Source organism: Fundulus heteroclitus, chromosome 11, assembly GCF_011125445.2.
Source record: "Fundulus heteroclitus isolate FHET01 chromosome 11, MU-UCD_Fhet_4.1, whole genome shotgun sequence".
NCBI classification, from domain to species: Eukaryota; Metazoa; Chordata; class Actinopteri; order Cyprinodontiformes; family Fundulidae; genus Fundulus; species Fundulus heteroclitus.
This window is the reverse complement of record NC_046371.1, coordinates 17483982-17628160: the sequence shown is the minus strand read 5'-3', so window position 1 is coordinate 17628160 and position 144179 is coordinate 17483982. Positions and strand designations below refer to the sequence as shown.

Here is a 144179-nt window from a genome sequence, read left to right as displayed (position 1 = left end):
TCTTTTCCAAATAACTCCCAGTTATAATCCCAATCTTTTTTACCCTGCCTGCACCTCTCTTTTGGAATGTAATAGTTGACTCAGGTGCTTTAAAGGAATACATCATTTTTACAGCAGTTATTTTTTAATTGTAATTTGGGCTTGTAACACATGATAGTTTTTTTTTTGTTTGTTTTGTTTTTGTTCTAAACTGAGAATTAAATTTGTGAGAACAAAACAAAGTGAAAACAAGGAGACTGAGAATGTAGCCCAAGACTGAAGAAGAGAACTAGAACATTAGACGATCGCTTTTACTGTCTTTTTTTCATCTGGTAAAATGCGCTTATATGTTTCTTTTCATATATTATTATATTATAGATTTTCAGTATTTTTAAGATTTTGTGTTCTACCTGTAAATTGTACCTTTAGCACTAAGTTTGTATATACTTTGTGTCTGCACTGAAAAGGGGAAAGTGTACAATGACAATAAGGGGCATTCTATTTTACAGAACACCAAACTTGGTCAATATATTTTCCACCCATGGAGAAAGTAGTAAGATTAAAGTGTGTCAAGCTTATATGGGATCTCATCAGGTGATAATTTATATGTTGATTTATCCAGTAAAAAAGGGAAGTCAGCATTGCTGAAGTGAAGATAATTACACCTGACTATAAAAAGTGCTCCACAAGTAACATTTTACTGATAACACAGCAGCAGTAAATAGCAGTAGGTGAAAGTCTCCCTTTTATACAGTAATCAGTGATCCTAGTGGTCTGGCTCCTGTTTTAATGTCATCTGTCATAGTCATGGCATGAACTGTGTTCCGCCCTCATCCTTGGGTTTCATACTTAAGGTATGAGTGTTCGGTCCATCATTTTCTGTAAAGTCAACAAGGGGCCACAAATGTGCTCTACAAATTCCCATCAGACACATCTTTATTCTTGGAGAAAATTCTTTTTCTGTTCACATCCACAGGCGGTCTCCATCTGTGGCTCCGAAGTCAGAAAAGTGTTTTAAAATGACTTATCTGCTTTGAAAACAAAGGAGAGGCTGTCTGTTTATGTCTAATACTTTCATGTTATCCGGCACTACAATATGACTCTTGGTGATATGATATTTACCATATAAACTGTTCTACTTTGATTATTACTTCTTGTCCTTTCAGCTTCACTCATCCATCTGTCTCACTTTCGTTCACAAACACGTATTTTCCCTTTTTTATAAGCCAGCTTTGTTTTTTGTCATTTCTGTGGCCCTAGTGGCCTTTTTAATGGAAGTAGGCTGACAGGAAGTGGGGATGAGGGAGAGGAGGAACACATGCGGCAAAGGTCCATGGGCCAGAGCGACGACCGGCACGCCCAAACTTTCCTTTAAAGCGAACCTCCACCTCTAACCTCTCTTCCACCTCCTTCCTGCTCTCAATGTAAATCCAAAGATAGTCAGCAAACATAATCGTCTATTCTGACTCCTGTCTTGAACTAATCAGTCAACTTAATCCATCACCGTTCCGCTGTTTGTAGCTTTCTTCCATGAACGAATACAACTGGAATTATAACAAATATTATTGCAATGTGTGATTACTATGGTTGCAAGCAGTTTTGATCTTAGTAATTTTTTTGTTTTGTTTTTTTTTTTGGTAAAAAAAAAATTGTAGATGTTTTTTTTTTGTTTTATTTCTATGAAGCAGGTATGGTTTTGCTCAAGGTTAGAAAGCACAGGATACCTAGTAACCTTAAAGGCTGGTTCACACGGCAGGATTTTCAAAGCCTGAGAGAGACCACATGTGACGATGAGAAATATCGTTGATAAACAATGCGTGTTGTCCGGTCAGACGGCAAGCACAACACACCATACATGAACAGATTTCACTTAAGATCATTTGAGTGTCAGACGGGAAATCTTGGGAATCCTCTCAAGATTAAACGTGAGTTCAGGGTAAATAAACATGGACACGAGTGGAGACAGCGCGACCGGGGGGCTGTGCCTTTGCTGCACTCAGATATGGAGTTTGAGATGGGGTGTATTTTCTCTTGGGGTTTCCCTCACCTTGCTTTCTGATTGGCTACATGCTACATTCAACAGGCCGCCTGCTCGGTTGTTTTCGGGGGACAACCACACACACCAGGATATCGGGTCAAGACAATCCAATCAGGGATATATGTTGAATATCCCAGATTTGAGGTCGGAGTGGGCACCATGTTCCACCGAGCGGACCAGATCCCTCTTAAGACACCACACACAGCAGGATTATCTCTTAAGATCATCTTAAGAGACACACCGATAGTGCGTTGCTCTCTGAAGGTGAAGATCGGGGCAAAATCAGGTCTAAAATCCTGCCGTGTGAACCAGCCATAAGATGCGTTCACACAGAACGCAAACAAGGCAGATTTTGACATTATATATTGACATTTTGCCTCTCTCTCTCTCTTGTAACCAATTTGCACGGACAATGCGGCAAAATTTTGCCCAGCTCACTTCACCGTGTAAACAAATAGGAGGAGCGTCTATCCGCTTGCCTGTTCCTCTTGTCTGATCAACTCACTCGGACCTCAATTTTACAGAGCAAGTCACAGTGCTGTAAGTAATGTGAAAAGCTGAACAATGGCAATGGCGTCCCTAGGTCCACCAGATCCTCCAGAGAAGCACTCGGGTAGGTGAGTAACACCACCTGTAGCTGCGCCTGGGTGAAATCTCAATGTTCCCCAAAGACCTGTGGGAGGCTCCACGCAGAACGGTCTTTGGTGTGATGACACAAAGCCGTAACGTTTTGCTCATCGGTCTGCACACTATGTGTCCCACGCACATAAAACCCTGCAAATGAGCAGAAACACACCATCATCTCCACAAGTCATGGTGGTGGCAGCATTGTGCACGGTGGATGCCTCTCAGCAGAAGGCCCCCTGGAGGGGTTGTAAAAGTATAGGGGGAACATGAACGCAGAAAAATATAGTCAAATCCTGGAGGATAACCTGGTTTGTTTTGTCAAAGAAACATGGTGCTGGAGGAGATTTATTTTCCAGCAACACAACAAGTGCAAGCATACAGTAAAACTTAAAGGAGATTATTCTGCTCCCTGGTTTATTTGAATCATCTGCTGCATGTTTGTCCATCAGGCAGTCGCAATTTGGTTTGCCCAGTATAAATAGCCATTGACAGCCAGCATTGTTGTAACACTGAGCTCTCCACCGACACAGACTGCCCGACCCTTAATCTCATTCTGCAGGTATGAGCATCACTTGCTTCTCATTCAGTAGTTAGCATTTACTTATAATGGTTAAATCTTTAGAGGTCATCCTGTTGTGGGCCTCCTCCTGCTTCTGCACCTGGATTGGAACTGGTATGTGATTTCGCTACTCGTGTTTGCTCTTCCCTCCATGTTTTTGAGTTAGTATTTTGCTACAGACATTAGCAGGCTAAGCTTAACGCTTCCTGAGTTTGATGTGTGAGAAGAATCATCTGATTGGTACCTGATGTCTCCTACGTGCATTCACTCAACGCCACAAAAACTACTTCGGTTAACTTCTATGTATCAATAGTTGCTGGTGAAGATTCTCAGTCATTTAGGTCATGATCATTCCAAAAAAAGTAAAACAAAAAAACAAAAAAAAAAAACAACTGGACTTTTTTTCCGAAGTTTGAAGACATTTCACTTCCCATCCAGAAGGCTTGCAAGCATGCAAATTAAACTGAAACTGGTCCACCCCTTAGTAATGCATTTAGCATGTTATCTAAGCCATAACAAGGCCTTTTTTGGGCAGTACTATAAAGCTTGGAAATCCACACTAACGTTTTTAAACTTCGGAAAAAAGTCCAGTTGTTTTTATTTTTTTATTTTTTTGGTATATATCACAAGAACTTTGGACCTGGTTGGCTTTTAAAAGGCCACACCAGGAAGGACTTATACCAGGCGCTACAGATCCAGCTAGCTGCAGGAATGCTGTTGCTCTACCTTCCTTTTTTGCCTTCATATTGTTTTTCGCTGCTTTGCTTTTGCACGGCTGGACTGTTTGGATTCATTAACGCGTCTCGACTACTTGAACCTCGTCTTATCAGTTGACAGCAAGATTGAGGGGATGATCAGCTCTCGCCACAACTAGATTGTTTGGAGTAAACGTGTGTGTGTGTGTGGGTGAATTTTAATTCAGAATGGTCTGTGTGTGCGGTCGTCTTTGTTTTTAGCTTTTGTTTAATGGTTTGTATTTTTTCTTCCTTTTCAGCTGGGAGCTTTTCTACTACTCTTCTTTGAACTGTCAGGTGTGGCTCAAACCTTCTAAAATTGTTTTATCAATGATTGTAATGAGACTTTTGTATGAATGGCGCTATGACTCTGGTCTTCTGAAGTGACACATACTGTTGGGGGCAAATCAAAGCCAAGATATCAATCCTAATGAGAACCAATAGGTGCATTTACTAACCTAAAGGGGTGAACAATTAGGAAATAATTTACTTTACCTCTTATATTTTTAATTGTCATTGATTAGTCAAATCTGTTTTCATTTTGATAGTAAAGAGGTTATGATTGCTAATTGTTTATTTAAAAAAAAACAATTCAACGGATTTTTTTTAATATATAAAAGGATGAATAATCCAAGGGGAGTGAATACTTTACACATTTTAAATATAAGGGAACCTGCTGTACAGGCCACCAGAAAAAAACATACAGAGGCTCTCTGTCTTAGAATACTTTCATATGTCACAGTAGAAAAACAAAAACTTATGAATATCTAACAGTTCACACAGCTGTTGTTACAGAGAATTATAAAAACTTTAGGCTCCATCATCAGATTTTATGTTTGTTTTGATCTTTTAGGAGGAAAAAAAGAAGATTTGGATGATAATTGACATTACCAGAGATGCTGCACAAGTTGACAAATTCCCACAGGTGGGTTGAGATAAATGATGCAGGAGACCGTCTGCATTTTTATATCCATCCAAGCTGTTTTGCCCACCTGTTTTACTGACATGTGGCAGCTTTTGACAGAGCAGAGTGAATTAATTGCTCTGTGGCTGATGGGCTCACTTGATACTTCTGGAAAAGGACAGTTTATCTGCAAACATAGGATAAAGATAGTTGTGTTCTAAATCTGTGCTACCGCCCTGGTGCCTGTTGAGGATTGCTTCGTTTTCAGCGGCATTGTTGCGTAATAGCAGGAAGGAAAATGTAGTTTCACTGCACAGCATGCCACGCCGCAAATTATAGTTTATAGCAAGGCCAGATTTAAAACAGAAGTGTCCCTTAATTCATAACCTTTAAAGCTGGTCCCTCAGTGAATTCGGTTTTTATGGAGTATGACCTTTGCATCACTAACAGAGATGTGCAGTCATGGGAGGCAGCCATCATGACAAGTAAAATACTAACAATGAAAAGTGGAAATGTGTCCACTGTACTGTGCTATAAATTAGTTTTTAGTATAGGGTCTCAAAATTTTTATGGTCAAAATTGCTGAATTTACACGTCGTCGGTTCAAACACATGGGAGAAGGGGATGCGGAGAGGAAGTCTGATTGTGCTGTGTCTCACACACTGGCTGAAGCAGGCGGTTGTCATCGCTGTCTCTCTTTATATCACCAATATACATGTTTGATTACCCATGTAATGAATATATGTGACATATTTAGTCTTTCTAATAGGCCGTAAACGCGCTGTAAAAATACTCACGGTAAGGCCGAAAGTACCGTGCTAATGGTACACTCATTTCAGTTTGTTCTGACATAATGAAAGATCACGTCTCTCAACTAAAATGTTTTTTTTTCTAAACTTTACTTTGAATAGAAATAGGAGATATTAGAGGGAGGATGGCCAAATACGGAGCAGAAAACAAGTGGGAGAAAGGCAGTCTGCTGTTTTCAACAGGATTGGTACACCTAAAAAGTCTGACTGTGCTACAGGCAATGCCACTTAATGCTTTCCATGCCTTTTAGTTTTATCTTCATTTATTTTCTCCGCACCGAAAACCTACAGTCGGAATAGGACTGATGCAGGAGATAATCCTCCTGGCGATTATCTCCGTTGAAGCAGCCAGACTTAAATAATTAAGGCAAACACGCTGACGGTTTTTACAACCTAGTGACAGAGATATTCAGAAAGAAGATAGGAGCTTAGACCTTGTGCGTGAATAAAACACACATCATTTTATATTCCATTAAAAGAGAGAGACAAGCCTTGATGAAAAATGTTTATTTTTAAATATTAACTTTCACATTATATTAAATACTATTTGTTTTTCTTGCTATTGTATTGTGGAACTGTATTGAATTGATTAAAAGATCATTTAAAGCTTTTAAAAGAAGTAAACACTGTGGTTAAGATTAAGATTCAAACATAAGCATCTATTTTGGGGTTCATATATTTTTTTACTTCTGAGTCCAGAGGCGTAGGTGGCTAAACAGTCATGAAACTCATCGCACATCACTGCTCCTCAATTACAATTAGGATAAAAAGCCTGATCACTTCCATGATTTTAGCCACTCGAGTAAAAGCTTGAGAGAGGATTTGGAAATATTAACAAGAATACCTCTGAGAGATTTACCCTGCAGGAAGACAAAAAAAAAAAAAAAAAAACTCCAAAAATGAACATTTCATTGAATTACCAGAACCAATGACGTTACCAGCTGCATGACAAATGCTTGTTTGCCAGGTCATTCCTGTTCAGCACAGTCCCACACGAGTATGAGCCATCTCCAGCAGCTATATTACAAAATGAACTTAAAAGTTAAAAGCCTCAAGGGTTGTTGGGGGAAGTGATAAACCCCTTTTCGTTCCGTACTTTAAAGCCAAGCTTGCAACAGCGCTTTCTAAGTTGCCTCCGTTCTCACCACTCCACGTGATTTTTCACGCCCAAGTGTACCAGCTGTTGGAACCTTTTCAACACGCACATCCTTGTATTCATACTATTTTCGTGTCTTTTCCTCAAAACAAGCGTCCTTGTTGTCTGACTTCCTCGGCTCTTGGTTTGGCACATGATCCTTATTTTTCAGAGACTGTGAAAGAAAAGGAAAAAGTGCATGGTGGGTAAATTACCCAAATGCTTAAAACGTTATACAACTTGTACATGTGTGAAAAAGAAGAAATATAACTTGATTTTGAGCCCTTGTTAAAGTAGCAGTTTCTTCTTTGGATTTTGGTGTTTTGGTTAAGGGAAGACAGATTGAATACTGATATATGTACTAATCAATTTCATCAGTGAGAAATTCATTTAGACCAAAGTGGAATCTATGTAATTTGATTTTATTCTTTAAATGACCTTTTGTTGTGAATTTGTGCTTTGTAAAGAAACCAAATAAACACCCACGTGGTTGATTTTAATTTTGTCAAGTGAAATGACAAGAGAATGTGGTATATCCGCTTATCCTGTCATCAACATCTAGTGAGTACATATTTGTCATCTGTGTTTAGATAATGATCTATTTAAAAAAATAACATCAAGAAAGAACAAAACAACAAAACCCAACTATAATTGGATTTTTCATTTCCTTGGCGATCTTCCTAACAGCTGTTCCTCCGTCTCAGATGGGATTTGAGTTGTGGGATGCTTTCTGGCTCACTACTCCCAGATACCAGATAATTCAATAACATTTGATAAAGCGAGGAGAACTCCTGGCTATGATATAAATACTGTAATTTTCCTCTTAAAGTAAGCCACCTGGAGCTATTGCGATATGTAAGTAGGGGTTAATTATTGCCACCCAACACGCAACTGGCTTCGAAACACCAAACTTGGAGAGCCGCTGAGATTGAGACGGCACACAGAGATACCAAAGGGAGACATAATCTGGACAGCAGATTGGCCTCCTATCAGGGACTCCCGGTTCTTCTCCGCACATATCGCTGATCATTTACGGGCCTCAAAGGGGCTGAAATTTATGCTTCTGTTTAAAATGTCATAAACAGAGTGCTCCAAAGAGCCTGTGTCATAAATCTGTAAGTGAGGATTCACATAAAGGTTTTGAAATCCAAACGTATTCCCTCAATCAACATTAACACCTCAGTTTAGGAGAAACAAAAAAAACAAAAAGAACTTGGACTTTTCACCGTGCTGAAATTCAAACTATGAGAGTCTTGTTATGCCCCTGCATTGAAGACCTTGTGATGCATATCAATCTTCGTAGATGCTATCTGCTAGAAATAGAACTTCTTTGGAGGTTCAAAAGCTTCTTGGCTCTCTGCAATTGTTCCGCAGTGCATATATATATATTTTATAAATGCAGTCTGATCAGCAGCAAACAGGCTTAGATCGGGATCAACTGGACTTTCGCTCAGTTCTTTATGAAAACGTTTCGTCGCCTATCCAGGATGTCTCCTTATTTTGTTGCTAAACTTAGAGGATGTACATTTTTTTGCTGAATTTTGTTGCAGAACCTGCACTATTTAACATGTGACACAATTTTGACCATGGTGTTGTTGAAACATACTCTACCCTTGACTGCAACAGCTGCCGTCAGGGATAAACAGACAATGATTTTGTGAAATCAATGTGGAGTAATTTTCTACTACTCTTTGCAGAATAATTTCAATTAAGCCACAGGGGACAGTTTTATTTGACCACGATCAGTATATTAAAAAGGTCATACCAGAGCTACTCAAGCAGATTTTAATCTGGACTTTGACTGGGCCACTCCAAAGCATTCCCTATTCAGCTACTCAAAGATTCACTTGAGATCACAAACTCAGTTCAAGTCATCTTCTTTCGCGATTTTCTGACAAAGAGCTGAATTCATGGGTCCAGGAATCACGGCAAGTTTTCCTGGTTCTGAAGAAGCATGAAGCCACAGCTCATCAAACTACCACCAGCACGCTTGATTATAATTTATATGGTTCTTCTTCTAAACTGCTGTTAGATTCATGGCAGATGTAACGGGACAAAGTCCTTCCTAAAACGTCCACTTTTGACACAGTACACAGAACATTTTTTGTCCAGGGTGTCATGGCTTGTCAGTCGTGGGATCCAGGTTCACCTCATGTTTATTCTTTCAATGTATCTCTATTTGTGGATAAGTGGTTCACTAAAACCTTGAAAATGACCTTAGAACCCTTTGCAAAAAAATGCGTTGCAGTAATCAGTCCTGAGTGTGGCTAGTGAAATTGAATCTGTAAACAGAGCACTACACTCTTTGATTGCTCTGCAGAACTCGGATTGCAGGACGTATCAAAGTCATTGCAGTCTTCTGTCTGTGTTGTATTTTCTAAATGTATCACAGAAGATATTTTTCCATATGTACATTTTTCTTTATGGGCAACAGTTATTTAAAAAAATGACTGTCTGTTCCTGTTTAAAATGAATGAATTATGGTTAAATCAATGATTTTTTTATGGTTCATCATACTCTCAGGTGTATGCTGAGAAAGATGTTTTGCTTCCATTAGTTATCCTACCTCAATTATATATCGCTTCCTTTATTGTAGACGGACCCACAGGGTTGGACGTGGTCCCGGCTGTCAGGCCAAGTAGCTCCTGACAGGTTTCATAACCACTGCATGTCCAACCAGAAAGACAAACAGACTCACCCTGGGTGAAAGTACGTAGAGAAAGCCAGAGCATCCTCAGTAAACCGGAGAACATGCAAACCCCACTAGAGAGGAGTTTCAGCCAAACACCAGGGTTGAATTTCTTGCCGTGAGAGAACCATTCCAACACGCTCCCTGCCAGCCCCACATATTCACAGTTACACTGCAAAAACGGATCTAAAAATAAGTAAAATATTCTTAAAGTTAGTGTATTTATCCTTGATTTGAGCAGGTAAATAAGATTATGGACTTCGCTTGATGTTTCATGGGAAGGTCAAGGCCTAATTTAATTGTTTTATGTTAAAGCCAATGAATCTGTCTGGAGATGTTTTTTTTGTCATCTCCATACAAGTTGAGCTGATTATTAAAAGCGATTGAAATAGAAGAAAGCTGGATTGACCATAATTCCAGGTTGCGTGAACAAAGACATGAAAAAAAATGTGAATTGATGGATGAAGGCCTGACTGATGAGCCGATGAGATGCAGGTGCTCTGCGGGGGACCGTCCTGTCATTGTTTTGATTCACCTTGTAGCCATCAGACTTTTAATGCAACCCAGAGCTGTGACTCATGCAGCAGTTTGCAGACAACTCTGCAGCGGCTGGGCGTTGGACAGGTTCAAAGAAGTGGGAATTGCTGGGTCCCTTTGTGGAGAGGTTTGAATGCTAACCAAAACCTAGTGGGATACTCTGTCCTACAGAACTGCAGGTTTATCCTGGAGGACACTGTGCAATTGCTTCACTTGTCAGCTGGAGTTTAAGAGGAGCTGTCTGGCAATCAAACCAAGTGGCGCCTCTAGACTCAAGAGATTTTCCAGTGACATCGAAAAAGAGATTTGGCATTGAAAAATTAGACATTGAAAGGTCAAACATTGTAAGTAAGTAAAAACTTGTGATGATATTCTCATTATATGCTGTAGAGATGTTTTCATTGTCACTGCAGAAAACATTCAGCTACATCTTCAGCTACAATGTCACTGCAAGCTCGCACCCCTTCGTGGGCCCTCCGTTTTTCCGGTACCCCGGTAAACAGAGGGGGATGATTGCACTTCCAGCTCCGCAGTGTTTACAGCTCGGTCCTCCAACACATTCCAAAGAGATTACATCAGCAGCCTCGTCATGATTCAGGTGACGGCACAGGACAAAGACAGGTGAGTCATTGATTTGCCTCCAATTTAAGCCTGTTTGCTACTGTGATGACCTGGATAACTGTAAATTTGAACAGGCAGACTAACTTCATCATGTATCTGCTTCGGTCCTATTGCCATTTGGGTCCCCATCAATCAACAAACTTTTACAACCTTTTAGTAAAATAATTTTTATAACTTTCCTTCTGTTTTCCCCTAACAATTATGCACTGCTTTGTGTTGGTCTATAGCACAGGTGTCAAACTCAAGGCCCGCGGGCCAAATCCGGCCTGTCAAGGTAAATTATCCGGCCCTCGAGAGCCAAAAAAAAGGCATATATCCTTTTAAAGTGTATAAAGTGGCTAAAACTGTGCTTCCTGTAAATGTAACTCACCCCAATATCAACTTTTTTTTGCACAAAAACTGTATAAACTGGGCCTAAGGGTGCTACTTTTATGTTACTGTGCATTTTTTATACTACTTATGAAATGAAAAGTATCGTCTCTACACATGCAAGCGGCCCTTTTAATGACTTCATGATGCCAAAGTGGCCCCATATAGAAATTAGTTTGACACCCCTGGTCTATAGCAACTGAACATAGAAGTATGCGGGTTGAAACAATATGTGCAGAGGTTCAAAAAGTATAAATACTTTTACTTAGACTTAGACAAACTTTATTGTCATTTTGTATGTACGATGAAATTTCGTTGCATACAGCTTACGACAATGTAATCGGATTGCATTTGAAATAAAATAACATTACAATATAAAGTGCGGCAGTGATAAGAATGTAAAAGTGCAGGAGAAAAGCTGTTTTGTTTTTTTAAATGTGTGCAGAAGAATGTTACACCATGTTAATAGTGCAAAAATAATGTAGCAAAAAGGCATTAGTTTGAAAAGTTCAATGTTGGCAGTGCAAAACAATAATGGTGCAAAAATGCAGTAAACGTTCAGATGTATACTTTTAAATTTAAATGGATTATAAAAGTTAAGCAACGTTGGCAGTGCAAAATAATGATGAACAATGGCCATAAAGTTCAGTTCTGTGCATGTGTGATGCAGAGTCCAGTTTAGAGTTCAACAGTTCAGCAGAGTCTGATGGCAACGAGGGAGAAAGCTGTTGCAGAACCTGGTGGAAAGCATTGTCTTTATCAATCTAATTTACCAACGTAAAGGTGATCCAGTGGTTGCAGTGACATTAATCCAAAACTCAAACTGGAAGGACGTATGTCTGGAATAAAACAAAAATGTGACGTAAGGGAGGAATTACCCCTATAATAACTTATATAACTTTAAATTATGACATGATCCTGTTCTTGGTCAGTTTTAACTTGCGATTTCTGAAACTTAACCCGGTTGATACATTACATGTGAACAACAAAACAAGGAGCACGTGGGAATCAAGAACAGGGATTATAACCAACAAAGAAGGGAATATGAAACAGGCCGCGCATAAACAAAGGCCTATTGGAACCAGCAATCCCCTGCTGGTTTTAATGCTGAAATCATGTCCATCTTCAAATTACTCATTTAATCCATCCAGAGGTGGCAGCTGTTGTTTGCACATCTTAAAGCACAGCGCTACCTTTCACTGAGCTGCAAACAAATGTGGCGCCTAACAACAGAACTTAGCACAGTTTTGGCCGGCAATGTTTTTCCAGGGCTTGTCATCGTTTACTGAAGTTTAAGTGAGCCGTTCTGTCCATGTGGACGGAATATAATTTCTGGCTCTCTACGTTTTTCAGCTTTTATTTATTCCACCTGGTGTCTGTCAACCAAAGTGTCCCAAAGGCAATTTCTTTCACTTTCTCTTCCCCTGAAAAAAGTTTCTCCATCACCGAACACTGCAGGCCTTGTAGGAGCCACCAGTGAGGTGAAAGTCATTATGTTTTATAGCACAGATGATGTAATTTCTTCCCTGAGACTGTTTTATAGCAGCAGATGTTCCATAATCTTGTCATCCTGGGCCATTTTTGGTTGTTTATGTACATAACCAAGCCATCAAATGACAGAACGGAGACAAGGTTGTTTTGTTTTTATTTAATGAAATATACTCTGCAGTCATTTATTTATCCGCCCTTACTGTACGGTTCTTCTGCTCAATATGGACGCCGAAAACAGACACCTGCAGCCTGTCTGGGTTTGAGACAGATGCATGCAGATGGTCAAGTCCACCTAGGATGCTTCACATTTCCTGGGACCTGCTGCCACATTATAGTGTTGATCCTACTGTTGGCGATTAGTCCTGCTGGATCGGCTATAACCACAAAAAGTTAGAATATTGTGAAAAAGTTGAATATTTTTTGTCACTGATTTCAGAAACTGAAACTTTTATACTTTATAGATGCATTAACCACAGAGTGAGATATTTCAAGCCTTTTTTTTTCTTCTTGGAGTTTTAGAAGACAGTCATTGACACCCTCTGCAAGGAAGATAAACCACTGAAGGTCATTGTTAAAGAAGCCAGACTGTTCATAGCGTGTTGTGTCCCAGAATATTCATGGAAAGTTTGCTGGAAGGAAAAAGTGTGATAGAAAAAGGTGTACCAGCAACAAGGATATCTGCAGTGTTGAGACAATTGTCAAGCAAGATCCTTTTGGTTTTGTTTGCCAGGGAGTGCACTGCAAAAACGGATCTAAAAATAAGTAAAATGTTCTTAAAGTTAGTGTATTTGTCCTTGATTTGAGAAGGTAAATAAGACTATCTGCCAATGGAATGAGTATTTTGACCCCTAAAATAAGATAATTAGACATCCTGCACTTGAAATAAGATGATTGAGATGAATTGTTCTTATTTTAAGTGCAAAAATCTTATTCCACTGGCAGATCATCTTATTTAAGTGCTCAAATCAAGGACAAATACACTAACTTTAAGAACATTTTACTTCTTTTTAGATCCGTTTTTGCAGTGAGGAGTGCAAGTACAGGACAACAGACGGCGCTGGACGAATGTACCTACAGGTCTCTACAGAAAGCTGTAGTGCTTCCAACCAGGATCTCAGAAAAACTTTTTGAATTGATTAAAAGCGAGGAAAAGAAAAGAAACTGCTCAAAGAAGACTGCCTGATGCCTGTCATAAGTCACAATAAATATTGAATATATCACGATATTCAAATTTTTTTAGATGTACCTGTACATGCAGATTTATGCTAACATCCTGCCACAAAAGGCTTGTCCTTCTAATCTAAAAGAGGCTGATTTCCATGATTTGCATGAATCAAAATCTTGACCTTCTGCTTTCAGGCAGTGTCTTCGGTGGCTGAGATAACACGGCGAGCTGCCATGTGAGACTTGTTTCACTGTGATGTAGGAATTCGATGGCTCTTTTTCATCTGTAGCGCAGTTGCTGCAGGAAACAAAGATAACAGTTAGAAGGGGACTCACAAATAAGGAATGTGGGACTTTCTGCTTTGATGCTGTGATAATGAGGCTCTATGCTCTGCTCCATGGAATAAAATGGCATGCAGCCCCTCAGCGGCACGTGATGGCGCACTATTTTAGGGAACAACAGGTACTGTGGTCCAGACAAGTGCCAAAAGCTCAAGTAGACCCTATCTTAAAATGTGGTAAAATGTATCCTATACGAGTATGGGGAACATATTTATTTCCTTTAGCATCTTTTGATGTTTTACTTTTTTTGAAAAAGAAGTATATGATAAAACAACTATTGTAACATTTATGTAAACTTTTGCCAAGCCTGTACTTTGCGTAGATTTTTCAAATGATCTTACTTGGTTCGGTTTGGAAAAGACGGTCATTTCTATAAACCCAAACTTCACTTCTCTAGTTCCAAAGTTGAAGGTTTGCCGTGAAGATAATATTGATAACCACACTAAAAAAAACCAATAACATTTAAATAAGGTCCTAAATTTCTGAGACGTTCTATGAACACAAGCTGTTTTAAAAACCGATAAAGGCCGAAAACGAAAGCTGAGAGCTCTATTTTGACTTTTCAAAAATATAAATGCACAATCCCCCAGAATAAAAATGCACAAGAAGATTATCTGTCAAAACGTAAATCCAGAATCACAATGATCTGTGGACACAATTATTGAAACATGATGAAGCTGAAAATCTTCATCATGTAAAAATTTGAGGAATGCTTATGAAGTCTGAGAACATTAAGCAATTATACAACTGTAACTCAAATTTCATCTGAACACAATTGAATAAAAGTCAGTCCATTTATGTTTTATACTAATTAGAGAAAGGCTAAATTAATTTTGGCTACTTCCAGAAATATGAAGCCTTTATCAGTAGGAGTCACACAAAATCTTTTGGTCTTTTCCATCAAACTGGAGTCTGTCTCAAAAAGCTTTAACTCCGTGTCAGGACATGTTTTCGTCTGGTTTGGTAATTGTAAGATAATAATATTACCCACGGATGTTGGTACTTCAAACGCGACAGTGTTGTATCTATGTATGAACCTTCTTTAAACTAAGAAAGGGTGTTCTTGAGTTGCAGTGTTAGAGTCGATTCGGAGTGAGTACTGGGAACATGCTTGACAAGTGGGCAAATGTGTTTTTTCAGCCACACATTTTATTACACAATTCAAAAAAAATTATTTGGTCCTTTGACATGAAATGATACATTTTTAGCTGTGGGAAACATTTATTTGTTAAAAGGATCTCAGATAAGATCTGACAACTCTCTTCAGCTGTTGCTAACAGGGATGAATTTCTCATCGGAGAACAAAACCTAAGTTTAGTTTGTAGTGTTTGCTGCTCAAGACAATGGCTCCCTTCTAAGTTTTCTAGCAGTGCAGAAAGAACCGAGCCTTGTACCGAAATGGCCCCGGAGTCACAGATCTGCTTTCTGTAAAAGTCTAAACTTCTTGAATCCACTTCTCGTCTCTGTTTGGGGAAAACACATAAGACACATAAATGGCTTTAGGGAGCCAGCGTCATTTATAAAATTCATGAGCTGTTTCTCCCAAGGATGAAGAATATGTGACGTTAAAATGCTGCTGCTCCTGTTTTTTTTTTTTTTTCTTGCAGGATTATTTCCATATATTTTTGATATTGTCACTGATTCGCGTTGTTGCTTGATGTGTGGTGCTGTTCCAGAATTGAGTTGATAAATAAAACCGTCCAACAACAGTTACTTGTCATCCTTTTAGTGCAGCACTGACAGCGTGAAGCCAAGCACAGGATGAAAAATTAGAGGAGCAAAAGTTGTTAAATTCAAGACCTTCCCAACTACATTTTCAGAGAGAAGATGTAATGCAGTTATACGCAGGCTGTTGATATATTAATGTAAAACTTACATTTGGGCACTCTGAAACTTGTTGGATTTAAAATAAACAAAATTGGATTATCTTATAAAACAGTGGATATATTCAGTCCTGCATTTGTTTAGCCACAGGTGTTGGATTTTTAGATTCAACGCGCCATACAGTGTTAGGTTTTCAACCATAAAAATGGATTAAAGGAGTCATAATCCTGGGGTGTAGGGTTTTGATTTGTGTTCATGTTCTCATCTCTCCATGGTTTATTTTGAGCTACACGGTTTTGCGGTGTCCTGTTCCCTCCTCTGTGTTTATTAAATCTCTAGGTATTGCCATATTAGTTATTCCCTCGTGCTTAGTGTCTGATCCAGAATACTGCTGCTCCCGTTCTCACTGAAACCAGGAAGATAGAGCACATCGCCCAAGTTAAAGCCCTTACACTGGCTCCCTGTATCTCAGAGAATAGACTTTAAAATACTTCTGCTAGTTTATAAATCACTGAACGGCTTAGCATCAAAATACATTAAAGACCTGTAGCTGCTGCATCAACCCTCAAAACCACTCAGATCTTCTGGTTGTGGTTCTATACTACCCAGAACCAGGACCAAACATGGAGTAGCAGCATTCAGCTTCTGTGATCCACAAATCTGGAACAAACTTCCAGAAAACTGAAAAACAGCTGAAGACAGTTCCTTAAAATCAAGATGAAAACTCCACCTGTATACCAATGTTCCTGTGAACCATAATAACAGAAACACTAACCAACATATTTGATGTGTATTAATGTTTTCACTTGATACAATTTCATGTTTTATGATGTTTTTATGGTTTCATGATGACTTTGAACCGCCTTGCTGCTGAAATGTGCTTTACAGATAAACTTGACAAGTGTCGTAGTTGTATCTGTTCCCTGTGTATTCGAGTTTGTTCCCTTGGGTTAGCATTTGTTCTTCTCCCTTGATTTGGAGTTTCTTTGTGTCTTAGTTCAGCTCCTCTGTGCTAGTCTGTCCCTGCTTAACTTCTGCCTCAGCTGCCTTATATTGTCTCCTGATTAACACACCAGAATTAACACACGTGTCATTCTCCTCCTCTCCCTCAGCATACATGCACACTTTTAAGCACTGTTCCTCGCTTGACCCGTCCATTACCACAGCTGTGACTCATCCTGTTTCACTGCCTGTTTTTAATTTTACTGAGGAGTCTAATACGGCCTGTATTTTAGCACACTTCGCTGCTCTCCAATAATAAACTTAATAGGCAGAGCAGTCACGTCACGCAACACATGATATTCCTCAGAAGAAGACTATGTTTTGTGCACTTTTGAAAATGCTGAGAATTTTGAACAACCCCTAAGGCTAATGAGCAAACAATCAACATTTCTTTCTGAATGTAAATCCCCAGAACTCCAGAATTAAATGAATTATTAAATCAATAAAGCCAAAGCAAATATTGTTATTTGCTAAGACGAAAAGCATCAATCTGAACATCACAAATAAAGTGTTTTGCCCATAAAGGCTTTGATACGATAACTGTTACATTTTTTCATTAATGTTGCTTTAATGAGAGTTTCATGATTTTACAATTTTTACTTGGATTTTAATTTAATATATAATTTGAAAGCATTGTCCCAATTTGCCCGACAATTTAAAGGCGATAAATGCAATTCTAGCTCTGGGTTGTTGACAAAGCCCAGGATACTGTGACGGCTTTTCAACAGTAAAAAAAAATAAATAAGTTGCAGTGTCTAAACTCTAATGTCTTGGTTAACAAACTGGATTCTAACCCATGACCTGGATTAGTAAACAAGTAACATTTGGGTTACAATGAATAATTTCTGTAGTTTAATTTTGCATTAAAAATTATCAGACTAAAAAAGAAAAACAACAAACTAATAAAGTCCAGTAATCAGAAAGAACTGCAGAGTTACATTTACGAAAATATTTAGCTTAGACAAACAATGTTGAAATATAACTGCAAGGAACCAGAATGATGACATAAATACAGCTTCGCATCATGTCCTAATTGACTTTCTTACTAGTTATTTGGTGGAACTTTGAAAGTAAAAAATAGCTACCTATAGCTTGTACTAGTTACTTGGCAAATAAAAAGCTATCGTTATATTAAAGGAGCGTTGCGCAAGTTTAAAGGTTTAAATATAATTTGGTTTCTTTCCCATACATGCCCTTACAACTACCAGACAAATAAAATTATCTTTCCTCTATTTACCAAAGTTCCCTCTGTAGGTTCCATTAATCAATTTATGAGAGAGTGATTCGGGCCAAATGGCACAGTGGCAGATGTTTTTCTTCATCTCCCATGCATGTGCACAACACTGGTGTCATTTCAACTTCTCGCCAGAGGGGGCAGACATGTGGGAAAACTCTGGGGCTTGTGTTATATACCTTTAAGAGAACAAGACCACCCTCTTGAATAAATCAAGGTTGGTGACTTGGACCACAGACATATATACGTAGACGCGTCATAGGGCGCAGGTTCGCACGTCAACGTCACCGCCATATTGTATGTGGCAGAAAAAAGTTGAGTTCTGTTATTGTGAACGTGAATCAGAAAAGATGCCTCATTCCTGTGGTCTTCATTATTTCATAAAACCGTGTCACATGTGAACCTTTAGGAACATACTTTTTGGGGGAGTATTAAAGAGGTAAAATTAATAATAAGAGAAAAAAAGTCCTAGGTCAATAAAGTAAAAACAAATAAAACACAAAAGTGATAATGTTATGAGATAAACGTCATATTATGAGAATTAAGAGGGAACATTTTCAGAATAGTCACAGTTTGCAGAATTATTTCACTCCTGGAGTAATAGGGCCAGGTTAGATTATTTTAAATATTTTTATTCTTTAGGAGAATAAATTCAGGAGAATGAAGCTAAAGGGATACGAAAATAAACTTGTAATATTACAAAAACAAAATTACTACGAATACAAAGTATATTCAGAGATTAAAGTCCCTCTGATACTGTTTAAGTGACTGAGAAACTGCAGATTTGCCACATTTAAGATGTCGGACGCTCTGACACATCGCAGCATAGGCAGAACCCGCCCAATGACGCGTCTACTCTTGTATTATGTCTATGACTTGGCCCACTCACTTCAAAAGGATTATACAGCAATTTTACCATCTGACCTTTCAAACCAATGGAGGAAGGTGGCCGTGAAGAATGCATAAGCTCCTTTTAATCTGTTCTCTATCCAACCAAAGTGAGTCACAGTTTGTTACCAAATGATTGGTTTAAAAGGGCCCACAATATAAACTGAATATCTGGGTTGAAGAAGCAGAAGAAACAGTTTAGTAGTTTTTTATTGTTGTTGTCTTTGTCTCTTTTTTCTGATTAATGAACAGTGTTCTTTATCAATATCTTCTGTTTTAGCTTTTTGTTACAATTAAATATTTTAGATCAAACATATGTGAATAGTATATATAAAACTTGAGCAAATACTAAAAGCAGTTTTGAAATAAAGATTAAATTTATTAAGTGAAAAAGATATCCAAACCCACTTCGTCCCATGTAAAAAAGATTAATCAGCATCCTTTTACAACCATAGGTTACCTGTGATTAACTACACTAACTTGAAGGTTCAAGAACTGTGACCCACAAGGCTGGGAGAAGACTAAATTCAACTTGCCAAAAGGCACAGTAAAAAGGCTTGTAAAAAAGGTGGCAATCTGCAAAGCTCAGTGTTATAGAACTGCAGTGAAAGATGCTGTAAAGACTGTCAAACAATGGCAGATTTTTATTACAACGTGTCCAGCTATAAAGTCTGTTTACAGAAATCTGAGTTGTCGACATGCATTACTGGACAGGAACGCAAGATAGTATTTTTCTGTTTTTTCATTTCCTTTGTAGGAGCATTTACTTCTCCTTCATTTATTTTCACATTTAGATCTGCAAAAAATAGAATAAAAAAATTGCCATGTCATCTTGTTTTCCAAAGAAAATTTAAATCATATTGCATTCAAAATGCTGTAAAAAGGCTATCCAAAGTAAACGCTTCATAAAAAAAGAAATTTGATATCAATTTGACTTGCCACACACAGCCCTGATTGTTGTCAGACCAGTACAAAAAAGTGACCTGTATTAAATATTACACATCTGACAACATCTCGAAAGGTGACACACAATGCCGTGATCTAAAGAAATTCAATAACAGATGAAAAATTGAAAACTATCAATCTGGAATGGGTTGGAAAAAAAACAATTTCCATGCAGACCTCCATTGTCTCAGTTAGGGTGAAATTCAACACTGAGACAGAAGGCCATTCACGCTAAAGAAAACCCTCCAATGTGTCTGAATTTCAGCTGTTTTGCAAATAAGACTGGGCAAAAATTCCTGCACCTTTTATATCTTATCAACTTTATTTGTGTTAAACAATTATTAGAAGATCTTCATAGGAATGATTTTGTTTGCTGTTGTGGCATTTTTACAGTTTTCCGAAAAGAACGATAATATGAGCTGCCAACTTTTTTGTGTGCCAAGACTGTATGGAGTTTTGGAAGAAAATATGTCTGTGACATGTCAGTGTAAGGTTTGCATGCGGTGAAAGATTTACGAGTGGTAGAAAAAAAAAATCATCCATAATAAGTAGGATTTAGTAAATGAAAATGAGATTTTGCTTTGGAAACCTGGAAGTTGAGTCCTCTGTGTTTATTCAGATGTAACCATCTGGCCTTAGCTGCAGTGATTTTTAGCAGGCTGTGTAAATCGATATCTACCGTTGTACAAGCAGGAAAAAGATAAGGCATTTCAGATTTTATACAACCATGAATGGAAATCGATACACCCCCAGGTGACAATCTTTTTTTGATTATCTCAGAACAAAATACTTTTAACACTAACTATAAAGGTTCTATATCATTGCTTTTTTAAGCCTCCCAATGTCAACTATAGGCATATATAAAATGAAATATTGCCATTGGCACTACAGAGTATTCTTTTCTTTTGAAACATTGTTTGTCTTCTGGTGTTATTTTTCATTTCCCTGTTTCAGTTGCTGTAGCTGTGCAGCTTAGGTGCTGAAAGAACCACTCTGTCTCAACCTTGAGCAGAAATGATCACGCACTGCTTCACATCACCACTCGTTGGCCATCTTGTCAACCGGACAAGGGCGCCACAGGTAAGGTACGCACTTCCTGGAAGGGGCGGGTAATTACTGCTGTACGGGTAATTTTCTATTCTTCTCTGGGCCTTGACTCACATGTGAAATCTCTGTCTCGCTTATGTTTCTTTCATTTAAAGAATACTTCAAAACTGCAACATGTGCTCTCCTCAGCTCAATTAGAAAAATTAATTCACTAATTTCTGTAATCACACTTAGTATTGTGATGCTCTCTTTACTGGGCTGGATACATCTTCACTCTCATGTCAAGTGCTGCAGCCAGACTCCTTGACTCCTTCCAGAAAGTGAGATCACATCAACCCCATTTCATATTCCTTACACTGACTACCCATGGAGCTCAGGATCCGCTTTAAAATTCTCACACTAACACCAGGCCCCACATTACTTGTGTAATCTTCTTATAAAATATACCGCTGCTTGTTCCCTTCGCGCAGAAGCTCAGATTCTGTTAGTTGTTCCACGTACCAGATTAGAAACAAAGGGGGATCGAGCCTTTCAGTCTGTGGCACCAAGGCTGAGGAACAGTCTACCTCTGCAGATACGTTTAGTTGACTCTGTGGACTCTTTTAAGGGGAAGCTAAAAACTTTCATTTTTATGATGAATGTTTATTTTTATTATGATTTTATCTTATTTTTATTATTTGTTTTAATTGTTGTTTTGTTGGTTTTCTGTACAGCTCTTTGTGATTAATTTGTCTGTGTAAGGCACATAATAAATATACTTCACTCACTCACTCAGAATAAGAAATACTTTAATAATCCCAGAGGGAAATTATTTTCATTACACGCTCCAGATATACAAACAACATATATATATATATGTTGTTTATATATATATATATATATATATATATATATATATATATATATATATATATATATATATATATATATATATGTTGTTTATATATATATATATATATATATATATATATATATATATATATATATATATATACACACACAACATTCCACACAAAACATATAAATAGGACACTCACTCACTCACTCACTCACTCACTCACTCACTCACATACATACATAAGTAAACCTGTGATAGAATCAAGTAAATCAAGCAAAATACCACTTTGGGCATGATTTTGATTAAGTAATAGCATCATAACGTGGTTAGAAGCTTGAAAACGTTGATTTAGCAGGAAACGTTGATTTTGCATGATACAGCATTGGTGTTCACTGCGCTCTCCAAACAGTTTGAGCCTGAAAAATCTGAAAACTAAATGCTCTTGTGCACAAGCCTATGTCCGAATGGTCTTTCTTGTGCACTAACCTGACTGGCCTTTTTTAAACTCTGAGTTATCTGGAGTCATCCATTGGCCATCATCGCGGTGTCTGACCTCACTGATCTGAAAGGCTTTGCAATTTTTCCTGAAGGTTCTTCATTTAAAAACAACAGATTAGTGGCTGGAGTAAAAGAACAAGATGTTTTCATGCAGCTTCCATGACTGAATAATTAAGAGCTTGATGGACTCGGTGTACTCAGTGAATCATTGTCAAACGTTAAGGGTAATTACTACATGCATTCTGAGGAGGGCGTGTCAGCAGAGCAAATCGTAGACAGTTTAATGCAACATAACCTGTTAAGGTGAAGAAAACTTATAAAGGTACTCTATGCTTGTGCACCATAGATACAAAGGTTCCTGCTTAGACGGCAATTCTTCATCAAAGTGGAGAAGCTCTGATGTTTTTTGGATAACATCAGCTCAACAAAGCCTGGCATTCATTGTCTGTATTTCATAGCAATTTTCTGCTGGTAATAAGATCAGCTATCTTCTCGCCCAGTCTTATGTGACCCTTTTTTTCTGGATGCGGGTGTTACATTTTACCGATTAACCAATCTGAATGGATTATGCCTCTTGTGCCATTGCTCAGAATCAAATGAAGAAATAAAGATTCTACAGATAAATTTAACGAGTGTTACTTTAGTCATCAAGCAGATTGTCACATTATAAAAGAGAATTTGATTTACCGTTTCGTTGAAGTTTACAGTGCTTTGAAAATAACTTTTAAGGAGCAAACTTTTGGGCAACACCCCCAACAAGGTATGTCTTATTGAGGTTCGGGCAACTGAGGATACGATACGGCAAAAGATTCTTTGGTTTGAGAATTTAGCCTCATAGAGAAGAAAAGTCTTCTAGTTTTGTGTGCAAGCAGACACAGACCTACCGTTGTGGTAAAAAGTTAACGTCTGGTCATCAAGTGCATGAAAGTCACAATAAACTGGGTTTTTTTAATGATTTATTGCAACTGTTTTTGTTCCAGCGAGGACTGAATGTGTTATGTATCGCATAAATATGTTTTCTTTATTCGGTGCACAAGTTTGTATTTATTGTACAACTTTTTTTTAATCATCAGGTTCAAAATCAAGCATTCGGATTTAAATATGTACATAATAAAAATAACAGTAATACTTATTATTGTTAGCCAAATATTTTGATAATAGATTTTAATATTTTAAAGAATGTAGATGAAAGTAACTCCAAAATATTAACAGTACAAGGTCCTCAACACTATCAGAAAAGCCAGCGGATGTATAAAAATGTAAGCTGTTTGAGTAGACACTTAATTTTGTAAAACACGTCGAGAAATGTTTGCAGTTCATTCAGGCTGTGTGACGAAGCAGGAAGGTTGAAGAGAGCGCAGTAAAGCTACTGCTTTGTCCTTTTTTAGTGTCAACCTCAGTCTGTCAGTAAGCTGCAACATGCAACTATTTGACTTTTATGATTAAATTAGAATTTTGGACTCAAGCAATTACAAAATCAAGAAATTCTCTTTCTCTCTCTCATTCATATATATATATATATATATATATATATATATATATATATATATATATATATATATATATATATATATATATATATATATATATATATATATATATATATATATATATATGATCATTGATCTGATAAATTCTGGATGGCAAGTATGCTTTTATTTTGAAATGTCTTCCAACCACTGTGTGCTTCTTACCTGACTCTGCCAGATAGATTTGCTCCGCATATCCATCTGGAAACCTTCCGTTGAAGTAATTTTGGGAAGGGGCGAAAATACTGGTTAGCTGATTGGCCTATGTTGGTGATAGACGGGCCAAATAAACCAATCAGATTCGTCGTCGCTCTGTTACAGAGCGACGACGAAAACACAACCACAAGCCAAGCTACTCTTGCTGCTGCAGGTAAAGGCTCGTTAGCTCAGCAAAGAAATACTCTGTAATTCCGATAAAACTTGCTCGATAGCCACGCTAACGCTAGTTTCATCGGCTGAAGCCGCCATGCTGTTAAGACTGAACTGACGCGCCTCCCGTTGCGTCACACCTCAACCCGCCTCAAAGCCAACGCTGATTGGACGTTCGTTTGGTGAACGGCTCCAAATTTTCTTTAACGGAGAGTAGCCAGACTGATCTGCGAGTGAAACCTTGAAAGCTCGCGAGATCAGGATGGTCTCACGAGGCTAGTGTGCTTCAGCTTCTTCTGAAATATCTGATCAAGTAAGAATGTCACAATCAGGAGAGCAGTTTAAGTTTAAAAAAAGATATGTTTATTTTTTAATAGTGTCCTGTCTGGCAATGTAGCAATAAGACTTGTTGTCTTAATGCCAAGAAGAGCCTAACAGATTTTACTTTCACAAGCGGAGCCTTACTGCTTTCGCCATAGTGCTCTGCTTGATTTATGAATGCAAGTATCTTTATTATAATTTATGCAGGGAATATTTCACGTTATTTAGACACTAAAACAAGAAGGTGGAAGAGAAAAAAGGAGAAAAGGTGAAAGAAAGAGGAGAGAAAAGGGAGAGAATGATACAACATCCTCAGTCTTAACACTTTCTTGCGATCTCAAAGAAACCCTGAATCTTCTTCAAACGCAATTAGGATGTTCAGGTGCAACTTAGGAACCAGCTAATCGGGAAACTACTGAACACCATTATCGTTGTCCACAGTAGAGCTTGTTTTACATTCCCATGGTGTTAAGGATACTGCTGGAGATCCTGATATTCAGTCAGACACAGAGCTTAGTTTTTAAAAGGTTAATTGCAGAATGTGAATAAGGGCAGATGAGGCAGGCAGGGATGAGCAGTGGAACAGAAAGATGGAGTTAGTGCAGCGAGTAGAACCAGGGCAGGAGTTGGAGACAAAAAAAAAAATTTAAATAAATCAGACCGATCAGGAGTTGAAGGCAGAGACAGACTTAAACTTAATGATGAAGGCAGGAGGTGACCAGAACAGAAGGTGCAGACCGATGACCCACCAAAACGGACAGAGCAAGCAGCTGGACCTCACAGAAGACAGGGCAGAACTGAGAACTTCATTTTTAAGACTGTCTTGTACGAAGGAGCTAGAATTATGACCAATTCTTTAACATCACCTCAGTTAAAAGTCAGCCAGATCCAACCTATACTAAAACTGTTTCCACATCAAACTTTCTCAAGGATTTACTGCCGAAAACTAAAAGGCCGTAAAAATAGTTTTTTAAAGTCCTCCAGCTTAGCATTTTGTAAATTACTGGGATAGCTAATAAATAATACCATGCCTGCACTAAAGAGCAAAAAGGCAACTAAGCTCAGAGTGTTTGCACAGTAATTACCTCTGCTAATAGTTACAGAGGGAGGTGACATTAACCTGTGAGCAGAAATTAGCAGTGTGCAGACAGCATGAAGAAGCACAGGCCCATCAAATAAAAGTGCCACACAGGACTGCCAGCAGCGTCAGCAGAAGCACTGCCAAGGCCAAACAGACCAATGTAAGGCATGAGCAGGAAATCCTGGGCTCTGGGAAAAAACAAAAAAAAAAACATTTCAGAATAAGCTAATGTGTGTTTGACAGGAGACAAAATGGCCAACTGTAAGTGATCAGCAGAATCCATTTGATATATTCCCTAAAACAGGCCTCTGAAAGCAATTCAAATGGTGCATTGTTGTGGAAAATCAGCCATTAATTAAATGCAGAGGCACAGAGAAATAATACATAATAATACAGAGAAATTATAAATAACTTATTAGTACTGTTTACATTTGTGCTCATCCACGTTGAGGGCTTCCTATGTTTCTCAGTTTATTTCTGAAATTGCAAACATAGGACCGAGCCACTCTTTTGTTTCCCAAAATAGCAAAGGAGCTCTCGTTTGGTTGTCTTTATGGTATAAAGCTACAGACTGTCTCTGGAAAACAGAAGTGAGAATATCATTTTCATCCTGCGCAGAGAGGAGCAGAGATAGAACGCAAGTGAAAAAAAATACTTTAGCTCTAAAACATATCGCTAATTGATTCGTGTTCATGCGGACAAAATATTTTCTTTGTTATATCAGTGGCTGTGACAAATCCTCAGGAAGAGGTCTTCAACAGCTTTTTTGAAAGTTAAGTGATTTATGTTAAATACAATTTGGACACATCATGAGTACTACCCATTGGGACCACATTTTCCCCCCCCCAAACAGGTCATCTGCTTCGTCACGTAAAAAGACGCCTGCAATCTTGAAGACGGTGTAGGTGCTGCATGTTATCAGCACGGTTCAGGAATTTCCTCAAGTTACCTTTTTTTCTCTGTTTCCGTCAGCAATTCTTGACCTCTTCCCAGGTGGTGAGGATAGGGAAACTCACATCTGCCCCACTTCATCCTCAAAACTGGCATGACGCAGGGTCGTGTCCTCAGCCATGCTCTCTTCACACACGACTGTTCTGCTGACCAACCCCAAACACATGGTTGTGAAGACTGCGGACGACACCGCTGTGGTGGGTCTTGTACACTGCAAAAACAGAACTAGAAATAAATAACATTTTCTTTAAAATTAGTGTATTTGTCCTTGATTTGAGCAGGTAAATAGGATGATTTGCCAATGGAATGAGATTTCCGCACTTAAAATAGGAACAATTCATCTCCATCATCTTATTTTAAGTGCAGGATGTCTAATTATCTTATTTTAAGGCTCAAAATACTCATTCCGTTGGCAGATAATCTTATTTACCTGCTCAAATCAAGAATAAATACACTAACTTTAAGAATATTTTACTTATTTTTAGATCCGTTTTTGCAGTGTATCCAACAATGATGAGAGCCACCACAGAAAAGAGGTCCACAATCTCACACGGCGGTGCTCCAGGACTAACCTCATCCTGAACACCAGCAAGATCAAGGAGGTCATAGCGGACAACAGGAGGTCCAGGAAGACTGGAGAGGCTCCTCTCTGCATACAGGGGGAGGTGGTGGAGCGTGTGGACAGCATAAAGTTCCTGGGCGTTCACATTTCCTCTGACCTCTCATGGGACACGTACGACATGGTGAAGAAGGCCCAAAAAGGGCTCTTCTTCTTCAGGAAACTGACTGGACTTTCTACTATGCTGCTGATAAACCTTTATAGCGCTACAATTGAAAGCGTCTTGTGTTTCAGGGTGATAGTGTGGTATGGCGGATGTGCAGCACAGGAGAGAAAGGATTTAGCTCAGGTGGTGAGGTCAGCACAGGGGATTTTGGGATGTTGTCTACGAGACTCGGTTTAGGCTACAAGAGTCTAGAAACAGGGCCAGATGTATTGCCACAGATCCCACCCACTGTTTGTCCTACTTCCATCAGGTAAATGCTTCAGGAACATTAAATCAGAAACTAATAAGACTAATAAGATAGCTTCTTTCCCAAAGCTGTGAGGGTAATCGCCCCCTGCTGAGAATCAAATAAACCACCAGCCCATTTCTACATGTTTACAAATATGCTGCTGGTTCTGCAGGTTCTTGATTTGATTGAGACATATTTACACTGTCTCTCTCTCATTCTAATGTCTATTGCACATGTTTAGCTTCTCAGAGTGGTTGGTTGGACATCCATGAAACTGCACAGTTTTTTAACTTGAAAATGCACACTTTTTCACTTCTCTGAGAAAGTTTGTCTTGTAGTTTCAGGCAATTGCACAATGTTTGACATCATCCTGTCTGTCTGTTTTGACATGAGTGCTGTCTGTCTGTTTTGACTTGGTGCATTCGACATGAACATTATGTCTCGTTTGTGTCCGTGTGTTATGGGTGAATTCTGAGCTCTCGTCTCACCGAAATTTCATTCTGGTTACATAATTACAAAAACGACGCATGATTCTTGATAAAGCCTTTTCACAGCCTTTTTTTTGCCTGGTATTTCAGACGTGGGTGTCCATCGGGCTTTGCACGCCTCAATGAGCGAAAAAAATATTACATCTGAGAGAACGCAACAAGCCCCGCAGGACAGGATGAAAACAAGACTCAGAGCAGGCAAATTTGTCACAGTTCCACCATTAAACTGTCTTCACATTAAAAAAGAAGATACTAAAGTTATACGGCTGAATTTAAAGATAATATCTTTCAGATTTTCTTTTTTTTTTCAGGGTGACGCTGCGGGACAGTTCTGCACTTTTAACGTTTTTTTGTTTGAGCACCATGGCCTCTTTCCAAAGCAAACTGTGTCCTGTTTGCCTAAAAGCAAAGTAAATGGGGAGGAAAATACCCAAATGGAAGAAAAAAAGGCAGGTGGTTGCAGCTTCGGCATGGTACCAATGAGGTTTCTGCCAAATTGTCAATGTGACTACCAAACACTTAGAGATTAATTTGGCATTCATCATAGCAGGGGGAAAAAACAACAATTATATTAAGTAGTTTACCAAAAAGCCTAGCAATTTATAGTTAACTTTAATCAGTTTCCCTCCTACTTTTTATATTTTTACACCCTAGACAAAGCTACAACTAACCCTACCACCAGGAACAATCCATTAGCAAGTAATAGGTTAAACAAAGCATTCATTCAGCAGCTGTGCCTCGCAGTCATAAAACTTGGATGGAAATTAAATGGTTCAATGGGATCCGCCTGACAAAAAAATTAATATCTCCGAGTATATCTGTGCACACTTTGAGAGCCATGAATTATTCGTTGGTTATACTTCAAAGGCTTCAGTAGTGGGAAAAAAAAAGGAAGAATTGGTTTTATATCTGTTCCCGTTGTTCAAAAGTGTTACAAGTATCTTTTAAACTGTCCTTGTTGCAGCTTCAGCACTTAATGAATTTTTAATCCAACTTTCCTCACGGAAAACTCCCAAACAGAGCCAGGCGAGATGGTCTTCAGGGGTGTTACAAATAGACCATTTCCTTTTAAAGGAAGCAGACAAATCGTCTTTACATCATATTTAACATGTTGTACAAACACATTTATTCACTAAATTTGCTTGTGGTGCTGTGACTATGCGCCCTTTCTGTGTACTTGTACTTCTGCACTGGCAGTTTCTGAAATATCGGTTTTTAATTTAATTCAGTTGCATTTATTCAATGTGCTCAATTACATCCTAAATCGCATTTGTTACTGAGTAATGTTAGCACATTAAAAACCTCCAGAGATAAGACTAAACGTTCTGGGCAAAAAAGTGCACGACCAGAAATTTAGCTTTTCTTTTTGTTTCTTTTGTTGTTTTGGATGAATGCTTGGACTCAATTTGAGGCAGAAAAATTAAACACCTCTTCAGCTTTTTACTGAACGTCTGAAGGTTTTTGTTCAACGCTGTCTGGCATTTGCAATCAAATACTCAAGCTATCCCACATTATGATGCTGCCACCACTATATTTTGCTGTGGATGTAATGGTTTTTGGTGATTTTTTTGTGTTGTTTTTCCATGTCTGCCTCTGAACACATAAAATCTGAGGCTATAAGCCAACATTGTCTAAATCAAATAGGGTGTGAAAAATAGCAGCTTAGACATTAAACATATCAAATTCAACCACTTTTACGTTCCGGTAACCACATTTTTTAAAACTGTAAATTGAAAAAAATTAATAAACTACAAAAATGAAGCTAAAGACTAAAAATAAAAAGGAAATTAATTTATGTGCTCACACCCTAACCTCAAATGAAATGGAAATTAACTTTCACATTATATTTTTTTCAGGTTTATATGGGGACAAGTATAATTAACAGGGCACTTTTATGGCATTTGTAGCAAGATTAATAATTTGCAACACTTGTATCTGGAGGAGGTTCAAAAATAAAAAAAAATGAAGACAAGAAATTAAAGTTAAATACCTAATTTAACAACATAAAATTTATTTACAGGTTTGTTGTGGAATTGACCAAAAAATGTAGCATCTAAAGTTTAAGTATGAATACATTTTCGCAGAAAACAAGACAAATAAGAGTTTTAGAAATATCATGCAATAAACGATCATTCAAAGTTTTTCAATCTTAAGGGTTGAAAGAAAAACATTAACTTACTTTTGATGCCATCACCAAATTTATGTTTCCAATAATCCATTCTAATTCTGTTGTAAATGGTTGTTGTAGAAAGAATAACATGTTTCAAATAGCTTAAAAATAATTCATAGACACTGAAACTATGATGTGAAAAGCAAATTGTTTGTGAAATTAGGACAATATAAAGTTTTTTACCATGCAAAAAACTAAATAAGTTGCATGTATTAATTAACTGGAGCTGGAATAAAAGTCCTTGCAACTCACACATGTCCTTGAACCTTACACACATTTTTACAAAAAAAGAATCCAACCATGTTTTTGTGCATGTTTTAGAGAGTATTTTTGTTTCATTTTAAATATCTGCTGTGAATAAGATCTGTTTGGCAACTAACACTTTCACCCCAGACACACAGTTACTTGTTTAAATACTTAATGTCTGTGTAATAGCTGTTTTTATGAACAATCCAAACTGACCTTTATAATAATCATCCATATTAAGCTTTTGTTTTTCCATAATAGGAAAAAAAGGGTCTTCCTGAGTTGTGTGTGTTTATGTGAGGGGGAAGTTCTTTTGCCTTTGGGTAAATTTTGCAGATCGTTATTTCTACCAAAAGTTAGCGTATTTGCACACAGAAATAAATAGAACCGCATGATATGTTGTATGAAGACTTCTTTGAAAGGTCCGATTGGTGCCCCTCAGAAATACTGATATGCTGCCGCTGACCCTGACTGAAGAGCTTTACCAATACAAAACATCCAAAATCACACACATCTGTTTTTTATCTTAACTGAATGTTAAAATGTTAAAGTTGTCGTAAAGAGTGTATCTGTTGTAAGTTAAGCAATCTTCCACCAAGATGTTTCCAATTATCATTTACATTTCTCTTTACTTGATTTTACTGAGGAATAAAAGCTCTAGTGTGTGGCAGTGGATACGTTAATCTATTGGAATAAAAGATTTTGTCATTTTACAAAATTAGATTGTGAAGAAAAAGAGGATGTAGATTATAAAATGAGGTGGAGCAAATCTTTCATCTCTCTCTTATGATGGCACAGTTTATTCCCAGGTCGCTAATAAAAACACCAACAAAACTCATAGATTCAAAGTTATTTACGCGCCATCGAGAAAAACTGGAAGACAAAGGGACACGCTGGAGGAAGAGAAGTCACAGCACAAGCATCAGCTCTCTAACGGCTTTCTTTGACAACTGCAGAGCTGTCGCTGTGGCTGAAAATGACAGAAAGCCCTGAAATGCCTTTGAAACCTTGCTGCAGTAATGATGGCGGTGTTTGTGCATGTGTGTGTGAAAGAGGGGAGCGGGAACACATTGAACCATCTCTTTATGAGGGTTGTAATGCAACAGGCAGACATAAAAGGAAAGTTTAATGATAGGTGTGGAATTGAACGCTTTCCCCGCAGCCGAATCCTGACTCAAAACCCAAAATTTACTTTTCCATCTCAAGGACGGGGAAGATCACAACAGTTAAATCTGTATCTTTTGAAGCATTTTGTCTCATACGGTGCTGATTTATGTGAAATAAAGGCAATCAAACTGACATTACGACTTATGCTATGCATCTATCTAATCTGATAGCATAATAGGGGGAACTACTGGAAGAGAAAAAGAGTTCAATCATGGTTGAAGTCTTTAACAACCACCATTAAGCAATGCTGAAGAGACTAATGATCAGTGAGATTCTGGGCTGTCTCAGAAAAAAGACTAGAAATGTAGAAAGTTTGTGGAGAACTCTTTGGTGGTGGCTCTGAATCTACAATCTTACGTCGCACTGTGAGATACGTTCAAGGGCATGTTGTTAGCACCTTCCACATAAAAAACCACCTGGAATACATATCTGACAGTATCAGATACTTACTGTATAATTATTTTAGTGCGACAGCTGCAACAACCCACATGTACTAATCAGCCAATAGAAATACAGCAGGAAGTGACATAATGGTCAGTTTGTGGCTGCATCAACAGTGCTAAGCCCAAAACGTATCATGGAGGGAAGAAAACAAAAAGTGATTCAGTGGGAATCATAGACATAGTCATAGAAGAGACATGTAAATTTGGTATCTCAAGTTAGCGTTACCTCAGCCTCGACTGTGTCCACGTTCTCCTCCTCCTTTTTCTTAAGATTTGTTTCCATGCACAGAAATGTCCCAAAAATGTTTAAAAAGGAAAACAACAGGGCTGAAGCGAGGAAAAACAACAACAACTTTAAACAGAGGAAGAGGGCTCAGGTTTCAACTTTCAAAACCTTACAACACAGCGATAGGTTTGATTCCTGCCAAGTTTCACCCCAGTTCACACCTCCATGCATGTGACCACATTTCTCCTGTGAGCCAGGTAGACGATGAGCATAAAGACTCTCCACTGTTAAAGCGGACAGTTCCAGGTGAATCTGCATGCAAATCCAAGCTCTAACGTGGCCTAGCCAGCAGGTCTATAAAGCTTGGAACTCCACAATACTCCAGACATTTTGAATTGAAAAAGCTTCCTGGATGGGAAGCGAAACGTCTTCAACTTCAGAATAGAAGTCTATTTATTTCTGTGGCATTTATTCACAGAAATGCCACAACCACAAGAGCTGCATTCTTTATATTTCTTTGTTTTTTGTCTCCAGTGGCACAGAGGGATGGCAAACGCTGATGCGGCGTACGCTGATGACGTCGCTTTTTGCTGTATGTCATAACCGACTCAGCAGTCAACTCAAATTTGATGTTGTATCAAACCTCAATTAGAGCACCTGTTATCAAACTTTTGGTTGGTCAAACAAATGTAAGATATGAATAAAGCAACATTCCTCACTATTTATTTTAGGGTCAACATGTAAATGTAATGAAGTAAAAAAGTGGATAGCAATGGTAGGGTTTCAAACAAAAGGACAGGCATGTGACTTGCTGATGCCTATCTTCAGCGATCATGTAGCAAGAAGCGGGTACACCCCGCACAGGTTGGCAGTCTACATGACAACACAGAGACACACACAATAACCACGCATGCACAAACTTATTTCCAACAGCAGCTTAGAGAAGCAAATTAACCTCACGTTAATGTCTTTAGACAGAGGGAAGGAGACAACGTACTTAGAGAGATCCCCTTATCAAGGACATTTTTTGCTGCAAGGGAAGAGTGCTGACAACTATGCCGCTACGCCATCATGCTTTGAAAAAAAAAAAAAAAGTGCTGGAAATTGAGTCCCTTTTTACTGTCCTTCACACAGAGTCTGTCAGTCAAAGGAAGTGGTGCACCGAGGACATAAAACAAACTCGGCTGTGAAGAACGGGGGTCGGGGGAAGGATTTCCTGGAGGATGAAGAAAAAGAAAAGGAGGATTATCAAAGGAAAACCCATTGAGCTCAATTAGCTCCTGAGCATGTCACTGAGTTCTGCAGGAACATACAAATGACCCATTTGTCATAGAAATAGAACATCCTTCCCCGTTCCAGGCCATCGTCCAGGCTCAACTGTATTTAAGGAAGTAGGGTTAGAGCATAGATCGCTAACCGGGCCATTCAAGAGAAGCAGATTCCAGGGAAGACAATTAGATTAAGAGGACTCAATTTCAAGCCACGCTGAAGAGGAGTAATTTTAAACCAATAAATATTGTCTGCTGATGCACTGCCACCTGATAGTACCTAATATTTAGCATATCAACACCCCCATCAAAGCCCAGACCTTGGAATTTAGACACTTTGATAACCTCATTTGTCAACAAAAGTGGTGTCATTTGTAAGAGATAGAGCAGCATAGGTAAAACACACATTTTCATAAGAGCCGAACCATGACAGGGGCAGGGGAGCCACGCGTTCCAAATCTAGTTTTATGAAATCAAGGAGAGATGGATAGTTAGCCTCATGCATCATATTAAAATATGGAGTTATAAATATGCCTAAATACAATAACCCAGAGAGAGACCAGTGAAAAGGAAAAGGCACCGACAAATCTGAGACAGAGACCAGGGACCTCAAAGGCATGGCCTCAGATTTAAAAAATAAAAATAAATTTTAAAACCAGAAAAGTTGCTGAACAAAGGTACATGTCAATTTTAGAACAGATCTATGCAGCTTGGAGACAAAAATAAGAAAATCATCTGCATAAAGGGAAAGTTTGAGCTCTTTCTTATTAATTAAGATGCCTGATATATGTGGATTCTGTCTGATCGCTTGTGCTAATGGCTCAAAGGCAACATCAGACAACAATGGACTAATATAGTTCCCCCTACACCCGCCACCACAGAGCTAAATTGTGAGCTTTGCAGCCATTTGCGACAAAAGACTGAATTTCAAACATGTTTGATTTTCATCCGACCGTTCAATTCCTGATCATGAGGTGGATGTGAGAGGCTAATCGCCCCTGGTTACCCCCTGTATACTAAACGACGCAGGACGCACGATGGCGCTGAAACTCGGCCCTATCCAAAAAATTCTCCCACGACTGAAGAATCGGCCCAAAAAGGACAAAAACTCGTACAGTGTATGCCAGGCATTATAGGAGCATTAAGGACGTGTCTAAGCCTGGGTCTCTCAAAACTGTGGAAGAGTTAAATCTGAAAAAATGAATTCATCAGATCCTGGGCATTATATCCGGCTGCTCTGACTTATACAACCTGGGTTGCTTTTAACCCAGCAGCTTTTAGACCATAATTTAAATGATCAGGAAATGTGGCAAAAGAGGAAAATAAGGTCTGGTGTGATGCTCTAAAGAAATCAAAAAAGACTGATGGAGTGTTATTTGTAACTTTGAACCAATAACAGCTAGATGATACTTCCAATTTAGTTTCCAACAAACAAACTTCAGAACTTGGTCGTTTTATTCCACCAGTATGGTACCACACCATACCAAAGCCCAGAATACCCATGACAGGTTTCCCCACAGCATTCCTGGCAGCTTCACAGCCTTCCCACCTGCTCAGCTTGTTCTATCGGAGTCTATCAAACCATATTTTCCTGTTTTTTTCACCAGCTCACCACTAGCCAGCATAAAAAAAAAATCAGATACGATGTTTATGTGCCAGGCTCTTTGACATAGAGAGAAATTATGTTAATGAATCTACATCAGGATTAATATATACAATTACAATGACAAAAACAGGAGATGAGGTGTTGGTTAGACGTTAAAGGAGCATTAAACACAAACAGAGCAAGACTGAGTAGGAGCAACAGACTGGTAAGAAAACTCATTAGCAGCACAAATCTGTTGGTAGGGATTCACACAAAACAGGCTGCAAATGTGGCAACCCTTTGTTAAGTCTCATTATCAGATCCTCCGCAATGTTTTGGTGTTCAGTAAAAAAAAAAAAAAAAAACTTTATTAGACCAGTTAATGTGTTTTTATTGAGAATATTTACCCAATCCCCAGGGCAGGAAAACCTTCCAGTTTGCTTTTCAAAAGCTACTATTAATTAAGAGCACCAAAACTTAACAGTGCGAACTCTAAAATATATATAATTCTACAGCTTTATGTTGTAAAAAATATATGCCCCCTTGGATATTTCTTCTGCCTTGACTTAGACTTAAACCCCCTTAGATCAAGCAAATTTTCATTCTGGAAGAGGATGGTGTGAGTAAATGCAAAACAGCCTTTATATGGGAAAAGGGCTCCTGGATCTATTTAAAAATAGAATTGCCACCCTGGTTAGATAAATCCTTAAATGTAATTAACCACATTTATGGTTCAGCTTTAGCAGCCACATCAAGGCCAGATTACTGCCAGACCTATATAATAATAACAACAACAACAATAATACACCAACAACAACAATAATACTGCGATAGACTGGCGACCTGTCCAGGGTGTACCCCGCCTCTCGCCCATTTAAAGCTGGAGATAGGCACCAGCACCCCTTGCGACCCCAATAGGGATAAACGAGTTAGAAAATGGATGGATAATAATAATAATAATAATAATAATAATAATAATAATAATAATAATAATAATAATAATACAATAATAATAATAATAATAATAATAATAATAATAACAAAATATTTAAAAATGACATGTCTGATAACATGAAACAGTCTGAAAGATCTCTCACCAAATATATATATATATATATATATATATATATATATATATATATATATATATATATATATATATATATATATATATATATATATATAAGAATTCAAGAACAGATGAGAACTAAAGTCACTGATATCTCAAGAATCAAGAATAATATCTCCTTGGCTCAGGATGTACACAGACATCATCACACACAGACACACCAGACGTAATATTTCAACACTTTCTTTTTCTATCAGTCTGTAAAGTGTTTTTAAAGCCATTTCTAAATCTTTGGGACTAAAAACAAAGCAAACCAAGACCTTTTTTAAATAAATCAGACAACAAGCAGGAGTGACCGACCTGCAAGGCTACTTCAAGAGAACATTAGCAGCTCTTCCAGGAGGTCACATAGGAACATCTAAAGCACTACAGGCTTAACTAGCCTCAGTTAAAGTCAATTCTCAAGATTCAATAATAAGAAACACTGGGCAAAAATGGACTCCATTTGAGAAGGCCAAAACCACTGTTGACCAAAAAGGATCATATTCACCTAATAAGATCTCGATGCACCAGCCATTTTGGAAATTATCCTGTAAGACAAAACCAGAGGGTTTTTGGAAGATATGGGCTCCAATGCATCTGGGCTAAAACTAACAGCATTTCATAACGGTGTTGCTATGGGACTGTTTTGCATCTTCAGGACCTTGACAACTTGCTATGATTCATCAAATCGGCCTCCTAGCAGAAGCACTTGGATTGCGCAGCAGGACATTGATCTTAAGCAGACCAGCAAACCCCACCTCTGACTGGCCGAAAAATAAAAATGTTGTGAAGTAATTTCCTCTTTGCGGTCTAAACTTAAATCTGCTGAGATGCTAAAAAGCCCTAAACTGGCTGTTATTGCCCAAAAACTCCCAAATGTGACCAAATTAAAACTACTCAGTGCCATGTGCCAGAAGACCCAGAATTTCAGCCAACCACAGGAAGTGGTCTAAAAGATTTATTTTTTAAAGGAGCAACTGGTGTGAGACCAGAATCACCGAAGGAACAGGACAGGCTATCGCGGCTGCCGAGGAGAAAACTAAGAAATAAAGCCACCAGCCTTATCAAGAACCAGGCAGAGAACGTAGTTCCATCAAGTGATTCCTTAGGTGCGCTGGGGAGCCATCAAGCAGCGGCTGCAGGACTAGTGACGTCACAGCGGGTTGGTAGAGGGGAGGGCTGGCTTTCACCGCTCTGGCAGAGTCAGGCACATTGACAAAAGATGAATCCAGAGGACAGGCGTGGGTCACTGATGCAATGTTTATTGAAAACTTACTCAAATAATTGCTCATCCGGAACCTGAAACCAACAAAGCTTTTAGGGTATTGCAACAACAAACAACATAAATCGTAAATAAATGAAATAAGAAGAATCAGAATTGAATTTAAATCGACATTTTCCTTAATTAATTTTGAAGAAAGAAAATCAAATGTACTGTAATAGCAAGAGAAAAGAAAGCAACACTGTGACTGCACTGTAGCTCAGTTTGCTGCTCTGTGAAAACTCAGTCTCAGGGTGATATACAGTAACAAACGCTCAAAAGCCTGGTCAATTATTTCAAAACCTGTTAAGTTCAAAAGTATGTGCACCAATCACGCAGAGTCCTCCAGCAAACTTTATAGTTGGGAAAATGGCCGAAATAACCTGCTTCTTCATAGTTTGGGAGAAAATGGTTCAAGTTTTTCTGGCAGCATCTGAGTCTCCCAGACGAGCAGCTTGGTTTTAAAAGCTCTCACTATAGCATGATATATATATATATATATATATATATATATATATATATATATATATATATATATATATATATATATACATATATATATACACGCTGTGTCAGTGATGACCCGGCCCCATCCCTGAACATCTGTTGAGTGCAGTAAGATGACTGGTGATATTGCACAGAAACGCCACTTCACGCAAAAACCTTTTATCACGGAGCTATGTTGTGTCTCTGCCTTTGTTTTCCACAAACTCACACATATCACGCAACCCAAACATATTTTCAGTGCCTTTTCCTGGCTTAAACACCGCACCCCTATGTGACAGGGCAAGTCACCATGTTCTGAACTTAACGCCTCCAGAAAAGACTATAATTAGCAGTGATTTAAACCTTTGGCTCTGATTAATCCGTCCTGCATCTTCTCTGGGATCCTTCCCACCAATCCACTTGCTCAATCGCTCACTGCAGGCCCTCCATCTGTTTTCAGTCCCACCAATTTCTCCCAAAGTAGCCCCATTTGGCTTGCACATCTGGACACTTCTTAAAAGATATTTCCCCATAGTTGTGCCATGTATCGATCGTAACCCCAAAAGCTCCTCTGTTGTACACAGGCTTCAGTCCATATCATGAATGAAAACTAACAGCTGGGTACTATCTAAAGTGTCGATCCTCTCATCCACGGCAAAGGAGTGTGCAATGAAATCTTTTTCTTTTGCCACGAGCTATCAGAGATTAGCTGTGGACTGACAAACACGGTCAGCAACGGTGATTCAGGCTCAGGCTCACATCTAAAAATGCCTGCCTTTTTTTTTTCAGAGCACAAGCTTTCATCATGCAGTGTTTGACAAACTCCCCATCGTTTAAGGGGCCAGGTTGATTTTTCCACCTCTGCGGCCACATTAAGCCTGGCCTTAACAGCTGCCTCTCTTTGTGATTTAGCTTTTGTAAACACAGACTGCACCACAGCAGTGGCACCAGACATTTTAAAACGTATCCTGGCTTCTGGAGCCTTTGTTTCATGTCTAGATGCCCGTATCTGTCGTGGTGCCTCGTTTCGTAGTTTCGTCCAACACTGTTTGTACACGGCTTAATTTTGTCCTTTACATCCGCAAACATAAACTCTGCCTTGAAAATCCCTGTTTTAAAAAGTCCACTTTTCGATTAGCAATTTTTTGGTGAGAGGGGCTGTTGGAAGTTGACAATAGAGCTGAGTAGCTCCATAAGGAACGTCCTCACGCTCTCCCAACTCACAGCCAGTGCATTGCAGGACTTGTAGTATTACGGTAGTGCGTGCAATATACCAGTGAGGTAGATCTAATAGTAATTAGACATTATCACGTGGACCAAAGATAACATATGCGCGGGCCACATGTGGCCTGCATGCCTTGAGTTTGACAGATATGGTTTAAGGGATTTTTGCCTTTTGCCCCCTAAGGTTATTAGTTTGGTTGGAACTGAGGTGACGGTAACAGTTTAAAGGTCCCAGGAATACGTCATGGCGCTAAAACACCACGAGGAGAAAGGGACCTTAAATAAACAATTTGGATGAAATGACTGGGACAGGCAAGAAGGTTTTCTACAAGAACAAATGCATTTCCCTAAAAAATATAGGTTTTGACAATTTTATGCAGCCTTTTCACTTGTGGGTGTAATTTCTATTATCTCCTATCTATCCATGCAGCCAGAAGCACAGAAAACACTATAGCAACAGACAATAGTGTCCCTCTGAAAAAGAAGGTGATTATTTGGAACAGACTTTCTCCTTGGTTTAATCCATACCTCTAGGGAAACGGGGGGGGGGGGAAAGGCTTTACAAATTTGGAGCATTCATATTTAATCTGGAAAACAGTTCATTGCTATATAATAAAATGCTTTCCGGCGTTTAACAGATCTCTATTGTAAATGAGAACTAATTTCTCAATGAGACTACCTTTATCAATAAAGGTTTAGTGGGACAGGAGGGCAATAAAGGTTTAGTAGAGCAAGGCTCATCCTGGATTTGTTTTAGTGACTTAGCCAGGCTATGGCAGTGTCAACCCCTTATGAACCACTCATTCCTTTAGATCTCAGTCAGAGTTGGTACCAATTAAATAAACTGAAATTAACTCAGTCAATGCATTCCAGATCTAGAGGATTTCCTGGTTTTCAATTTTCAAAGTTCCTAGGTAACATACTTTCAGTCTTTCAAGTCATTCTGATGAAAAAATTAGGGTGACAACAATTCTCTTAAAGGTGCATAGTCCAAGTTTGTAAGTTAAATATTTTATTTCCCATAAATGCCCTTAAAATAGCTCAATGTGTAAAATGAATTATCCTCTATTTAACTAATGGATGCCTCTATAAGCTCCATTAGTTCACGAGAGAGCGATTTGTCGTTCACCTGGCTACGTTTTTGAGTGTCTGCCATAATCGATGCATTAGCCAGAGAACATGGGCTAACTTAAATATATAGAATTTTCTTACCTCAGAAGACAACACGTCTCTAAACAATAGACCTGTGGAATTGCAGTGGGAGATGCTTTTCCTCTGATCCCATGCACGTGCACAACACAGATGTAATTTTAGGTTGTCACCAGAGGTGGCATACGTCTGTAAAAATTCTGGAACCAACGATATGCTCCTTTAAGCTTTTGTATAAAATTAATAGATAAAAATATCAACTTTTGAATTAAGTTATTGTTTTCTTTTTGCCAAATGCCACTTGGATTAAAACTTTCTTCTCTGGGCCAGATGATCTATTTTGTGAATTTCTTTGGGCTCTGCTGTCTGACAACCTGAAAGACCCGTTTACTTTAAATACATTCAGATCTCTTATGTCTACCTGGTTGCTTCCTCATAGGTTTTACTGGTCTGCCCATGTTTTTAAAATTAAATGAAAAAAAACTGAATCATCAGAAAATCATAAAGCAATATAACATCCTCTGAGTCCGCTTCTACGCCTGCAAAGAGAGATATAAAAAGAACAGCAAAACCAGCACATAAAGTATTAAAGGTACAAACAAACAACACCTTGATACCATCACTGAAGAATATACAGTATTATTTAATACAATATGTATACAGTGACAGTTACAGATAATAATCGGGGTTTTCTGTATAGAAGTGAATCTTGCACCTTGTGTATCTAAGGTCTTTCCATAAGAAAAATGCTCAATAGTGGTTGTGAGGAGCCAAAGACCTGGCCCCAGAGGAACCAAAACCCCAGATGACCAAAGAGACCACACAAGCAAAGGTGCCCCAGAGGGGCCAACACAGGGAAAACTGCCTCCCCCATCTGTTATCAGGTTCCTCTCCTGTGGAACCAACTCCCAGTTTTGGTCCGTGATGCAGACACCCTGTCTACTTTTAAGACTAATTTTAAAACTTTTCTGTTTGACAAAGCTTATAGTTAGAGTGGCATATGTTACCCTGAGCTACATCTATAGTTTTGCTGCTATATGCTTAGGCTACTGGAGGACATCAGGGTATATTTCTCTCACTCTACTGAGTTCTACTGTTCTCCAGTTTTGCATTGCTTGTCATCATTTCAGCTTTTAAATTTTTCTTCATAGTGGGTACACCTGGTCTGGCGTTCTGTTAGCTGAGACATCATCCAGAGAATACGGCTCACCCGCTACCACCATCTAACATAGAACAGATTACTGGATCAATGTGTGCTTCTGTGCTTTTTTGTCTCTCTTGTTGTGTCTCTGCTCTGTCTTCTGTAACCCCAGTCGGTCGAGGCAGATGACCGTTCATACTGAGCCCGGTTCTGCTGGAGGTTTTCCTTCCCGTTAATGGAGAGTTTTTCTTTCCACTGTCGCTTCATTCTTGCTCAGTATGAGGGATTGCTACAAAGCCATGGACAATGCTGACGACTCTCCCTGTAGCTCTATGCTTCCCCAGGAGTGAATGCTGCTTGGCGGGACTTTGATGCAATCAACTGGTTTCCTTATATAGGACATTTTTGACCAATCTGTATAATCTGACCCAATCTGTATAATATGATTGAATTTGACTTTGTAAAGTGCCTTGAGATGACATGTTTCATGAATTGGTGCTATATAAATAAAATTGAATTGAATTGAATTGAACTGAGGGAAGAGCAGAGATGGGTCCCAGACTGTGATTTGATTTGCCTGTTGGAGGTCTTGGTTTAGAGATGTATGAATCCCTGACATTTGCTTAAAACTAATATTCAGTTTTCGCTAGTAGAGCAGGTGAAAACTGTTATATTGGAAGTATAGCAGAGAGTAAGGTGCGAGGAAAATCACCAGATGCAAATACATTGTGGTGTTGTGTCTGTAGCTTAGCAACAACTGACCTAATGATGTTACCTGCAATTTCTGCAACATCTCATGTGGAACATAAGAAGTTGCCAAGATAACACTGCTGAACTCTCTGGGTAAATAATGTGGACAAATACCACCAACAGTTCAATATCCGGGCTGTGGAAACGACACTTCTGAGTAACGCGTCAGAAGTTTAATCAGGTGAGCCCAGTTGTAAAAAAAAAAAAAAAAAAATCAGAATGTCTACTTTTCCCAAATTTGTTAATTTTCTTTTTCATTTTCGATTGAATAGTGTGATAATTCTGCACAATAATTGTTACCATGTAGTTGCACACAAACACATATTCTCTTAAGAAAATAAAACACTCCGGTATTAGATTTATTAACATATCACATTGTCTGACAGCACTGTAGCTGTTCAATAAAAAATGAATCCTCACAAATGCAACTAATAACTGTATGTCTTTGGTAATCAGACTCAGAAAATATATCATGTTATCTGCTCAAATAGCTTTAGACAAACAGTTAACACAGGGAGTTTTATTACAATAACAAAACATTAAGAAAGACTTTTGAGTAACTTATGTAAAACCAACCCTTTGATATCACAATACTGATAATGTACAGAACCTTTAAAGGATATTTGGCCAGTTAGGTTGCCACATACACAGCCAGCCTCATTTTGGGTATTTTTTATAATTACAGACAATGTGTTGAATGTGCAAAAGGTTAGCATTGTGTGATTTGACCCAACCATAAAGCTAATGTGTAAGCCTAGCTAATTAGCAACAAGAAACTAAATGCCATGAACAATGGGTTTTTCTTTCAAAATGTTCTTGCATTAAACATTTAAATTAAAATTCTGGTAGACATAGGCAATAATGCTTTAACCTTTACAACATTAATATTCTATTTTTACAGTGCCTTGCACAGGTATTGAATTTTTCACATTTTGTCAGTTTGTAAACTCAACGTTTAACGTGTTTTGTTCGGAAGTATATAAGGTGGCAGACCAACAAAAAGTAATGCATAATTGTGAAGTGTAAGGTAAACTTTATGCGGTTTTCCAAAACAGTTTGATCGATAAAAATCTAATCAAGTGTGACAAGCAGTTATATTCAGCCCACCCTTAGTATGTACTCTGAAGAATTGCATTTCACTGCAGTTACAGCTGCAAATCCTTTCTTTTAGCATCGTCCTGTTCCCTACATCCGTCTTCTGATCAGGTCTAATCAGCTATCCTATAACCAGACCTTTTGAAGAAAAGTATGCCACCAGCATGCTGCTGTCAGTGCTGGGAATGGTACAAAGTTATCAGGGGATTCTTGCTTGCTTCCTTGCCTAATCTTCATCCGTAAAATCTTCAGTTTTCCTTCTATTGTGTCATACTCCTTCCCTTTTGGATTGGTTGGATGGACTGAAGAGTGCTACGTGAGATATTCAATGTTTGGAATATTGATTTATAAACTAACCCTGCTTTAAACTTCTCCGCAAGTTTAATCATGTCTGCAGTGTCCCTTGGTCTTCATAGAGCTGTTTGGCCGTCCAGGTGCTCTATAAATCCTCTGGGGTCCTTCATAGAACATCTGAATTTATACTGAGATTAAAATATGCACAGAGCTCTAAAGCCCCACTCAGTTAGCGCACACACACACACACACACACACACGTTTTCCTGACTTCACAAGCACACGCAAGAGATTCCTCATGCTGACACATAAAGTCCATACTGAATGGGCTGAGTAATGCGTTCGCTGCACTGTCCGTTCAGAGCTCAGTCTAAGCCCCGTTTGCTGTTTCATCCTTTTTCACAGTTTAGCGTGCAAAGTGCATGCTGGGATTATGGGATCGTCCCCAGCAATGGACGAAGAAATAGACCAGGAGAATAGAGGGTTGCGCGGATGTTAGCGTTACAGTCAGTGTAGTAGAAGAAGAGCCGAGCTTGCCGACCAAATCGATTCGGCTGAGAATCCAATTCCACACTTTTCCAGACAGCATACGAACCCTGATATGGGTATCATATAAAGGAGCTTGAAGGCAACATCACAAAACAATGTATAATTTTCCTTCCACTTCACAATCACGCCCTATTTTGTCATAAAATGTGAAAAAGTTCAACTCTTATCCATGTGCTTTACTGTGTTTCAGCACCTGTTTCCAGCATTTTGACAGACACAATATTAGATTTTCCTTAAAATATTCTGGTCAAGATTTTATCACAGTTCATCTCTTAGGTGCGAGTCCTTGAACCATTTTCTGTAGACAGCGACAGGATCTATACCCCAGTGCTTATGGAAGGATATTGAGTGCTGAGGGCCAATCCGTGTCCCCGAGTAGTCATCCGGTTGGGCCTATAGAGCACACACACACAAAAAAAGGTTTGTCTCACAGTGGACACCAAATTGTTCCTGTGTGGGGGTTTCTCATGACTACAATAAATCAGTTCATTGCTCCATTGTCCATAGTTCATAGTTCATCTCAATACCGTTACGGTGGCTTCTATTGAAGTCACAAGGGTGAGTGTTTGAGCCTGAAAATTACCCGCTCTTGGTGGAAAAAGTAATAAAAACAATGTCACGCACAGCATCAGCTGATGGGACTTTCAGGACCAAACATCTTTTCTTTGCAAGTTTATGGGGTTTGTCACATAAGGAAGAGCCGCCATTCATTGAGGATGTATGCTATTATCTAATCTTGTGGGGAATTAAACACCATAACCATCTTGGTTGTGTTGCGTGAAATGTTAATAAAGCAGCAAATCGATAACAGGCTGTTGGCATGTTACGCTCTCTACCTGATGGAACAGCGGACTGTGTGTGATGGGAACGCCGATGGAAGTGAAGCACCTCCCCAGGACCATGTCGTCAGGAGCATCATCGCTATAGCAGCTGCAGCCACTGGAGAGCAGGCTGGACACCGCCGTCCTGCTTAGTACGATCCTGCACATTAACATAACGTTTTGTAAGAACAAAGGTTATTTCCCAATAGAAAAAGAAACACAGGGTTTACTCAGACCTAAATTCTTAAATCCTTTCCTGACAGGATTAGATTTACCTAGGGACCGCATCCAATTTGTAAAGATTTCAGAGGTCGTCTGTGTTGTTAATCCCGTGCGAGTCGGCCATGTCAGTAATTTGTAAAGTAAAAAATGCCCAGCAAATTACCTGCTATATTTTGCTGAACTCCGAGGTCCTGTGATAATACTAATCCAATGCGAATAGGCATCGCTGTGATTTGCAATGAAATGGGCCAGATCCAATACCTGATTAGGGGGATTTTTGTTTCCTGGGTGCTTTTTTGTTTGCTTTTGGCGAAGAACAGAGGCTGCATTGCAGTGTTTATAAATCCTTTTGGAACCAGGGCCGGCAAAACCCTATCGCCCCATTAAAGTAAGGCATCAAAAAGAAAAGGCTGAAGAGAATGAGGAGCAATATCAGATGCATATGGTAGATGACAACATGCATTTAACATGGTGAGGATCATTTTCTTCTGTTTGTAACCTTCTGTTATATGGCGGATGTTATGCCATACGCAATGCATTATCATATCTGGAATATGTCCTTAGATTTCAGCAAAGTTCATCACGTGCAAATGCGCCACATACAAAAACAGAAGTAGAGGGGTAATTTATTTATTACATGGGGTCCCCAGATAATGCTCATCCCATGCAAACAGGGCATGGGATAAATCGTAAATCTTTAACCTCTCCTCTTCCGCTTCAGCTTAGTGTGTTCTAGTTTGGCCTGGTTTCACCTCCTTCGAGATATATTGTTAATTCATTCTTTAAGAATTGGTTTCAGATCTTTCCAATGGCCTTCCCCACTGTTTTAATAATTTCTTTGCTGTTCTGTACCATTTAATGAGCTTTTAATTTTTTTTTCTAAATATAAACGCCATAAAGTATTTAGAACAGTCCTATTAGGTTTTATCAAAGATTACTTGAATCAACTAATCTTGTTTGAACACGAATGAGCGAGACATTGACTCACTGATTGATCTGACAAAGATATACAGTAAGGACATCAATATGTAATTTGGTTACAATAAGTATGGTATCCAAGCAGAGCCACCAAAGGGCTCGAACTACGACATGGTAACTTCGGCGGTGTTAAAGGCAGCAACAAATACCGTTGGATCCCACCACCAATTGTCAACCTTGAAGAGACCGCAACAAAGTCAACCACAACCTGTCATGATCCTTGGGTGCTTGTGTTTTGATTTTTGTTGTTTTGGCAGTCTTTAATTATTAATCTTATTGTGCGTATTTGTACATTGAGTATTTAGTTAGGATATTCTGTTATTTTTTTATGTTCTTCCCGTGTCTGACCCTGTTAATTACTCACCTGTTACTTAGTTCACCCCCTTCACTTGTGACTCCTTGTTTAGCCAATAGCCTGCACCTGTTCTCTGCTCATTTTAATCCCTATGTTTTCATTTGTCACTGGGTTCTTTTGTTGGCTACCCGCCTCCATGCCCTGTACACCTCATCCTGGTCCTGTAAGTTTATTGTTCTTATCATTAAAACCTTGAAATTCATCATGCTGCTCCCAAGTGTTTGTCTGCACTTTGGTTCTGAACTTGAGATTGTGACACAAAAAAGCACCTACAAAAAGAGTAATACAGGCAATGAGAAGGCGGCTGAATACTAAACGAAGTCCAAGTCATCAATACAGACCCTCTGCCAGTCACCACATACCGTGCAGGAATACTAACATAGCCAAAGGAGAAGATAGAAGGAGAAGACTGATATCAAGACTAGAAAGCTCCCTACAATGTAACAAGGATTTCAGTCAAAGTCCAGCACCCTGAGGCAGTACACTATAACAAAGGAGGGAGGCCGAGGTTTGAACAGTATTAGAACCACCATCCAGGATGAGATGACAAAGATGCTGGAATACCACACAAAGATGGCTTCCTGAATGAATGACAAAGGTAGCAAAAACTGAAAGTGCAAGAGAAGGACCAGGAGCAACCATGATGGAAAGATTAATCCCTGCCCACACCAGACCAGACTGGACCAAGATTCAGGCTGTGCAAAGATAGGGCTGGAACTGTCCAGTACATAACAGCTTAGTAAAAGATGCTGGCAAGTAAAGTGTACATGGAACACCGTAATCAATTGGCAGCAACCACGCAGAGCAGCATCTGTGCAGAGAATGGGCTAGAGGTCAGCCAGTCCATGTGGGAGGCAACACAGAGAGTGAGCAGTACATCCAAATCCAGGCCGATAAATGGGTGATGTTTAACTGACTGGACATTAAGACCGTGAACAAAGCAGAAAAGAATGCAGTAATGATAGATGTAGCAATCCTAAGTGACGGCTACATAAAGAAGAAGCTCGAGAAATACCAAGGGGCTGAAAGATCAAATATAGAAGTTGTGGAGAGTCAAGACTTCAGTGATACTAGTAGTCATCATGCATTTAGAGCTGGAACCCTCAACCTGGCGAGTGGCTACAGCAGATTCCAGGAAAAACCTCTTAGATCGCTGTCCAGAAGGGTGCAGACCTAGGAACACCTAAGATACTCGACAGGACCCTCAAACGCCCAGGCTTCTGGTTGTGGATCAGAACTTTATGTGCAATCGCTTGAGTTTCTGATTTTATTTATAAAATTTATTTAATAAATAAAATTTATTATTTATTTATTTTGAAACTGTATCTTTAATTTGAGCTCCAGGTTTTTGAGGTTGGGATGCTGTCTCAACATCACCCTAATATTTAACTCCCTCCACAGGTCATCTACTGCAGTCTAGTCAGCACTTGGGCTGGGCCTCCAAAAGTTTAATATTACATTCAGTCAGAGAAAACATGTCGGTCAGTTTAAAATATCACTTTATACCTAAATCTGACAAAGGACTGAATCATTATGGGCTTTACTGTAGATGCCTCTTTTCTTTTAACCTGTTGGATATTACTGATTAGTTTTAGTAAGTTTTGTTTTACAAAAAAAAAAAAGTTTATTTGTCAGACTTCTTAAAGAGCTCTACAAGATCTATTATAGGTGAAACTTTGTTTTTCCCAGTGAGTTGATACTGCTTTTAAATCAATGGAACAGGACTTCCAACAGGGCAGCTGGGGGTTATTTTAGAAGTAGTTCTTTTGTTTATTTATTTCTGAAGGCGGAGAAAAAAAAATCATATGAAATGTATTAACCTCCAGAACAATTTGGATTTCACTGGTCACAGACAAGTGAATGGAGCATTGTGACTCAGAACGAAAACATCTACACATACCCTCCTCCTCCTGTGGTGTAGCTGTATCCGTTCTGCATCAAGCCATACCCGTATCTTTCTCCCAGGCTCACTGCTTCCTCTGGGTCGTAGCATCGCAGCAGATGTCGCAGCCGGGGCAAACTAAAAATAAACAATGATGAGGACACCAACAGAAACAATGTAAACTTCATGCATGCTCTGCACACATCCAAAAGGGGACGTAAAAAGTCATTCATTCACAAACAAAACAGTTCTTTTTTGTTTTTTAATAAACGTCTGTAATCAGGAGCAAATAACATGCACAAACTTGCACAAAGTATACAAGCGCAACGTCTGGAGTCCCTTTATTAGAACATTAAAGGGATTCTTTTTTTACTTTCTTGTGTGCTCCAGATGGACATTATGGGCACCAGTTACTTCTTGGGCTGCCATCTTTAATATCAATGAAAAGTAACAGTGTATTTTTTCTGATTTCTTTCCCCCTTCAATGTCCCTTTAGGGGCTCCGTAGAAAGCACATGGCTCACTTGGTAGGGATGCAGTAATGATAATTGAGAGGCCCTGAAGTTGCTGCTACAAAGGCCCACCCCTTTCTGGAAAGCAGCCAGCAGCCCCACCTACCCAAGAAACATTACAATGCAGCACCCAACCCAACATTCAAGCAACTCCCGGACCACACAAGACAATAAACACCCAGGCTGAGTTCATCCAGCCAAGTCTAAAAACTTACTGGAAAAATGTTCACTTTAAACCAATAATCCATTTCTGTTTTAGATGTCAATGGATTTATTCTTAAATATAATGCTCACAGTAAAGTTATGTGACTTTTTTTCCCATATTGTTTCAAATAACACTTAAATCCATAAAACTGAGGATAAGCCATAACTCTTATCTGTATTACCTGATTAAAGTATCATCATCAACAATGAGGAGCCAATCAACCTTCGGCACGGCTTGGCTCAGAAAACGCCTCATGATGGCAAACGTCTTCCCACAATGTCCTTTAAAGAGAAAGCAGACACACACTTTTGAGAACAGACGTTGCCATGTTTGGTTTTAAAATTATGAATACCATCAGAGCGTCACATGAGACAGTTGTGACATGTCATCAAGCTGGTGGCAAGTGAGAAGTACGGTCATGTGAGGATCTAACGAGGAGAAAATGTTCATGGTGTATTTGCAGTCACACTGCATGTACTGTGTTTTGCAATCAGTGTACATTGTGGTTTAATCCAAAAGGAATTGATTTTGTTTTATGCACCTTTTTGTTTAAAAGTACATTTAAAAACACTGACAGAGCAGTCGCTCCACATAATGGCAAAAATCTTCTGATGCCCGTTAAATCCAATAAGCTCTCTCATTAAAATAACAATTTCAGTTTTATTTTCCTTCTGATTTTCCTGTCATGCTCTACAGTGACCTAGAATGCAACTCTACAACTTTTTTCCTCATTTACCATGCATAGATCTATGAATATGCTTTTGGTGTGCACTCTCTTTTTCACCTGCACCTGCTCCTTTATAACTTAGTTCGGTGATTATAAAAACTGGTCCATGCCACACAAAGGCAACTTTAAATGTTGGAGAGTTTCATGGAGAGTTTCATGAAACTGCTGTGAGGCCGGCTCTTAGAACACCACATAAACTGATCTGGCATAACATTATGACCACTCACATAATAGTGTGTCTTTTGGTTTTTTTTATCTGCATTTGGAGCATTATCTGCATGCCTTCACATGCAACTAAACCGCAGGGCAGAAAAACCTTCCATAGTTATTTAACTATTTATTTTATCAGAAACTAAGCAATACCAATCTGAGGAAGCTGAAGTAATATTAAGGTTAAGGTTGTATGTCCTTGTGAAAAATCTGATTTGTGTTTTGTGAAAAATTCCCTTTAAACTTTTAGTCATTAACCAATTGACCACTTTGCTACCTCCTGTTCATGTAAATTAAAACCAGGTCTGTGAAATATAAAATAAAATTACTTGATTGGCAAACAATGCTGAAAAAGGCCCTATGGCTGAGACATTGCAAAAGTTGAGCCAGCAATTACAGTGCTTTTACTGTCTATCTTGTGTGTAATTATATCTAAATAAAGTAAACTGGTTTATTTGTGATCAGCTCATTCAAGCTTTGTGTTAATGTCAGGCAAACAGAGCCAAAGAACGTTTTCAAAATAAGACTTTGTGGAAATAATAGAAAAAATAAACTAGAAGAGCAAGGTTACAAAAGTTGTGTAGAAAATGGGATGGAGAGACTAGCAGAAAGGATCGAGGAGGTGCACAGCAGCTGGCACTTCATCACTGCCCCACTGTGTCAATGGACTAATACTCAGGGGAATGGACACTGATGGACGCATGCTGGAATCAAGGGTAACTCAAGGAAGAAAAGGTCTCCTCTTTTTTATTATGTTTTTATGCATCATTCTGAAAAAACAAACTATCGCATTGAGATTTTCTTGTCAACTAACTCATCTCCCTTATGTCTTTTTGTACACTGTTATTCATTTACTTAGATATTAATGTTATTTTCTATTCTTTCATTATCAATAATCCTCTAAATGCTCACTGACGGATACTCCTTTTTAAACGGCGCCAAGGTACAAATATTACAATAAAATACAACAGTAACTAGGTATACAATTGCTTTATAAATTAATGCTACTATTAATGTAACTGCAGAATAATTACAATAACAAAATGTCTTAATTACATTTTCATATTTTCTTTTCACTTGTACTTATTGCATTTCAACCTGGAAAGACTCACACAGACAGAAGACGCAATTATTATTAAGATTTTTTGATGTAAATTAGAAAGTTATTTAGTGCTCGGACCCTGGCAGAAGACATGAAATCTTATTTTAGGATTAGGATTAGTGAAGTCCTCCCCCCGCGGTCCAGCCACTGGTGGTAGAAGCCAGAGGAGATAAGGAAGCCAGGTGGAGTCTATGAATGCTAAGGAGGAGATGGGGTGGAGGTGGGCTAAAGCTCAGCTAAAGATCAAGAGAGTCCATGTATGCAGGGCTTTAAAAGCAAAGCCTTGAAGGATGATTGAGGTAAGAAGAGAACTTGAAGCAGATTTGCTGGATCGCAGGCAAATAACGAGACGAGAAGGAACAAATTAATTTTCCAGTCATTTCATAGTAATAAGATCTATGTACAATGCAATCAATTTTGAAATTGTTCAAAAAGGTCAAGTGAAAAGGAAGGACAGCGCTTGTGTGTCTGGCTTGCAGTAGACTACCAAAATATAGTAGTAAAGTTACCCATGTAAATTGTTACTGCAGTAAAAGTAAAAAGTACCTCATTATAATTTTACTTTAGGTCAAAGTTTTAGCTTCTTTTTATGAGCAGAAGAAAGTCCCTTGCGTGCATTTCACAAAGGAAGAGAGGAGATATTGGTCTCAAAAAGATTTTAATTAAAGGAGCCATCCCAACATCCTTCTCTGTCACACCAAACCCTCTGCTTTGTTCATGTCATCTATGAAGCTTGTCTGTTTTCGGTTTTCCTCTTCTTCAAAACCTGGCAGTTCTGATCTTCATCCCATCTTTTTTCCAATGCATCTACTATCCTGCATTTCTAATAGTTTTAAATAAAGCTGCCTCCAAACTAAGCATCTGATCCTCTGTTGTCAGCTTTAGCCAAAACTAATTATATCCAAAAGTACCAGATAAAACTGATATTATCTACATGAATTGCTAAAATATTGCTATAAAGATGCAATATACATTTAGCATGTTTACAAAGTAATAGTCTTAAACATAAACCATATACTGCCCACTTATTGACTCCTGCATGCAGTAATTAGATGCGACCTGGTTAGCGCTAATAATGCTAGCTTTTACATTTAGATTATGCATGCTAACCACATTAATAAATGAAAACAAAAAAATAGCATTAGCATGTCATGCACTGCTGTCCAAGAAAAATTATGTGCATTGTTTCTCACTAAACTCTAAAACCTTTTTTACTTACCTCCACACACTTGTTCAATGCTGAATTTCAAAATGGAGATAACTCGATCTCTTTAGGGAAACGGAATTCACATTGCATTAAAAATCTGTTGCCATTTTGTACTTAAAAGTTAAACTGGTCCCTTAAGTATGGCCATGGGTTTTCTTATTTGTCTTGGAGGTCAACTTCAACTGTAGTTTTTCTAGCACCACTAACATCTGATTGATGTGCCTCTATGTTGGGATCTGATAACTCTGAGCTTAAAACCAGCCAATAGATCACTGTCATCGCTTCTAATGTTTTTTTGCTGTTATTTTTTTTATTCCTACTCAGTAATGGATGTGATTTCAAATGTAACAGTAAAATACTTGAAGTGGCACCGTATACGCTTTGTACCAACTATAAGCTTAAATTGAGATGTATTAAATTATTTTTCAGGTCAATATACAGCACTTGGCATATATGGATGCTCTGTGGGGGATTCACTTCTCAAAAACTCGCCTATGTACCTTGAGAGGGTTGGAAAAATTGCTAACATTTACCAGATCAGATATATTTTTGGTTCTCTGATGTAGGATTTAATCTAGAGGGGTGAATCTGGCATAGTCTTTACAAGTAACTCAATGACTTCTCAGTCTGCTGGTCCAATGGTCTGCTATCAGATTGTAAAACACAGAGGGAGACTGCTTAATTTTGGGACATTTCAGTGTTGCCATTGGCCTTCAGGGGCACTAAACCTGGAAGTTACAGGTCTAGCACCCCATAGTGGCTAAAAGCTACATTGTGCTGCTTTAAGGGTGTAACTAATTTGGCTTTTAATGAGCAAAAATCAAGTTTTGCTTTAATAAATACATATTCTGATAAAGTCTAATAACATCACATAAAAAATTAAAGCGTTCTCATAACTTAGAATTAGTTATTTATAGTAGCCATGTGGCGTCACTATTTCCGATTTCAGCAGCAAAAAGGGGACAAACTTGTCAGCCATACGCGTTTACCTATCTGTTTTTTATGTGACGACATGTTGTCGGTGGAGGAGGAGTATAAAACATGCAAAGACGACCGTAGATCATTCTATTTGCCATTTTCTGTTGAAATGGAGGACCATCCATACACTTTGTTCAGCAAGAGGGAAGAGAGAAAAGAAAATGGAGTAATAACCAGGAGAAAACGAAAGCCTATAACGGCACAGCAATTATTACCAGGTGGAGACAATTCATGAGGGAGCAGGGAGTCAAAACAGATGTGAAGGTTGTAAGCTTTCTGCTGAACAGGAAAGTTAACTCAATATAACAGTGTAGTTTGTTTTGCCATTACGTTAGAAACAGAACAGCATAGTCCAGAAACTACTCTGTCATCCTGGCAGAGTAGGTTCCTAGTAGTTCGTCTCCCTCTCCGTCTAGGTGTGTACGTGGAGGGGCAGAGTGATATCAGCCGGTTCAGCGTGTCCATAGCTGAGCAGCAGGAGCGAGTCTCTTTACTAGTGTTCAAAGTTGCTTAAAGAGCCCAAATAAGCAACTGCATGTTCAGAAACGAGTGCCCCCCGCCCCTCAAAAAAAAGGCGACTCATGGAATTTACAGGTGACTTTAGTAGAAGAAGAAAAAGAAGCGAACTTGGCAACATTGCCAAAAACCATTTTACACAATGACCAAAGCTATTAGCTATTAGCAGTAGTTTGGTACCAAATACATGGAGGACATGTTGACATTGTCACAGTTATGGTACGCCGCGGCTCCGGTAGTAATCATTACGTGCTTAACGGCGAGGTAGTTTGTAATTAATTTAGTGCACCACTATATGGTGCGCCGGTGTGTAAATCTTACACACAGGGGCTGTTACCGTTTTCACCGTACCTCGTTGATATCCTAACAGGCCTTTAAATGAAATCATACTCAAATACAAATAAGCATTCAGCTTTTGTAAACTACTTTAAAAAGTACAAAGTATACACAATTTGTACTTAATTAGAGTAAATGCAACTAGTTACTTTTCATCCAACATGTCAGTTTTATACACTCCTGGAGCAGAACCTGCAGATACTGCAGCCAGTATCCATCAGGCTGGGTTTAGCGAATACCAGATTGGTGACAAATAAGACTTTTGACTTTGTTTAACTAAGACCTGGATATCCCCTGGTGAGTCAAGGGCATTTTCTAAACTGCTGCCGGTGTGCATATTTTAATTTTCCAAGGTCTAACCTTGCCTTTAACTTTAGGCAGCTTCCACCACCAGCCCACTATCCAAGCTTTGAACTTTGCTTATTTGAACAGGGTTGCTCTCCCCTGCTGCTATGCACAGTCATTTAACAGCCTCCAGAATTGAATAGGAGCTTCCTAACTAATTTTTCAGTCTTTGGCTGATTTTGTATCAACATCTGACCAGATTTTACCGGTGGGCGACTTTAATATTCAGGTCTAATCTCCTGAGAATCTGCTCGTTTAGGACTTGAATTTATTAGACTAATTTAAGTTTGTTTAGTCTGTCAGTGGTGCCACCCAAGAACGTGGACAGACAGGTTTTATCCCCAGAATAATTTGTTCTTATTTTGGAGATTGGCTATCTTTTCTGACCATATGCATGTTTTCTTTGATTTCATTTCCCTTCACCATGCTGTCAAACTGTGGACTGACATTAGTTAAGTTGTTAATATTAGATCTCAAGATCTAGAACAGGGATTCCCAAAGTGTGGAGCTGAAAACTGTAATGGCGGTGTTTGATGGTGTTTTTCCCCCACACCATAAAGATGTGTAAATAAACCTTTCCTTTGTAAAGATTAAAATCAAAAACTGTAAATTTAATCAATAAACAAAATGTATTGTAATGATCCATATTAGACTTTATTGCTAAGTGCTGTTGCACACTTACTGTTTCTTTAAGTTAGGTTGTTTTGAGGTCATACCGGAAGAAATGTGTGGCTTCCGGGGGAGGAGTGGTGGTTTTGGGGACTGGCGGGGTGATAGCTGCTCTGTTCGTCCTAAAATAAAGTGTTAGCAGCAAACCTTCGGACTGGTGCTTGGGTGTCATATTCACACGAAAATGTATTTATTTAAAATAAATCTTCTTCTACGCTTCATTTTAAGATGAAATATACGCATTGTGCTGTATAAGCGCACCTGGCTGGTGGTCTCTGCTTCCATCATTCTCGCAAATATGCTCAATTGTCTGAAACTGCCAGGCAGGCGAGGCATCTAAGGGGAAAGTTAGTGATGAAGAAGGAGAGGAAGATTTAATTGAGTGACCGTCTCTATCAATCGCGCAGCGCCTACAAAGAGCGCTGCTCATGGGGCCGCGATTGAACCGGTGACAAGCACTGACGCGCATGTCACGCACACACCGCTGCCGTTACCGCTGCTGTTGGGGGGAATTAGCGGTGATATACGCGATTTCTTGATTATGCTCACGCACAGAGCTGTAATACTTTTCATTGTGATTCAGACAGGTGCAGTTAATTTTAAAGATGCGGTTTAAGCACATATTCAGACAAACAGGAAAACCAGAGGGGCTGTGGAGAGCGTGTTTACCTGCTGGATGTAACCGCTGTGAAACAATCAGAAAATAACTTTTTATTCCTCTGATTAATAACATCTTCATGGAGCGCTCTGTTATTGTTACTCTGTGCTGCTCTACCAAAGTGTAGCTCGCTGACTCGCTCGTCATGGGACACAAATCAAATCAAACTTCTTCATGTTTGTATTTTGCGGCGTAAACTTGTGAATCAGACTCAGATTTAGAAGCAGATACATGAAATAAACAAAGTGAGAACACTCACGGGTAGATCATTAGAGTTTAGTCCGTGAACCCACTCGAAGGGGCTCTGTTTCAGAGATGTTTCAGGTTATGGAGGTGTGACCGATCTTTCTTTGGGTTTTGCTGTGAAGGTGTGTAACTTTATTGCAGTTGAATTCAAATTATTTTTAAATTTTATTTCTATAACCTTTGTTATGACGTTTGAGCTGCAACTGTTTGGGACCCCTGATCTACAATATCTTGAAGCCCAGATCTAGTATCCTGTTCAGATTTGCTTGACCAATTCCACCCCGTCTCTCTCTCTAGTCTAGAGAAGTTTGGGTCTAGTACCAAGCTAAGTGGCTTTCTGTGTGACACTGTTCCTCTTCCACTGCTGAGTTATTTCTAACTTTGGGAGCCTTTCTACTTAACATAATTAATAGCGGTCTGAAATTAGGCCAGGTACCACAGAACTTTAAGCATGCAGGAGTTCATTCTCTGCTGAAGAAACTGGAACTAGATTTATTCAGCCTGTTCCACCCCTATGTCCCATCATAATCCCTCAGGTCAGCTGAGCGAATGCTGCAAGTGGTTGTTAAATCACAGATCAAATTGAGAATTGATTAAGTGTTTTCTGTTGTGACTCGCAAACTCCTGAACAAGCTGCCTCTGCACATAAGACAAGATCCCTCAGATGATGTTTTTGAATCTCAATTGAAAACTCACTTTTACTCTTTGGCTTTAAATACAATAGCCCCTTTTCAATTACCAGGATATTCAGCCATTACCCAGGATTTTGAAAGCCCTCCGTTTGTTTTGACAATTCTATCCAAGTAATTTTAATTTCCCAGGTCCACACTTTCCCAGATGAAAAGTCCTGCCATCAGGGTAAGAAAATCAGATTATCCCAGGATTGTTGAGGGGCGGTGTTATGCGCTGAGTAAAGAAAATGATTGGTGAACCCTTTCTTGCAGTATTCTGACTTCCCCTCACCCGCCATATATAAGACATGCGTGTCATTGTTGTTTTCAGTTTTTTTTATGACATTAAATGTAATTTTTGTGATTGAGAATGGACGAAAGGAAGAGGACATATGCCAGTTGTGCCTTCTCCATCTGGTCTTGTGAACAAATGCCAGAATATGGGTTTCTAGGTCAGGATTTGCTTGTTTGGTCTTAGGTTTCTTGTTACCGCGGGAGCTGTAGTGTAGTTTTCTTGACAACTTCCCCAAACGTCCTTAGGCTCATTCAAATAATTTTTCTGTGACCTTTCAGATCAGTGGAAACAGAAAGCACACAAATTACATGGGACTTCTTTTCCTCAGGTTGAAAAATAACCCCAGCTATTTAAAGGAGTAATAAGCAATATTTCACCACTAGGTGGGGCTTAAGCACTGTCTGTAGACCAAAACAAGATGTAATAATGAAACTTTACTTATTGCTCCTTAAAATCAAGATTGAAAACACATTTGTTTAGGATTGCCTTCGACAGAAACATCATTAGTTCAACTTTGTAGTCCAACTGTTTTTAATGTTTGCTTTTAGTTTCTACTTTTCCATGTTCCATTTTGTTTCGACATTTTATTCCTACTTGCTTTTATTCTTTTTTTCCCTGTATTTTAATCATGTAAAGCACTTTGCATTGTCTCTGTACTGAAATGTGCTATACAAATAAATGTGCCTTGCCTTGCCTTAAATCCTGGTACTTTTGGTGGAAAAAGGGCTATTGCTTCTGTCAGTCTGTCCCGGGGCAGCTGTGGCTACAATGTAGCTTATCACCATCAGGGTGTGAATGTGTGCATAAATGGGTGAACGACTGACTGTAGTGTAAAGCGCATTGGGGTACAAGCCATTTACCACTGTGAATATGACATCGATTGTTCTGTTTATTCTGATTTTATTGTGTTATGTCAGTGTTTTGAGGATTTTAATTACTTGTATTTCTGTATTGTGTTTTGCTTGTTGTGCAGCCCTTTGGTGAACCATGAGACGTCTTTTTAAAGTATTAAATCAATAAACATGGTATGGTAAGGGAAATCTCTCATTACTCACCAAAAAAATTTTTTGTCTTTTGGAAACACTTTTCCATGTGATTTAGAAACAACTGGAATCTTAGCTTTGAAGAAAGTAATAACCCAAAGCTCCAGGCAATGGATGAAACAGTTCAGGACTAGCAGGTGGTAAACAGCCAGACCACAGAGGCAACCCATGGGTGTTGTTTGTGAGCATAAAGTTTATCAGGTAAAATTTATAGCAGAGAATTAATTCACTAGCAGGTGCTGTCTTTCTATTTACTTGCTATACACACAATTAAGTATTATGTATTTTATGTTCACACCACACACTTAATCGGTAACGAAACATGTATGTTTTTAACAACAATTGGCTGTAGCTCGTTTTTTTCTCTGTGTGAGCTAAATAAAACAAAAGAGTGTTTGGAACCAGCTGCTGTTTGATTTTAAATCACAGATGTAACTTCCCTTTCACCCACTACATGTGCAGCATAAGCTAAAGTGACTTTCCAAGCTCAAACTCTGTGATATTGTAGGTAGCGTAACTGCAGACTGACTCATGACAGTATTCTCTGAATAACATTTTGACAGATAAATGTGTGTAGTGTAATGTTAGTGTGCAGTGTTACACCCTCATGAATTCGAAAACAAAGACTGAGACTTGCACAATTATTACACAGTTTGCCAATATAAATAAGGCTGCTCTGATTACACAATTGCTAGGTGGGCTGATGCTTGTGTGTAGCCGAGTGACAGTGGCGGTCAGACAAAGAACAGAAATTACTGTGTCTACCTGAATGTTCCCAAAATTGTATTGTTTCAAAAGACAGTTTTGTGTAAGCATTAACCCCTGTGATGAATTACAGGAAGAGTGGACTCACCCCAGAAGGCTTTTAAATCCCAGAGTTGCATACCAATTTGTTGTATCGGCAGACACATTTCTCCTGACCACTTCATCCTCACAGCATAAATGACCAAATACATTTTCACTTCATGAATAAGAAATAAGAGCTGAAGACTTTGCCATGACTACTTTCCTCTTTTTTTGAATATATTTTTATTTCCGACATGATAACTTATTTAACTATCACAAGTCATAGACCCATACACAACAGAAAATAGAGTTGTAGAAATTATTATACGTGCTCTTTTGTTTTAATCTTTGTTTACAATAAATGCAGCGGATGAGCTTACCTCTCTCAGTATTGGGCACTCCCAGGTCTATAGTGGGTATGGACGCATCAGTCACATCGCTATAGTACTCTAAATGAGCAGCGTCTTTTTCCCAAGTGGACTTCACCACTGGTACTGTGAGGAGGCAGAGAAGAAAAGCAAAGGAGCACCATTTAAACTCAAACATCAACCTCTCTGAACTAGAGTCATGCAGACCTCTTTAGTGGCTTAAACCCAGACTAATGGTTACCAGTTTATGATTAAGTCTCTCAAAGTGTCTCCCTCAAAGGCTTGTTTCATCAAATTATCGAAAACTGCTTTCAATAGTGTATCAGAAAGGTGAATCCGCTCCTTATTGGTCTGGGTACGAGTATTATCTACATGAAGGCAACGAGATGATGACCTTCACTAAGAGTTCAATCAAACAAAATTAATTTTGATCCATGACAAGAGGGACCGATCTTATATTCATTTATTCTTAAACACATCCCGAGTTATCAGAATGTGGAGGGGACACTGTGACACTCTGCTATGCAATTCTAATAAGCTGAATTTGAACCAAAGCACAGAAAAGTTAATGGCACACTCTCCCTTCTGCTTCTGATTATGTTAATTGCTTTAAAATAGCCTGTCCATATCTATTGGCTCATTGTGACCCTAAAAAAAAAAGGCATCAGTGTTTTGGATAATTACACGAGCAGCTGAAATTTAAGCAGGCTATTTAGATGAGGATGTAAATTTCGACAGGTAGCCTGCACCTGACTGAACTTTTTTTTTTTACTGCAGGTACTAAATAAACAAGTGAAATAAAAGACCAAGAAAAGGTTATTGAAAGCTAGATGTTCAGTATTCTTCATTGCTATTCATTTGTAGTCATATTTCAACCTGCATAAAGATAACAAAAGACTATAAGCAACCATTTCTAAAACCTAATACATTGAATACAGTGGCATGGAGAAGAAGTTCAGACCTTTTGAGCTTTTGTTACATTTCAACCACAAAATCCAATATATTTTACCAGGATTATTTGAAGAAGATGATAAATTAAGTAGAGATAGTTTGAACACAGTGTATATAGAGCTATAAAATTAGGAAGTTGGTACAACAATTAGCAAAATTAGGCATAACTGGGTGTCCGTCTGACTACGAGATGGGGCAGAGAACTCCCAATATGATCCTTGGTACGTGTCGAACATGTCTCAGCAGGCATTAGTAGAATACACACACCACCAAGGCTGTGTGTGTTTGAGGCGCATTTGCCGGCTTTGATTGGTGTCATACTGTAACACATAAGACATCAGTAACAGCAACAGTGGCACTGGACGATTTCTCCAGATTTATGTCTGATATCTGACATTAATCGTCTTTGGTCAGGAGAGAGCTGAACTGCATCCGTCACACTGAATGACCAGAGACCACCGCGTCTTTTTACAATGAAATACTTTGAATAAGGCAGCAGCACAGCAACATTCATACTGAGATTAAATTATTTACAAATAAACTCCAATTACTATTTATGTGACTTCCGAAGGCAAATGGCTGAACTGGATCTTTTTTATGGGAATCAGATCAGAGTAAAAGGTAAAAGGATTTATTTTTATCAAAGTTGCAATACAAGTAATAAATGACTTACTATTAAGAACGTTACTCTGATCCAAATAAAGAAAAGTAAGATGATTTTCTAAAATATGCTAAAAACACCAAATTAGATTTAAGTTGAACGTTTACTAAATACATGTTTTTATGTTTTCATTACAAATGCATGATATATCCAATTATTTCATCAGTGTCTGATTTCACAAAGGACTGGTAAGCTGCAGTATTTAGTAGAACATTATATTCCAAGTCTAAGGTATTCCTGCAGCGCATTTCGATAATACATTTGACCAGTTTGATGGACTCTAACTGCCCTTAATCCTCATATCTGTGTATCTGTATTGACAGGGACGCCAAAGCTCTGCACAACAAAGTGTCTTCAGTCAGATGCTGTAAGACAAACTGCAGGAGATCTTTCCTGCCTACAGCCATCAGCATCTACAACAACTCGTTAAAGAAACTGCTAAAATATGAGTTACAACATTTAATTTCTCTTTGGGATTAATAAAGTAATTCTCAATTGACCTGAATGGAATTGAGAGTGGTGGGTACATGGTGTAATGATAAAGAGGAAAAGGGTCAGGAGAGTGCTGGTTAATCGTAGTCGATATTATCATTGCAATTTTCAGTTGTAGTATCATAATTTGACATGTTCCTTTCCTCGTTTAGCCCTAATTTATGTTGTCCAGCAGCCAGAGAAATAGCCCTCATTTATTGCCAGCAACACAGAGAGCAGAGGGAACTGCTCTGTAACACCATTCTTCCATCATTTATCTTAACTACTAGTATTTGCTCCATTTTTTCTCAAGTAAAAATGGGAATGTTTGCTGTTTTTTAAGTTGGTAGACTCATGGCACCTTGGGACAGAGTTGATCCATGACTTCTTCCTTTTATGATAAAGCTTAAAGAAACCTCCTTGGATGCAGCAGCCAGGTGTGTTGAGTGATGATTGTTTTCCAAAAGGCCCCTGATCCAATGTGACCCCATCCATTCATCATCTTGACATGAACGATTCACAGGCCCGCCTCAGGACTTAAAGACCACACAAATCTAATCGTAGCCCGCAGTGTTGTAGTACTCGAGTCCGAGACTCGAACTCGAGTCCGAGTCTTTAGCTAAATTTAGAGACTCGTGACTTGACTTGGACTTGCGCACTGATGACTCGAACTTGGACTCGGACTCCTACATTCAGATCATTCTGACTCGGAAATTGAGAAAAAGACTCGACTTTTTTTATATCATTAGGCTATAATTTTATAGCCTCGTGAGACCATCCTGATCTCGCGAGCTTTCAAGGTTTCACTCGCAGATCAGTCTGGATACTCTCCGTTGAAGAAAATTTGGAGCCGTTCACCAAACGAACGTCCAATCAGCGTTGGCTTTGAGGCGGGTTGAGGTGTGACGCAACGGGAAGCGCGTCAGTTCAGTCTAAACAACATGGCGGCTTCAGCCGATGAAACTAGCGTTAGCGCGGCTATCGAGCAAGTTTTATCGGAATTACAGAGTATTTCTCTGCTGAGCTAACGAGCCTTTACCTGCAGCAGCAAGAGTGGCTTGGCTTGTGGTTGTGTTTTCGTCGTCGCTCTGTTACGAGCGACGACGAATCTGATTGGTTCATTTGGCCCGTCTATCACCAACATAGGCCAATCAGCTAACCAGTATTTTCGCCCCTTCCCAAAATTACTTCAACGGAAGGTTTCCAGATGGATATGCGGAGCAAATCTATCTGGCGGAGTCAGGTAAATAATTTTAATATGTCATTAGAATATTATTTGGTGTATGATTTTAATATCTAAATGTCGTACCGCGCACGTGACGTCACCATCTCATGAGCAACGCCCCTTGCCGCTAAGGTTGGGCAAACAGTGTGAGAGCACTCGTAGCAACCAGCCATTACACATGCAACAGATACAACGATGTGATCGACTTTACAGCTGTTAAACTTTCACAAGAGGATGTCCAGGCGCCCATTTTACTGGTAGAACTGTGGAACAACATACCAACGTTCAGCTCAAACGCTGGCTTGAGTGTCGAGGGCTTGGAAAGCCTGGAAAAACGTTGATAGAAAGGTAAGTCGTTGTTTTTCTCCTGCTCGGCGTTCATGGCCGTTTCTTTCTGTTTGTAGTCACCGTCCAGGAATCAGTGTAAATTGTCCGGCCCGCCGAACAATTTAGTCCGGTCCGGTGGCCAAATGCATTATCATTATCCAACGGCTGTATCTCCTCGCTGCAACGACCGATCTGCGGTGCGCGAACCCCGCCGGCCGGCCGGAGCCGCGGCGGTGTGCGAACCCCGCCCGCCGGCCGGCACCGCGACGCTGAGCGAACCCCGCCCGCCGGCCAGAGCCGCGGCGGTGAGCGAACCCCACCCGCCGGCCGGCACCGCGGCGGTGGCCAATAGGCCAGAGTGCGCTTGGCTGCGAGGGCCGATCGACGCCGCTTGCGGCTTTAACATCCTTCATATGCGGCCTGTCAGCGTACCTCGAGTCGCTGATGCACGTTCCATAACAACAATGTTTAAAAACCATGGTTAGGAGACGTCTTAGACTTGGAAAAAGCGGTAGTTTTACCGAGTAAAACCAAGGGTAACTACAGCGAAAGAGTTATTAGTGCAATGGAATGTTACTGCTTCATGTCATACATCACACGTCACGGCAAGTTCCTACAACGAACTTGGATCAATAGTGACTCGACTTGGACTTGACTCGGATGAGTAGTGGACTCGACTCGGACTCGACTCGGATTTTTTTTTTAATGACTTGGACTTGACTCGGACTTGAACACTGGTGACTCGAACCTGGACTCGGACTCGAGGCATAGTGACTTCACTACAACACTGGTAGCCCGTCTAATGCTAAGCATATAATGGTGTTTTGCTTTTATAATGAAAACTGGATCCGAAACGTAATTTAGCTGGAAAGACATGCCTTTGGTAGAAGCTCTTTTTCTACAATCCTTACATTCACAACTGTCCTCAAAAAGTCTGCTAACTGTTGCTGCAATCAAGCTCAAATTAATATATATATATATATATATATATATATATATATATATATATATATATATATATATATATATATATTAATTTGACAGAACTGAATCTTAGTTCTGTTGCACAAAATCTGTTTCACAAAATATAAAGTGTACAACGTATAACGTTGGGATGTAGTTGTTTGTTAAAACAAGGAAATATAAGTTGTACTTTTTCTAAATTCTCAAGTAGTTTTTTAACAGATTTAGTAAGAAGGATTACTTCCCCATATTTTTAGTCTCAGCCTCATATCTTATCAAAAACCAATCTGAAGATGTACAATCTCTTCATCAAGAAGCTAAAAAGGAAAAAGAGATTTGCTTTAAAAAAAACATTTTGAGAATCACAATTTTGACACAATAAGAATCGGGACTATTTGCTAATAGAATTTCGCCTATTAGTAATCACACCAATATATTTAATGACTAACCGAAGAGAAAAAAACATGAAACCATTAAAGAGAGAAACTCTGAGGGCCTGATTTTGTAAGATTCCATATAATGACCGCTAAAATGCGTTGAACTGCTGTTAAACATTGTCTTAGAGACAATAATAGTTATTCTTTGAAATAAAGAAAGGTTGTTTTGTCAGCAGGCATTCTGCAAAACAGAAGAAAAAAGCTTTTATTTTATATCTCACTTTAAATAAGAATTTATCCCTATTTATCATTATTCTACCGGTCCGTGTATCAGTGATGGTGGTCATGTCCAATGCGACAGCTGAGCAGAGCGTTTCCAGCCTTTTTGACTGAAACCTCCCTCCAGTCGTTGAAGGACGGTAATGATGATAAGAACGATTCAAAAGCAAAATAATAACATAAATAGGTCTGCCCACGGTCTACCCGCTTTCTCCCCCATTGACCGCTGGAGATGGGCACCAGCTTCCCGGTGACCCTGCACGGATCAGCGGGTAGAGCAAATGGATGGATGGAAGTTACAGAGACTGTATTGGAATAATAAGGAAGGGAGTTATGGATAATTTGTGGAGCCGCTGCGCTAGAATGATCAGACGTCCCAGAATAACACATGCACAAAAGCGCGCAGTCAGATGTGCGCAGCGCCCTCCCCTCCTCCTCCTCCCCCCCCCCCTTCCCTCCTGTCAGCAACTCGGTCCAGCATGGTCAAATCATTTTTCCCCCAGGGTGTAACGTCTTTACAGCCTCCAGGCTCTTCTTGGGAGACGGTTCATTTACCAGGTGTGGTATTTTTAGCCTTGGTTTAAGTACGTGAAGATTAATACTGGGTCCCAGTGCCTCCCCCGCAGACGCTGCATCTAGCAGCCGTCCTTTTCCCCACTAAAATCATTCTACTGTTATTCTGACAGCTCAAATATGTTCACTTGCAGAGAGACTCTCTGTCCTTCTTCTTTCATTATACCAGTGCCTCCTTTCTGGCCACAAGGACCGCAGGCATTGTATGCGTACAAGTTTGCACCTGACTCTCAGAGGTACTAAGTATAAAGACAAAAACTGCACCAACTCAGTTTCAGCTTTAGAAAAATTGCTTTGCAGGTATTCCATACTTAAATCTGCATATCCCCTACCATAAATGTGCACGGTTTGGTCATTAGCCTGTGATCTGCATTATCATGAAGGCACTTAGGCAAAAAAAGTTTGTTTTGCTCCTGGTTTGACTATCAGCTTTGTACAAATTAATCACGTTGTGCCTGTTTTAATACGTAGAAACCTTTTCAAAATCAGGCCCTAAGGGTCTGACTTCAACAGAGGTTCTTTCAGTGTATCTCTCTGAAATCTTAATGCAAAACTATTTTAGCATAATTTGAATTTCATTTACCTGATCGATATCTGAGGGGAAACCAAACCCAAGGAGGAATTCCACAGAGGGAAACATTTTGGATCCGTCAGCTTCTCAGACTCAGAACGGCACATTATCAGGAGAACCAAACCGTCTTTCTCATGGTCCGGGTCCTGTGTCACCTCTTATCAAACCTGGTTTGGTCCCCATTCTGTTTCCTAGCTCATGAAGAGGGGACAGAGGAATATCTGCACAATTGTTTGAACTGGCTCTTTCTGTGGAACAAAGTCAGTGGCTGTCTTCTCCGACTCGGGGTCATTGGACGGTCTTCCGCCTTGTTAACCAAATCTTAACAAGCTGATCAGGCTTGATAGAACGACTTGCTTCTGTCCCTGCGGCTGTCTGTGTCTTAGGCTACGTTCACACTGCAGGGAAATGCGACCCGAATTTGATCTTTTTGCTCATATGCGACTCATATTTGTCTTTTTCACGGCAGTGTGAACTGTCCAAATTCCTTAACTTCCTCACTAGGATGCAGTCCTGCTCCACAGAGCTTTGCTAATGATCACATATTGGAGCCAGGTGTGCTGAAGCAGAGACACATCTAAAAGTTGCAGGACACCTGCCCTCGAGGACTGGAGTTTGAGACCTTTCAACAGCTTACGGAGATCTGAACGAGCAGAATAAGATCATTTATTCTAAGAAATGCTATGAATTTCTCACATACATTGAAACAAACTGTTAATTGTTCACATAAATAAAAACCCTTTTTCAGAAACCTTGGCCAGTGATGTAATGTGCGCAACAAGTCAGGCTTTCTGAGAGGTACATGCACGCTACAGCTGTTTAACATTGGAAAAAGAATCAAATTCAATTTATTCTAGCTCATTTGTCTTTTAAACTTCTATGTGATTCTGTTCATTGGAAGGTTTCCTATTGGCATAATTCAAGGAAAAGACAGCAAAACTTTCATTAGATTACACATAATGTAAAACGGCTCATCGGTTGGGGCATACGTCTGTGAGAACGGTGGACATCCCACCTTGGGCATGTGATGGATGCAAACCTAACCTGTTTAGCTGCCAGGGTAAAAGTATTATCTTTAAAAAAAAAAAGCAGTAAATCTGCAAAATATGATGAATTAGTGTGTTAGTCAGTAGGTGATCCCCAGTAGTTCATAGGTCATAATATTGTCAGTGCTTGATAATTATAATTCCAGTTAAAATAACAACTTCTCCCCTTTCAGCTTCATGATCATATAACCCCCCCCCCCCCCCCCCCCCCCAAACTGGTTCAGGAATGTACCTTGTGTTTCTCCCTGTGTTTCTTTGTCCCTTATTCCTTTTCCTGTAATCTCTCCTCTCAGTTTTTGTCAGATCCTCACAGTTCTCTGTTACTGTTAGTGTTGGCACCTCTGTTTCTTCCTTGGTCTGTCTCCTATTTGCTCCCAGTTACAAAAGAAAATGTGGAAATTGGCTGTTTTTTTCATAATAATTTTGCATCATCCTATCTGCCTGCAAGGATTTTGGGTCCTTTAACACAAAGCACCATGTAACACAAAGCACCATGACAAAATCTGCAGGAGGAGCCAGAGGACTTCTCTTTTTATCGAAAGGTCTCATATAAATGTAGTTTCGATCTGCCTATTTTAACAAACATATTGTTTTAAAGACATTTGGAAGCTGTTTTGCTTTTGAATGATGATACAAACAGAATACAGAATGTAAATATTCATCATCTAGTACTAAATGATCAAGTTTAAAAATATAATACTCACCTCGTACTGAATGAAATTTTTCACAGGTTTTCACAGCAACAAATAAATTGTTTTTTGATACAGGATCCCCCTGGAATGAAGCAACAAAGACACACAGTCTGTGTGTTTTAGTAAAATAATAAAAAAAAGACTGTACAGCTATTTACAGTGTGTAGGCAGTCAGTCATTTTCCCAAAGCCTCTAGTTTAACTTTACTGTCCCACTAGATGGACACAAACCACAAACTGGCATGAAATTTGGCAATAAGGTGAGGCTGGCTTAATCTTTCACTGCGATCAATAAGTTACAACCGAACCAACATCAAGCACAGTGGTCTGTAAAAAAAAAAGACAGCACCTTTCAAAACTATTCATAACCCTTGAACTTAAAATTTTGTCATGTTACAACCACATACTTTAATCAACTTTACTGGGATTGTATGTGGCAGACTAAAACAAAGTAGCAAATAATTACGAAGTGTGTGTGTGTGTGTGTGTGTGTGTGTGTGTGTGTGTGTGTGTGGGTGGGGGCGGGGGGGGGGGGGAGTGATGAATTGTTTTTTTTAAGATTGCTTGCAAATAAACATCTGAAAAGTGTGCTTGGTATTTCTATTCAGCTTCCTCTACCCACAGCCTCTGTTAGCTATACCTATGTATATATATATATATATATATATATATATATATATATATATATATATATATATATATATATATATATATATATATATATATATATATATAGACTTATATATGTATATATTTATATGTGTGTATTGTTGTAAATATATATATATAAATGTGTGTATATCTGGAGCATGTAACAAAAGTAATTTCCCTGTGGGATTATTAAAGTATGTCTGATTCTGATTCTGATACCCAGATACAACTAAATTAAATTAAATATTCACCTTTGTGTCACTTGATTTCCAAATAGCACAGCTGTTCTGTGAAAACCTCTGAGTTTTATCAGAAAACATTAGTAAGCACTAATGCGCTACATTGTGTTGGTCTATCAGATAAAAGTTTGAGTCACAATGTGAAGAAATGTGAAAATGGTACAGGGGTGTGACTACTTTATCTACTACTTAATAAACTTGGAATTTTCTGTTTCTGCAGACTTTATCACTTATTTTACATTCACTTCACTTAGAAGCATCCTGTTACTGAAAAGTGGTTTATAAATAAACTTGCCTTCCCTTGCCTTATTTTGTCTTGAACAAAATCCTGTGTTTGAAGATGTTCTAAATAGGGCTGTACGATAATTCAATAAATATATATATCGATGGATAGTCGTATATCAATAATAGAAGAAAAAAGGGCCAACAAAAAGTTCAATAGAACAGTTTCCTGCCTTTTGCATTCTAACCTATTATGTAGGTTTATATTACAGTCATTACATCCTCCCAACCAATCACAAACGCAGACCCAGAAGGTGCAGTCAACAAGCTCCACCCCCTTCAAAGAGTTCAGAGAGCACGTGTTATTTTTTCTTTTTTTTTTTTTTATTGCAGTTTTGATAAAAAGTTGGATGAGTTAGAAATCAGTGTTTGTGTGTTTTTATCTAAAAATAGGTCGTGACGCAACTCAGGGCTGCACTTAAAATATATGTTTTGAATTTGTTGATAATTATCCATATCAATCAATATGATTTCTATTTTATCTATATGCTTTTTTTCTATAAAGTGCAGCTCTAGTTCAAAACTGTTTGTATCTTACAGTGCAATGTTCCCCATGGATTTGTTTAATTTTTTTCGAGGCACCAGGCTTTCATTTTATAAAATGCCGTGTTGATTCTTTTGCTCCCATTACTGTTTTTTTACCTCTATCCCAAATCAACTTGTCCTCAGAGCCCTGCTAGTCTTCCATCTGTATTTCAATGCTCAGTACATAATGTGCTCAGTGATTTAGTTTAATTAAACCGGACATGTGAGCCGTGTTGTCAATGTGTTCCCACAACAGGAAGCAGCTAAAAAATGCATAAATTAAAAACATAATCCAGTATTTTGCTGGGTTAACCATTTAGAACATATATTACAAAGATTTATGTAATTAGTTAAGATTACCATCAATGTTTTCATATTTCAGTTGCCAGGAATGATTTTTAATTTAGTCCTTCTCAGCTGGTTTAAGGCCCAATACTACAAATATCTCTTTTACTTTAAATAATTTCCACTACTTTGACTTTTTTCCATGTATTAATTATTTTTCAAAAGCATTCCCTTATGTCAACATATTGTTTATAGTCTAAACAGGAGTTGCACGTACACAGTTGGGTAGGTAGGTTGTAAATGTGGTTGCACAGTTGTCTCTCGTCTCTGTACAAAACTCTGGAACTGTAGTCAGCGCTGGACCTCTTCCTTCCTCCCAAATAAATAGAGCAATCTATAAAGATGAAAGAAATGAGACGTGAGGAATGACAAATGGTGGATTTTTGAATAATTGTTGAGAGGGATTACATTTCAGCAAGACCCCAGACTGGGATTTGAACCAAGGACCTTCTAGTCCAGTGCTACCATCTACACCACTTTTCACCCCCAGTAGAAAATAACAAAGAATTTAATGGCATCCTTAGTCTCAGTACTATTTTTTGTAAAATTGTCTGAGCAGTATGTCAAATGATCCTTAGAAAATATATTGAAAGCTGGCATAGAGCTGTATGCTCTACGAAAAAGGACACAATGCCACTCTTTGCTACCTTGTTGACTCTGCCGTATGCTGTATGCAGTGCAAACCTGGCTATGGGTAAGCGTCTGGCACAGGTTTGTTGAATACACCTGGTACCAGTGTTGGATCACATCCACACAATAAATTAATCGTTCTGTAGTTGGTTAGGAACCGTACCGAGACTACACAAACGGACCAAACCGAGGGGGGATGAACCAGTTTGCTTTAAATGGACTAAACACCTCAGGTGTGAAACTAACCTGCCTGTCTATCACATAAAGTCCCAATAACCTGTATTACCATTTATTATTGCAATGTAAAGCTAAGGGGGTATAAATGCTTTCGCAACTACAATAAATGATCCCTGGTGGTGTTGAGTATTATCAGACCTCCCTACATGCAGACAAGACTGCTTAGTCTGATGGGGATTTCACAGTGACAACAGAACCTATTTCTCAAAAACATGAGCTCATCGCTGCAGTATTGACACAGAACTATCCCTTCATAGCAGTTTTGTCATCAAGCAGATTCATTTTAACACATGCCATTAGGATACCAAAACATAAGTGATGAAAAAGCCCCTCAAATCCCTCTAAATGCTTTTAGTACCTCGTGGGTCAAGTCAATTGTAAAATCCGACTTCAGATTCTCATACTGAATCCGTTCAGCGAGTCTGAAACACAAAAGGGACAAATTAAGGAACAGGAAAGTGGTGAAACACCTTTAATGCTGGTTGAAAGTTACACGAGGCAGTGAAAGGCACAGAAGATGAACGAGACGTCAGTTGCTAGGAGTGAAAAAGATTTGGAGGTTAAGCGTTCAGTAAATATGACGCTTGAGATGTCATCCCAGCGGCATTTTAAAGGTTTTAAAACAGTGAACTTCGTGTTTAAACAAAGTATGTTCACAGCTTAATATTACCCCAAATTTTAAGCTGCATTTCGGGGAGGGGACACCCACAGCTCTTATACCGCCTTGTATACTGCCTTTGTGCGGCTCCTCGCAGACCTTTGTTAGGCGTGTCAACCAATGAGCTGCGTGCTTGAAGAGAAACCGAGAGTCTCTCTGGCTGGGAAAGATGGACCGAGCTAAGCGGGTCGCCCAAGAACTGAACCGTGGCCGTCCCAACGCTATGCCGCGGGAGACAAATGTTCATCAGGCCTGACCCGGTTTCACTTCAGATTCTCCATCAGAATGAGATCAAGAGGAATAAATTGCACCTGAGGACTTTAGAGGGCATTTTTAGCTTCCAGCTGACGGTAACGGAATATAAGTAATATGATGAAAGCTTAGACTTTTCTACGTGGACTCGCAGATTACACAAGCTGTCAGGAGCACATTTACGGGAGACAGAGACAGCGAAATGGAGAAGAACATCTCAGATTTTTGGTGGAACATCGGAGCGATGAAGTCTGGAATACTTTTCACTTCCCCATGGGGTGAGTTTCAGAACTACTTTAATCTGAGTTTGAGGTTAGAATACGAAAAATGCTTCACGTGTTGTTAAATATTTATTACCATAAACACACATATTCAAAAAAACATAATGTTTTGTGATACCAATATTGAGCAGCAATGTAAAACCCTGTAATATTTCTTTATCACAGAGGAGGGTGATAGTGTGACCTGGACTTTTTTGTAAATTGTAATGTATTTAGAGTTGTGCACACATTTGATTAAAAAAAACAAAACAAATTGTGGCATTGTCTGAATCAAGTTATTGTCCCTGTTTCTCTTCATGGGTCAATTAAAGTCAAGGGTTTCCACATATAACAACTGATGGGTACAGATCAAGTGACTGCAATGCCAGCCTCTCGTTGCTTATCCTATTCACAGACGTGAACACACCTAGTCATACCAGAGCAGGAACACATATTGATCACCAACCACCAACACTCCTATTTCTGAGCCAAAGAATACTTAATCCTTCTTATTGAATGAGCAATTAAACAGCAGCAATAACAATGTACCAACATGTTTACTTGAGAGTTGCATCAGAGTTGCAACTTGCAGAGAAATAAAACGTAATGTCATGTTTTAAGTTTTTTACTTACTTGTGTAACTGTTAAGCTATGTATTATTTAAAAAAGGTTTGTCTGTTCAATGCACAGAACACAAATACTGTAACGCAGTGCTGTAAATTATCAATTCATAAAAAAAAGAGTGCTGCTGGTTCGCCTCACAGTGCAATGAGCTGACAGAGATCCTCTACTGACAGGCAGGGCTGGGTAGGAAGTGTTGTTGAAAGCTATGCAAAGAAATTCAAATTAACAGCTTTTGTTGGCTGGAGGTGATTCTAAAGAAACTTTGAGGCCTGCTTTCTCCCTAATATTCAAATGGTCTCTTCTCCTTTTCAAATTTTATTTGATTTCCACAAGTTGGACTTCCCTGGAAAGCTTAGAGTTCACTCTTTCTGAATCTGCAAATGACTCAAAACGGCCCCTGGGAGACTTGTTCCTGGTTTGGCTGTGGCCGGTCACATATGAATTGTGGCTTCAGTGTGACAGAGTAGACAGTAGGTTAAAAATTTGTCTATTCTAACTTTTCATTTGAGAATTCATATACATAAGTTTGTTAATTCCATACGTTAAGAACTGGAAATAGATCTGACTTAAATTAAAAAAAAAGTCAGATGTGCAAAAAAAAAAAAAGGAGGAAAGCATTGAAGCAAATAATGTTCACACATTTCCACACGTAGCACGCTCACACCCACCTTCGGTACAGCGGAGCACTTAGAGCCCATCCTGCCGCCGGGTCAGGGTAACCAAAATAAGAGGGGTCTTCAAAAAATGCGTAGTGGTGAATGATCGAGGGCTTGTTGTCATGGAGACCCCGACCCAAAAACCATTCCTGTAAACGGAAAATGGGAAGAAGATTTTCTCAGTTCGTTTTGAAAAGAGCTGTCTGTCCTGCCCTTCCAGTCTTTCATCGCGAGGCAGTAAGAAATACTACTAAACATTTATTAGGAAAATGTCTGGGGATCATCGGATCTGTGGGTTAGCCTCACCTCTTGGACGGGATATCTTTTAAGAACTTTCAGCAGAACAGGCAAAACAACCGTGGTTTCCTCTTCAATGAATAGAAACCAGGATGCAGAATCCCCGTAAATAGCAGAGAGACTGGAAAGATTCCCGGGAAGATATTAAGTGATTCACAATATCCCCCATTAAGATTTGTTTAATGTCGCAATTGGTGCATTAAACACTCACAGCGGAAGCACAGGAAGGACGCTCCAGCTTCCTTCATAATATGACAGCTCATGGAGGAGGAGAACCACCGGAAGCCCCTGTGTGAATCACAATAAACAGACTTTAGTTCTCCACAAACAGTGAGTATACATGAACTGTAAACTTTAACGTCATTTTTAAATACAACCTCAAAAGCAAAGTGCAAACATTCAAATTCTTTTTAATATTACACCATGAAGATAAGAAAAAATTGTCTTTCTAGCTCTTATGTAAGCAATTAACAAAAAATATTGAATCAAGCATGAAATCTTCAGTTATTTGAATTATAAGCACCACTAGGAGGCACTGTAGGAATTTTACTAAACTGTAAATATACAGTGTACGGCATTCATATATATATATATATATATATATATATATATATATATATAGATATATATTCATATATATATATATATATATATATACATATATATATATGAATGCTCACACACACACACGTGCTGGTCATATAATTAGAATATCATGAAAACGTTTTTTCTTCAGTAATTCCATTTAAAAAAGTTAAACTTGTATGTTATATTCATTCAATACATACAGACTGTTGTATTTCATATATATATATATATATAAAATTTTAAATAAAAAAATGCACTTGATTAAACTGAGTAGTGATTCAAAAATGCGTGTTTATTTAAATTTTTACCTTAATTCAATTCGGTTTTAATGACTTTATGATCTATGTTTTGTTTTTTCTTTCCTGAATTACTCTCCTTGCAATGCTTTTGCTGTTGAATTGTTATTAGAACTTTTGAACTCATTTTTTAATTCATAACTTTTTAAATACACTGAAATCAATGTGTATTTTTGTTAAAAAAAAAAAACCAAAACATTATGTTTAGGAAAAACAACACACATGGATTAGTAAACTGAAAAATCAAAGGGACCTCCTGCATAGTCATTTTCTCCATGTTATTTATTTTTATTTATCCTTAATTAGGAAAATAAAAAAGGTATAAAATATTTTGAGATTACCTGTTGAAGACAAAATGTCATGGTATGCGTTTTACGCCCTTCTTTCTGCATGTTTGGTTATCTTTATAATGCTTATGATATGATTTAGACCTCTATGCAGAATTTTTGTGGTTTCCCTTTTTGTTCAAGGCTTTAAGAGGATAAAAGTTACCCAGACAAACCTCTGAATAAAGTCTTTAACAATCAAGCTTTTTGTCAAATCAGAAAATTACATCTGGGAAGCATAGTAAACTGTACTGTAGTTGGAGACACAAGTCATCTAGAAGAGAGTTAACATCCACCACAAAAGAAAACTTCATAAATAAATAAAAATAAGCACTGCAGCAATTCGTTCAATTTCAATCATAGCTGAGATATTATCTTCTGAATACACCCACACAGCACTTAATATGATTTATCAGCAATTTCTTAAAGAACATTTTTAAAGTCTGCAGTGGATGTGGAGCTTTGAACGAGCTATGCTGTCATTTTGGCCTGAATCGCCTCTATTTGATCACCAGCCTCACAAAATGACTCATGTTGAAAATCTCCTCCCTGTTGCCATTTATAGCCCTATTATTGATCAGAAGCTGATAGAGTAATGCATGTGGAGCTAAATAGAAATCTTATTCATGAGTGAACATCGGTTTCCTGTCTGAGCACAGACAAGATGCACCTCGGTGAATTTGAGTCACAGCCAACTCTACACTCCAAGATTTGGATAAGCACGGACAAAGGAGACATTCCAGGCTGCAGAGATTCCCAACAGACATGTTAGAAAACAGAATTACACCAGCTTATCAAGTACATCACAATCTCATTATGTGGCTGTGGAGACTGGAAGGAACCAATGTAACAGATTATGACACATGCACCATTTTGCACATCTTTATAAACACACTGCATTGTCGATTTGCTGCAACCAAACCCTAATTAAGTTAATAATGCACTGGATGCACATAAAAAGATCATAAATCAGCTTAGTTACATTTCTTTTCTTTGGTTTTTAAGCTACGGTGGCCGACAGGGGCAAACGTGCGGCAAATGGCTAAATGTGCCACTAACAGGCAAACGCGCTGCAACAGAAAAGCGCAGCTAAAGTGCTGCAATCACTGACAATAAAATGACGCTTAAAAAACTAAAACAAATGCGCAAACGCTGCCAAAAGAAAATGTGACAAACACAACAGCAAGTTAAAGCTGCAAACTTGACCAAAAAGCTGAGGTGAGCCAGACCACTAGAGGGAGTGGACCACCAAGTCAGGTAGGACTTGTAGCATTTTTCTTTTGCAACCTTTTTCTGTTCCATGTGTTGTTGTTTTTTTTTTTTTTGGGTGTTTAGTTTTGAATCATTCATGTGTCTGCAGCGCATTCATCCGTTTGTGACGCATTTGCACTTGTTGGCTATGGCTATGGTGACCCCAAGGTACTCGGAAAGGGAATACAGACATACTGTAGCTATCTCTTCTTTTACTATTGACAAACACAGGACATCCGTTTGAAACTTGGCAATTTACATTGTTCTGAGTGAAAGCAACCAACATAATACTCAATATTTTGGCAAAAAATATACATTTCGATCTTACCTTTGGTTCTAGGTGCAAAGACTTAAGAGCACTGTGGTTGAACAACTATGGGATCTACTTTAGATTCAGAAGGTGTAAGGGGCCTTTTTTTCATTTGGACGACTTAGTTTAGGAGTACACAGAAAGATATTGGCCAACACATGAGGACTAAATGATGCGGCAGACGAGGTGGAGCACTAAAAGGTTTTGATTAATATGTTTGTTAATTAGTGCTGGTAATTCATGAATAACATGATAAATCTGTGAGGAACTCTTTATACTTCCTCAGAAAAGATAAGCTGGGATGTGAGGAAGGAGACCAAATGAATCAAAGCTTTGAATTAACCTGAGTTGATGCTCTGCATATCTTAGTGGCATCATTAACATTAAGTAGTTTAGAGGTTTTTATTAATTGTGTGACAGTCCATTAACAAAAAATAAATCAATCTCTAGATTAGAGGGAAGGTTTGTCACATTTAATACCTGTCTAAAATTAAAATAAACATCCAGTTCAATGCGTCAGTAAATGAAGACATGACATAAAACCTGCTCTATATGGAGGCCCCTTCAAGCAGAGGCAGGCACTACATCTTGGAAAAGCTACCTGACTTAGCAAATGTGCCATTCGTGACGTTCTCTTCCTACTTGATAGCACTTCTAGAAGATAAGGATATGAAGATGTTTACTTGTCACTGTATTATTATAGTAAAAATGTTGTTGGCCTGTGACTATGAACGAAGATATAGCACCCATTATCACAACAAACGATTCTATAGGAGACTTTCAGAAGTGGCTTTTTCTGTATTCAAAGTTATTTGTCCAGGCAATAAAACTCTTGAAGACAGAAGTTTAACCAATTATCCTTATTTACTCGCTTCCACTTTAAATTTATCAAAACACCATGGGAAAGAATTCCAGCGTTATGCTGCGCTATTCCAAAAGCAAACTGCTCGATCAGCGATCACTGATTGTGGACAGCTCTAATTCGGCCTCCAGTACTAACATAAAAACGTTGCTGTGATCGTTTACCGGGATATTTCCTTTAAATCCCATAATAAACAGGATTTTAAGGACATCCTTGTTTCATTTTCACAATCTTGCCAACATGTTTAACACCCTGTACCAAAGTGATGTTGATATAACTAGTTCATGCTTTTGTTACCTCAAGGCTAAACTTTCTAACCTTTTGTTATCAGGCAGCTAAAATAACTAGTGGTCCAATTAACTTTGCGTTCTTTTTTTCTTTAACATACACATTTACAAGAGGTCTAACAAAAAAAGTACATTTGGACCATCTCAGAGCCCCAGTGACTCTTACGGAGTGACAGATGGCAGCTCATAACTTCAGCTGGGTTCTATTACAGGTTTTTCCTGTTAAAAAAGAATGGTTCCTTTCCACTGTCGCCACATGCTTCAGGTTCTACTCTGCTTCAGCCGGACTTCCTCAGAAAACTTTGGATATTTAAATGGATTTTTAAAAATATGGTGTGTTATCATGTAAGTATTCTTAAATAGTTTATTCACAAAGAAGTAAATCCATAGTGTCCATGTTGCCCCTAGGGGGTAGTATCAGCATGTTGAGCTGTACTTTGCATTTATCCACCCTGGCGGTATGATACCAGGTATCTTTCCACTAGTGAACATTGGTTTCAGTAAAGCCAGCACTGTCTAAACTTTTCATTGTGTGGGCCGAAATCAATCAAGTAAAAAGTGATAATTTTTAAAAAGCAAAAATGAACCCAAAATTATATTGTGAATTTTTTTTTTTTTACCTGCTCCACAAAATAGGAGCATGCAATATTTAATTAAAGAAATTAGGAAAGGGATGTGCAAATCCTTGTAGATCCAGGATTTTCTACATTGTCATCCAGTTTGTGCATTCTTTTGGGCTCGTTTAAAAAAACAAATGGAACAAGATTTTTGTCAATTCTCGGCAATAACAATTGCATTAGGGTTTGTCTTTCTTAGAAAACGTTTGCTTTCACTTAGCCCATTTTAACAAATAAATTAAAAGCAGAATTTAGTGCACCAAGGTCTGCATTTGAGTAAAAGTTGTTGAACAGATGTGGTCCTAATGAGTACGAAACTGAAGAGAATGTAAAAAGTGTGGTTATTACAAAACAAGACTTTGTGTTGTACCTGACATTTTCAGTTGTAAGAATATTTTCACTTGTCTTCAATCATTTTTGCTCCAATCAAAAACGAAATGTCTCCAACTGTATTAACCACCTGTTGGTGGACCAAAGCAATCTTAAATTGCAGTTGGGGGCCACACATAATCAGTAGAGGGGCCGCAAATGGTCCCCGGGCCACGCTTTGGACAACCTTTAGTAAAGCCCTTTGGGTCTTACTGTGATACGCTGCCTGTTACACCATTAAAGCTATAGTTCTGACCTGACACCGTCTGTACGACGTGCTTTCATCTTTCTTAAGCCAGAAGTTACAACAGAATTCCTAAAAAAATAAAATTGATTTTAGGATCATTTTAAGATTGATTCTCATGATCAACATTTAAACCCAAGGCAAACTGAAATTTAATCTATCTACATGGTTGGGATGATTTGATTATATATGTCTGTGTAAAAAGTTTATCTGTTTGTCTTGCAAAGTGCCTTGAGAAGAAATTTGTTGTAAAATATTGTGATATAAAGAAAACCAAGTTAAACTGAACTCAAATTAATTTAACTAACTATCATTGTGTACAAGCCCTAAAACAACAGAAAGGAAAGATTGTAGCAGTGGTTATACATCCCCTTTAAACATTTAAACCTAGTTTTTTTTTATCATTTCATTAATGAACATTAAACATTTTAATTTAAATGTATCTTACATGGCTGGAGTGTGTTTATCAAGTCCATCATGTCATGGACGTCTTGTGTTAAAGAATAGTTGTAGAAAAAAATGCTATCACAGCGTCTTTATGCTTTTAAATTATATTACCGTATTTTTCGTACCATAGGGCGCATTAAATATTCTTCCCAAGTGTGTAATATCACTCTGCCCCTTTAAGTACATACCTCTCTCCTTAGAGGGAGAGCTATCCGCCTCTGTTGTGAGGACAGAGTAGTTGGACTATGCTGCCCTATTTCTAACAAAAGGCCGAAATAAACGTAACTTTTATATTGAATTAACTTACTTGGTTTATTGTTGCTAGCGCATACTCCAGGCGCGGGCTGCCTTACATGAATGCACTTTTAGTTTAGACATTACAGTCAGGCAGCCTTGTAGACAGTTCAGGGGTCCAATCAGGTAGTGACAGTGTACCGTAATAATCCGAATATCCATTGAGCAGAGCGGCTGTGTTGCTTACCAAAGTGGTACTTACACATTTTTACAGATTTTTGAGCGCTTTGTAACAATTAAAATTGGTCAGTAAACTCAAGTACGGTTATCATACATAAGGTGCAAAAGATTATAAGGCGCACCATCAATTTTTGAGAAAATGTATGGATTTTGAGTGTGCCTTGTTGTCCGAAACATACAGTAAAAAGGGTAGGTAAGGCTATACTAAATAATGCAAAGTGTTCACAGAAACCAGTGAATAAGTGTAGTAAATACTTAAAGTTCTTTTACAATGCAGTACAGGTCAGTGAGTTTTGGTCCTTCTTCTCATGACCCAAAGCGTTCTGTGTCTCAGGATGACGCTGGTGTGTACATGACCAACAACATATGGCTCCGCAACACAAAAATGTTGCCTTGTCATATTCCCATTACATCGCTGTGGAACAGTGCTTTGATGTTCTCACAAGCACACCATATGGGCTGAAGAGCTTCCAGCTGGCAAACCGCATCTGTTGTTTACAAGCGGCAGTATGATTGTAGATGACATCAGCTCACAGGGAGGTTAAGGGAGCACAATGAGAGTTTCAAGTTTCAGAAGCTGAATTTAAGATTTTTAGGACCGTTTTAAGATATTTTCTAATTCTTGAAATTCAGCCGTAAATTACCTAACCAGTAACAAATTACCTAACCAGCAAAAAATAATAATAATTAAAGGTATATTTTACAGAAGAAAACTGTAAATTAGTTTTGGTTTGCTTTATTTCTAATCTCTGGCAGGCGACTATGATTGTTTAATTAGATCAGCTAATTTTAACCCTTTCTCAAACTTGAACACAGATCCCAAAGCTGCAGCACAGTGGAGCTCATATAGACGCTATTGGTGAGGAGTGTAATAATTCAAACTATTAGAGGCATTTTTTTTTTTTTTTATGAACCTCTGTTGTGTTTTTCCCCCCTTACACAAGTGTAACGTTAGCTTCACACCGACTAGCTGCTAGCCAGCATCTTAGAACCCTGTTTTAATAGAAAACCTCAATAAACATGCAAGTTTTCCATGACAAAGGAGCATGCACATGATAGTGTGAAGAAAAATGTGTTTATTTCACTCCCTAAACTAGGGATGTCAAACTCAAACCACAGCTAAAAAAAAAAGCTTTTTTTCTTTTAGACAAAAGGGAACAATACATAAGCCATGTTCTCTGACTGTCATGTCAAAAAAATATGAATATTTTTTAAAAGTTTATTTATTTCAGGAACTCACTTCACTAAGGGAAAAGCATTATATAGATTAACACAGAGTGATGGTGTTTTAAAGCCTTTATTTCTGTTAATTCTTTTGTTCTACCTCCAGGTAATAAAAACTGCATTTAGGATTAGAATATTGCATTAGACCAATAGAAAAAGCAAAATTTTTCATGCAGAAATAGGGGCTTAATGAAAAATATGCTTATTACCGGCCTGAATGTTGTGGTACTATTAATCTGACAAACAAGCCTCTTAATAATGCATATTCTAATTTACTGAATACACCAAACCATTCTTTAGCCACGTAATTTAGAATTAAGAACATCAACTGGATTAGTTGAGAAGCAGATTTTTTTTTTAACTCATGCCTTCCTCAAGAATTTAACCTGCTATTTCAAGTGACAGTAATAGTATTTTAGCACACGCCTAAAATAATGGATAAAAATATACCCCATACTAATATCTGAGTTTGAAACTGCAGGAGAAAATAAACTAAATAAATGTTGCTGAAAGCAACAGGTTAGCCCAGCCTAAGACACATACCTCGCATTTTGTCGCAGTTGGAAAAGCATTAGTGTTTGAAGTCAGATTCTGATCAGTGGAAATACTGTGACCTGTAGGAGGGCGTCTTGCAATGAAATGGCTGATGGGTGAAGCTTTGCTCTAGGCTGCCGACCAGAACACAAGGCAATTCAAAGCAGCTTATCTGTATAGCACCACAAATATGCAAAAATTCTAACTGCTCTACAGGTAAATAAAGAAACAGAGATATAGAGAATTACAATATTAGCACAGAATATAACAAAACGTAAGCTGCATGTGAAAACACAGAAGTGTCAAAGTGGAAACTGAAAACAAATGAATGGCTAAGATATGGTAGAAATACACTAAAATAGGCATTTTTGACCCTTACGGGAAGGCTTCAGTAAACTGTGATGTTTCTGTCCTTTTCTAATGTCGTATTTCTAGGACCAGCTAGGGGTGTAATGTAGATGTTGCATAAAATGTGTCTAGAATAAAGATTTGAAGAATCCCATCTTTTTTGTTTGGACTCAAATCTGTCAAATAAGATTTCAAGCAGTTTAGCAAAGTCCCCGACAAGCCCACTCATTCACACAATGTAGCGATCTCTACTTTGTAATAAACTGCGATGGACGCATGAAGATCATTGGTTCAGCTTATGGCTGCAGCTGAGGCCGTGCATCAGTATTAAAACACTAAAACTGTGTAGTGAACAGAGTGTGCTGAATACAAAATTTGACACCGGCTTCAGATAAAGCGAGACAGCTGGGCTTAAACCACTGCCGCATAGGCACAGAGTTTGCTTTGTAATTGTAGCTGTTTGAGTAATGTACGACGGGCAACTTATGGTACCACCATGATTACACGAGCTAGATAAAGCTGTGTCTGGCCTGCTGACCTTGTGCTCCACATGTTCACCCCAAACAAAGCGCAACAAGCTAGTTACAAAAGCTAACTTCGTTCCATCCAGCTGGGCGGTCGGCTGCTTTGCATCACAGAACTTGAAGTTCTGTTACTGTGTAGTTGCACCCGAATTCCTTAATAGGAACTGGAATACAAGGAATCACTGCTGCTTGTGCATTTCTAGAAAAAAAAATACTTGATGGAAAAGCAATAAATAAACACTTTTAAATCTGGATGTATTTAGGGCTTTCTAAGTGCCTAAATCTAGATTATCAAATGTAAACCTTTTTTTTTATAGCTTTTAAAAATGCCACAGACAGTAATGGTAATTTAGACATCATTAAATTCAAAGTGAATATAAGGTTTGAAAACCCTGGATTTAATTTAAGGGTTATAAGACTAAAGCATATTTTGTTTCCAAATGTGTGAATAAGAAAGATAGAAACCTACTAGACCCTAATTCCTTCCCAGAGAAGAGAGATTCTTTTCCAGCTCTGGTTAGCGGTACAAAAATTACCGACACTATATAGTTCCTGTCGAAGCTACAGTTAACAAAAAAGAATAACATTGTCTACTTGTGACAGAAGAAAATGAAATTGTCATGGAAGTTACAGCTCTCATGTGATATTTGTCGTTCACGTCAGTACCAGGCATTTCTAACTTATATTTTGTAGATGTGTAGATCTTTCCACGGAGCCTCTGCTGTCTGACACACCCCTGCAAATATATCAAGTAAGGATGTTTTTTTTATGGAGACTGAAAGAAGAATGAAGGAGTTTACAACATCTGCTTCCTTCAAATATAACCAACACGTCTCCATTCTGTCATGTTCATATATCTGCCCACCTACCCCTGCTGAAGAGCAGAACAAATTACTTTTTCACAGTCCCCCCCATCAGACACACATCAGTCACTAACCATCATGTGGTGCTTCCAGCCACGACTGACAGGCTCTGTAAGCAAGCAGCACACCTATGGTTAACAACATAACACCACCGGGCCAAATAAATCGATCTGAAACAAAAAAAAAAAAAAAAAAAAAAAACTGTGCCGTGCAAGAAAAAGTAATCATACCCATTTAACCCTTTTTACATTTTATCATTTTAAGAGAACAAACCTGAGCAAAAATACGGAATAATCAATCAGGTAATGTTAAGCAAATTGGCTGACTTGTGTTATTGTATTGGGAAAGGCCACTTCTGATGTATTATATAAAGAGCAGAAAGAAGGAGGTGCACCGTCCATGTTCACTTGGAAACTATTTAGTGGGTGTTTATTCAACCACAAATGAAAGCCACCAACAAGATTATTAAGATAAGATAATATAGGCTTTATTGATCTCACATTGGAGAAATTCACTTGCCACATCGGCTCATAAGAGAAGGTGCAAAAGTAGGAAAGGTGCATCAGTTATATACCATGAATCTTCATATATACAGTGGATCAAAGAAAAAAAGAAAAATAACAAAAAAATACAAAAAGAAATAGGAATGGGCAGATGATGTCTTATTTACATTCATGGTGATACACACACACACACACACGTATATATATATATATATATATATATATATATATATATATATATATATATATATATATATATATACACACACACACACGTGTATTGACATATATTCAGGTGGTGATAGCAGCAGAAGTCACTTCTTCAGGATTATTGCACGGGTTATAGCACAGTGTATTAAATAGATTATTGCACATTAGTTAACAATTATACTGAACGTGTTTGATGTTTTTACACCAATCGGAGTAACGTTTGCTTTCTGGTTGGAAAATAATAGAGCATAAACAAATTGCAGCTTCCTGTTCTTGTTTTAAAATTGCTTTTAAGTGTCAAACCTTTAAGGTTGTCGTACCAACCCGTGCCAGATTATGGATAAAACAAAAAAAATGAAACCGAAATTTTTTAAGTGAAAAAAAAAAAAGAAAGATCATCCTCAGCACTTGAATTATAAATGATCTGAGATCTCATTTATCAAGCCTGTGTACGCACAAAATGGGGACTAAATCTTGCATATGTCCCTTTCCACGAAGTGATAATATATGAAGGAAAACTTGACGTCAGAATGAGCAGTCACTCGCATAAACTCAGCCACACTGCATCATGAGTCCTCTCAGATGTTCGGCTTCATCATAAGTATTTAAAACCGCGGTGTTATTTATCCTTGGACTGGTGAGTCATATATACACCTAAGGACCTTTCAAATTAATAAAAAAGGCCCATAAGTCAACTTAAATCAAAATCTGCATAATATTTCATCAGTTTTCCACCACCAGATTCCTCTCTCAGATGATCATCAGGGTGACGTGTGCCACAGATTAATGCATAAATTGTGACAAGGTGTGAGGCAATCCCACTGGTCGCTGCAGACGGTTGATAACTGCGCATGTCAGAGTGGTTCTACTCTGAATAAAGTCAGGTGCATTATGATCGGATTACTTGATTGTGTGCCCATATAAACGGTGTAATCTGATTATTTAATCCGAACATGAAATAATGTGCACGTAAACATAGCTATATGTTAACCATGAAATAACAACGATGAGCACACTCATTTAAATACACATTGCCATATATGAGGGGCTTTGCATTGACCATTTATGGTAGAAAGTGGGCGTGTAAAAGGCAGAACATGAGGAGGAACCAGGCACGCCAATGATCCGATTCAGCTGTGAGTTTTTAGGGGAAAATTGCTTGCCTGTGTGCATGGTTTTACAAATCAGGATATTTTTTTTGCCAAACATTATTTTCAGCTTTTGGTTGTACGCAGGCTTTTAGTATTATATAGATCCTACGCAATGTGTAAATTATGTTTTATAAACCGGATTTACTGTAAATGTGTCATTTAGATTGTTTGTGCTTTACATTTAAATTTTTAGAAGTCAGTAAAAAAACCTTTACACTTATGTTTTTGACTTTTTTTGTCATGCTTAAACGCTTCAGATAAAATACTTTAATTATTATAAGTTTAATATCAGAGAAATTGATGATGATTTTAATTATTAAGAGAGATGAGATGCTATGCAAAACAACCTGGCCATATGTAAATGGTTTTGTGCCCCCTGCTATTAAGACATGATTAACCCCATTTTACGGACAGTCACTCTCAATTTCAGTAGCCAGACCCATTCCTGATAACTGCCCGGTTTGCAGAATTAAATCAAATCCCCGAGCAGATCTGTCTGACAACATGATGTATGCTAAAAGATCTCAGAAAGTGTTTTGATCTAAAGAGATTCAAGATCAAACGACAGGATTATAAAGCCGTCTCCAAGGCTTTGTAATCTAGTGAACCCCAGTGAGAGCTATTATCGACAAAAGCAGAAAGCATGGCTCAGACGTAAATATCCCCAGGATCGGGCTGCCTATTATTTACAAAGAACATTGACAGCTCATGTAGGAAGACACCAAAGGACTCAGAAAGACATTGAAAGCAGTGATAATTTAACAACAATAAAGAGGTGGGGGGGGGGGGGGGCACCAATTACCGACACCAGAAGACAGTTTAAAGAGTTTATTGTTAAATATCTAAAAGAGATGGTTCTTCTTGGATTTGGGACTGGACTGGATGGCACTAGGAGGAGAGGCAAGTGATTAACATTTGATAGTAAAATGGTTGAATAATGATTACGAGATGAGGAAAAGCAGAATGTTACTGGTGACAAGGAGAGCGGCGCTCCAGGCGGTGGTAAGTCTACGCACAGAGACTGAGGCCGGCAGGAGATCGGGAAGTAACGTCTTTCCTTCCAGATTGATGGTAAAGAATGGTGGAAGGTCAGAGGGTGAACAGGGAAAGAATACGCTATGAAACCCAGGAGGGCTGCCAGGGGAACGATGGAGAGGACGGAGGAATCTGTGGACAAACATTTCTCCCCACAGATGTAATAGACTTGTTTCCAGTTACGGGACACTGGTGACAGTTGTTGCAGCAAAGGGGGATGCAACAAGTTATTCGGCTTAAGGGGGCAATAACTTCTTCACATAAGGGCAGGTTGGTGTGGATAACTTTTCTCCCTAAATGAATGAATGAATGATACCATTTAAAAACCGCATTTGGATTTACTCCCATCAAAAAGGCAAAAAAACTAAAGATCTGCATGTATGACACATACTTTCCCATTTCATGTATAAACATATATATGTTCTGTATTTTGTGCAAATGTTTTACTATGGTCAGAACTATGATACTATGATACAGAATAACCACAACTACAGAGAAAAATGTATGGTTTTAATATAAACTTTAAGTACCCACAGCTGTTTCATTAAGTATGAGTAAGAAGAATACAGCGATTTAGACAAAATGTTTGTTAAGTAGTCTATAGGAGAGATGTATCCATATCTGAAGCACATATCCTACATTTCATTCTATCTAGTAATACGTTCTGAACTATAAATCATTATTTGGACATTTTACCTGCCCAAGATTAGCTGCCTCCTGCAGAATCTCTTCCTTCCTTTGTTGGCCGCGTCGGGCATGGAAGGAGTTCTTCTGACTCTGAATCACGATTACCAACTCCTCAGGCTCTGCACAGGGAAAAAAAAAAAAAAAAAAAGCAGACAGAAAACTAAAATGATCAGGCCAAATTCCAATTTAATGCCGAGCTGAGCCTCATATTTTAGGCTTTATACACACTGTGCAGACACGAGTAGAGTTTTATGATTTCTAATCCTACTCTCAGCGACCGGGACAACAAGCCGCTACGCCAAATAATCCTCAAGCTAGTCTTTAACTTCCTGGCTCCAAATTTATGGCAGAGATGTTCATTTAGACTCTACCACCCTGCGCTAATAGAAACCCCGAGCAACAAAACTCCAGGGGAAATTAAAATGTTGTCTGTGCTCTCCATAAAACTGATTTAATTTTCTATGTGAGCGTTCACTACAAGCAAAGCGTCAAATCACCTGGAACTAAAGGCCACACTCACCAGCGGAGCTCTGCGCTGGCTGCTCCTCGCGCTTTGAAGCCTGCAGGGAAAGACGCAGGCTTTAGGAAAATGTTGTATTGATAAGTTACCTTCACTGCATTGATGTATGAAAATAAATTAGTCGGCTTAAACTCTCCAAAATCTGCCAGAAGAATGAATTATTTCTTCCCCGACAGAATGATCTTCATCACAAACCTAAATCTGTCCGTTTCTTGTATTAAGATGCATTAAGGGTCAAAGCAACTGCACATTAGTAAAGAATTACGAGAAAAACCATCGGGAGCTAATGATGATTGTAATCTATTTTTAATTCCAATAAGGCGAATTTGAAAAAAAAAAGTAAAAACCGACACAAGATCATTGAAAGATGGAAGAATGTTGCCAGTAAAGCTAAAAGGCAAAGTTTTATGAGTAAGAAATGTAACCTTCAATAATAGTAAAGCGGGTAAAATAAGTGTTGAACATGTCAAGCTTTTTTTATAAGTTTAAATATTATCATCAAATCAAAAGTGAGTTCAACAAATTATCAGTTTGGGGAGAGCAGACCGTTGGAAGAAATAGAAGCATTTTATATTTTTCTCTAAAACCAATTTGTTTGGTTTTTTTTGGGTTAAATAATAAATGTCACTTGGTTTTTTTTATAATTTATTTCAGACAATCCAGCGAAAGTATAAACTGACCCCATACAAAACACAATGAAGAATGATATCTGTAATTAACTATATGCATAATTCAGTGATTATGTCTGAACAGGGGGATGAAGAAGTGAGACTTATTGAATCTTACCCCTTCTCACATTAAAGTTGGAAGAAGTTCTGAAACTGTTTATTTTTTTATCTTTTTCTTAGCTTTAACAGGGGTGCGTATACTTTTAATACCTGTCATATATACAATCATCAGTAAATGTATTGTTGATCTTTATGATATAAAGCAAGTTTGTTTTCTAGTATCTATTTTAAAAGGTCCGTGTATGTCCAGATTTGTTTATTTTGTTGCTTTTATGAGCCTTTTAATTTTCTTTCAAGACACTCTTAGTCAGTACAGAGCACATTTGGCTGACATGGTCTTTGTTTTTTATAGGCAAGTTGATGCTATAATCTTCCACCAGCATTAGCTGACTTTGGGGTTTCCAAGGACATTCTTCGGTTACTTTAAATTCTCTTGGACAAAAACAACCCCCTGGAAAAAAAAAATTACAATTAATTTAACAACATCATATCCTCCCTAATACCTGGTATTTGAAGGTTTTTAGTATACATTAACAGAATTTAAAGGAGGTAGACACTTTGTTTTCACTAACGATGGAAAAATCCTTGTAAAAGTTGTATAATTCAGGTCAGGGATTATAAATTAGGTGTTCTTTTGCTATTGTTAACAACTTCTTTGAAACAGGCAGCTGCATGTCCTTAAACATCTCATCTAAAATCTAAAAATAGAGTTTGCAGAAAATACAACATAATAGGCTGAGTGCCCTGCAAAAGCATTCCTAACCCCTGAACTTTTTCCATGTTGTCATGTTACAGCCCACAAACCTCGCTCTGTCTGACACATGAGCTTCCATCGCGGCTCCGCTTGTTTGTTCAGGGCCTTGGTCCGGTCTCATATCTTGTGCTACCTCAAACAAGATCTCTGAACGCGTCTCTTTCCCTCCTCTCGTCAACTCTGACCTCCGTTCCTGTTCCTGCTGAAGAAAAGCGACCCCAGCAGCCTGATGTTGCTGAATCCATGTTTTAATGTGACGTTTGCGTTTGCAAGGGTGATGGGCAGTGTTACTTTTCCATTACTTTTAGTGTTTTACTACTTGGCAAAACAAGTTAGTATTGACAGATACTCCCACCTGAGTTTGTTTGTTTTTACTGAAAAACAAGCATGCGTTATTTCAAAATACACCAGACAAAAACACGCGCTTAAAGGTTGATTTAATTATGAACTTCTTGCTGATACACACATTTTATTGTTCTAATGCATTGTTCTGATATATATATATATATATATATATATATATATATATATATATATATATATATATATATATATATATATATATATATATATATATATATATATATATATATATATATATATATACACGTCTGGGCCTCCCTACTGAAGCTGCTACCCCCGCGACCTGACCCTGGATAAGCGGAAGAAGACAGATGGACGGACGATATATATATATATATATATATATATATATATATATATATATATATATATATATATATATATATATATATATAACCTTTTGCAAGTATTGGTTGCAAAAACTTTAGGTTGTGAACAAAATCTTCTGCCTGAATACCCATCCACACCTTCGGTCCTGCCTTCCTCCCCCCTCACAGTCACTTCAATGCAGGTGAGAGGTCTCACCTGCAAGCCTCAGGACCGGACGGCATCCCCCCCCAAGGCTGCTGAGGACCTGTGCAAATGAGCTCTGTGAGGTCCTCAGCTACATCTACAACCTGAGCCTCAGCCTGGGGGTGGTGCCCACCCTGTGGAAGACCTCCTGTGTGGTGCCGGTTCCCAAAACGGCACACGCCAAGGAACCGGCCCACTTCAGACCAGTCACCCTGACCTCCCATCTGATGAAGACCATGGAGCGCCTCATCCTTGCTCACCTACGCACCGTGGTGAGCCCCACCCTGGACCCGCTGCAGTTTGCCTACCGGCCCACTGCAGCGGTCTCCCACCAGGAGCGCTGTGAGAGTCATGTTCTTTGACTTCTCCAGCGCTTTTAACACCGGTGCTGCTGAGGGGGAAGCTGGAGGATGCTGGAGTGGACAAACATCTAGCTGACTGGACCATCGACTACCTCACTGACCGCCCTCAGCACGTGTGGCTGCATGGCTGTCAGTCAGAGGTGGCAGTCTGCAACACCGGTCTAATTATCAGTAATTAGACTGATAATTACACTCAGGTGTACTCAATTTACCAAGGTTACAGCTGATAGCAACTGGTTGCACTTAATTTTCTTTACTAGTGTTGTGGAATAAAGGAGGCTTTATACACATGTATGCCACACTTTTCAGATTTTGATTTAAAAGAATACAAGTTCAGGGATTATAAATGCTTTAGTGAGGCACTTTCCTTCCAGTATTAAAGGTATGCTTTAGAGAGCCAGCAAGTTCAGTGAAAAACCACCGCATATCGACCTCACTCGAAGTATCGAATGTGTTAAAACCCATAACGACAGTTAACCCATTAATCGTTCACAAGGATTTGAGATAAGCATGTTAAATTCCTACAAAGAAAGAAACTTTTTATTTCAATCAGACTTAAAAAACAACATAACTAAAAATACACAGGTGTTCTAATTCATACAGTCAAATAACATTTATACCGGGTTTTATAACGTGATTTGTCGGCAAAAAGTAAAAACATATTTAGATGTAAAATTGGGTTCGCGTCAAGTTTTCCAAAAACCTATAGAGGCACAGTTTTCTATTTCCGTTTTCATAACGCAACACTTTTTTTAAAATTGACCAATAAGACAGCAAACCTTACTAATTTATTAAACTGATACGGATAAGCCCAAAAAAATTATAGTTTAGACGTACTAAAAAAATTGCAAAACGCCATATTTTACGTTTACCTAAATACTATTTTTTTTTTTTTTTTTTTTACAAACATACAGTTACATAGAACAGTAGACAGGTGCTCTAATAACAAAAAGAATAAAGAAAATAATAAAAAGGAGTGTACGTTTACCTAAATACTAGCTTTAACTTTGAAGCTCACAATTACGTCACTTCCGGTCATTAGCTGCATCGTTTGTAGCTTGGTGTAGCGACCTAGCTAACGCCGACTGTTAATAATAAACATGGCTTTCAATGCACTTACCCAGCCGAGGAGCAAACACAGCGACCAGCTTACAGCCATTAGCCACATTATGGTGTGGCATGGCAGCCGTGGCTGCTGCTATACCGACCGGGGAGAAACGGCTTTAAGTCATTCCTGTACAGACAGCGCTGCCGTCACTCAGCCCACTACTTGCCGTTTACCCACAGCGGCCACTAGTGGACGCTGCCATATTCGTGTCCAGATGGAAACGATTTTAGACATACAGTGCAGTTACGGTGAATGTGAAAAGCTCTGCCGCTCTATTTTGTTGTTTGACGTGTAAAATAATTGTGGGTTAAAAAGGTTTGAATGTCCCGTTAATGAAGCTTCAGATTCAGGAGAAGCAGCTGGAATGGTTTTCACTCAACAAAGAAGATAAGATAGGCTTTATTGATCTCACATTGGAGAAATTCACTTGTCACATTGGCTCATTAGTCAATAATCAGAAGAAGGTGCAAAAGCAGGAAAGGTGCATCTGTTATATACAGTGTATCTTCATATATACAGTGGATCAAAGAAAAAGAGAAAAATAATAATAAAAACACAAGAAAGAAATAGGAATGGGCAGATGATGTCTTGTACATATGTATTGACATATATTCAGGTGGTGATAGCAGCAAAAGTCACTTCTTTCAGGATTATTGCGCGGGTTATAGCACAGTGTATTAAATAGATTATTGCACATTAGTTATTACAGTTATGGTTACAGTTATAATGCAGCATTGTATAATCTGGTAGCAGCAGGAATGAATGACCTGCGGTAGCGCTCCTTTTTACAGACAGGATGTCTAAGTCTGTCACTAAAGGAGCTACTCAGCTCCTCTAATGTCTTGTTGGTTGATTGCTCGTGCGTTCAGACATAATATAGAGAAAATGAAAAAGAATGATTATAAGAGAAAACCATCAAGCCTCCTCTAAGGCTGGCATCTTGACTTGATCAAACAGAGAAAACTGTTTCTACACTCAATGAGCTTAGATGAAGCCCCAGAGTAACAGTCCAACTACTATTATGTGGGCTTCTGCAGCATCCATTATTCAATCTTGGCCTGGCTAAAGTCACTGCAGCGGTTTCCTGCTCTGGTGTTGCAGCATCGACACCGATGCATCTATTTCTTATGGAAAGCTAAATCAGTTTTGCATAACATGCAATATAATATCTTTTTTTTTCTTTTTCTGTTAAGTTTAAAGTAATCCCGCACTTGACACTTTCTGTCGTTCTCTTAGCTCTTCTTTCCCCTTGCTGTCTCCCTCCATAGCTGATGAGTGCAATTGGCATCCATAAATCAGCAGCATAGGCGATCATTAGCAGAAGTTAGAGCATTGTGCAACAGAAAGAAAAAAACACAAAAAAAAAAAACACAGTGCCCTGAATAGTTAAACAGAATTGAACTTAGCCTCAAGGCAGATAATTTGGCTCGAGAATATTTAGTATAGTCAAGTTACTTGAATCATTTGATTGTTTCAGCCCTAACTCTCTTCATTTCTTTTAGCTCTGTGCACCATTGACTTCTACGACTATTCAGTCTCGTCATCTGCAGAAATGCTGAGACGACTGCGCTGTCGTTGAGTGCGTCGAAGGTGACATTGTGTGTAAACAATTATTTAAATTGACCAAAAAGAAGGCAAAGGGAAAAGATTGCTGATTTAAGGAGAAGCAGGAATTTGCCAAACTGTTTATCTATAACGGAATAAGAGGTTGAGGTGATGGAGAAATATAAATACCTCGGTGCCCATTGGGGCATAAAACTGGTCTGTAGATGCAACGATGAGGTTTTAAGCAAGAGAGGACAGAGTGGACTGAATTTTTTAAGGAAGCTTAGGTCCTTTAGCAACATGTTCTAGAAGTCTTTTGTGAAGAATGCAACGTCTTCTGCTTTCATCTGCTGGGGTAGCAGCAGTGCTGGATCTGATCTGGGTACTGTTCTGGAGTTTTTTGACATGATTTTACTGCGAGAGATTTTTATAAAATGAAAACGATAATAATGCGCTAAGCATTTCTTCAAAAATATTGTCACGCAAGATATGTATTCATTCAGAGGCTTCTTCTGTTCCGTGGCAATCACAGGGGATTCTTCCACAACTGTAAAAATCTGTAACAAGTCTTTGAATGAACTTAAATAAATAAGTAGATAATCTATTTATTTACTGTTATTTGTGCATCATCATTGTCATTTTTAATGGTTTTCATAGGACTAAATTTTTATATGAATTTTTATATGAAACATTTACTCTTGAGCCTACCCAAGTGTCTTAAAATGTGACGACAGCCTAATAAAACTCCAGAAATTATCTTCTGGTTGTCAGTTTTGGATTGTCACCCAAGAATTACCACAATCCCTTAACTTGTCAGCTGTCCCTTTGAAGGCTCAAAGGGCCGCCCCTGACTTCTCAGGCTAAATCCGCTGCTGTCTATCTCCAGGATTAGACTTACTCCTCGTTTTTGAGCAGCTTCCTTTAATTTTTGGGAGTGTTGGCCTAGTGGTTAGAGCAGCGCACTTGCACTCAGAGAAGGATGCAAGTACCCGGTCCGATCTCCAGCGCCGGCACTCTGGGTCCCTGAGCAAGACCCTTAACCCTCGATTGCTCCCTGGGCGCCGCACATGGCAGCCCTCTGCTCCCCAAGGGTGATGGGTTAAAAAGCAGAGAACAAATTTTGTTGTAATGTATGTTTGTAATGTATGTTTCAATGACAATAAAGAAGATATTACTATTACTATTACACTCAACAAAGATATAAAGGCAACACTTTTGGTTTTGCACCGATTTTTTATGAGATGAACTCAAAGTTCTAAAACGTTTTCCACATACACAATATCACCATTTCCCTCAAATATTGTTCCCAAACCAGTCTAAATCTGTGATAGTGAGCACTTCTCCTTTGCTAAGATAATCCATCCCACCTCACAGGTGTGCCATATCAAGATGCTGATTAGACACCATGATTAGTGCACAAGTGTGTCTCAGACTGCCCACAATAAAATTAAAAATCTATTTTTGTTGAGTGTATGTGGACATTGTAGGCCGATGGTTTTGAGAGAAGTAAAGAATGTGGGTTAAACTAGAAAAACATAAAGCAAAAAAAAAAAAAAAAAACTGAAGCTGGACATGGGCTTTCACTCGAAAACGTTTTGCAATCATCAAGATTTCGAAATGAGAGCAATTTTCTCACATGTTGGTGATAAAGCTTATTCGCTTACTGGTGATAATGACGTTTGGAAGTGTTGGACAGAGGAAGTCTTGCCAGGGGAAAAAATATAAAGAGCAACCCAGTGAACTATTTATTGTACCTGTGCTTGCTGATTGTTTCTGCATTCTTGTTTTCACCAAAGTATGACTGTGGAACATGTCATGTGTTTCATCTGAGGACGTTCTATCAGTGCTGATCTAAAGTATTTGAAAGTTTCCTTGGAATGTTTATCTTACAAAATCTCTCTAATTATTCCTTATGATCTGAGATAAAATAATATTATGATAGAGCCTTGGATGTATGTCAATACGTGCAAGTCTTGGGTTACCTATTAAACATGATGGAAAACAAGTCCATAAAAATCCAGCAAAAGACAAGCCGTCTTTAAAATTACCACTCGTGCTCGGATGAATGTGTAACAGATTTTATTGCTTCATATGAAAACGTTGACAAATAGACAGCGCCACTTGAGGAAGTATGCAGATTAAAGCATTTCCTGTTGAATCATCCAACAAAGAAATCGCAGGCGTTTGTACAAAGAGAGGTTGTAAAGTAATGTTTTATAAAGGACAATAAAATCGAGCACGGAAAGTACTTCATTTTAAAAAACTGTGGGTGTTCAGACGTTGTCTAATAAAATTACCAACATCAAGGATATACAGTTAGGTCAGCTGGCCCAAGCACTGAGCTCTGAGGTACTTCTTAAGTAACTCTGGTACATGAGAAGGATTGTAGCTCAACCATGCACTGTTGCTACAAGCTGCTTTAGGAGGGTTTGCTGCAAATTTGATGCAAGTGGCTAAGCTTCCTTGCATAAAGTGCTGTTTTTTAACCAATCGGCTTTATAAATTGAATATGACTGCTAGAATTAAACTAGAATATTTACCTAACTGAATCTGAGACTGTCCATATGATTGAATTGTTCTGGATAAATTAGTATACATGTGCCTCAAAAGGACAGTGGTGGAAAAGTTAATTTAATTTAATTGGTTGCCGCTGTTACATTTTCCATTTAGAAAAAAATAAAAAAATGAAATAATAATAGTAAAGTTAAATTATCTCTTATTTGTCATCCAGTAAAGCTTAAACATAAATGATAACCTTTCTTATTAATTCATTTTATTATTGTTTCAATTAGCTTTAAGCTACAATGTCTGGATGCTGTCTGGATTGACTGCTGCTGGTGCTGCAAAACAATTCTCCCAAGGGGGCAAATAAAGTATCTTGATTGTATTTTCCGCCTAAGAATCCAATCGATAAACGCTGATCATAAGCTGCTGCCGACATCAACTGTGCTCTAAACATTTGTGGATCAAACAACGTGGATTTTCCGTTCCATCCCTTTTACTGAAGATATCAGGAACAATCTGGTGTAAATATTCTATATATGTGGATCTTAGGTGAAGTGTAAGAGCAATGATGCTGCGGAACTGTTTAAACAAGGTTAGGCTGTCACACATAAATGGAAAGTAACTACAGTAAATGTGTCACTCTTCGTTTAAAAATCTATCTGCAGTTTTTTTTTAGAAGTGATTTAGTTCTAGTTACTGATTTGCTCAAGTCAAGCATTTGTAAGTTTGGATTTCCTGTAATTGGCTTGGGGAATATGAGTCATGTCCCATTATATGTAGAAATGGGTGTTGCATCATCCATATTGAACAAGAAAGCACTAAATTCTATGCGTTTTTTTATTGTAATCAAGAACTTTGGGGGGATAATATGAATCTTTTAATGGTAAATTGTCTGTACTTGTATAGCACTTTATCAAGTCTAGAGGACTCCAAAGCGCTTTATTAGTATTAGGATGTCTTCTTTTTGGTTCTTCTTTTTCTCTTTAGTAATTTTATTCCATATTTACAAACCAACAGGGCAATTAGCTTGCAACAACAACAACAACAAAAACAAAACAAAAAATGCTAACAAAGAATGATTAGAAAAGCTTCTGATAACGTCTACACACAATGTAGGTCAAAAATAATAGCCCGGTTTCATTTCTTCGTTGTAAAGTAGATGTGTCCTGGACAGGCACGCACGAGGGAATGTAGATAAAGGAGGTCAAAAAACATGTCCCTGTTTTATTTGTGCAGAGTGGCAGAAATTACCACAATAAACGAGTAAACTACACGTTTACCACAGTCACATACCACAGATAATGAAATAAACCAGGCATAAAACCACAGCGGTGACTGTTGGTCAAACCAAAGACTAAGTCCTAATTTGTCTCTCTCTCTCTCTCTCCCTCTTTTTCTCTCTCTCTTATACACACACACACACACACACACACATATATATATATATATATATATATATATATATATATATATATATATATATATATATATATATATATATACATACATATATATATATATATATACATATATATATATATATACATATATATATATATATATATATATATATATATATATATATATATATATATACATATAATGATGAAACAATACGGGCATAGTCAGTTACTGTGTCTAAGATGACCCCCCCTCCCCCTTTGCAGCCATCTATAGGCTGTTTGCTGTTTGTTTGTTTTTATTTGTCTTAAGAATATATAATCAGTGTGAAATTATTCAGTCCATTTTGGCCCATTTAGACTGTGTTTTTACATTGTCCCAATACCAAAGAAGCACTGAAAATTGCTCGTTTGGAATAGCTTAGGAGTTGAATAAATGTCAACATGTCCTTTAAATAATCTCTGTTTTATGTAGAACAACCAAATTCTTGACTGCCACCTAGTCTCACTAGTGCAGATGGTTACCCCAGATTAGTCCAGATTCCTTCAAATCAGGAAGATATTTTGATTTAGCGCTGTGTATTAGATGGCAACTTCATGCACAGCAACATTCACTGGACCTGTGTGGATAACCAAAGGAAAAACCCTTTGAGGTGCAATAGAGAATAAAAATTTTTATCTTGCGATACCCATACAGTTTTTGCCCTGGGCGTAGAGTCAAATGTACTATATCAACAACTACCACTGGTGCAGACGGATAAAACAAATATTTAAGAACGACCCATTTTTGTATCGCTAGACATGGCTAAAAACAAGTCTGCAGTGTGTGCACAAGGAAAGGCTCTAACACAAGCAGGTGAGGTGTAAAACTATTGTTGGCAATAAAACTGTCATTAAATACGAGGGCAGACATAAAAGGACAAGGCTCAGCAGCGTGACTACAAAATCACGTTTCACTGAACAGACGTACACGTGAAAGGTCAACAAAGCATTTTAATGATCTTAAGGGTTCTTGCATGGCTTATATGTCCAAAATTATTTTTTGAATTTGTCCCTTCTTGTTTAAGAGTATATTGTTTATCTTAAGAATGTGTTTTCGTACCATACTTTTATCATTGTTTTTAACAAAAGCACCGGGAAAATACGTATTGGTGTCTGACCCAATTCTTATAAAGTAAATATAACTTGACCGCTTGGAAAAAGAAAATCTTTTTAAGTTAATCAGTGTCTATCTGTGCAGGGGGATGGTGCCTATAGGATTTTTAAGAGGTTATTGGGCAAGAGGTGGCATACATGCTGGACATATCGCCGGACATATCGCCAGTCCATCACAGGGCAACACAGAGACATACAACCATGCGCGCGCACACTCACACCTAGGGGTATGATTTCAATTTAAAGAGACCAAATCACCTAACAGTAATGTTTTGGACTGTGGAAGGAAGTGGGAGTATCCAGAGAGAACCCCTGCATGCACTGGGAGAATATGCAAGCTCCAGGATTTGAACCTTTTTTCTGCAAGGCAGCAGTGCTAACAACTGTGTTACTGTGCAGTTGGTTGTTGACTGTCTAGGAGCATTAAATTAGCGACCTTTTGTTTCCCTAAATTTGAACATGAAGTGACACAGAGGGCCATTTTTCTGATGAACTAGTAAGACTGGAGAAGGGCCCATATTTATTTTGTCAACAGACACAGTGAAGAAGATAGATATTGAGGTAAAAAAAAAAAGTAGTGTTGCACCGATACCGGTATCCGACGGGGCCCCGATCCAGCACTAAAATGGTATCGGTATCGGCGAGTACCAACAAATAGGGCACCGATACCGTTCTGATGTTTGTATGTCACTTGAACGCACCCTTCTCCCCCCCGACTACTATTATACATGTTATACAAGTTCATGAAAGTTGCACTATTTTGGCATTAGAGAGCCAAAACTCAGGGTTTAAATGCGATTATTGAATTATTAATGTAACTTTACTGTCTTATTGTTGCACTACTATTATACATGTTAGAATTTCACGAATGTTGCACTATTTTGGCCTTTGAGAGCCAAAAGTTTATTCACCAATTGTCACCCATTCCAGGTAGGCAATAAAAAGTTCTACTACCCTAAGTAGTATGCAGTTATTCATATATACACACACATCAATTTCAAACAGATGGTATCGGTATCGGCCAATACTGCACAGCCAGGTATCGGGGCCAAAAAATGGCATCGCCGCAACACTAAAAAAAAGTCTCTATAGCTACTATTGTATGCTATTAGATATGCCAAATGTTTGATTGGGAGGCAAGTCAGGAAAATGCCTTTTTAGTGCATGCGACCAGAAATGTTTGGAGCTTGCTGAGTGCTGCTTGGACTCAAAAATACATCTATATTTATGTTAGACCAAATTTCTAATTCAAATAGTATTTAATATATGGCAACAGGCCAGATGGGTTTGGTAATGAACAAAGGATGAGTAAAAGGAAAATCTTCTCATGCCCACTGTTCGACACGGTAGAGGACATGTGACAGTGTGGGTATGACGGCATATATCCTTTTTGTTTTGGTGGTGCAGTCAGAACGTTACTGCGTTAGGATTTTTTTTTATATTTATTCTAATTAATTTGCGCAAATGAAACAAAAATACTCATGAGTCCAACTCAAATAACTGTATACGTGAGTATACAATACTTGAGTCAAAACAACAAGAATTTTTATTTCCTTTTTGTGTAGGGCAGATAATGTTCACATTAAGGATAGTACAAATGGTCATAAAAAAGTGGAGTGTTTACAAAGGGACAGGCCTGGAAAAAAAAGGAATTTATTGCTGTCGCATATCAGTAGCAATAAATCCAGCATCATACAGTGATGTGAAAAAGTATTCACCTTAACTTCTTTTTTTGTTCCATTTGTTACACTTAAACGTTTCAGATCATCAAACTACTTTCAATATCAACGATAACCAGAATAGCTCACAAAAACTATTCTTGCATTTGAATCAATAAAGGGAAAAAGCTGTCCAACCCAATCTGGATCCCTTTGATACATCAAGAAATCACTGTGACTCACCACATTTCTTTCTTTCAATTTCTCTAACCAGCCAAAGTTTCGATTACTGCCCGGTCTGTAGAGTAAATAAATTACCTAATGCGTTCTGTCCTCGACTGAAATATCCTGAAGGAGAATGACTGGCCGTCAGTTTGTGGCCTTATGTATTGTTGAGCTACGCAGCAGGACAAAGATCCAAATCACACCAGCAAATCCACCTCTGAATGGCTCAAGAAAAGACAAGAAGGTTTTTGGAGTCCTGTTGTAAAAGTAAAAATAAACAGCCTGATAAATGCAACTCTTTTACTAACAGTTGAAAATATACTCAGGATAGAAATCAGATGTCTAAAATTGGATATCTGAGAAACTACAGTGTATGAAATGGTTTGATTTGCAAAAATAGAAAATCTCACCAACAAGTCCAATGATATGGAAGCCAATGTGAACTGATTTATATATATATATATATATATATATATATATATATATATATATATATATATATACATATATATATATATAGATAGATAGATAGATAGATAGATAGATAGATAGATAGATAGATAGATAGATAGATAGATAGATAGATAGATAGATAGATAGATAGATAGATAGATAGATAGATAGATAGATAGATATAAAGAAACCATTTGCCAAATCCATGCAGCTATTAAAATTGAGTACACAAGTCATGAATCAATGCCCTACATCAGCACAGGATCACTTTTTATGGAACAGATTGTCCATGTGAAAGACAAATAAAACGTTAGTGGAAATGCACATGAAGGTTCTTAATTATTTTCTGTTTGTTCATCTTTGTTCAAAAGCCTGCTTGAGACCTTGCAGATCAACTTTAGGGACTGATTAACTTTTTACTTATTTGCTGGAGAGCCTTGGTATGCTGGGAAGTCGCACCCCCTCCCCCAACGTTTCTATCACTCTAAATACTCACACCTGAGATTGATTCGACAAAAATACATATTCCTTTTGAATTTATGAAAGAAAGGTATTGGCTGTTTTTTTTTTGTTTTTGTTTTTTTTTACAAATATGTATTAATTAATGTATCTATTTCAAATTGTGTTATTTTATTTCTCTATTTTCTGTAAGTTAACCAAGTCTGTTGAGGCTGTCTCGTGATTGCAAGCTTTTATTTTGACAGGCAATGTCCGGAAGTTGCATCATGGGAAGTGGTCGCAGCTCCAGTTTGGCGACTTGACAGCAGCGGCTTCATAATAGGAGTTCCTGGGGCTTCATCCAACACAGTTATCCTGTAAACAGCAACGGCGGCACCGGGAAGGAGCTCTTAGGCAAGACATCATGATCTTAACCCAACTTCTCACCGGGATCAGCGTGACCGAACTGGGTCAGTTTCTGAAAAACCCACCGGAGGGTTTCACCGTGAAGAAGTTCGGCTCGGAGTACCGGGTCCAGAGCGACGACCAGTGCCTGGTTTTCATCGATGATCTGCATTCCGGGAACAGGAATGTGGTTTTCCTGAACTCGCTGGGGAGGTGATGAACTTTTACATAGAATAAATAATAATAATAATAATAACAACAATAATAATAATAATAATAATAATAATAATAATAATAATAATAATCTGCAATAAATCTGCACAGATGAAACTCATGCAAACTTCTGTTTTCCCTCCTATAATAGGAAGTTTAAAATGCACAATCTGTGGGAGTACACCAGCATGAGGAAGAGTCTGCTGTCCAAGAGGATCTATGTGTTGGTTTCTCTCTGCGTCCCCCAGGCCAGCAAGAAGGGGGCCACGGAACCCAGAGGTGACTATCCTGTTTATCCTGCAGCAGGCTCACTGTGTCTCACTTGGCTGCATGCACCATTGGTTTGGATGACTCACGTTGGGCTGCTTGCAGCTGGGTGGAGTAGTCAGCAGCACACAACTGAGGTCATGCTGACATTTCTTGTTGTTTTGAACCACAAAACTCCTGCTTGTCCGTCATATAATGTCCGGTGTTGTGTGTGTGTGTGTGTGTGTGTGTTTTTTTTTTAGTTCTGCGGGAGTACGTGTTTTCCATCAATGGTGGAGATCCGATGACCAAGTGGCAGATGGAGAGAGGCCTGGACTGGACCATCTCATCCGTGGCCGGAGAGAGTTACAGGGTGGAGGTAAAGCACTGCTCTCGTTTTTTTTTTTTTTATTCTGCTGGTGCAAATTACTGTGAGAATTAAATGTTGTTGTTTTTTGTTTTTTCAGATTGACTTGAGTGAGATCTTGAATAGCTTGGCTGCTGAAGGCCTCGTCGACGAGGACCTGATGAAATATAATCCAACGTGGAAAGATGCCTCCTTCACCCTCAAGTACTATTCTGATGCCCTATTTGACTTCCCTCACTGGTTTGGCTTCAGCAAAAAATCATTTAAAGTACGTCGCCTGGTATTCCTATAAACTCCTTTATAAAGTTGTAGATTAAAGTATGTCTATTTAATCCCGCGCTGCTTTATTTTCACAGCTGAGACCGATAAACACATGAGCGGGACCGTGGAGATCTTATCTGTTGAGTTTCATCAGCAACGTCTGTTGCTGCACCTTTAAGAAGACCGGGGAGGAGTTTTGTCATCTGTGGATGAGAACCCGGTCAGTTGGAAGAAATCTTTTTGTTTTGGCCCGAGTTTGGCATCTGAGCTGCTGGGTCCGTATTTGTCTGCCCTTCAGTGAGCGGAAAAGCAAGAGCAAAGATTGAAAAGAAAAATCTGGCATGCCTTTTAAGATCATCCAGTCAAATTGTGTGTATAAAACTTGTACATATTGTTCCTGGCCGGTTTCCAGTTGTTTGTGCTGTACAGTGATGGAAAGAACAGAGGTCACAAACAAGGTTGGAGTCTTTTGCACTAAAGAATCACTTGTTTTTTGTTTTTTTTTGTAAATATGTTGAATATTTATTGGCTGAATACAATACAATAAAAACATTTTACCACACACAACTGAAGCTTTTTATATCAACGGTGTTAAAAAAAAGTGATTGAAAAAAGTGAGCATGAAATAAGTATTGATCAAGTTAATCAACCTATTAACAAGGAATTCACAGAAGATGGTAACAACCCAAGTATTACTACTTGAAAATCATCTCAAGTCAGTCGAGAATTTATAGAAAATAAAGTTGAAGGACACGGAACAATTACTGAAAATGAGAGAAGTTTTGATTATTAAGAAAATCAAGCCTCTGTTAATGAAAGTTCACACCTCCTGTATAAAGAAACCAGTCACTTACATTGCTTAGGTGGGATTTTGACCCATTCTACATAAAATCTCTTGATGTCTTCAGAGTTAAGGGGGCTTCTTTTATGCGATTCTTTACATAGATTTTCAGTTTATTTCCAGTGCGGCCGATTTAAACAGATATATTTCTTAAAGGTTTCCTTGCTGTCTGAAAAAAAAAAAAATAAATAATCCACCCTAATTTGAGTTTAAGATGTTCCTAACCCCAAACTTTACTTCTTTTTTTTTTTTTTTTTGAGTGAAGGAAAAGTTCTCCAAATTTTACAAAGGCATAGATGCATAAATATGCCTTTCCTTCACGAGTGAAGTATTGCGCAGTGACCATTCATAGCAACCATTGCTGAGAATGAAAAACCTTTATACGGGTCATCAGTTAGGATTAAAATAGCCAATATTAGTTGCTGATATAGGGAGGAAGGTTGCTTCCTAAACACTGACAAATTTCAGCAACTTCCTTGGCTGTCTATCCCTTTTTAAAGCTTGTTTTCATCGTGTATCCAATAGTTATTCTTTGTGCCGTTACATTTATTTCAACAATCCAAAAAAACAGACTTCATTTTTATTTTACTTGTGGAATATCTGGGTTGTTACTAACATGTCAATAGCCCTGTTAAGAGACTGGAGGTTTTTACTGCTGAAAGCACTGGTGCGTTCAATACTTAGTCCTCACTGTAAGGGACCTGCTGAACTAAGGGAGGAGCAGGAGAGCAGATGCGGCGCTTGTGATGGTTTCTACGTATTCCTTGTAGTCGCTGCCGTAGAAGCGCCACAGCAGGTAGTTGAAGATGCCCACGATGCACATCAGGGACAGGAAGAAGATGATGCGTTTCCCAAATAGGTACCCGGGAGTGCTGTGCATCAGATAGTTAGTCAAAGACAGTTTCTAAATACAAAATAGATAACTTGGTGAACTGGGCTACCTTTGAGAGCTCTGTCCCAGATAGCCGATGAAGTACTTCTGCCTGACGAGAAGGTAGATCATCCCAGCAAAGGCGGCAGGAGCTTCAGGAAGACAACGGGCAAAGAAGCTGGGTTTATCATGCATGTTGTGATCAACGTATCTAAACCTTTCACACCAGTATTGTCTACTACGGTGTTGATGTAATGACAAGTGTGCAATGTGACAGGCTAGTAAGATCTATAAAGTGACAAATTCTTGAACTGTTGTATTTTATTAATGTTTTTGTACCATTCAACTAAAACATTACGATACTGCACTAGTTTCAGGAGCCTCTCCAGAAATCTTTGCTTGCGGTGCCAGATGGGGACCACAAATATCCCTAACCATAAGCCAATTTTAGGTTGGTTTTTTTTACTTTGTTACTATGGTAAAAATTAAAATTTAGGTCGTACTGCTGAATAAATCTGTATAAATTAATAAATAAAATGATGCGAATCCTCAACGTTTATCCTTTCCCCTCTTAAAACGCCTGCATAAAAATGCTAATATATAAGGTGTCTATTTCCTCCCATGGCTCTTCCTCGTTTGAGCCACCGGAACTACTGCTAAGAATTTGACCTGGAACTGTGTGCGTGAGACACTGTGTTCTGAACTAGTTTAGTCCGAGCTGTCTTTGCACCCAAGCGTGATACTACTAAAAAGAAGGGTGTTCTGTTTTATTTGAGGCATAAACATGGCAGGTTTAATCATTACCTTGATTGAGACAAAGTCCGGCACACCACATCACTGCCAGGAAAGTGGGATAGGCATCCATGCAGTTTCGGCTACAATTAAGCAATTATTATTTGTTCATTTAGTCACTCTTTAACAATAAAAACAAAAAAAAAACATCAATTCACATAAAAGTATCCTTTTCATGAGGGTCCTGGACAAAACAGACTGAGAAAGATTAAGACAGAAGAAGATGCAACCGTCAGGGAACACATAATCAGCAATACCTGTAATTATCTGTGGGGAAATCGTTTGCAATGACAGGCTGAAGAAATCGCCATGGGGTTGCAGAGAGTGGTTGCAACAATAGCCAGGAGTTTATGGATGTTGGGTAAGGCTCAGATTGAATTTCAGTTTAAATACTTTTTATGCCATGCTTTGTGTTATGTTTATTTATTTATTTATTTATTTTTTGTGTGTTTTCAGCGTTTCTGTCTTTGTTCCTGTCGTTTTTGTAAAGTACTTTGAATAATCATCTGTATGATGGATGGCATGCAAATAAACTTGTGTGACCTTGTGACCTTCCACAAGGAACCACCTTTACATCAGCATGAAGTGAGTCCAAAACGGAAGCCCTCGCTCCAAGCCTGACTGAAATGTCCATCTGCATGGAAGGACAAGCCAGATGTCTTCCGGAGAAAAGTTTGCTTTTAGGTAGGGCGCAACAATTTTCCTGCTAGTAGTTCTGGTGCTTTGCAGAAAGTAGAAAGCTTAACAAAGAAGGAGGACTATCCCCAAATGTTTGCCTTCGCCTTTCGACTATGCCTTTAATCACTAGCTAGATGACTACAACTTGGACAGGTACTCCATAAAGCAAAGAATGCATGTACCCAGATTGACATTGCAACGGTACAAGCAAAGTAATGTTAAGCTTTTGAATAACCCAACCTCAACTATATATAAGACAAATTATTATGCATGAAAGCCAGGTCTGTGCCCGGAAAACTATTTAAATAAACTCTCTCAAGGCAGATTACTGACAGAAGCTTGTTGATGATGGCTGGAAAAGGTGTGTTGCTGAGATAAAACTAGATAAGGGATGTTTAGTTTCGTTAAACAGTAAGGTTGGTGTACATATACATATTTCTGAGCCCAAAGTATCATCTGACCTTGTGTTGGTGAGAAAAAAAATCCACAATAAATTCAAACTTTTGCAGCATTTTCTTAAATTTGAAATTAATTGACATTGGTTTGATAAGAACCGTTCAAATGTATCATTTAATGCTATTCGGGTATATAAACTTCTGACCTGCACTGTAAATAAATAATGAGTTTAAAACATGAATATCTGCAAAATTTTCCTCAAAGAAGACTACTTGAAATTTGCAAAAAAAAAACAACGTTTTGATGCTTTGCAATTTCTTTTTTGACATCCTTCCTGGAAGACAGCAGCAAGGACGTGGCTTGAACATTTTATGTTAAAACAGGAAGAGTGTCGCTGCCTGTGGACTAATCAAGTAACCGGACAAAAGACTGTGATGTAAGTCACATCCACACAATAGACATAAACTTCATGCTATGGATAAGATGTGCAAAAAGAAAAATCATTCACCCTAAACAGGATTCCATATTTCAAATCCTTAGTTAGTTGTTTCTGCTTCTTTAAAACTGTAATTGTGTGAGCAATTTAAACTGCTAACCAAATCTTTTAATGATGCTCCTATCACATAACGCAAAATTATAATTTGTTTTACCAAGGCAGCAAAGGAAAAAAAGTTTTTGAAACCATCCCATTTAAGTTTTAAACGAACAACAAATGTGTTAGTATTTTTAAAAAGAAGATTATGATTAATTTACATGAAAAGCAGAATGATAAATGTGTTTCAGGCATTTAAACAAGCTTTTTTACCAGCATTTTTTCCCCTTTTGTTTTTGTTTAGGAAACCAGGAATAGCCTCCCAGTGGGGTAATGTTTGGTGGGATATAACATCAAAGAATTTTTTTTTTATCCATAGCAGAAATATTCTGTATTATTATCTCATCTTGTTTCAGTGCTACTTTATGTTAACAGAGAAATCAGAGCTGAGTGAAGGGCACTTACTTTGCACAAGACACTCGCTCAAAAGCTGACGTGTCTATGTTACGGCTCTTGCATTCCCTCTCCACCTTCTGAGCAAAAAAAACTAAAAAAACACAAACAGAAACTGTTACTGCCATTTTTCTCTCAAATTCCTCCAAAAACGATTGTCTTCATCTCACCATTCTGAAGAACACTGATGAGCGTGATGATGACCAGGAGGTAGATGTTTTCCACCACTTTGCAGGACTCCATGGCTGAATAGTGCAAGCCTGCTGGTTGCTGAAGCTCTGGAAGACAATGCTTCTCTTTCACGTCCAAAAACGGCAAATTAAATCCATACTCAAATACTCTCCCTTTATGGCATTATAGATGCTGCTATCTCACCACCAACGACCACACATAGTGTCTGGCTTCCTCTTTATGTAAATGATGCACTGGCTCAACACGGAGTGGTACAAGGAGGTTGCGTGCTACTTCCTCTGTGTGTGAGATTGTGTAGAGTGCGAACACACGTACACTTGTCCATTCATACTTGCATGCAAATGTTATTTACATCATGACAGGCTATTTCTGTTTCGGGAGACATTTCTGGAAAAGAGTGGTAATATTTACTGTATATGTGTGGCGGGCCTCGTGTTGAACTTGTTGGTTTTGTTCACAAAGGCATGTGTTTCCATTTGTGTAAAGTTCAACTTCATCTGGTAAACTAAGACAAAACAGTGCATAATTTGGATATAGACAGAAATAAACAAACCAAAAAAATGATAGGAAATAATATTTAGAAGAATATTTTTACATGCTTGCTCCTCCTCCTGGAGATGGGAATTCTATTGGCTCTCCCCCCTATCTATCTATCTATCTATCTATCTATCTATCTATCTATCTATCTATCTATCTATCTATCTATCTATCTATCTATCTATCTATTATTTTTCTTAACGTCATAGTCACTAAAAAAGGAAATATGGAAATTGTCACGCTACCAAATGAATGGACACGTTGCGTGAGTAAGATGATTCAGCTTTAATTTTAGTCAAACAGCGCCTGCATGTGGAGGAACTGCTTAATTTGTTCTTCCTTTTCTTTACAGTAAATAGTCTGGGCCGTAATGTGAAATGAACGAATCCCACAACACACCCAGTGGTTTTGTCAATATGAATTTAAAGTATTTTATTCATACGCCTACTGCTGTGTTACGGAACAAAGAAGTCCCATCTTGTGAAGATAGTTTAAGATAATTGACATATTAGAGCAAGCTCGGACTGAAACGAAATCCAACAAATTAAAACATTTGGATTATCGCCGATTTTTAGCGTCACAAAAACTGAAAATCACAAAAACAGAAAATGTATGTGAGGTGTTCACTCTTTGTAACAGATCAATTTGTCGTTTGTATCAGCTCCCATATGGTCTAGCGGTTAGGATTCCTGGTTTTCACCCAGGCGGCCCGGGTTCGACTCCCGGTATGGGAACGTAATACTTTTGCTTTCTCCGCAGCAGTTTCTTGTTTAAACCCACACACCTTGTCATTCTATTAACTATTCATGTCTTTGAACCTTTACATAATTAGCAAACTACATTCTGCTTCTTCTAAAACACCACATATGTGTCAGCTGTTTTTAGATTTTCCACATTAAACTGGCACTACAGCATCAATTTGGTTAATGACAGGGCCCTGCAGAAGATGGTGAGGGGAGGTGAGAAGGGCAAGTTGGAATCCACAACCTCTGTCTCAAATCTTGTTTCAGACTTGCTGCAGGAACAGCACCTCAAAACCTCTTCATGGACTCTGTAAACTGTTTTCATAAGGCAAACATAAGGTGAATCAAAAGCTGACCCATCAGACTACAAGGTTTTCTGTATCAAACCGTTAAAATGCTCTTAGAATTAACCACTTCATATCATTAATATCGTTTGATCTGGTTTGTATCTTTGTCAGTTGGAGTTTTTTTTTTTATATCTATTGAATGATTTTACAGATTGCGATACATCCCAGAGAAACGCTAAGCTGTTTTCTCCCTTTTAGCATTTTGTCGTATATGTCCCCCTTATTTTTACTTTTACCTTCCCGGTTCTGTGTCCATTTATCAGGAAATAGTCCCGGCATAAAATCTAATAAGGCATCTTGCATATATAAATCAAGCGCAGCACTATAGTGACAGCAGTAATGTGCCACTTGTGAAAATAAAATCTGTTGGGCTGTTTTGACATTAAAAAAATTCTTAATGCTACATTGCCAGAGAGAACATACAAAAAAAAAGTCTACAGTCTACAGGTCTACTGATCGCACTCCTGTAGACAGGAGGCCTAGCAACACTGCTGTGTAGTGTATTGTAACGAAGAAAATGTCAATAAGGTAAAAACTGCAATTTTAGAATCCTGTGCTTTTTACCAAGCTGTAAATTAATAAAAACATTTTACATACTTAACTGGGTAGAAGATTGGCTCGTTTTTAGCAACCAGGTTGTACTACTGCCTGTTTGAAATCCCTAAGGACCACACTTGACAAAAAAACTGATATCAGTTCAAGAACCGGGGGTCCAACAGTTGGTGAAACCTCTTTAAATAGCTGACAAGGGACAGCATCATAACAATCCTCTCGAGGCTGCAGGCACCCATGTGGCTTGTGTACCTTTATATTGTTTTCCTTCCACTAAACCTTCTCATGTGCATGGATGCAACCTAAAAGGAAAGGCCTGCTTCTCCAAGAACCTTTTGTCGCTCACCCTGCTGGTGAAGGTCTTCTGCCAGCAGTCCTCGCCTTAGCTGTGCAGGCCACAGCGTAATATTGCTGTCTTAAAATTGCTTGATTGCTGATTTTAAAAGAAACCAAGCTTCAGGTTTTGACTATATGCAAGCCATAATTATCACAATTTATAGAAATGAAACACTTGAAACAGAGCGCCATGAGTGTAATAAATGTGACTGTAATCAATTCTTCAATTTCACTTTCTATGCAACTTGGGCTTACACTCTATGTGGGTTGATTATTTAAATATTCATCAATTGACGAGTCATCCTTTTATTTCACAAAACACATTACCCGTTCCATATCAACATTGATATCTTCCATGATTTTTGTTCTCCCCAATCGAGGTCTGATGCGTTTTCCTTTAATTATTTTTAGCAGTGCATTTTATTACTCTAACACAAGTGGCCAAAATATCTGAAATCTTACATGAATGACAGTAAAAACCTGTCAACTTCAAGTCATTTGTAAAAAAACAAACAAAAGTTGTGACTTTTAACCAGGATTCTGTACAATCATTTGCATACAGTACATATGAAAAATTCTTGGAAAAGGTTAAAAAAAAAAAAAAAAAAAAAAAAGGACATAGAAAACATTTCTTTCCACTCATGGTTGAACGACTTTGCTGTAAAATTGTCACGCACAGACTCAGGCGTTCCTACATAAATAAGAAAAACAAAGTGCAACTTTGCAAATCTGTTGTACGCGAAGCTTCTACAGTTAACCGTGCTTGTAGCTTGCAGTGTAAATGGAAAGTAAAAAAAACAACAAAAAAAACAATTAAGTGCACTATCGTCTTCGATTTGTGTCAGTCGGCTTTAAAGCTGGGAGAGAAACTCCTCCAGGAAGTTGTGATCTTCCTGCTGACTCATGCTGCTGCAGTTCATTTGGGACACCACCGCCGCACCGTTCGCCCCAGAATGCAGCTGGTTGGCCCCGTCCTGCCCGGCCGCCAGCATCTCCAAGAAGCCCGTGCTGTCCGGGGAAAGGTGGCTGGCCGTGGTCGCCGGGGACAGCAGGTCGGACAGGATGTCGTCGCAGGCGGAGCCGTCGTAGGTGCTGGAGCTGACGGTGCTGGGGGAGTTCAGGGCGGTGCTGTCCGGCCTGAGGTGGGGGCCTCCTCCGCCTCCCAGCAGCTGGTTCAGCTTCGCCAGCTTCTTCTTCTTGGCTTTGAGCTTCTTCAAGAGTTTGTACCTGAGGGCCTCCGTGTCGCTGAGAGCCGCGGGAACCGTCGAGCGGCCGGGCTTCTTTAACGAGGGGATTTTGGGGAGCAAAGGAGGAGACGTGCCAGACGTCCACGAGAGGGGGGTCGGGTTGCTAGGAGGGACGACTGGAGGTAAAGTGAGGGTGGATAAAGGGGATGGGAGAGGATTTAAGGGGCTTGAGCTCTTTGCTCCAAAGCCACCGTACATCTCTGCAGCTTTGGGTGGAAGACTCTGACCCTCCTCTGTAATGAGCGGCGCTTTGGGCACTCCTAAGGGAACGGGCAGCTTTCTCACAGGGTTGGGGGTGGAGTGAGCGAGATGAGACGGCTTCGCTTCGGCTGTCGTTGCAGGGTGTTGGGTGGGGGGAGGACACGGGATGTTTTTGGAACATGGATTCGGACGGTGTTTGCTGAGCAGAAAGGACCAGCGGTCGCTCTGAGTGCTGGAAGGGGGCGAGCTGTTGGTGGAAGACACCGTGGATGTCTGCTCCCTAACAGGAGCCGCGTTACCCTGAGCAGAACAAACGGGTATGGGGGGCTCTGGGGGGGCCTCAGGAGGGGACGACTCAGGAGAAGGCGCCTCAGAAGGAGGTGCAGGTGTACTCTGTGGAGCATCTTTAGACAAAGAAGGCTTTTTAAGTCTCTGCCGGCCGACGCTCTTCCTCTGGTTAGCTCTTCTACCTCGCTGTCGTTTTGCACCGGGCACAAACGTCGGGTCGCTCGCCTCGCTATCCTTCGACTCAGAGTCCGACGTGATGCTAGCTGCGGTTTGCTCGGCCTCAGCGTTGTGGCTCGGGTCTCCTCCCGCTGCATGGATGGAGCTGTCCGGTGAAGAGAGAAGGGACTCAGTCCTTCGGTCGGCGGTCTTTGAAGGCGCCGCCTCCGACTGGACCGCGTCGGGCTGCAGCTCCACCAGGGTGAGCGTGATGATGTCACTGTGCGTGAGGCCGTCGAAGGCGTCGAGCAGGGTGGAGGCGCCTATTGAGGTGTTGACGTCGGTCGTGGCTGTGGTGTCTAGGACGTTAGTGCTGGCGTCTCCTGACAGCGCGCAGACGATGTCGGTGACGTTGTGAGAGGCGAGAAGAGACTCGTCTGGAGTCTCAGCTGCTGGTTCTTCTGCGCTCAAGTCTTGCAAACAGGGAACCCCTTCTTTCTCCGCCGGGGGAGGTTCTGGTAACGTGCTGGAAGGCGAACAGACGGAGGGCTGCGCCTCCTCCTCCTCTGCCACCGCCTCCCAGAAGACAACGTGGATCTCCTGAGCAGGGATCTGCAACCGCTGGTGGGTCTCACACGCCGGCTCTTTTAAATCATCATACTCCAGCCACGACCCTGAAGGAAGAAACGTAACAATTGAATATAACAAGTTTGATTTAAAAAAAAAAAATAATATGATTGATTTTATTTCAAACAGTAACGCAGTTATTTACACTGCTAACAACATATTAATTACTACAGTTACAAACAGCTGAGTTAGTCGTTTTGTGAGGTAAGGTGACGTGTGCAGCAACAAACCTTTCTTATAGGATGTTTAATTTTAAATCCTATCGGTAAGCCAGATATCTAGATATGTGTAGCAAGAAAAACCCTGAAAGAAACTGCAGCTAATTGTAGCAATTAAACCAAAATACCGTGAAGTAAATAAGCCGTGTGTTTCTAGTCATAGTTGCTCTATCAGAGGCTTTTAACCTGCAAGTCACATCTGGCCTATTCTTAAAATGATGAAAACTACATTTCATTATTGATTTCCACCCCAGATTTTTCTATCACCCTATACAGAACAAAAACTTAGGAAAATATTGTCAGATTTACAAATACATGGAGAATTTGATGGATCGATCGACAGATAAACGGGTGGATGAACCAGGGGATGAATTAACGGATGGACAATTCAGTACAAAGACAATGCAAAGTGCTCTACATGATTAAAATATAGCAAAATAAAAGCAAGTAGGAATAAAATGTAGATAGAAAATAGAATAAAAGCAAGTAGAAAACTAGACGGATATATAATTAGTGAAAATAGATGGAAAAAAAAATACGATAAATGGTAAAACGGATGGACACAGGTGACGGATGAATGGAAGATGCACATAAAAATGTTCACACATTCACACACGTGTTTGTCCATGTATGATCAACACATGAGAACACTGAGATCTGAGAACCGAGAGAAGCTGGAATCTAACTCGCAACCTTCAGACCACCGCTAGTTTAAGACATACCATCCTGATTGTGAATCCAGGTGACGAAGTGCTTCAGCTGATGGCAGTACTGGATGACAGTGGTGACCGAGTAGCGTCTCCCCTTGAAGCTGAAGCTGTACTTCCTGACGTCGTCGTCAGGGAGCCCCTCTACAAAGTGCAGCGCAAACACTGGAGGGACACTGAGAGAAGAGGCGAGGGAAAAGGTCGGTCACGGGTCTCCACAACAAGTCTTAGACTGAATCAAGTTACTAAACCAGAACCCGGTGAGTTTCTAATAGTGTTCCGCCGATGCCATTTTTTGGCCCCGATACCTGGCTGTGCAGTATTGGACGATACCGATATCATCTGTTTGAAATTGATGTGTGTGTATATATGAAGAACTGCATACTACTTAGGGTAGTATAACTTTTTATTGCCTACCTGGAATGGGTGACAATAGTGGAATAAACTTTTGGCTCTCAAAGGCCAAAATAGTGCAACATTTGTGAACTTACACTGCAAAAACAGAACTTTAAATAAAGTAAAATGTTATTAAAATCTGTGTATTTGTCCTTAATTTGAGCAGGTAAAGAAGATGATTTGCCAATGGAACAAGAATTTTGCACTTAAAATAGGAACAACTCATCTCCATCATCTTATTTCAAGTGCAGGATGTCTAATTATCTTATATCCGGGGTCAAAATACTCATTCAATTGGCAGATAATCTTATTTACCTGCTCAAATCAAGGACAAATACACCAACTTTAAGAACATTTTACTTATTTTTAGATCCGTTTTTGCAGTGTATATATAAGAAAATGGTATCGTTGCCCATTTGTTGGTACTCGCCGATACCGATACCACCATTTTAGTGCTGGATCGGGGCCCCATCCGATACTGGTATTGTTATTGGTGCAACACTAGTTTCTAAGCTGCTTTTTTAAATAATGTGCATAAAATACCACATGATCTTTACCCAATATAAGCATCTGGGGACCGCACTACAAAGCAAACGCTAAAGACCTGGTTGGATCTGGAGAAGATGGTGCCTTTTACTAGAATATGTGTTAATTTACCAAAAACACACAGTTGTCTCCACAGTGCCAAGAACCTCCCCACATATTGTCACATTACAATCACAACCCCTGTAGTTTACCTGGGTTTCTTTGGAGAGAAAACAACGTACTGCATAATTATGAATGGTAGAAAAATGACCTGATTTCCCAATGTCATTACAACATTACTACAGCTAGAACAGGCGGTGGCAGCATCATGATGTGGGGACGCTGGTTAAAGTTGGTGGGAAGATGGGTCGAGGTCTTTAAAGAGGAGTTTTATCAAACCAGGCTACCTAATTAAGGCCTAATTACTTCAGCCTGCATAACTGTTTAACGCTCACCTCTCCAGTAACATCGTCCTCGACTGGTTCTTCTTGCTGCACACATTACATGGAGCAAAATGAACCGCGTTAAGAGGGCTCCAGTCAGGCACAATGTTGGTGAAAGTCGGGAGAGTTTTTACCACCCTGAAAAGCAGAAAGAAAAACATTAAACAAACTGAATCGGGGATTTTCAAGCAGCAACACAGTTCAGTAAATTAATTGGTTAAATGAAAAGTTCACTGGCAGGAAAATCCCTTCCAGCTGCTACTAAAGCTTGCTTTGCTGCAAAGTTATGCAGATAGTTGAGGTTTCAAGCCACTTCTAGACACATGTCAACAGTTCATAGTTAGAAAAGGATTATAAGTAAAGCTAATAAAACAAAAACTTATTGATGATGATTGGCTTAATTAAAAACAAGTGTTTTTCACACCTACCCATCGGGTAAAGCTGTGTGTAAAACAAAACTCTTCATTTGGGAAAACCCAGTATTTAGAATTTATTAAGCAGTAAATTATAACTAAAATGTAAAAAAAAAAAGCCTTTTTAGAAAACTGGTGTGTACGCTAAACAGCGGTCCCACAGCTAGTGGCACCCCTGTGTTGCCAGTCTTAGGCAAACATGGCAACAGCCATCTCCAAAAGTTAATGAGTTTGACAGGCTTCTCGTGCATTTTCTTTTTACACATCTCTAGATCTTCAATTGTCCCGGGACCCCCTCCCACTGCTTTGCAGGCTTCTCTCTCAGCTCACATCTTCTCAAAGAGATCTATCTGGGCATTAAAGCAGGTCAGCCAAGCTTCTGGTGAACCTGGTCTTTGTTGTTTTTGCCTATTTTGGTTCATAAAATTATCCAATTAAAAGCCTAAATGACAGCATTAATCATATTTTGTTTGAAAGAGTCTAATATTTAAGTATTCACACTCCTGTGCAATCTAAGAACATTCCTGGAGTCTTTAGGAGAGTAACAGGCCCAGAGCATGACAGGACATCTACCATACTCTGCATGAGGTGCTTTTCTACATGTTCATCCTTTGTTTCACAACAAACCCTTAAGTGTTTGTTGCTCAATCTCAACAAATCACAGTTAGCAAACTCCATGTCTACATTTCTAGAACGTAAAACCTTTTTCCTAGCATGTCTACTAAACACCTGACTGACATGCACATATCGTCTAGTTCTTATGGAAACTTAAAGACCCACAGTCCTTGCTGCAAATCTCCAACCCTTATGATACTCTAACTTTAATATTACTGTTATAAATATTTATATCTTAGCTCCTTTTTTCACTTTTCAGATGCTTGGATAAATTGAAATTGTTGTAAAAAAAAAAGCCTCAACTGAATTAATTTTAGATCATTTGGAAGGGGGTGCCCATAGTTGCAGCGCTGGGGATTTTGTAAACAGAAACAGCAAGTATTATTTCTTTGTAAGGAAAGTTTCTGTCTAAATATGCAGAGATTTATTTTCTTTACCATAGGATTAAGATACTGCAATAAGACCCTACTTCAATGAAAGGGTTTTAAGCTTAAGGATGTTTTACTTTTAGTGCATAAAACCCATCAGCTACCTTTCTTTTGCGATGACTTTGCATTCGCTGCACTTGAACTCCCAGAGATAAGTTGTCTGGAAGAGACGCTCCACCCAGGAGTCCGATGCGAGCAGGAGAGGCATGGCAAAAACCGGAGTTTCCTTCTGACCTGGAACACAAACGCAGTTCAGAAAATGATTACATGTTAACGCACGAGAGCAACAGTAGCTGCACACCATTAATAAATACTCAGAAAGACACAAATCTGTGAATAGGAGGTGATGCGAAATGTCTCAGAGTCAAATTTCTCCCTTCTGGACCAACACGTTTCTCTCTTAAGCTGAAATATTGAAGAGAAACTTTAACTGTGGCAGAGCTCTCCATAAAGAGAGTCAAGGTGTCGTTTCCAGATATTATCCTGCAATAACAGCCGCTTTAAAAGCTCAACTATGAATTCAGCCTCAGTCAATAGCAAAATTAATTAGTGTGGTTGAATCTTATCTGCATTCAAGTTTGGAGATTAAGAGGAATATTGAGTGAAGTAGAACATTGACGCATTTACTGTAGTTAAAGGCTTAAATTGTTTAAACATCTTAAATCAAGGACTTTTATATTTATATAGAGGCTTAAAACAAAGCTTTGGAGAATGAATAAAAACACGAGCGGTTCTGAAAGAACTGCTTGCTGGGAGGTTTAGGAAACCGGCAACCGGGGCTGGTGAAAATAAAAGGCCCGCGCAAAATTACATTTGCCTCTGTTGCTAATGTTCTTTCTTACCCAACATGTCACATTTTAGAATTAGGCTCACATTGTTTAGTTGGTCTGTTTTAATGTGAGAAAAACTCAAACTCTGTCTTAGCTTCTTATAATCTACGACAAAAGAAGAGCAGCAAACAAAAAAAAATAAAAAAGCAGATTTTCCAATAAGCTCCTGAAGTCACCACGTAAAGCGGTGCTGCGTGGCGGACCAGGCTGCACCAACTCCTCTGTAAACAAGATGCGCACACGACTCACACCAGACCACGAAAAAAAAAAAAAAAACACGCTACTTTCCAAATTTACTTGGATCTAGGTGTGTTTATACAAAGAGAAGCCCATTCAGAGCCTACAAAGAGGAAGGTCCGTTTTGAAGTCAGGGAGCCTGTTAAATGTTACGGATATATAAATTTTACATCTGTTTATGGGGGATTATAAGTATTATTATAATTACCTTATTTTTTGCCCTAATTGGTAACCTAATAGGTACCCATTATTACTACGTTTACTAAAGTAGAAAAACAATTTTTTTGGTTAATTCAATCTGTATTTGATACGGTTGGCATAAAAGAAGTGTTAAAACATAACAAGGCTCCTTTTTTAAATTAAGCATATTGTAAAAAAAATTTGCCCTCTAGATACAAGAGAAACATATTTTTATAAAAATGGCCACTTATCAATTAATAGCCAATCAGTAAGATCAATCAGCTTTAGATTAGATCATTAATCAATAACTTGCATCCCTAGTTGTTATATGTTTAGAGTTAAAATGTTCCAATTCTGAATCGATTCTCATTGATTCATATAACCAAACATCATAAAAAAAAAAAAAAAAAGAAAAAACAATTTTCCACTGCAAACTTAAATGTGTGAGCCAGCATTTCCGACTCATACTCCACTACTGGAGGGGAGTTTTTAATGTAATATTTTTTAATAATGCACCAGGTTAGTGTCCAAATAGCAGCTGTATATCTCTTTGGTGTTTTTTTTGCCCTGATAATTTGTCCCCTTGAGCTTTGGGTCTTCCTCTCCACAGCATGTTTGTAAAAGCAACTGTCTCAACATTCAGGGACAGGCTTTGGTCCTTACAGCTGCCATTAACTACCATTACTTTATTAATTTAAGTTAATTTAACACTATTATTAATATGTTGCATAACTACAGTCATGTAATTCAGGTAACAGCTAAAAAATGTTTTTAACACCAGCGATCCAAGATTGTTGCTGTTAAACAGAATCAATTCTAAAGCTTGAGAATTAGAATCAAATCGATTTTTGAAATTGGAATTGATACCCAGCCGTAGTTAAAATGTCTCCATTGAGAGCAATTTGGCCACAAAGTCTGCAAATAAAGTTTACTGTGATTTACAATTTTTGCTTTGGACCTTTGGGGTGCAACAGGTGTACCCTGCCACATTCCTTTAATATATCATCAGGAACATCAAGCTTAAGCTCTCAAAGAAACCAAAAAAACATGGAGGTTTGTCACAGGTGGGAGAAAAGCTCGATCTTACCCAGCTTGCAGTGCAGTTTGGGCTGCAGTAGCTTAAAAACAGACATCCTGAGTCTCTCCAGGTCAACACAGGCGTTTTGCAGAACGTGACTTGGTACCCTCAGAACGCCATCTAGTAAAAAGAAATTACAGTCAATACAAAGACTATGCGTTTCCTACATTATGGTCTTTGCTGACTAGGGCTGGATGATAATTCAATAACGATATATATCGATCGATAGACGTATAAAGTAATAAAAATAATAAAAAGTTCAGTAGAATAAAAGTTTTCCTTATGCATTTTAGCCATTTAGGTTAATACTACAGTCATTACCACCTTCCAACCAATCGCAAACACAGACCCAGGAACACTCCTTCACCAAGCTCCGCCCCTTCAAAGGGTTCCTAGAGCACGGGTTCTTTTTTAAATACTTGTTTTGGTAAAAAGTTGGTTGAATAAAGGGTTGAGTTTGAATTCAGTGTTTGTGTGTTCTGTATCTAAAAATAGGTAATTAAGCAACAGCATAAAATGGCCAAAACTGCACTTAAAATATATATTTTGAATTAGTCGATAATTATCAATATCGATCAATATGATTTCCAATTTATCAAAATGCTTTTTTTCCTATATCGTCCAGCCCTATTGCCGACACACGGCCGGCTTGAACATCTCCCCAGAGAGAAAACAAAAGTGCTCTAACTTTTAGCCATTTAAATGAAGCTTAACTTCAAAAGGTTTTGTTTGATCCTCAACTCATCTCCAGGTTACGTAACAAGCTAAAAACATATAAAACCCACCTCTGCCGGTTTGCTGGTGGGCCTGGACGGCAGCACAGACTTCCTCGTGTTCTCTCAGCAGCCGCCACACGGACGGGCGCTGAGGCTCCTCTTCAGGTTGAAGGCTTCTTAAACTCCTGCAGTTCACCAACACAGCCAGCAGCGAGTCCAGCCAGCACAGGTTGTCGCTGTTTCTCCACAGCAGCTGTTCAGGAACGGGAACAAGCTCGTCCGACGAATCCCGACGCGGGGGGTCACCCGCCGTGACCGCTTCGCTCTCTGTAGACGCCGTCTGCCCATTGCAAAGAAGCGACGGGGTTTTGACAGGAGCCGAATAAACGGGTAGAGGGGAACAGAGTCTGCGGCGTTCGTTCAACGCTGGAACATTGTGCTGCTCAGATTCATCAGGGGAGGCCAGGTGAGGAGAGAGCGCAGGTGGTTTTGATCCATTACTAGTCAACAAAACTTCTGGGGAGTGACCAACACACCCGGAGAGTACAGAAGGAACAGGACCATCCCCGTTCTGATCGTCTACATCGTCCCATTCTGCCATCTCAACATCTGGAGTTTCCTTTTGGTACCCATTCAACAGTTTGCTGTCAGTGTCGGGGCTTCCGCTGCGCTCATCTGACGCAGGCGCGCAACAAACGCTCCGCGGTCGGAGATCGCCATCGTCGCTTCGCCGCTGGCGTTTGAGCGGAGATTTAATCGCCTCTTCCAGAACCAAGACAGTCTTCCTTTTGCTCCCAACAGGGGGCTCCGCGCGCTCCAAGCTGGCCAAAACATCCTCCAAGGGCCGAGTGACCAGTGGGAAGAGACACTATATAGGAAAGGACACACGGGAATGAGCGACAGCTGGGAAAAATAAACAAGAAAGATACGAAATATATAAACGGGAAGACTTTAGACGGTTTCCCTCATAAATATGTGCACGAGTCAGCTATAAAACACTCCTGACGAGTGTTCACATGTGTTTCTAAGTCATAACAAGGCTGTAAGTTGAGCTTTAAAATGCAAACAAAAGAAGCAGAAGCAAGACCCAAAATAGGACAGGCCAGCTAGTCAAACATTTAAACTCTTACATCGCCTAATTAATATCAGTAACTTTGTCATATTGCAATTAATCATATGTTTTGCTCTAAACTAGAAGGAACTCTGTGCCTTCAAAAACATGTTTGCTGTGGTATTGATATCGGTATGGAGTATTGAGTATTCTCGATAGTCTTGGTATCGAGTTTGCAATCTGCTGGGTTTCCTTAGATAGGAAACTTCTTGACCAATCTGGGTAATTTGATTGAATTTGACTTTGTAAAGTTGTGAACTGGCGCTATATAAATACTTTTAGGTGTGAAAATTTTTTTTCCCTACTGGAAACACACCTGGCGTATCAACACAAACCTTTTGAAGTGATTAACAAGAGCAGAGGGAGTGGGGATACCTGAAAATGTACAAAGTCGAGCAAATTTTTGTGTCCAATCTGATCACTTTGAATTTTTTCCACAAACCAGGCACACCTCTAACTGTGGTAAATAAATAATTCCCCATTTGATACATTGTATCTCATATTTTGGAGCAGGAGTTGACGTTTCCAAGCACAAGGGGCAGAACCTGCTATAACAAAGCTGCTTACATAGCTCGCCGCTGACTTTTCAAAAACAAATGCAGCATTATTCACGTTTTCACGCAGGATCAACAGTTGTGCATGGTCTGATTTCCCATTTTCCATGGCCTCCTTCACTGGGTGCACCAGCTCTCTAACAGTGAGCTTTGAAGTTATTTTGGCTTCTCAGAAAAAACACCCTTGCTCACCGCGTGGTGGCAAGATTAATACGAGTCCTTATCCAGCCTTGTGACCAGTGGCTAAAATAAAATGGGTCTCTGTGTCGTGCTATATTTGTACCCCGGGGAGATATGAAGTCATGCATCACTAATAAGAAGTTCCTACAAACACCCCCGGCACAGAGAAAACAAATGAAAAAAATAGTTAATATTTAGATTTAAGTGGATTGGTTAATATCGCTAAAACAAATTAACGTTAGACTTTCTTTCCCTCAGAATAAATGTACTCAAAAGGCTGGATTTCTCAGGATCAGATTACACTACTGTAACATTACTTTAAGGCTTTTTACACACCTTTACCAGGACGCCTTTGTAGATGTGTTTGCGTGTAAGCAGTAGAAGGGTTTACCTGCGGGTTTGTGCACAGCGTGAGAGATTCCTGAAGGTTGATGCGGTAGGAGCGCAGGGCAAAGGCCAAGCCTTTGGAAGCACACCAGGGACAACTCTCCAGCGAGGCAGCTCTTTCCTGAACCTACAAACCAAACCGAAAACTTAAACTCACGGGGAAAACAGAGACTTAAAAAAAAAAAAGGTGGGAAACTATTGCCTTTTGGTCCGTGGAAGGCCAGAAGGGTAAACGAAGCAAACAGAAACAGAGACATCAGTCGCGTCTTTTCAACACAACACAATACTTTCGCCTTTTACAACCGGATTTCCGGTTCATTTTTCTTTATTTGGATTGGTACTGCTCAGTCACAGTGTCGTTCTCAAATTCAATTCAGCTTTGCGCAAGTGACAACAATGAGAGGAAACCATGAGCTCCACTGACTTTTCCCAAATACCCCGCCTGCGGTGAGGCCAAAGCCTCCAAACCAGTGCCTTCGCCAGTCATTGGCAAGCAGCCGTCGCTCCTCGGTCCCACGGCGGCCCGCTGCCGGTCAACATATATCACCATGTCACCGCTGCCAGAGGAGCTGAGGGGGGGGAGGATACAAATGAGCACAGTTAAAAAGTTATCAAGGTGCATGGAAAAGAGGGTTACGTTAGAATAAAGGCTAAGGCTATTAGACTAGTTTCTTTGATATTTTGGGCACGGAATGGTTAAACGTACCGAGGTATAAAAGTGTCTGTGGTTTAGAGCCCTTCAATGAGGCTGACGGAGAAACAGCTGGAATGGGGTTTGTTTCTCTGGGTGGATGGAGCAGAAATTAACGCATTTTTGATTCAAGGTCTTGCATACATACGCCCTAATTAGGGATATATGATTTTTTGCCAAAAATCTAAATTGCGATATATTTATACCATAACCATATCATAATTTAGACTTTTCTCTGCATTAACCGCAAGCAACAAAAATGGCCTGTAGATAAAAGATGTTTGTAAACGAGGACTATTTAAAACAAGAAATTTAACTGTTTTTATTAATCAGAACATTATTATTCAAAAGAATAGCTCTGTGAGTTGGACATCAATCCTTGTTGAACAAAGAGAAAAACAAACAAGTCTATGTGTTAAACAGTTTGACCAGAACTTAATGCTGTGGTGAGATTCTGCCAAAAATAAATTATATATATATATATATATATATATATATATATATATATATATATATATATATATATATATATATATATATATATATATATATATAAAATGTGCTTATCTCACTGCTGCAACTCTTCCCTTCCATGTGGAGGCAAACCCACTAAAGGACACGTCTTATCAATTATATTTCCAAATCGCATATTGCAATTTGAAAATTCAGATTTTTTTAAAATTGCGATTACATTGCAAATGTGAATAATTGTTCAGCCCTAACCGTAATTGAGTAAAAGCATTAGATTGGTCAGGCCTTCTGCTCCGGTAGGGACTGCAGCTCACTGCCTGATAGACATGCTGCTTTTACCACCGTGGTATTAAGACGATTGCCTTAATAAGTTACGCTGATGCTCGCTTTTAAGCAAGAGAAAGGTCCAGGAGGCTGATCAATCCTATCCTAGGTGGACTTCAGGCACGTACTGAAGATAAAACCAGACGATATCCTTTCATGCTCATATATTCAGAAAAGACAAGTTATCGACTTTAAGCCAAAACCTCTGAATAAACGAACTGCTTAGTCACACATTTCCTCTGCACTGGTATTAACTGACTGGGTATCGATTCAAATTTCAAGAATCGATTCAATTCCGATTCTCAAGATTTAGAATCCATTCTTTTTAACAGCAACAATCTTTGATCGCTGCTGTTAAAAACATTTTTTAGCTCTTACCTGAATAACATGACTGTAGTTATGCATTATATTGATACTACTGTTTAATTAACTTTCAAAAGAACAATAATAAAGTAATGGTAGTTAATGGCAGCTGTAAGGACCAAATCCTCTCCCTGAATGTTGAGACATTCTGTGAAGAAGACCCAAACACATCCAGGGGAGAAAACAGAGACGCCAGAGACATCTACAGTGGCTATTTGGACACTAACCTGCATTATTAAAAAATATGACATTAAAAACTCCCCTCCCGTAGTGGAGTATGAGCCGGAATTTCAGATATGATTCATATGAATCAGTTTTTAGGAATTAATATGAGAATCGATTCGGAATTGGAAACAATTTTGAACACAGCCCTAATTAGTTGGTCTAAACGGACAACAGGAGGCAGAGCTTTCAGTCTTCAGACCATCTGCGTTCAGATAAAGCTGTTTGTTAGAGCGGCTCAGCTTATCCTGAGCTTACCCTGTACTTCTGCTGCTATAGGCATCGGCTGCTGGAGGACATGCGTCTCATTAAATAAGGAAAATCATGAAAGTAGAAACCAGTATTTTCTGTCACTCGTTTCAGAAAGTGAAAATGATATTATATGGGCTTATTAGAGTGGAATATTTCAAGCCTTTATTTCTTGTTCTCTTGATGATTATAGCTCATAGATAAAGACAGCTGAGGATTCAGTGTCTCAGGAAATTTAAATATTACATAAGATCAATAAAAAAAGGACATTTTTAAACAGAAACGTCAGGCTTCTGAAAAGTATGTTGATTTCTAAGCACTCTTAACGTTGTGCCTCTTTTGGCATGAATTACTGCATCAATGCAGCGTGGCATGGAGGTGATCAGCCTGAGGTTCTTTTAAATGTCTGTCTGCTTCGACACCCTTGACTCCAATGTTAGACGACCGATTTAAAGGCAACTAAAAACTCCACGAGAAGCAAGAAATTTGTTCTCGCGCCCCCAGTAAATGACGTCATGTCGCTCTCGTAACCCTGTTCTGGCAGTTCTAGCTGCTTGTTCACGACACGTCTGGGGAGAACCTTTTCTTTACCACTTTTCTGTGATTGATCAGCGTTTGGGTGGCTGTGTTCAAGTTGGAAACACTGTAGTCGCCCTGTCCTGTTCAACTCTGGTGGTTTGAGCAGCTAAACGTGTTTTTTCTGCTCACTTTCAGCGTTTCCACTACAAATTAAATAAAAAATCTCTCTTTATGCTCTTCTAATTTTTGAAGATGTACCTGTACTTCTTGACTCAGCTACTTCTGCTACTTTCCAATTATGTAGAATCTGCAATTATTGATACCCATGGTTTTTTATTTCTCTTCAAAAGCACGGTCGGCATTTGTGTTAAATGGTGACACCTTCCTGAAGGGGGCCATCAGCTGAGCCGCTCGTCTAGGGCTGAACGAAATAGAAAAAAAGCATATCGATAAAATAGAAATCATATTGGTCAATATCGATAATTTTAAGTGCAGTCCTATCCATTTCATGCTGTTGCTTAGCGACCTGTCGGAGGATGTTGCAGGCGGCAGAACGTTCTCCACACTGACGTCTGTCACATGTGCTCTGAGTGAAGGTGGAGGTAGCGGTCCTGCTGCAGGGTTGTTGCCCTCCTACGGCCTCCTCCACATCTCCTGATGCACTGGCCTGTCTCCTGGTAGCGCCTCCATGCTCTGGACACTACGCTGACAGACACAGCAAACCTTCTTGCCACAGCTCGCATTGATGCACCTGGATGCTGGATGAGCTGCACTACCTGAGCCAGGTGTGAGGGTTGTAGACTCCGTCTCATGCTACCACTAGAGTGAAAACACCGCCAGCATTCAAAAGTGACCAAAACATCAGGCAGAAAGCAGAGGAACTGAGAAGTGGTCTGTGGTCACCACCTGCAGAACCGCTCTTTTATTGGGGGCATTGCTAATTGCCTTTAGTGTATTCCTGTTATACAACAGCAGGTGAAACTGATAGTCAGTCAGTGTTGCTTCTTAAGTGGACAGTTTGATTTCACACAAGTGTGACTGACTTGGAGTTACATTGTGTTGGTTAAGTGCTCCCTTTATTTTTTTTAACCTGTATATTTTGTTATCGTCCAGCCCTACTGCCATCAATAACCTCTTTTCTTTCTATAGATGATACAGCTGACCTCGTCTTTCTGGGTTTAATCCTCTCTCCTTCACAAAGCAACTGGAGGGGCTATTGCTGCAACTTATTGTTTTGTACAATGCATTTGATTGCATATAAGGGCTGGGTGATGAATCGATTTTATCGCTTAATTCGAAGTTGCAATTTATGAAGATTTAATTTTTGGATAAATCTAGATTTTTTTTATTTATTTTTTGCCAAAAATATAGCAGGTAATTTAAATAGATTTTGTCATCAGTGGCACTACTAACTTATTTATCAGCCTTTTTAATCACGTTATTTAACATTTACATGTGAGTGTTTGTGTATGTTTGTTACACACCTTATGAAGAGTAGCACTCAAATGTTTGTCGTCGTACAAAGACAGTAAAGTATAATATAACAACAGGTGTTATTTATCCATCCACTTCTATTTTCTAGTCAACTTTAATCCCCGCAGCGTTGCAGGAGGGTGGCTGTGTCTTTTTCAGTTCTGAATAATTGAGAGGCTGGGTAACATCCAGGCAGGTCACCAGTCACTTAACACTTATTTAACACTGCCTATTCCCAGATTAAGTTGTACTGTTGTATACTGGGTTTATTAAATGACAAATTCTAACCAAAACTTGCAACACTGTCTTACTTCTCCACCCATGTGCTTTCCTAGCCGTCACCAGCTAGGTCCTGAAATCTACAGAGCGTGGCTGAATTAGCCTAAAAATGCAACTTAATCTGCAGATTTTACACTTCCTTCATAATAGTGACTTTCAAGGTTGTTGAAATTGTGACAAAGTCTGAGTGTACCTGAGTGGGCATAGAATTAGGGCCCACCGACAGCCATCCAAAACACTGTAAACCCGGGCTGCAGCTGTCCATGGTACTGGAAAGTCACTTTAACATTGTTCTTATTTCAAATAAAGCTATTCAATGATCGTTCAATAGTATAATCTTAAGGATTACAACATGCAGGTATTATTTGCTGTATAACTGATTTAGCAAATTAGTAAAAATCAACGCAAAACAGTAACATAACTTGAAAATGGTCAAGGTATAAAATATTGCTTATAAAGTGTTGAATAACAATAATCTTTGCGACATTTTGTGGCAACTTTGGTTAATTTGTTTTTTTTGTTTTAGTTCATTCAAAATAGACAAAGTGTACGAGGTGCACTTGAATGTACCATAAGGGCCACAAAACGGTAGACAACACCGGGAAACCAATCAGTCTGCTGTGTGGAAAACGCAACATTCACATGTTATAAACTACTTCTACAGCACAGACCAGACAGCTTTCATTTACAGGACCAGTCAGGCGCGCCTGGTCACATCTACACGTGTTTCATTTGAACCTGTAACAACCAGTCTGGAAGAAAAAGCGGCTTGTGTTCGTGTCACATTACAGCTGAAAATAATAAGGCGGTTCGCTACCTTAAGTGTTACTTGTTTGCAGGGTGAAGAGTTGAGAATCCATGCCAATAGACTTTGCCACCTGCCTTTAAGTCCATGACTTTAGCTGTGTAACAGCACAGAAGAGGGGTTGGCAAACTCAAAAATCACATTGTTCGTGCATTCTTGACACTTAAAGCTGTAAGCGTAAGTTACTGGAGAAAAGTAAATAAAGATATACAACACAATTTTAAAAAGAAAGAAAAATAGATAGGACCATGACGTTTTGACGAATTGCGAGGTGCTAACCGGCTAGCTTAGGTTAGCCTCCTGCTACAACCTAACTTGTGATCAAATTGTTACTCTACTTTTTTTTGCTGTCAAATAATCAAAGCAATACGTACCAGAACCAGCGGTAAACCGGTCTCCATTCAGTGATGTCTAATAAATGAATCCATACACGCAACGTTTGCGTTGTTCTGCCCACCGATGCAGCGCCTCCATGTGCATCTCCTGACGAGCTCGTAATAGGAACGTTCTTCTTCCGGCCGCCACCGGTGTTGTGCGTCGGTCTTTGTCTTCCCCCCTCTCTGTGAATGACGGTGTCAGCTGGACACCACCTGGTGGGTCGGTGCAACTGCAGGAGCTCAACTTATTGTTCATACCAACTTAACACGGCACCGCATATCAAACCAGCGCCAACCGGTTTGGCTGAATTAAAAAAGCTACGCCACGTTTAATCACGCTACAAATTATCACAGTTGTAAATTGAATACTTTGCTTCACGCTTTATGAGAATATATCGTTTTTTTTTTCTTTTTACATTTCGAGATGTTAAATTAAAAAGTCGACTGGAAATCCCCAAAAAAATAAAAATAAAAAACATTTTACAGTAATAATGATTGTAATAATTTATTCCATGTCTGCTTTCTTTGAAAGCAAAGAAAATAGTGTCACACATCCTGTCAACGTAGATCAGAGCAGTGACCCGAGGTCAAACGTTAACATGCATGTCACTTTTGTTAAATTACACAAAAATCAAAGATACCACATGTAAACTTTTACCCATTTCCCATCTAAATGTTTCTGACACTGGGTTTTATTTACATGGAATCTGTCTTAGAAAGGCTGATTGGGTGGGGGTAGGATGGGTTCTGCATATGTCGCTTACTGTGCGTCTACTTGCATTGTGCCCTAACACCCCCATCACACATTTACCCCACACAATCCCGACTCTTACGCTCACCCTCCTCCTTTAAGCCCCTCCTGTATCTGCGGCTCTCCTGTCGTCTATTTTCCTCTTGATGACAAAATGAATTTGCATATCTTTCCCAGGGTGTGCTCACTAGAATGCATAAACATGAGCCGGCTATAGCTTCCTGCCATGGCATCTCCTGGTGCAAAGTGAGGCACAGACAGGCAGCATGAAGGAAGACATGTGGCCTGAGTCTGGGTTGTGATTGGCATTTGGAATCAGTTCAGCCTTCTCGTTCTGGATTCAAGGATATAGATAAAGTCTTTGTCAGCCATTTTTCTTTGTTTCTGTAAGCTATTATGAATAGAATAACATTTGGGTTTGATTACAATGTACAAATACATAATAGGGAATCATTTTAAGCACCAATAATAAAAATAACATATGACTATATTTAGAATAGCATGACTGACTCCCTCTCTTGTTTAAAGGGACAGACAATCCTCTAAAAGTCATTTTATCCAGGAAGGTTAAGCAGCACGAAAACAATGCAGTGGACCCTCATTCATTATCTGTAAACAGTTTGACGGATATTAGGGCTTCATATAAAAAAATCCACATTTGTTTTAGATTTCAAAGATACAATATACCAATACCAATATATACATCTGCAATATACTTTGTCTGTAATTCAACTACAGTATATACAGAAAGCAGCAACATGAATATGTTACAATGTACCCCTTTGCCAATTCATGTCCTTATTTTGAACCAAAGTAGTGTTATTTAATTCCTTACTTCCAGTTGTGTCTATAAAAGACCAGTTTGTATCTATGTACTTAAAACAAGGCACACTATTTTCATGAACTAAGGAGATAATTAATCATATAAATTGTTCAGATCTCACAAGTTACTAAATTCAGCTCTATATTGTCATCTGAGGCTATGCTTATTTTATTTTGGTTTTGGGCCAATTAAATGTATTAAATATGACATTTGATTGAACCCCAGATTACACTAAAATAGCTATACATGTAACTATAAGCATCAGCTGTCAAAGCTCCCTTATGGATATAAGTTGACACGTCCAAAACTGCAAAGCTACCACATGACGAAAGTGGTCAAACTTTCAGACCTTAGTTACATTGCAAAACTTGCAAAACCATGAAAAAAAATTAGTAAATATTCTGGCAAATTATAATAACAAGTTAGAAGGTCACAAATAGGTGCATTACATTCATTGGAAAGTTAAACTGCAATCTAAATATAAAAAGTTCTGTGATGGGATTGCGACCTGTACAGGGTGTGCCACAGATCCCACTCAATGACAGTTACAGATGAGTACCAGCTACCCTCGGACCCTGCAAGGACAAGCAGGTAGACAATGGATGAGTGGGTGTAACAATTCATAAATCAATGTCTGAACCTGTAATACTAAATCAGCTGGCAAAATTTCTTATACAACTTTATTGGTGCTATACCAGTGCATCAGCTTTCAAGTTTAAACCCAATCTATTATGCTAAAGTTAGATAACAGGACAGCATTAGTTATATGCATCTATCAGGATGTTAGCTAACAGCCACTAACACAATTTACTTGTTAAAAACGGCTTTAATACTATCATCTGAGAAGGGTCTAGCTGCGGCCACAGCCACTTAGCCTAACCTCATCCTCTAACACAAACCATAAAGACAGTGGTCATGTTTTATAGGACATGGGCATGTTTTTTTAAGGACAGAGGTGAGTTTTGCAGTGCCATGTGATTAGGACGAGGGAAAGTGACATGCCCTAGACATGACCAGGGTGACACTGGTGGTTTTGCCACAGATCGGTCTTCGGGGAGGAGGGTTTTTTACCCCCCCCCCCCCCATCAGGTTGAGGGAGGCTTTGTGGTGCCCAGCGGGCCTGAGCATTATTAGTTCGAGGTGTTGGCTCGCGGCGCTGCCAGGGGAAGCATGCAAGGGGTGCAGTTTCTGAGCAGTAAAGTGATGTTAGCAGCATCATTGCTGACATGGGCCAACGTTCACAGCAATAGCAAACTAAACACTATCGATCAATGCTCGCAAATCCAACCCGAACACGGGGCTATGATGGTGAAAGCATGTACGGTTTGAACCAATAGGAAAGTTTAACTGCAATAGCCACCTTTCAACCCTAACAGGGCAGCACTAAGATGGTTTTAAGACAAATATTACAGAACTAAACAAGTTCACATGAAATTGTTAAAACTTGCACAGTAACATTCAAATAGCACCTTTAGTTTAAACAGTTTACCTGCAAAAAAGTCGATATGGGGGTGACTTACACTTTAACTAATGCTATCAACTATACCAGGGACTCCCAAAGTGGGGGGCACAAGTCACAAGACACCTTTTGGGTGTCGCAAATTGATTTGTTGCTGATGTGCTAAAAGAGTTAGTCTTTCCCTATTGGTGAAACCAATACCAAACTAATATGATACCAGAAGGTAAGTAAGTTTTTATAAAAATACTACTTTATTCTCATAATGCTTTATTCTATGCTTTATTATTGTGATATGATACTAAAGTTAGGTAGTGTTAAAGCTTCCTTTGCTTTGTAAGTCATTATATGGAACATTGAGAAAATTTTAATTGAATGTATTTATGTTTTTCACTTTTTGGAGGAGCTAAGGTAACATAACAAAAGTTTACATTGTTATTCCTTTACACAAAAATCTACTGCATAATTTATGCAATAGAAACTTTAGCTTTTGACATCTGCTGATCCAAAAAGCAATTACGGAAACATGACCTTTTCAGTACCTCTTGATTGTGCAATTAATTCAACTAGTGTAACAGCAGTATATCAATTTTTGATTTGAGGCTATTTTGTTAAAGTTTTAACACTCACATTCTGAATGATAAAAAAGGTGAAACCCTATTAAAATATTACATGACATTTTACAGTCCTGTGGCAAACAAGTATTAAACCATATAACAAAGTTCTATTGTTATTAAATAATTTACACATAACACACTCAAATACATTCAAACTTACAATCTGTTTTATCTGTGTAATAGCCTATGTCTTTTGGTACACTAATAACCCAAGTGTCGTCGTGTCTTTGGGCAAAAACTATAACCCCACATCTTGTATTTTTTATACACTCAAGATAAACGTACTATATCTAAGCCCAAAATTAGATTCATAGTTGTTATTAATCAGCTGGAAGTTTGCTTCTGATAGGAAATGAAATGGCCATCTCTCAAAAGACGATAAAACAACATAGAGGGTATCAATCGTGAAAAGAATAGTATTAATATTTTATTAAAAACTGCCTATTAAAATGATTTTTATTTCAATCAAGTTTATCTATAAAGTCTCAGTTTACAACCCAAGTCATCTTAAGACACTTTACAGACACTTGATTCTGTCATCAAAACCCAGCTAGGGAAACCCAGCTGACTGCATCAAGTCACTGACTTGCTGGATTCACTCCTCCTGGGTGATCATATTTTAACAGTGGACAGTCACTTTCATTGTGTGGTTGACTTTACGGCAGTCCGTCATAACAGGCATACATATAGTGACAGTGGAAAGGAAACCTCCCCTTTAAAAGAAGGAAGCGTCCAGCAGAACCAGACTCAGTGTGAACAGCCATCTGCCATAACCAAGTGAGGATTTGAGAAGTCAGAGCAGACACACAAAAAGAACACAGAAGCACTGATCTAGGATTACTTTCATAGCAACAAATCGCTATGTCCATGAGAGAGAGAAACTCTGAGAGACAGGGCCAATTGTATCATCTATAGGAGAACATGAAGATGTTGGCAGCAGAAGCTAAGCCGATCCCCCTCTCCGGTATGATGTCACAGCTTAACAGAACCCAAAGCCAGGTGGAGTTACTGTGAGGAAAAAAACATGGAAAGAACATAAAGTTAAAAGATGAAAAAACAGCAAGCAACACAGAACTGGAGAGTAGTAGGAGAATGTAGCACAATGAGGCAAAGTGGAGTGTATGTCCTCCATCACCCTAAGCCTATAACAGCATAACTACAGAGATAGCTCAGGAAAGCCTAAGCCTCTCTAACTATACATTTTATCAAAAAGCAAAGTGTTAAACATATTTTTAAAAATAGACAAGTTGTCTACCTCATGGACTAAGACTGGGATTTGGTTCGACAGTAGAGGTGGTAAACTAAACAATCTTTTTCACATCCTACTTTTTACTCTCTAGGAGCCACCATTAAACCTGTGCTCTGTTGGGAACATATGGAGCCCTTATTATGATTGTTGCCCAGTTTTATCCATGTTTCCACTGGTATTTCAACAATTTAGACAAGATCTAAGCGTTTAATGTGGAAAGTTCTTCTCAGCATCACCCTAATTTTTAGCTCCTTCCAAAGATCTTCATCAGCTTAAAGTTTGTCCACTCAAACATAAATATTACTTCTAGTCAGAAGAAATATGTTTGTTAAATGAAAATAAAACTCAATCCGCACAGGGTATGAATAATTCTGTGGTTACCTGTATATTAGCATATGAAATTTAAATTACAATAAATTACATGAATTGTACATACTGGTTTATAACAAGTAACACTTTCAATTAGAGGTAACATCTAAGTGCTACAATTTAGGTAACGGTATAAACTAAAACAACAGCATCCAAAATAAACACATGTTGCCGCATTAGTTTCATTTCTTTACTCATTAGTCTCCAATAGACCTGTCTTTATCAGAAATAAGTACTTTGTTATCTTTCAGCCAGCTACTGTACAGTGTCTTGCAAAGTATTCATACCCTTTTAAACTTTAGCATATCTTGGGCTGCAACAGCAAACTTTAGTACATTTCATAGTGATTTGAACTGAACTGTAAATGATACATGGTTTTCAAGGTTTGTTTGTTTTTTATTGGAAAAATGTGATATGCACATGTGTTCTGCCCCTTATATAATGCTGGACATAGCAAACTTGTGAAGGAAGTATTCTGGTCTGATGAGATCCAAACTGAGCTTTTTGGCCTACATGCAAAATGCAGTGTATGAAAACTCACACTGCAAAGCACCCAGAACACACCACAGTTAAACATGGTGGTAGTAGCATCATCCCTCTTTTCAGCAGGTACAGGGAAGCTGATCAGAATACCAGAGAAGATAAACGGCACTAAACACAGGCAATTCTGGAAGATAACCTATTGTAAAAGACTTGTGTCTGGGCCAAACATTTGCATTCCAGCAGGACAACAATATGCAGCCAGAGATACAACCAAATAGTTTAGATCAAAATATGTGTTAGAAAGACCAGTCAAAATCCTGACCTAAACTCAAACTAGAACCTGTGGCAAGACTTGAAAACCTATGTTTGCCGACACTTTCTATCCAATGTGACTGCAATTTTCAAAAAAGAATTTGAAATATGTAAACCTCTTGTTACAAATATACCCTAAAAAGTCTTGCAGCTGTAACTGCAGCCAAATGGATTTCGAGCAAATATTGCCTACATCGTGTTGAACACAAATGCGTTGCACTTTTCATGTTTTTATTTGTAAAAACATTTTTAAAACCTTGTATCATTTTCAAAATACTTCACCACCGTTTTGCTGCTCCATCACACGGAAAAAAGAAATGTACGGTTGTACCATACCATACTTATTTGTATAGCACTTTTTATAAAACACACTGTTGACCAAAGTGCTGCATAAGTAAAATACAAGACAAAGATAAAAACAATTACCACCTTAAAACGTGAAAAAGATTTAAAGGGGTATGAATACTTTTCTTCAATTCATGCACTAAATGTCAAACAAAGTTTATGTTCTGCAAAAAAAAATTAAGAGGATGTTTGCACGCCAATATATATATATATATATATATATATATATATATATATATATATATAAATGAACCTGCATGCATGTTTACTGGTCAAAATTGCCAAAGGCAAAATAGCTGTCTGTTGATGATAAAATTGCTTTATTTGCATTAGAGAGGGAGAGAAACTCCTGTCTAGTTCATAAATTAGAAACAGTGCTTAGGGGATATGCAGGGAGATAAACAGAAATAAAGTTCCGTTTTCATTTTAGTGTAAAAATCGCCTTTTTGTTTTAAATCTCGTGAATGGTTATCAAATACAGGATGACTAACTGCTTCATGCATCCTATAGATTGGAAAACACAATGTTCTTACACGCATTTTTAATAGCTTAATTTGCAAATAAGCTCATGCAAAGAAAGGTATGCACCGCGGAGTCGTTAGCTCGAGAGGGGTAAAAAACCCTCCAACGCCGGCCGCTCAACATTTAGCAGTCGCCCCGTTTATCGACCACAAGCCCTGCGTGTTCTCCCATTCATTTAACTCGCCTACTGTACACTGTGCTCAACGTAGTGAATTCAATACTATGGCAAACACACTACACTACTACCAGCTCTAGCAGCATGCTCGCGACTCCAATGTTTTTGTATCCACCCGCCTCGCAAAACTTCGGTGACGTTTCACAAAAGAGGACCAATGGGACCTCGTCTTCTATTAGGACAATGAAAAGCCTCCGACCAATCCGGGGCGCGACAGAGCGGGCGCTGGCCAATGGGGTGCGAGCCCCGTCGAGAGTAATGTTGAGCGAGCCGAAGACTGAAGACACTGCGTATCGCCTGTGTTCCCTCATAGACAGCCATTGCAGAGCATTGAGATCCAGCGATAGTCAGTTGGTAAGTATCGTACACACGAATATTTTAAGTGTTTCAAATGATGAAGACGGAGATAACAATCCTAAACATCTTACTTATGTGTTTGCCTTGGACGGCCATGAAACAATGTTGTGTTTTTTAAAAATATACATATTGCGAGAAAGCTTTAAAAATAACAGCAAAAAAAAATTGCCGGCTTTAATCAGGTAACATCACATTACTCTGCTCTATAAGTGTGGGGCAGACGCTCTGTTTAGAAAAAAAAAGAACAAATAAAAATTAACCCTGCTTAAATTCGACGAAAACTGCGCATTTTGGTAAATACGAATAATTTTGTATATTACAGTCGTCCTATTTGAAAGAAATGAAGGCGAACCAAACTGTAGTTATCGTGCAAAAAATTCAAGAATATCTAGCGGACAACACGATAGGCGACAATGGTAGAAGCCTCACCGTTAGCTAGCCATTGCAGTGCATTGCGAAGCTGAACGCCTGTCATGCGAAGACTGACAAGAGTACAGGTCCGAAATAAAGGCATAAAAAATCCCGAAAGCTCGAGAAAAACCGAGACCATCCCGACATATGTGCGGATGATTATTTGTTCGCAAAACTTCGGCCGATAAGACAGTGAAAAAAAAAATTACCTCACGATCTGAGCTTTACTGTAATGGCTGACTGTATTCGCATAGGAAACAAGGCAGCGAGGCGAACGGGGAAGCCAGGGACAGAGGCGCAGTTCGCTTCAACTTTTTCTGGCCGGCTTTTCGCGAAAATCAAACCGGCAACTATTAGATTTTACCGCGGCAAAACAAAGAACGATCCTTCGCGGATCGATTGACGCCGCGGGGGCATTTTTCCGACGTTTGGAAAGGCTCGAAATCGGCTGTGGAAACCGAGCAAGTCGCCGCGGTCGCTCTGCCCTCTATTGCATGCAGTGCAATGGCTGTGCGCTGACACAAAGAGAAGGAGCCATATTCTCCATGTTAGTGGATGAAGACGAGCGGCCATTAGGAGCTCATAGAAACCAAGTCAGTAGCACAGCCCGCTCATAGACACAGCGCAGACCCAATGTATTACTATACAAGGCGGCGAGTGCAATAGGAAATCCATCGGGGGAAATATTTGGTCAGGATCGGCGGCTTTTCGGACGTTTTTGTCGCGTTGCAAAGCGGACCGGGAGGCGGGAGGAGACATTTGAGGGGGACTTTCTTTCATGAAGAAGGCATTCTCACAAAATGGAAGAAGAAATATTGCTGTCGTTGTTGACCTCCTTTTCCTCAACGAAAGCCTTATATGCGCCATTACTACTGCGCTCGACGCAGCTTAGCTGGGACTTACAGTAGGCTTTAATGGGCGGAAAACGACGGGTTTTAAACACAATTTGAAGCTTATTAACCGGGGAAAGGAGGAGAAAAAAAATTAGACTTTTAAAGGGGAGTTGTTTTGTCACACAACCACGCGATTTTAAGGATGATTTGGTGAATAAAAAGCGCATTTTCATCCAAAAAACGAACTTTTGCTGTTTAACTTATTTTTTGTAACGGGAACATAAACTCGTCACAGGAGGGTTATTTTTTTAGTCTGTTTTACATTTTTACGCTACGTTCAAGGTTTGTTGCTTCTTAGGTGAACTTGGTGGGGGAAACTTTTTAAGGAGCGCGCCGATTAAAAAAAACAAATAATAATAGTACTAAACATTTTTATTTCTTAGTGATTTGACATTTTTTTTAGCACTTTCTAGCAGACACAATAAGCAGAGCCAAGACCGGTGAGTTTCATGTTTGGAGGACCACCGTGCAGATTGCGTCAATAAATAAAGTCATTTTCATCGCATCAGCTCCGTCATTGCAGGGCGGTTTATTTTAGTGGGCTGCGTTAAGTGGTCCTGACTCGGGTTGACAGCAGGCGGGGCCACGGGGGCTTCCGTAGATGCTCACACTTTAAAGTAGGGCGTTTCAAAGGCTATTAAACGCGTAAACAATACCACATTGTTTATTTTTTTTATAATTTATTACTTAAAACGACCTACTCCATTATCCAATCACAGGCTTTCAAAACGGTTTTGGAGCATGTTCTAGCGTTTATTTTTTTCTAGAGATGCAATTTGATCAGCTCTGATTGTCATCAGTCTATCAGTGGATCAAATCATTTTAATTAAATAAAATACAATAAAAATCTGCTGATACTTGCATTTATCATGTTTTTTTTTTTTTTACTGTTTCTGATCAAATAGAAAATCATGTGTGTCTCTAGCATTTGAAGGTGCACAGTTAACCTGAACCTCATTCTTTTATAGACACTGCCGCCAAGATGGGGAAAGATCCAACTAAGCCGAGGGGGAAGATGTCCTCCTATGCCTACTTCGTCCAGACCTGCAGAGAGGAGCATAAGAAGAAACACCCCGAAGCATCAGTGAACTTTGCAGAGTTCTCCAAGAAATGCTCCGAGCGATGGAAGGTAGCTCACGTTCACGACGACCGCTCACTGTTTGCACTCAAACAAAGTAACTCGAGGAAAACATTAGAGATTGGTCTGTGCCCTGCGGGTGTTTTCCGCGAAAGGTGGGTCAGTCATGGAAGTTACTTCCTCTGCTTTCAGACGATGTCTGCCAAGGAGAAGGGCAAATTTGAAGACATGGCGAAGCAAGATAAGGCTCGCTACGAGAGGGAGATGATGAGCTACGTGCCAGCCAGGGGTGGCAAGAAGAAGAAGTTCAAGGACCCCAACGCCCCCAAGAGACCCCCGTATGTACCGCTTTTAAAATTCAGCTTAGGTACTGTGTTCAAGCAACGCTGTTTTTGTTTAAATAGTGCTCATTAATATTTCCCCCCTTTCTCCCACAGATCTGCTTTCTTCATCTTTTGCTCAGAGTTCCGCCCTAAGGTGAAAGGCGAGAGCCCCGGCCTCACCATCGGAGATGTCGCCAAGAGGTTGGGCGAGATGTGGAACAGCACCGCGTCAGAGGACAAGCAGCCCTACGAGAAGAAGGCGGCTAAACTGAAGGAGAAATACGAGAAGGTAAAATTGACTCGTCGCTCGTTTCGACGCGCTCTCCTTCTGAAAGTCCAACCACGAGTTAAACACAAGGACATACTTTACTCCTTCACAGGACATCGCAGCTTACCGCGCTAAGGGCAAAACGGGCAGCAGCGCACCGGCAAAGGCCCCCGCCAAGGCCGAGAAGGACGACGACGACGACGATGAAGACGACGACGAGGAAGAGGATGACGACGACGAGGATGATGATTAGAACGGCGGGCAATATATAGTGGTCATTTTCTTGTTTATAAAGCATTTATCCCCCTTGTCCACACTTCACTTGCTAAAAGAAAATACAATAGTAACAAAGGGGTAAAAAAAAAAAACAACAAAATGAATAAAACCAACAAAAAAAAAATAATGCCAACATAAAGGCTGTGTATATCAGTTGTTTTTATGCTGTACAGTTTTTGTTTTGTTTTGTTTTTTTCCTTTTTTGTATAGTTAACACTACACAAGTATGGTGTCTGTATCCTTCTGCCAGTCTTATTTTCTTCCCAGTGGTAGTTTTTCTAGACCACTATCCTGCCTGGTACAGTGTAAAGGTGTGGGCTTACAGTATTTCCCTTAGCTAGCAGTGAACAGCACATAAAAAAAAAAAAAAAAAACCCGTCGGAGTTAGATCTGAGTGTTTCCTTCAGTTTTATTTTCCTTTCCGTGTGTTTTTATTTCACACATGTTATCAGAATTGACGTATCACAGTTATTTTACTGATCTTTATGTACTACTGTAATCCTTAAAAATAATAAAAAGAAAAAAACTTGTTTATTGTTGAACTTTAAATTGCTTCTGATGTCAATAAACTTTTTTTTTAATAAAATGGGTTCTGTGTGGTGTTGGGGAAAATCTAGTCTAGTGTGACCTTTTAGATTTAGCAGCAAAAGGAAATGAGCATGATATACTTAAAATATTTCTTTGTTGCTAAAAAAAAAAAATGCAGATTTACATAATTGTCTTGTGGTCTGACGTAAGAAAAACCTCTTCTTGAACTCTAGCATCTTTGTCACTAACAGGTGTGGGCATAAAACAGTGTTCTGGCTCCATCCATGTTCTCATTATTCACATCTAACAGCACTTCAGTAAACCGGACGGTTTTTCCTGGATGTAAGATCGAAACTAAAATGTAACGGTGATTGAGCTGTGGGTAGGACAAAATAGGGCAATAGTTCAGCTACACATTTTTACCCCTCAGACTACAAATAGGATCACTTTTATAGTCCATCACATTTCCTGAGATGTAGATTTGTCATTAGTTGTTGAAAGAGGCTACACAGACAGTTGGTAGCACTGGTGTCTTGCAACAAAAACAACAAATCCTGGCCTGGGGCATAGAGTTTGTACGTTATCCCAATGTGTGCACAGGTTCTCTCTTGGTATTGGTTAATTGGGCTCTCCAAATTGCCCTTAGGTGTGAGCGTTTACATGGTTCTGTTGCCCTTTGAGGGACTGGGTACTGCTCCAAGGTGTACCCCACCTCTTGCCCAATGACCGCTGGAGATAGGCACCAGCCATCCAAGCGACTCATTTGCCAGAGGACACCAGAATCAACACGTCCAGCATTGGCCCCCATGTTCTTTTCCCAGATGAGAGCAAGTTCACTCTGAGCTCATGTGACGGACGTAAAAAGGTCTGGAGAAGATGTCATGTACATTCTCCCTGGGATGCACAGACCTGTACAGGATAAACGATGGAACCCCGACTATCGGGATGAAATCCTTTGACCCATTGTAGACAATTTGCTGGTGTAGTAGGTCTTGGGTCCCACCTGTTGCATGATAATGCCTGGCCTCATGTCCTGGAGAATGAAGGAAATGACCTAAATCCAACAGAACACCTCTGGGACATTATGTTTAGGTCCATCTGACGCGACCAGATTGCACCTCAGATGGTCCAGCCTTATCGGGTTCTGAGGGAAGATACACCAGGACACCAAAGATTGTGAATGTTAACCAATCCCATGCTGGTAGATATGATGTAATGGAGTCAGAAAAACACATTTCCTTTCAGTAGGCTATTGAACGTTTCCTGAAATGTTTGGCTGTAAAAGCAGGTATGAAACATCTCCCTGGTAGCAACGCACTGGAGCTTTGTTGGTAAGAAACCAAAAATGGCCCCAAAACCGGTTGGGCATGAAACAACCAAAACTACCAAAGTATAGTGGGGCAAAATATCAATTCAATTCAATTTTATTCATATAGCGCCAATTCATGAAACATATTATCTCAAGGCACTTTCCAAAGTCAAATTCAATCAGATTATACAGATTAGGTCAGATTATACAGATTGGTCAAAAAACAATTCCTATCTAAGGGAACCCAATTGATTGCATCAAGTCTTGACAAGCAGCATTTATTCCTCCTGAAGAAGCGTAGAGCCACAGGGAGAGTCGTCTGCATTGTCCATGGCTTTGCAGCAATCCCTCATACTGAGCAAGCATGATGCGACAGTCGAAAGAAAAACTCCCCTTTAACGGGAAGGAAAACCTCCGGCAGAACCAGGCTCAGTGTGAACGGTCATCTGCCTCGACCGACTGGGGTTACAGAAGACAGAGCAGAGACACAACAAGAGAGACAAAAAAGCACAGAAGCACACATTGATCCAGTAATCTGTTCTACATTAGATGGTAGTAGGATGGATGATCCTATTACCTGGATGACCCTGGATGATGTCACAGCTGACAGAACGCCAGACCAGGTGTACCTACTATGAAGAAAAAAAGGGAGAGAACAAAAAATTAAAAGCCGAAATGAGGACAAGCAATGCAAATTGGAGAACAGTAGAAGAACTCAGCAGAGTGAGAGAAATGGACCCTGATGTCCTCCAGTAGCCTAAGCCTCTAGCGGTATAACTATAGAGATCAGACCCCCTCCATCCAAAAAACAATATCAGCAAGCAGAATTTGAATGCATGGGAACCTGTAATTTTACAACCAACTCAATTTAGCATCCAAGCTGTTGTTCTGGATTCCGACATCATGGATGTCAGCAGTCTGATACCGTGTGCAACAAAAGAGAACAAGCCCAAGCACAGAGCCCAGATGTACTCCATAACTAGCTCTGTTGATTCAGAAGGACTTATTTAGTCAGCCGTTCACATTATTTTGCCCCATACTTGCATGGCAAATAGTTGCCTGCTGCTGACAACTCTGCAGCAACTCTTGTCAACCAAAATTCCCGAGGGATGTTTCTCATACCTTGTTGCGTATTACAAATATTAACCTGGTACTACCGCTGTATACCTAATAAACTGAACTAGTGGGTGTAATGTGCAGCTCTAAGTTGCAGCAACAATTAGAACATGGATATTAAACAATCTTGTCAGGGTTGGAAATGTGAAGCTATGAGACTATTCTGCTCTGTAAATATTTAAGATCCAGCACTAATTTTAGTCCTAAGGTATATTAACTTTTACTACAAACTACTCAGTGAAGATAGAAATGGCCTGCCATCCTCAAGCCTGGGGATGATTAAAAGGAGCGGGGAAGCAGCTAATGACCTGGGGCTTGATAAACTGCTCGTATGAAGCATGACTCATCACCACAACTGTCTGTATCCTGTGTTTTGGCTCACTGTGGTTGTATGCAAACATGCAGCTTCGCCATTCTTCCCTCCTTTGGTGGGTGCTCGGTTGAAAGGAACTGCAGCGTAATTGCGTGCCAGCATGTATTGCGGGCTTGCTGTTTTATTTAGTTGCAGCCACTGTGCTCTGCAGGTCCCGTCCAGGATAAAGAAGAAAAAAAAAAAAAATAGGGGAAAAAAAGCCATTTATATAAGAAGGATTACGTGCTTCGAAATCCCAGTGACATAAGAATATAACACGTCTGTGCAAGCCACGGCAAACTAAACCCTGAAAGGCACACAAACAAAAGGAAATATTTACATACCTACATTTTATAAGTGTCTGACCTCTGCTGGGAATTACAAGGATGCTCTTCTGTTTTCCTCTCTCGCCAAGATAGTCCTTGGCCCTCCGACAGGGCCTTGATAGCAAAGTATGCGAAGGGACAGGCGCCCGCATGGCAGCAGCTGACCCCTGCACTGCTTTGATAAAGCCCCGTGTGACCCTGAAGGTGAACACTCCACTTTGTGGCCCTGATTACGTCTCTTATTTTATAAGATATAGAATCTAGGAAATGAAGGGAGTCAGGGAGAAATCCGCTGAATTCTCCCTTATGGATTAGATTTGTTGGCTTTTCCGTGTCTGTTATTGTTCCTCAAAGCTAACTTGAGGAAGACACAGTTTCCAAACATTTGGCAGCTGCAAGCTACCGTCACTGCCGGCCTCTTCGGTGTCGGCAATGTGCCTTACACTTTCTATATTGTTATCGCTAGCTGATAATGGGGTCAGTTCAGTTCAGTTTTACAAAGCCAATTCCATCATGTCACAGGGATTGGTGAAAAAAGTTTGCTACCCAAAGAAACCCAACAGATTTCAAAGAGTCATTGACTTGTAGCATGTAGCAACAGTGGACAGTCACTTGCATTGTGTTGTTGACTTTCCCGCAGTCCCTCATACCGGACATGCATGTAGCAATAGTGGGGAGAAAATCTCTCCTTTAACGGGAAGAAGCCTCCGGCGGATCCAGGCTCAGGGCGAACGGCCATCTGCCACGACGGGCTGGGTGTTTGAGAAGACAGAGCAGAGACACACAAACTGATCTAGGATTATTTTCAATGTTGGAGAAGAGAAAAAGAATTTCCTTCATCTGGAAGAGAATTTTCAATTTGAGAAGACATATGAGAAAACACACAGGGAAAGCTCAGCCAGTAGCTACGTGGAGAAACAGGGCTGAGTACTGGAAGACATGTCCGCCTGTATCATCTGGGAGAGCATGAAGTTATTGGACGTTCAGCCGATCTCCAGGATGGGGTCAGAGCTAAACAACGGCAGGCCACATGCAGGTAAACATGATGAGAAAAACAGAGAGAACATAAAGTTGAAAGTTGAAATAACAGCAAATAATGCAACACTGGAGAAAAGTAGGACAATGGAGCAGAGAGAGGGGAAATGCTCATGTAGCAGCATATCTACAGAGATAATCTAACCCACTCTAACTATACGTTTTGTCAAAAAGGAAAGTATAAACCTCATCTTAAACGTAGACAGGGTGTCTACCTAATGGAATGAAACTGGGATTCTACTCAATTTTATTTATATAGCGGTAATTCGCAACACACGTCATCTCAAGGCACTTTACAAAGTCAAATTCAGTCAAATGCTCCAGCCAGATTGGTCAGAAAGTTTCCTATCTAAAGTAAACCCAGCAGATTGCATCAGGTCTTGACAAACAACATTCACTCCTCCCAAAAGAGCGCAGAGCCACAGCGGACAGTCGTCTGCATTGTTGTTGGCTTTGCAGCAATCCCCCATACTCAGCTGTTGATCAGTTTCTGTGTGGGCCTATTCAGGGTTTTAAGGCGGGCAAACTGTGAACCAGACATGTTTAGCTGCACAGAGCTGCTGCTACGTCCTAATCCCAGCCGGTAATCTACTGTAAACGCCTGAGCACAATAAATGGTTTTATAATGACACCTAGTGGTCACATTCTAGAGCTACAGCACCATCCTCACAAAAATTACAACACAATCCATATCTAAAGTACCACATTTATTGGCAAATTTACAGCTGACAAACTCTACAAACCCCTTTGCCAACTGGACAGCACTTAGTCTCCTATAACATTTCACAAGGCTGGAGGATATTTCATCAATCCTGTTTACACAACCTGTCTTGATCACTCTCTGGCGCTCAACCCACATTTTTTCTATACGATTTATGTGTAAGGACCGAGACATCCATTTAGGAGGGTGGATTTCGTGTCTGGAGAATTATTTCGGTCTTGATTTGGATATTTCTTTTACAATCCTGTTGCGAGAGCTTGTAATTTCCACTTTTGAGCTTTCTAGCTAAAACTAGCAGATACTAATTTGAAATCTAAAGGTGTTTGAAAAAAGTCCAGAATGCCGTGCACTCTCACAAGGTTCCCAGGGGTAGAGAGATAGGCCCATAGCATCACAACTCCTCCAACATACTTCAAAGGGGCCACAAGGTTCTTTTCCACATATTCATCCTTTCTTCCATGACAAAGTCAGCCAACATGTTTGTGGCCTAAAATATCAATCTTAATCAATCTGACCGAAGTGAACAATTCCAGTTAAAGTCCAACCAGCAGCAGCTTTGTAAACTCAACTTGTTTGCATTTGTGATGGTAGGACAGAAAAGGCTTTTTTTCCCCTGAAAAGCCTCTCAAATAATCAGTTAATAGGTAGACAATATCTAGCAGTTGTTATTGAAACCACCATAAACTGCAGTTAAACAGTCTTTGAGATTATTTCACCTCTTCTATCCCTTCTGCTCACTGTTTGTGATGAAAAAAACAAATTGGGTCCTCCTCATTGATAAAGTGTCTTTGAATGTTGTATTATTACTCCAGACTGAGACAATCAATTAAAAAAATCATTCTATTTACAATTTTTTGATAGGAGTCATTGGACGTACTAATAGGCGTGGAATAATTCCATGTCATAGTATATTTTACCTCTTGACTATGCATTGGCAGCTCAATTTAAAGAGTAAAATTCAGAGGATGGAACATTCCTAAAATATTTTTGTTTAAAGACAGCATGAGCTAAAGTTCAGTCTGAGGAGTTTCAGGTAAACTCTGCCTTATAAGCAGTACCATCGCATAGTAGGTCAACAAGTTTAACTGTGACAATCAAAACTGCTTGCTGACATGCAAAAGAGGACCATCAGGCTACCAACCAATTGTTAGTGCTCTCATGGCTACTTATTGTTCCCAGGGGCCTGACTCATGCGTGCAGCAACAGCATTGTAAGAGGGGGACAATTGGACCCGGAGGCCCCCACCCCTGTTTAACGACGGGCTCACTTTACTCCCCTTTCAAACCAACATTCCTCCCTAAGCAGGATGAGAACATCTTCATTCCTGAAAGAGTGGCCGCTGACTCTTGGCCTGATGATGTTGCTCTTCTGTGCTGGGCTGTCCTTTTGGCCAGTGGCTGCTTTGTTTCCCCGATGTATAACTGGTCCCAGTCCTTTTCTCATTCTCTGCACTGTGATACAGAGTCCTGATGACTCCTGATTTATGCTCCAGTGGGTGATGGGAGTCAAACCGCAAGTACTGGTCTGAGTGGGTGATTGCGGTACACATCAGTTTCTAACTGTCCTCCATCTGAGACTGAGACGCCACAGTCCAGGACTGATAACCTGCTGTTTTTTACATCCTGTCGTGTGAACATCATGTATTTATCCACAGAGTTGATGTGATCAGTGGAAAGTTGGACTTCCTGAGATTTGATTTTAACCCAGGTGTCATCAACATGCCAGGTGGTGTCCCTGAAATGGTTGCTGAAGCTCTTTCTCTTTCTTTGTTTAAATTAAATAGCAAAAAAAAAAAAAAAAAAAAAAATATGAGGAAAAAGATAAGAAATTCTCTCCTGGAACTGGAACAATATAAAAAAAATAATGATTTGTGGTAAGGCTAGAAACCATGGACCGGTCATATGCAAGGGTCTCAGCAGCAGAAGGTGAGCAGCCACTCGAACAAGATAAACTCACATCAGAGAAACAAGAAATTGCCTTTTTCAACATCATGGGCATAAAAGCTGTTGAAAGTTGCCTCC

The 144179-nt window shown here is 39.1% G+C and overlaps 5 protein-coding genes and 1 non-coding gene across 7 annotated transcripts; 3 read left to right on the top strand and 3 right to left on the bottom strand.

The window, feature by feature from the left end:
* Positions 1-42583: 42583 nt before the first annotated feature.
* b3glctb (beta 3-glucosyltransferase b) lies at positions 42584-90799 on the bottom strand. Its single transcript, XM_021324615.2, has 14 exons — positions 90625-90799; positions 86785-86824; positions 86274-86383; positions 73326-73402; positions 73124-73235; positions 72830-72966; positions 70726-70789; positions 69718-69834; positions 67472-67541; positions 59336-59449; positions 49348-49447; positions 48469-48588; positions 45029-45173; positions 42584-44585 (listed from the first exon to the last, which is right to left on the bottom strand). Exons 1-14 carry the CDS (start codon positions 90670-90672, stop codon positions 44451-44453), a joined length of 1389 nt encoding a protein of 462 aa, XP_021180290.2. The 5' UTR covers positions 90673-90799; the 3' UTR covers positions 42584-44450.
* Positions 90800-100290: 9491 nt separating this feature from the next.
* On the top strand, positions 100291-102460 carry LOC105937392 (mesenteric estrogen-dependent adipogenesis protein). Its single transcript, XM_012878688.3, has 5 exons — positions 100291-100609; positions 100761-100888; positions 101119-101234; positions 101323-101490; positions 101579-102460. The coding sequence occupies exons 1-5, from the start codon at positions 100416-100418 to the stop codon at positions 101597-101599; spliced, it is 627 nt and encodes a 208-aa protein (XP_012734142.2). The 5' UTR covers positions 100291-100415; the 3' UTR covers positions 101600-102460.
* A 104-nt stretch (positions 102461-102564) lies between these two features.
* Positions 102565-106447, bottom strand: LOC105937393 (arachidonate 5-lipoxygenase-activating protein). Its single transcript, XM_012878689.3, has 5 exons — positions 106217-106447; positions 106059-106140; positions 104000-104070; positions 103266-103347; positions 102565-103196 (listed from the first exon to the last, which is right to left on the bottom strand). The coding sequence occupies exons 1-5, from the start codon at positions 106287-106289 to the stop codon at positions 103034-103036; spliced, it is 471 nt and encodes a 156-aa protein (XP_012734143.1). The 5' UTR covers positions 106290-106447; the 3' UTR covers positions 102565-103033.
* Positions 106448-107437: 990 nt separating this feature from the next.
* Positions 107438-107509, top strand: trnae-uuc. The gene has a single exon. It is a non-coding gene; the product is annotated as a tRNA-Glu (tRNA).
* Positions 107510-109043: 1534 nt separating this feature from the next.
* On the bottom strand, positions 109044-126402 carry uspl1 (ubiquitin specific peptidase like 1). 2 transcript variants are annotated; one of them, XM_012878654.3, is made up of 10 exons: positions 126061-126402; positions 125699-125783; positions 120715-120859; positions 120295-120417; positions 118128-118926; positions 117352-117462; positions 115122-115251; positions 113574-113699; positions 112213-112373; positions 109044-111319 (listed from the first exon to the last, which is right to left on the bottom strand). In XM_012878654.3, exons 3-10 carry the CDS (start codon positions 120838-120840, stop codon positions 109605-109607), a joined length of 3291 nt encoding a protein of 1096 aa, XP_012734108.2. In that variant the 5' UTR covers positions 120841-120859; positions 125699-125783; positions 126061-126402; the 3' UTR covers positions 109044-109604. The 2 variants fall into 2 exon arrangements, with proteins under 2 accessions (XP_012734108.2, XP_035998889.1); XM_036142996.1 differs by lacking the exons at positions 120295-120417; positions 120715-120859; positions 125699-125783; positions 126061-126402 and having other exon boundaries at positions 118128-118414; positions 118454-118776.
* A 6981-nt stretch (positions 126403-133383) lies between these two features.
* On the top strand, positions 133384-137349 carry LOC105937381 (high mobility group-T protein). The gene is made up of 5 exons (XM_012878658.3): positions 133384-133519; positions 135795-135955; positions 136097-136242; positions 136342-136516; positions 136608-137349. The coding sequence occupies exons 2-5, from the start codon at positions 135809-135811 to the stop codon at positions 136746-136748; spliced, it is 609 nt and encodes a 202-aa protein (XP_012734112.1). The 5' UTR covers positions 133384-133519; positions 135795-135808; the 3' UTR covers positions 136749-137349.
* The last annotated feature ends 6830 nt before the right edge of the window (positions 137350-144179 follow it).

Bases quoted from the DNA above. Each gene is read 5' to 3' on its own strand.
- uspl1 (XM_012878654.3), bottom strand. From the start codon at position 120,840: ATGGTGATATATGTTGACCGGCAGCGGGCCGCCGTGGGACCGAGGAGC. The intron at 118,927-120,294 runs GTAAACCCTTCT...TTTCCTATATAG, and splicing joins CGCTGTGCACAAACCCGCAG to TGTCTCTTCCCACTGGTCAC. The intron at 113,700-115,121 runs GTAGCTGATGGG...TCTGCTTTTCAG, and splicing joins AAAGTCATCGCAAAAGAAAG to GGTGGTAAAAACTCTCCCGA.
- LOC105937381 (XM_012878658.3), top strand. From the start codon at position 135,809: ATGGGGAAAGATCCAACTAAGCCGAGGGGGAAGATGTCCTCCTATGCC. The intron at 135,956-136,096 runs GTAGCTCACGTT...CTCTGCTTTCAG, and splicing joins AATGCTCCGAGCGATGGAAG to ACGATGTCTGCCAAGGAGAA. The intron at 136,517-136,607 runs GTAAAATTGACT...ACTCCTTCACAG, and splicing joins TGAAGGAGAAATACGAGAAG to GACATCGCAGCTTACCGCGC.
- LOC105937393 (XM_012878689.3), bottom strand. From the start codon at position 106,289: ATGGAGTCCTGCAAAGTGGTGGAAAACATCTACCTCCTGGTCATCATC. The intron at 104,071-106,058 runs GTAAGTGCCCTT...GCTTAATTGTAG, and splicing joins GAGCGAGTGTCTTGTGCAAA to CCGAAACTGCATGGATGCCT. The intron at 103,348-103,999 runs GTAATGATTAAA...GTCTTCCTGAAG, and splicing joins CGGACTTTGTCTCAATCAAG to CTCCTGCCGCCTTTGCTGGG.
- LOC105937392 (XM_012878688.3), top strand. From the start codon at position 100,416: ATGATCTTAACCCAACTTCTCACCGGGATCAGCGTGACCGAACTGGGT. The intron at 100,610-100,760 runs GTGATGAACTTT...CTCCTATAATAG, and splicing joins TTCCTGAACTCGCTGGGGAG to GAAGTTTAAAATGCACAATC. The intron at 101,491-101,578 runs GTACGTCGCCTG...TTATTTTCACAG, and splicing joins TCAGCAAAAAATCATTTAAA to CTGAGACCGATAAACACATG.
- b3glctb (XM_021324615.2), bottom strand. From the start codon at position 90,672: ATGTGGCTAATGGCTGTAAGCTGGTCGCTGTGTTTGCTCCTCGGCTGG. The intron at 86,384-86,784 runs GTGAGTGTGGCC...TTCCCTGTGCAG, and splicing joins GCCAGCGCAGAGCTCCGCTG to AGCCTGAGGAGTTGGTAATC. The intron at 45,174-48,468 runs GTATGTGTAGAT...GTTAATGTGCAG, and splicing joins TACACCACAGGAGGAGGAGG to GATCGTACTAAGCAGGACGG.